This window comes from Gorilla gorilla, chromosome 18, assembly GCF_029281585.2.
Source record: "Gorilla gorilla gorilla isolate KB3781 chromosome 18, NHGRI_mGorGor1-v2.1_pri, whole genome shotgun sequence".
Classification (NCBI taxonomy): Eukaryota; Metazoa; Chordata; class Mammalia; order Primates; family Hominidae; genus Gorilla; species Gorilla gorilla.
The window spans coordinates 75712269-75856447 of NC_073242.2; the positions used below are offsets into that span (position 1 = coordinate 75712269).

Below are 144179 nucleotides of genomic sequence, written 5' to 3' on the forward strand. Positions count from 1 at the left end.
TTTCCCTTTAAGAGGCGGAGCTTAATTCTCCTTACCCTTGAATATAGGCTAGACTTAGTGACTCCCCACTTACAGAATAAGGCAAAAATGAGCATGTCACTTCCACGGGGAGGCCACTGAAAGGGACTGTGGTTTCCTTCTTGCTTTCATACTCAGGGGAAAGCCAGCCACCATGCTGTGAGGACACTCTATGGAAGGGCCGTCAAGGAGAGGAACTGGGGCCTCTGCCCTCGAGGAAAGGAACTGAGGCCTCTGCCCTCAAGGAGAGGAACTGGGGCCTCTGCCCTCAAGGAGAGGAACTGGGGCCTCTGCCTAACAGCCAGGTCAGTGAGCAGAAAAGTCAGCCCCAGTCAAAGCATCAGATGACTGCAGCCCCAACCAGTATCTTGTTTGCAACCTTACACCACACTCTTTGCCAGAACCACCAGCTAAGCTGCTCCCAAATTCCTGATCCAGAGACCTGTGAGATAAATGTTTGCTGTTTTAAGACAGTAAGTTTTGGGATGGTTTATTATATAGTAGGTAACTAGTATCGGTGGTGAGCCTTTGGGGGGTTTATGTGAATTCATCATGCCTTGGGAAAAGCAGGGTAAAGTTGAGGAAAGAAAAGGGGTATAAATGACTAAAACAGTAGATGCTGCCTTGTTCAACAAGTGCTTAAAACTATAGTTAAGTGAGCTCTGTGAATATATGAGAATGACTATTAAACTCTATAGCCATACTACTAGTTCTTTTTATCAATTAAAGATAGTATGAAAGGGGAAAAAAAGCTCCAAAATTGTTAATAGCATCTTTATTGTTTCACTGGTGCAAAAAAAAAAAAAAAAACATAATTGTGATGCATTTCCTGCTAAATTTACAATGAAGGTGATACATAAATTATATAGATCACAAATTTTCTTTTATACTATTTAAAACCCAATTATATTGATAAATATGTCCAGAGGACAACATAGGTTCTTAATGGATAGCTGAGTCCAAATATGCAAAATATAGCTTCTGGTTTTGACCATGGTGCTTTAAAATTCTCAAACATGCATTAATATATTCTAGTTTTAGGGAAAATCTTACACATGGCCTTATCTTGCAATTTAGGGAAAAGCCCAAGATGAATTTCACATACAGTATTCCTTTCTTCTAAATTAATCTCAAATAGGACTAGAAAACAAAAGAGACAGACGCTTTTGGGTTAGTACTCCCCAGGAATGAAGAAAATACACAATCAACAATGAAGCAAACAAACAAACAAAAAAAAAGAGAGCTTCATTAGTAGCCAAGATAAGTGCTTGTGGGTTTTGTTTTTTTTTTTTTTTTTTTTTACAGATCACAGGAATTTTAAATAGCAGATCAGTCATGCTACTTGGGGTGATCAGAAAGACTTGAACACTTACCAAGTGAATAATTTTATTAAGGTCCTGAAGGTGAGTGTCCGGAGGTGCTGGGTAAAACACATCACAGGTAAGAAATGGGAAACCTACCTCAGCATTTCTGAAAGGCACAATCTATGGAAGGGAAACCTAGCGTAATAAAACCCTCACTGGATGTACATGGAAAGGAGTATGGTGAGCTGTTTCCTTTTTAAAGGATGAGACCTTCATAAATTGGCCCCTCGGATTCTGGTGATTCCCGCCGCAAGCGCAAATGCTCCAGTGTGTTATGAAAATGTTTGTTAATCTGCTCTGTTTCTTCACTGGATTCAAGATTCGGGAGGTCTTCTCGAATCTTTTGGATAAGCTGGTTTAAAACCTGAATTGTTACCTACAAAAGAATATGTACAAATTCATGATCAAGCACGTACCACAAAAAATGAAAGGCAATTTAATAAAACTGTTTTGAGGAGCTTCTGTTACACTCATCAATTACCTGAGTAATTATGAAAAAAGAAAGATGGGGATACAATTCCTAGTTTGAACAATTACTGACTATCAAAAAAAAAAAAAAAACCAACCCTTTAAAACAAGCAAAATTGGCTCGGTGCAGTGGCTCATCCCTGTACTCCCAGCACTTTGGGAGGCTGAGGCGGGCAGATCACTTGAAGTCAGGAGTTTTGAGACCAGCCTGGCCAACATGGTGGAACCCCATCTCTAGTAAAAATACAAAAATTAGCTGGGCATGGTGCCGGGCGCCTATAATACCAGCTATTCAGGAGGCTGAGGCATGAGAATTGCTTGAACCTGGGAGACAGAGGTTGCAATGAGCTGAGATTGCCACTGCACTCCAGCCTGGGTGACAGAGCCAGACTCTGTCAAAAAAAGAAAAACAAGCAAAATTTTATTTAACTTACAAATCTTGACCAAAACTGTATTGCTAAAAGGATACTGCGTTTAGGAATTATTATTATTATTATTATTATTTTTGAGACAGAGTTTCACTCTTGTTGCCCAGGCAAGAGTGCAATGGCACAGTCTTGGCTCACTGCAGCCTCCACCTCCCAGGTTCAAGCGATTCTCCTGCCTTAGGCTTCCAAGTAGCTGGGATTACAGGCGCCTGCCACCACGCCTGGCTAATTTTCGTATTTTTAATAGAGATGGGGTTTCACAATGTTGGCCAGGCTGGTTTCAAACTCCTGACCTCAGGTGATCTGCCTGCCTCAGTCTCCCAAAATGCTGGGATTACAGGCATGAGCCACCACGCCCAGCCTAGGAATTATCTTAAACTAGAACATTATGACAAATTAGCCTATTATTTGACATCTGTAAATTATTTTATATTTTTCAAATGAACAGTGATTAAAGTATCAGAATGATAAACTTTTGTACATATCAAATCTCCTAAGAGTAGGAAGGGAAAATATTAGTTTATTAACAACACTTTACTAATTCACTTACCGCATCATTTTCCTTTTCATAAAAATAGATATATCTGTTCAGAATTTCTATAAAAAGCTGCACTTGTAGAGAGGGGTCCATGCACTGATTTGCTATTTTTAGAGCTTTTTTTAGGCACTCCATTACCCTCTTGCCTCCATGAAGCTAAAATAAAAGGGCAGGGGGACAGTGAAGAGATTAATGAAACATCTCGTTTTCATACAAAGAAACACAACACTACCGTGCTCTTTCGTGTTTTAAAGGGACATAACAAATTTAAATCCTTTTCATTCTCCTTCTTCTTGTTTTGAAGTATACAGCTGTATTTTTTTAAAAACAGGTAGTAGTTTGAACTTGCTATGTTATAATATCCTCAAAGCAGAGGCTTCACTACAGGATGAGATTCTCTTTTTTAACAAAACAAAGCAATTTTGTTTGTCAGATTTCCAAGCACCCCAAATGTTTCACCTCCAGAACACAAGGCCATGACAACTGATCCCTGTTATGGATCCTGTCTGCTATCATGCAGTCAGGAATGACCTTACCTCCTCCCCATTTTTGTCCGTGTTTCTGCCAGACCAGAAGAGATGTGCACAGGTGCTCACAGCTCGGCCCTGATCAGGTTTCTTTAGAAGTTTGGATGCAGCAAGGGCACACTGAGTCCTCAGAGGTTCGTGATTCTCTTCACTGAAGCACTTCATCCTTTCAAAAGTGCCAATGATCAAGGTGATGGCAGCTAGCTGTGCTTTGGAATCGCTGATTTCATCTTCATACAGAGAAAATGCCTAGTGAACATAAAGCAGAAAGGACTTTCAAGGACCAACCATCCTCTAGTTGAGCATTTTCCAAAGTACTTGTCACCAAACCTCCATCCTGTGAGACTTCTGCAGCCTTCATATCAGAACATGCTGCACCCTCTCTTGAGAGCCACAGGACACAACTGAGATGGTAAAAACGCTAAAAAGTTGCAATAAAGAAACTTCTTTCAACTTTGTTTAACTCAGGGTTCCCAAACTGGATTTTGGGAATTGAGTGCATTTCCCGAATTTTATGTTCCATGAAACACTTTTACCATGACCCACTTGGAAATCTTAGATTTCATCAGCAAATGATCAACACCAGTCAATTACAACAATAATATTAACAGGTTCCATGATGGTGGGAAGGTGGTAGTTACACATTCAGTAAAAGAAGAGTAAATTCATGTGCATTACCACCATGCCTGCAAACAAGCAACTGAACCCAGCAGAGCTGACATGACAACGCAGAAAGAACAGATCATCACCTGGGACATGAATTCATATGCGACTGTTTCATGATTTTCAAAACCAATTTCCCCAGCAGCTAGTGCTCCTTGAAGAAAAAGTCTTAAGGGCAATTCTGCCAGCTCTGCTTTGATCAAAGCACTGATAGTCTGGTGGGCAAATGAAAAAATCTTCTGGCATTTCTTTTCCCATTTGTCATCCTAAAACAAGAAAAAACATTTTAAGTTACCTTAAATTCAAAATTAACTTGTTCCAGGATATCCATTTTAATAGAACAAAATAGTGAACGCGGTAAGTTGTGTGCACAGTTTTCCTGTCATTTTCCTTCTCTGTTTCAGTTATAGGGCAAACAAGTAAATCAAGCAGGATGTCTTCTCAAAACATCATTTGAGGTTAAATTGCCTTTGCAATGTTAATGTATTTGGTATTTGTTTTTTCTTTTTGAGACAGAGTTTTGCTCTTGTTGCCCAGGCTGGAGTGCAGTGGTGCAATCTTGGCTCACTGCAACCTCCGTCTCCTGGATTCAAGTGATTCTCCTGCCTCAGCCTCCCGAGTAGCTGGGATTACAGGTGCCCACCACCACACCCAGCTAATTTTGTACTTTTAGTAGGGGCGGGGTTTCACCAAGTTGGCCAGGCTGGTAACTCCTGACCTCAAGTGATCTGCCCGCCTCAGCCTCCCAAAGTGCTGGGATCACAGGCGTGAGCCACTGCACCCAACCTGTTTTTTCTTTCCTTTTTTTTTTTTTCAAAAGCTCTGTTACCCAGCTGGAGTGCAGTGGTGTGATCACAGCTCATTGCAGCCTTGAACTCCTGGGTTCAAGTGATGCTCCCACCTCAGACTCCCGAATAGCTAGGACTACAGGCTTGCATCACCACACCTGGCTAATTTTTTTTTTTTTTTTTTTTTTTTTGTAGAGACAGGGTCTCATTCTGTTGCCCAGGCTGATCTTGAACTACTGGCCCCGAGCAAACCTCCCGCCTCAGCCTCCCAAAGTGTTGGGATTACAGGCATGAGCCATCACACCTGGCTGATAATTGTTTTTTCTGATTTGTAAGTTACATTCCCAAATTGGAGAAAATTAGAAAAATACACAAAATCATACACACATCATCCCTAAATCTACCACCCAGGGATAATCACTGGTAACATTCGGATGCTAAATGTCTTCCTTTCTTTTTTTCTATGTAACTGTAATGTAACTGGCATTTTTGTGTGTGGTTTTTTCTCTTTGGTGCGATCTCGGCTCACTGCCACCTCTGCCTCTTGGGTTCAAACCATTCTTCTGCCTCAGCCTCCTGAGTAGCTGGGATTACAAGCGCGCCACCACACCCTGCTATTTTTTGTATTTTTAGTAGAGAAGGGGTTTCACCTTATCGGCCAGGCTAGTCTTGAACTGCTGACCTCAAGTGATCCACCCATCTCAGCCTCCCAAAGTGCTAGGATTACTGGCGTGAGCCACTGCATCTAGCCCTTATTTTCTTGAGAGTTAAAATCGATTCACACTTCAAGTAATTTGTATCTAATTTTTCTTTTCTTTTTTTGTTTTTTTTTGAGAAGTAGTTTCCCTCTTGTTGCCCAGGCTGGAGTGCAATGGCATGATCTCAGCTCGCCACAACCTCCGCCTCCCAGGTTCAAGTGATTCTCCTGCCTCAGCCTACCGAATAGCTGGGATTACAGGCATGCGCCACCACACCCAGCTAATTTTGTATTTTTAGTAGAGACAGGGTTTCTCCATATTGGTCAGGCTGGTCTCAAACTCCTGACCTCAGGTGATCCGCCTGCCTCAGCCTCCCAAAGTGCTAGGATTACAGGCGTGAGCCACTGCGCCCAGCTCTAATTTTTCTTTCACTTATTTTGTCCTAACAATTTTCCCGATACTAATTCGAAATCATTTTAATGACTAGAAAATATTATGGAGACTGGCTATGGCATAATTTATTTAACTATTCCCTTTTAGACATAATCTCTAATATTACAATGAATGTTCTATATACACTAAGCTTTATTGAGACCCTAATTATTCCCTTAGTATAAATTCTTGGAATTCCACTTGGAAGTAAAATTATTGAATATTTTAACACCCTACTTGCATACTGCCAACTTCCTAGAAGTATTATAGTAATTCACACTGCCAACATTAGATGAGAATGAATTTTCATCACACCATCGCCATTGCTGAACCTTATTTTTCATTTCTCTTTGCCAATTTGATTTCTTAAAAGGTTCGCTGTTGTAATTACAAGCGAGGTTAAATATTTTATCATGATTGACTATCCAAATTTCTTCTTGTTAAAGCAATCAGTTCTTTTCATTTTTAAAAGATGGCGACAGGCTGGGCATGGTGGCTCATGCCTGTAATCCCAACACTTAGGGAGGCCAAGGAGGCAGGAGGATCGCTTGAGCCCAAGAGTTTCAGACCAGCCTAGGCAACATGATGAGACTCTGTCTCTACAAAAAATAAAAAATTAGCCAGTGTGGTGGCACATGCTTGCAGTCCCAGCTACTCAGGAGGCTGAAATGGAAGGATCGCTTGAGCCTAAGAGTTCGAAGCTGCAGTGAGCCGTAATCATACCACTGTATCCCAGTCTGGGCGACAAAGACCTTGACTCAAAAAAAAAAAAAGTGACAGTGGCAGTCATAGACCTTGACTTACTGCATGACAACACAGTAAGAAATGCTAGTAGCTCCCTCTCCCTCTCCCTCTCCCCCTCCCCCTCCCCTCTCCCCTCTCCCCTCTTTCCACGGTCTCCCTCTGATGCCGAGCCGAAGCTGGACGGTACTGCTGCCATCTCAGCTCACTGCAACCTCCCTGCCTGATTCTCCTGCCTCAGCCTGCCGAGTGCCTGGGATTGCAGGCGCGCGCCGCCCCGCCTGACTGGTTTTCGTATTTTTTTGGTGGAGAAGGGGTTTCGCTGTGTTGGCTGGGCTGGTCTCCAGCTCCTAACCGCGACTGATCTGCCAGCCTCGGCCTCCCGAGGTGCCGGGATTGCAGACAGAGTCTGGTTAACTCAGTGCTCAATGGTGCCCAGGCTGGAGTGCAGTGGCGTGATCTCGGCCTGCTACAACCACCTCCCAGCCACCTGCCTTGGCCTCCCAAAGTGCCGAGATTGCAGCCTCTGCCCGGCTGCCGCCCCGTCTGGGAAGTGAGGAGCGTCTCCGCCTGGCCGCCCATCGTCCGGGATGTGAGGAGCCCCTCTGCTTGGCTGCCCAGTCTGGAAAGTGAGGAGCGTCTCTGCCCCGCCGCCATCCCATCTAGGAAACAAAGAGCGCCTCTTCCCGGCCGCCATCACATCTGGGAAGTGAGGAGCCTCTCTGCCCGGCCGCCCATCGTCTGAGATGTGGGGAGCACCTCTGCCCTGCCGCCCAGTCCGGGATGTGAGGAGTGTCTCTGCCCGGCCGCCCCGTCTGAGAAGTGAGGAGCCCCTCCGCCCGGCAGCCGCCCCGCCCGAGAAGTGAGGAGCCCCTCCGCCCAGCAGCCACCCCGTCTGGGAAGTGAGGAGCGTCTCCGCCCGGCAGCCACCTCGTCCCGGAGGGAGGTGGGGGGGTCAGCCCCCCACCCGGCCAGCCACCCCGTCCGGGAGGGAGGTGGAGGGATCAGCCCCCCGCCCGGCCAGCCACCCTGTCCGGGAGGTGAGGGGCGCCTCTGCCCGGCCACCCCTACTGGGAAGTGAGGAGCCCCTCTGCCCGGCCAGCCGCTCCGTCCGGGAGGGAGGTGGGGGGGTCAGCCCCCCGCCAGGCCAGCCAACCCGTCCAGGAGGGAGGTGGGGGGGGTCAGTCCCCCGCCCGGCCAGCCGCCCCGTCCGGGAGGGAGGTGGGGGGGTTAGCCCACCGCCCAGCCTGCCGCCCTGTCCGGGAGGGAGGTGGGGGTTCGGCCCCCCGCCTGGCCGGCCACCCGGTCCGAGAGGTGAGGGGCGCCTCTGCCCGGCCGCCCCTACTGGGAAGTGAGGAGCCCCTCTGCCCGGCCAGCCGCTCTGTCCGGGAGGGAGGTGGGGGGGTCAGCCCCCCGCCCAGCCAGCCACCCCGTCCGGAAGGGAGGTGGGGGGGTCAACCCCCCGCCCGGCCAGCCACCCCGTCCGGGAGGGAGGTGGGGGGGTCAGTCCCCCGCCTGGCCAGCCGCCCCGTCCGGGAGGTGAGGGGCACCTCTGCCCGGCCGCCCCTACTGGGAAGTGAGGAGCCCCCCCGCCCGGCCAGCCGCCCCGTCCGGGAGGGAGGTGGGGGGGACAGCCCCCCGCCCGGCCAGCCGCCCCGTCCGGGAGGTGAGGGGCACCTCTGCCCGGCCGCACCTACTGGGAAGTGAGGAGCCCCTCAGCCCGGCCAGCCGCCCCGTCCGGGAGGGAGGTGGGGGGGTCAGCCCACCGCCCAGCCTGACGCCCTGTCCGGGAGGGAGGTGGGGGGTCAGCCCCCCGCCTGGCCAGCCGCCCTGTCCGGGAGGGAGGTGGGGGGGTCAGCCCACCGCCCAGCCTGCCGCCCTGTCCGGGAGGGAGGTGGGGGTTCGGCCCCCCGCCTGGCCAGCCGCCCCATCCGGGAGGTGAGGGGCGCCTCTGCCCGGCCGCCCCTACTGGGAAGTGAGGAGCCCCTCTGCCCGGCCAGCCGCCCCGACCAGGAGGGAGGTGGGGGGGGTCAGCCCCCTGCCCGGCCAGCCACCCCATCCGGGAGGTAAGGGGCACCTCTGCCCGGCCGCCCCTACTGGGAAGTGAGGAGCCCCTCTGCCCGGCCACCACCCCGGCTTGGAGGTGTACCCAACAGCTCATTGAGAACGGGTCATGATGACAATGGCGGTTTTGTGGAATGGAAAGGGGGGGAAGGTGGGGAAAAGATTGAGAAATCGGATGGTTGCCGTGTCTGTGTAGAAAGAGGTAGACATGGGAGACTTTTCATTTTGTTCTGTACTAAGAAAAAATTCTTCTGCCTTGGGATCCTGTTGATCTGTGACCCTACCCCCAACCCTGTGCTCTCTGAAACATGTGCTGTATCCACTCAGGGTTGAATGGATTAAGGGCGGTGCAAGATGTGCTTTGTTAAACAGATGCTTGAAGGCAGCATGCTCGTTAAGAGCCATCACCACTCCCTAATCTCAAGTACCCAGGGACACAAACACTGCGGAAGGCCGCAGGGTCCTCTGCCTAGGAAAACCAGAGAACTTTGTTCACTTGCTTATCTGCTGACCTTCCCTCCACTATTGTCCTGTAACCCTACCAAATCCCCCTCTGCGAGAAACACCCAAGAATGATCAATAAAAAAAAAAAAATAAATAAATAAATAAATAAATAAATAAATAAATAAATGCTAGTAAATAAGTAAAGGCTAGTTACTTTTATTTATTTGCTCTAAATCGTTTTGATCCCCAGAATTTTTTTATCTTATAACTGAAAGTTTGTATTCTTTGGCAACTACTGTTCTAGTCTTTGCTTACACAAGTTCAACCATTTTTTAGTGACTGGGTCTCCCTCTGTCACCCAGGCTGGAGCGCAAAAGCACAATCATAACTCACTGCAGCCTCCAACTCCTGGGCTCAAGCTGTCCTCCTGCCCTAGCCTCTTTTTTTTGAGACAGAGTCTCACTTTGTCACCCAGGCTGGAGTGCAGTGGCGCGATCTCAGCTTACTGCAACCTCTGCCTCCCGGGTTCAAGTGATTCTCCTGCCTCAGCTTCCCGAGTAGCTGGGATTACAGGCATGTGCCCTCATACCTGGCTAATTTTTGTATTTTTAGTAGAGACAGGGTTTCACCATGTTGGCCAGGCTGGTCTCAAACTCCTGATCCCAGATGATCCGCCCACCTTGGCCTCCCAAAGTGCTAGGATGACAGGTGTGAGCCACCACACCCAGCCCTGCCCTAGCCTCTTGAGTAGGTAGGACTATAGGCATGTACCACCACGCCTGGCTAATTTTTTAATTTTTTTTGAGACGGAGTTTCACTCTTGTTGCCCAGGCTGAAGCACAATGGCGCGATCTCGGCTCACCACAACCTCTGCATCCTGGGTTCAGGTGATTCTCCTGCCTCAGCCTCCCGAGTAGCTGGGACTACAGGCATGCGCCACCACGCCCAGCTAATTTTGTATTTTCAGTAGAGACGGGGTTTCTCCATGTTGGTCAGGCTGTTCTCAAACTCCCAACCTCAGGTGAACCGCCTGCTTCGGCCTCCCAAAGTGCTGGGATTACAGGCGTGAGCCACCACACCTGGCCTTTATATTTTTTAATAGAGATTGGGTCTTGCTATATTACCCAGGCTGGATGAATTCAACTTAAAAAACAATTCTACATATAAATGAAGTCATATAGTATTTGCCTTTCTGTGTTTGGCTTATTTCACTTAGAACAATGTCCTCCAGATTAATCCCTGTTGTCATAAATGGCAAGATTTTCTTCATTTCTATAGCTGAGTATTATTCTACTATGTAGAGAATATGTGTGTACATACATATATATACACACATATATACGTATATACACACACATATATACACAACACAATTTCTTTACTCATCTATTGATGGACACTAAGGTTGTTTCCATATCTCAGCCATTGTGAATAATGCTGCAATAAACATGGGAGTGCAGATATCTCTTTGAGATACTGATTTCCTTTCCTTTGAATGCATAACTAGATGTGGGACTGCAGGGTCACATGGTAGTTCTAGTTTCAGTTTTTTGAGGAACCTCCATACTGTTTTCCATAATGGCTATACTAATTTATATTCCCACCAATAATAAACAGGGTTCCCATTTCTCTACATCCTTGCCAACACTTGATTTTCTGTTTTTTTGATAACAGTTATTCTGACAGATGTGAGGTGACATCTCATAGTGGTTTTGATTTACATTTTCCTGATAAATGATGTTGAACATCTGTTCATATACCAGTTGGCCACCTGTATGTCTTCTTTGGAAAAATGTCTATTCAGATCCTTTGCTCATTTTTAAATCAAGTTATTCATTTGCTTGCTATTGAGTTGCATTCCATATATATTTTAGATATTGACCACTTTTCAGATGTATAGTTTGCAAATATTCTCCCCCATTCCACTGCCTGTCTCTTCACTCTGCTGATTGTTTCCTTTGTTGTACAGAAGCTTTTTAGTTTATTAAACTTATTTTTGCTTATTTTTTGCTTATTTTAAACTTATTTTTGCTTATTTTAAGCTTATTTTAAACTTATTTTTTGCTTATTTTAAACTTATTTTTTGCTTATTTTTAAACTTATTTTTGCTTTGGTTGCATAGGTTTTTGGTTTCATATCCAAAAAATCATTGACCGATGACAAGGAGGTTTTTCCCTATGTTTTCTTCTAGGAGCTTTATGGTTTCAGGTCTTTAATCCATTTTGAGTTCATTATTATATATGGCATAAGATGAGAGTCCAAATGCATTCTTTTGCATGTGGATATCCAACTTTCCCAATACTATTTATTGAAGATACCATTCTTTTCCCCTTTGTGTATTCTTGGTGTCCTTATCAAAGATTAGTTTATTGCATATGTGTGGGTTTATTTCTACTCTCTATTCTGTTCCATTGGTCTATGTGTCTGTTTTTATGCCAGTACCATATTACCATACTGCTTTAATTACTATGGCTTTGTAATGTAGGCTGGTTGCTATTTTTATTGTTATATTCACAAATTCCTATCCATAAACGCTGGTAAAGAGTGAATGATAAGCTGGCCTAATAAAAATTGGCCAAAAGCTGCTGTTTCATGCTGGTAGGTCTACTGCATACATCTTTTTTCTCTATTACGAGAAAATCAAGTCCATACTGAGGCCAGATGCAGTGGTTCACACCTACAATCCTAGCACTTTGAGAGGCTGAGGCAGCAGGATCACTTGAGGCCACAAGTTCGAGACCAACTGGTCAACATGGCAAGACCCTGTCTCTACTAAAAATACAAAAATTAGCTGGGCATGATGGTGCACACCTGTAATCCCAGCTACTTAGGAGGCTGACACACAAGAATCGCTTGAACCCAGGAGTTGGAGGTTGCAGTGAGCTAAGACTGCGCCACTGTACTCCAGCCTGGGCGACAGAATGAGACCCTATCTCAAAATAAACAAACAAACAAAATTAAGTTACTGAGGTTGTTCCTTAACATTAACCTGAATGTCCAACTTTCAGGTACGTGAGCTTGAGGTATTTTCTTCAAAACTACACTGTGAAGACTCAAGCCATGGTTCCATTTTGAGGAAGAAAAAAGCTCATAAAAAGTTGCCCACAACTCATATTATTCAATGATATGCCTTTAGAGAGAAACGACTGCAATGCTAGGCCCTCTCCTTAGGTTTTAAAGCTAACCTGAATTAGAACTTAGGAAAGAGTTTCAGCATAAATTCACACTGCTTTAATCTTGCATTTCTAAGTGCTTTTTACATGATCCCTCAGTATGTGATCCACCAACATCACCGTTAGGAACACTTAGCACAGGATAAGTAACAAATAGAGAGTTGGCGAAAATGGGATTTTATTATACCACTGTCTGTTTTTGTACGTTTGAAATTTTTTATAATATAAAACAAACACACACACACTCAGAGTGATGAAAGAGGAAAAAAAGTACCTAAATACTTAAAAGTAAACTCACCACTTTAGAATTCTCTTTATATCGAAAAGCCAGCTGGTAAGCTGCAAATACCAAAGGTGGCAGTGTGAAGCGAATCCGCTGATTTCCACCAGCTCCAAAATGTTTTCGTGCTGTGTTCAAAATCTGACCCAAAAGCATTAAAGAAAAAAAAATTTCCAAACTCTGATTAATCATTTGTGAAATAAATGTGGGCTCTAATCATCATTGCTAACATTTTGTGAATATATACAATGTACCATACTTTATGGTAGGCAATTTACATATTTCTTATCTCCTCAAGTTGTCACAACAACCCAGAGACAGATACTATTCCATTTCACAAATGGGGAAGCCTGAGTTTCAGAGAGGTTGTATAACCTGCCCAAGGTAGCGAGTTAGAAGCAAAGATATATTTAAATATATTTTCATACACACATGTGCAAAGTATGCTGCGCTGATAAAGAATGTAGGCTCTGGCCAGGTGTGGTGACTCACGTCTGTAATCCCAGCACTTTGGGAGGCCGAAGGTGGACAGATCAGTTGAGGTCAGGAGTTCGAGACCAGCCTGGCCAACATAGGGAAACCCTGTATCTACTAAAAATACAAAAATTAGCTGGGCGTGGTGGCGCACACCTGTAATCTCAGCTACTGAGGAGGCTGAGGCAGGAGAATTGCTTGAACCCAGGAGATGGAGGTTGCAGTAAGCTGGGATCATGCCACTGCACTCCAGCCTGGGTGACAGAGCAAGATTCCATCTCAAGAAAAAAAAAAAGAAAAAAGAAAAGAGAAAAAAGAAGGCTGTGAAGATACTCAGAGACTCACATTTAAAAGCAGATGCTAATACTTATTACGTGTGTGGCCTTGGGCAAATTATTTACCTTCTCTTAGCCACAAGTTTCTATAAACTCCTAGGGTTGTTGGGAAGATCAAGTGACACATGTGAAGGCTTACCACTACTTAGCACAAGGCATACGCTCAGTAATATTAACTATTACTATGATACACAACAACTATATGCATATTACTGGTACATCATACCTCCTCATTCAAAAAAATTTTAAGACCATTTAAGTCAAGGAAAATGCTAACATACTTTAAAAGAGCTACTTGTGAAATATTCCATGAATTCTGTGTTTTTCTTGGATTTTTCTTTCTGAAATGGCACAACATATAGCCAATTCAGAAAAATTACAAGAAAAACACAGAGTTTATAAAATATTTTTAGTATATGTGACACAATGGCATTCAGGTTTTGTGAAATTCCTGATATGGTAGATGAATAAGAGAATGCATTTCCCCTAGGGGCAGTCAGAGCTAATGACCCTATCATTAAAGATCTCCATACATGGGAATAACCAATCAGCCACATGCAGAAGGCATAATTTTTTTTGAGACGGAGTTTCACTCTTGTTGCCCAGGCTGGAGTGCAATGGCGTGATATCCACTCACTGCAACCTCCACCTCCCAGGTTCAAGTGATTCTCCTGCCTCAGTCTCCTGAGCAGCTAGGATTACAGGCGCCCACCACCACGCCCAGCTAATTTTTTGCATTTTTAGTAGAGATGGAGTTTCACCATGTTGGCCATGCTGGTCCTGAACTCCTGACTTCAGGTGATCCATCCACCTCAGCCTCTCAAAGTGCCAGGATTATAGATGCGAGCCACCATGCCCCGCCGGAAGGAATAGTTTCTAACTACTATATTTGATAGGCAATAGAAAATGAAAACACACAGATACAAACAATCTCACACAGAAACATAAGGCAATCAGTTAAAATACTTAGACAGTCACTCTGTACAGATCACATAGCTCACAGAGCACAATACCACAGTCCTGGAATGTTTGTCACTAAACCAAGACAAAGACCATCACACTATCAACAGAAGTCAGCCTCTTATTTCACACTGATTATGAAGTACAGGAGTGTCAACTACAATGAAGAAAGTCAACAGAAAGGGATGAGACAGTCAGGACATCCTCAAGCAAATGTCTTTTTCATCATAGCAGCCTAATAGCCTTATGCATCCAAGAATGGTTAAACTACTTTGCCCAAACAATAATTAAGCAGCCAACTGTGCTAACCCTTCACTAAAATAAACTATCTATCTAGTATCGGTCACTGATAACCCTACTCAGGCAACATGTTTTATCCATTTCACAATGATTCCCTGTGGACTAATAATAAAGAGAGAACCTCATGTGATTGTTCTTTATCAGAAAAAAAAAAGTTAAGAAAAAGGCAAAATGAATTTTTAAATCTTTCATCAAAAAACAAAAACTCACATTTTCAATATGACAAATATAATTTATACTTGCAAATTTGGAAAAGTAAAATTAAATATAAGAATTGTATTTCTTATAAAGTTTATTATAAGCAATACATAGTTCAGAAAAAATGAACATGGAATAATTACGGGCACTCAAGCAAAAGAAGACAGACTTTTTTGTAATTCTCACATAGTCTTCAAAAGAAATCAGAGCAACTGAATTGTTACTCACATGCTCCAGAAGTTTACAAACAATTATGTGTTTATATATAAAGTAAAAGCCCATGGATGCCATGAATCTTTTTTTTTTTTTCAGATGGAGTCTCGCTCTGTTGCCCAGGCTGGAGTGCAGTGGCACAATCTCGGCTCACTGCAACCTCCGCCTCCCAGGTTCAAGTGAATCTTTAATTCAGTTGCAATTCCTTCAAAATCATCTAAGACCAGAAAGTGAATTAAACCATTTTAAGCACTTCAACATGTGATTTCACTAGGAGCTGATACAGGGATATACTAAGGGTAAACTCATACCAAGTACTGCTGGTCAGGGTCCTCAGAGCGCAGCAGATGAATGAAGCGGCCCACAAGGCTCTGCTCATCAGCAAAATCTTCTGGATCAGGGTCTTCTACAGGTTGATCTGGCTGATCTTGAATCAAGGTGGATACCAAATTCATTATGGAATCCACCTGTAACATGCAAGGCACAAGAAACCCACTGACGTGAAACCATTGGCATACAAAGCCATTATCAAAAGTGTTTCCAGTTATAAAATTACAATACAGTATCAACAAGATATTCCTTTTTTTGGTGAGAAAGTCGATACACATGTATGTCATACACACATATACAGACAAAAGTCTGGAAAGATATGCACCAAATGTTAATTAACAGTGGTTATTTTCTATCTGGTGGAATTATAAATGTTTTATAATTCTTTATACATCTCCAATTTTTAATTTATATAATGAAAAAGTTACTTGTAAATTTTATTTAGTATTGAATTACCCTCCCCTCCCATCTCAGGTATCTAGGTCCAAAGTCTAAAATTGTAACACTGTTTCCCTAAAATAGCACGTAGGTATTCTCTTACCTGGTCTTGAGAGACAATTTCTGTGTTATAATCCAGAACATTACTAAGCACATAACAACTCATGCTCTTTCTGGACTCGTAGTCAAAGTACTCAAAGAGTGGGTGAAAATGTTTTAATTTCAAGACTGTTAAAATATTGTTGTAAGTGTCAACTGGTATTTTCAAAAGTCTGGTGAGTTCCTTTGAAACTGCACTACTGGTAGCAATACTACAAAAAGAAAAACAGAAGTCTTAATGAATAAAATTAACTTTCTATATACACAAATAGCACTTGTTCCATAAGAATTTGAAATTTTTCATTACACATTAAAGGAAATGGGTCAAGTGAATCATACCACCACAGAAGACTATAACAACCTCCTTTCAAGAGGATAAAAATGCTTATCTAAACACAAATATATATTCATTTATTATTTTTCTGTTGATACAAAACTAGATACAGTTTCCAATTCATGAACAGATGGTATAGCTGGAGCTAAGATGACTGTCTAGAATTCGATGACATTTCTAAGGGAAGTATTTTAAGTGGTAGTTTGGTTCCCAGGGGCCAGCCAACAAGTATTGTATATTCATGATGAAAATAAGTAGGAAAAAAACTCCATGCAAAACCAGCAATTCGACACAACAGAAAAATACATAAACTATTTCTTCTGCATCAGATGTTGGTGATTAAGGAAAAGCAGGCTGACTGACTTTTAGGTAGTCGTTAGTAAAATCATTCTGTAGATATTGAGGCATATTGGGGCATTTATTACAACCTCTTTAGAGGTTGTTATTTCTAATTATTTTGTCTATTTTTACTTTAAAATTCACTTGGGGAGAATGACACAGATACATCATTTAGTTTTTTTAATTTAAATTTTTTTTATTTTTAATTTTATTTTTTATTAGAGATGGGGTCTCGCTATGTTGCCCAGGCTGTTCTCAAACTCATGGACTCAAGTGATTCTCCCAATTCAGCCTCCTGAATAGCTGGGATTACAGGTGCAAGCCACCACACCTGGTACATCATTTAATTTTCTCTCACACTTATCATTCCACATCTGGACTTGTTTTCAGTTTGCACACACACAAAACCAAAAATGACCAAAAGAACAAGGGTAACACAAAGGGAGGAAAAAAAGGAGAAATTTTCTTGATGCAGGTAAACCACTGGAAGGGAGATAGAAAGGAAGAAGATTACATGAGGTAAAATTCTGAAGAATATGTTGGCGGGAGGCAGGCCTGGCTTGACCCAAGTCCAGAGCAGTGGGGAACAGGGCAGGAAGGGAACTGCTGGGGATGGTAACAGGATCAGAGCTGCCCATAGTGGCCACTAGAGGACGCCATAAGTCTAGGACAGAACAGCTGAGGAGGCTTCAAGTTGGAAATAGTACTGTTGATATTTCCTTTAAGGTATCAAAACCAAAGCTCAAAATAGAAAAGATATTTAAACCAATTTAATTCTGCACCTTAAATATACATAGCCCCTCATTTTTCACCATGTGCTGATTCATAGGAAAACACCACTTATGGAAATAAATACTGCCTGACAAAGTTTCCTTACCAGTTTAAGAACAAACTCATTCACATGCAAGCTTGTCCAACCCAAAGCCCACAGGCCGCATGCAGCCCAGGATGGCTTTGAATGCGGCCCAACACAAATTCGTAAACTTTCTTAAAACATTATGAGTTTTTTTGGGATTTTTTTTTTAAGCTCATCAGCTATTGTTAGTGTATTTTATGTGTGGCCCAAGAAAATGCTTCTTCCAGTGCAGCCCAGGGAAGCCAAAAGATTGGATGCCCCTGACACACAGAAAGGGATCCAAATTGGAGACACTGGTCCCTGAAGACTGCCTATGGTCCATAGGTACCACAATTTCATTAATATAAAAACAACAAGTAGTTGGTCACTACTTTCTGCCCCTAGTAGTGCTAAGCATGACAATCTTAATGCATGATTAAAACAAGACAAATGCCAGCAGTTCAAAAAACAATTGAGAAAGAAAAGCAAATCTAGGACAAAAATATCTTTGAGGATTTTTACAAAAATGTAACTGACTTACTGTTCAAGGTTGAGCTTATTGAATATCTCCACTGTTGTTTCTAGAACTTTATCAACATAGTCCACACGATCAGGGTAACATTTCATGGCAAGATTAATCAGAGAGACTTGTAAAGATACAACATCCTCTGAAGGCATGTCTTGTCTAGACTGGAATGTTTAGAAAACCACATAATTTATTTTAAACAATTGTAAAAGGAAGGCAGAGAAGTTTCAAAGTTTTGAGAACTTAGGAGAAATGCTACACAAACCTGTATCACTGTAGCCACCTGCTGTGAAAATATATCAAAAAGTTTAATATCCGCTGGGATTCCAGGTCCATCTTCACGGTGAGCAAATAAAGCTAATCTAAAAAAAAAAAAAAAAAAAACACCCCTTTATTTTAAAAGATACAGGGTTTGGGTAGTGAGATCATGGATGACATCTTATTCTTTATTGCTTTTCTATATTTTGTATGAGCCCAAAAGGTTTTTGGTTTTTTTGTTTTGTTTTGTTTTGAGACAGAGTCTCACTCTGTCGCCCAGGCTGGAGTGCAGTCACGCACTCTCCACTCAATGAAACCTCCACCTGCTGGGCTCAGGCTATCCTCCTTCCACCTCAGCCTCCTGAGTAGCTGGGGCTAACAGCATGTGCCACCATACCCAGCTAATTTTTGTGTTTTCTGTAGTGATGGGGTTTCACCATGTTGCCCAGGGTGGTACTGACCTGGACTCAAGCAAGCCTCCCTCCTTGGCCTCCCAAAGTGCTGGGAATACAGATGTGAGCCACTGCACCCGGCCTCCTCAATTCATTTTTAACTAAACAGTTTTGCCAATGAAACCTTTTTCATCAGCATTCTTATTTCACACCATATTAAGTAGATTTTCAACCAGATAATTCTCTCAAACTCTTTGAAGCATAATTAAGTAGATATGGACAGAAATGCATTAAAGTGACAAATGTATTCAACAACCATGATTTAAATAAATAACCTTTAAAAAATAAAAGTACATAGACTATTTTAAGATACTGCATTTTTACTAAAGCTTGAAATACAACTAAGTCTAAAATTCACAAAATTAACTTTTATTTCCCACATCTTAAATTACTCAAAATAGTATGTTTCATTATCATTATCTGTTTGTCAGTCACAACTACATCCACATTTTGCTATGCCCAGAAGCATCACTACTGACAGAGATGTGTAAGTGACATTACAGGCAACTCAGGAAAATCCAGTTACTAGCTTCCTTTAAGAGTGGGCCCAATAAGTATGGAATTTTTGCTGCCCAGGATTGAGCTGATAATTTGAAAAAATTTGTTATCTAAATTCTCAGACTTTAAAACCAATAACTTAGTTTTTTAAAAAACATACAAAAGGTATCTGCAGAAATAAATCTTCTCTTAGGTTTCTGGTTTCATGACAATGCTTACAAGTGTAGGACAGACATCATATACTACTACATAACATGGCTGCAAAAAAGTCACCCATTGGCCAAGCGCAGTGGCTCATGTCTGTAATCCCAGCACTTTGGGAAGCTGAGGCAGGCGGATCATTTGAGCTCAGGAGTTTGAGACTAGCCTAGCCAACCTGGCAAAACCCTGTCTCTACTAAAAATACAAAAATTAGCTGGGCTTGTTGGTGCATGTCTGTAATCCCAGCTACTCCGGAGGCTGAGACACTAGAATCACTTGAACCTAGGAGTCGGAGGTTGCAGTGAGCCGAGACAGCGTCACTGCACTCTAGCTTGGGTGACAAGAGTGAGGATCTGTCTCAAAAAAAAAAAAAAAACCAAAAAAAAACTAAGAAAATAAAAAAGTGGACGTACTAAACATATTTGATACTTAAAATTTTTTCTTTAAGAAAATGTGATGATAGAGTGATTACTTGAACATTTTCAATCATCAGTATCTTACGGCTACTCTAAATCAAATGAGTTCCCACTGCAAGATACTTACATCATGGTAAAAAACAAATTTTGTTCTTCAATATGATCTTTGGATTTGTATGATTTAAAAAATAAGTCTGTACAACATCTTTAAATGTCAATTAAGCACACAGAATAAAGATATTCATTATCTTCATGTCTCCTGCACATTTAAGTTAAGCCTCTTTCATGTCTAACCTAGACAAGTACCTAGTACTCATACTCACAAAGCTAAATTATTTATAGTATAATTAAATTAAGATCATTGGTATGATAAAGATGTAATAGAAACAAATAATTCAAAAAAATGTTTAAAATTCATTATTCCCAAGTCAGAGCATTTATCCGCCAGTGTTGGAAGGTCTTACCTATCAATTAAAGCAATGATTATGTTCTTCACATTTACATTCTGGTGTAACTCAGCACAGGCCCGAAGAAAAGGATTCAAAGTCTGGAGGTGAAATTCATCAGGGAAAACCTGAAAATCAAATGATCAATACAAATAAAAGTATTTCACGTAATATTCTGGACTCACATATGGTAAAGTTCACATTTGTGGGAAAAAAACACTGTATTCTTATACAACTAAATTCAAACACATTACTTTTGAACCTCTCTACTAAACATAAGCTCAGACAGAAATATTCCAATAAACAAAGTGCACCTACAATTAAACTAAAGCTACAGAGACCTAGAAAACTCAGATTACTCATTCCTACATTTTGGAGGAAAACAAACCACATCGATACAAAGACCAAGGCATAAGTTAGAAACAGAAAATTCCTATTTTTAAATTATTTTTAGAAGAAGCAAGATTACATGAAAAAAAAACACTAAAAAAATTTTTTTAAGTTTTTATAGAAACAGCATCTTGCTATGTTGCCCAGGCTGGTTTTGAACTCCTGGCCTCAAGAGATCCTCCCACCTTGAACTCCCAAACTGCTGAGATTACAGGTGTGAGTCACCACACCCCGCAAGGAAAACTCTTTATTCAGGAAAGCTTATTTCCTATTCCATCAAAATTTTTTCAAAACAATTAAATTTAATGAAAGATAAAATAGGTCGTTTAAAAAAAAAATGAAATGTTCCCAGCTACCTGAATAATACACTCCATGAGATATTCTTGAGCCAAAGCATCCCTACAGTTTACAACTTGCTCCAATATGCCAGTCAAAACAATCTAAAAGAGAAAAAACACACATAAGGGTTAAAATCTGTTTTCAAAATCTTAAGCTATTCCTCTAGTAATGCATTTGAACTACTAACTTGAAAATCGTATTTGAGATTTTTCTCACCAAGACTTCACTTCTAAACTTTAAAAGCTTTTTTCTTTTTGAGACAAGGTCTTGTTCGGTTGCCCAGGCTGGAGTGAAGTGGCACAATCTCCACTCAATGCAACATCCACCTCCTAGGCTCAAGTCATCCTCCCACCTCAAGCCTCCTGAGTGCTGGGACTACAGGTACGTTCCACCATGCCCAGCTAATTTTGGTAATTTTTGTAGAGATGGGGTCTCCCTATGTTGCCCAGGCCTGTCTCAAACTCCTGGACTCAAGTGATCCATCTGCCTTGGCCTCTCAAAAGTGAGCTTTTTTCTTCATGGCTTGTGCTTGTATATCCTCAGAAATCTTTGTCTAATCCTAGGTCATAAAGATTTCCTCTGTGTTTTCTTCTAACATTATTAGGTTCTATATTTAGGTCTCTGATTGATTTTTTGTGTTTTTTCTATATGGTATGAGTGATGGATCAAGGTTCAGGGTTTTTTGTTTGCATATAAACGTCCAATTGTTCCAGAATCACTTGCTGAAAAGGTTGCCTTTGTACTTTTATCAAAAATAACTGATCATAAATATCTGGGTCTATTATGGATTGTCTAGTCAGAGATCGGTAAACTGAGCTGCTGCTTGTTTTTACAAATAAAGTTTTACTAGAACACAGCCATGCCCATTCACTTCCATATTGCCTGTGGGTGCTTTTGCACCATATCTGCACTGTTATTAGTTGTAGACCAGGGTGTCCAATCTTTTGGCTTGAAGAAGAATTAGAATTGTCTTGGGCCATACATAAAATACACTAATAATAGCTGATGAGCTTTTAAAAAAAAAAAAAGAAAAAGCAAAAAATCTCATATTTTAAAGTTTACAAACTTATGTTGGGCCATATTCAAGGCTGTCCTGGGCTGCAGGTTGGACAAGCTTGTTGTACAGCACATGTCTTACAAAGCCAAAAACCATTTATTATCTGGTCCCTCACAGGTAAAGTTTGCCATTCCCTGTTTTATTCCCCTCCATTGATTTGTGTGTCTATCCTTTTCACCAATACCACACAGGATCTCACTGCAGCTTTAGAGTAAATCATTAATTCAGGTTGCTTGGGTCTTTCAACTTGTTCTTCCTTTTCAAATTTGTTGTAGCTGTTCCAGGTTCTTTGTTTCTTCATATGAACTTTAGAATCAGCTTCTTAATTTCTACAAAAGTCTGCTGGGATTTTGACTGAGATTACATTGGATCTATAAATCAATTCTTTTTAAATGCTATTTTGACAATATTAAGTCTTCCAATCCACAAACACTGCATATATATCTTTCCGCTTAAGTCTTCTTCAATAACAGCCATTTTAAGATGTTTTTCAATGTACTATTGTATAACAAAAATATTCTGATTTTAAAAATCAGATTTCAGTTTATCTCTGAACATAAGAAGAGGTAACAAAAATATATAAACCTGTTTGTAACGTTCCACATTTACACCTTCCAACTGACTGAGGCGCACCAAATTTGTTCCCACTAAAATTCTCAGTTCTTGTCTTTCTCGTTCTCTTTTTTCTCTATCTCGGCTATGCCCCTGATGCTGCATTCGCACCCAGAGCTTGTTCATTTCTGCAAAGTTGAGCAGTACAAAATCCATGGAATCACTGATGTCACCAGTTGTTTCTTCACTGCAAAGAAACAGAAAAGTCTTTACACAGTATTTACAGGACCAACTTACTACTATACTTCTCCTTTGTGTATTTCCTACTTATCTCTAGTACACCAATGCTTTATAAAAAATCACTTTCAACTTCATTGGCTTAGTGTTAAATTTCAAAGGGAACAGACTCTAGGGTAAAAAGTACCATGGAGAGGACAGTATAAATTTAAAGGGCAAATTACTTTCCCCAACTCCTCATCCTGGGCCAACTGGACTTGCTCTTATGGCAACTTCCTTAATTGAAAAAGGCTCTAAGGATGGGCATGGTGGCTCATGTCTGTAATCCAGTGCTTTGGGAGGCCAAGGCAGGAAGATCGCTTTAGGCCAGGAGTTTAAAACTGGCCTGGGCAACATAATGAGACCCCATCCCCACAAACCAAAAACAAAAACAAAAGGCTAAAAAATGTAACACTTATGGTGTACTGCTAACTACATCATTTTACTGTTGAATATTTTGTTTTTAATTGGAATGTAAGCTTTGTGAGGGAAGAGACCATGGATTTCCTGCTTTATTTTTCTACATCTCCTAGGATGGAGACCTCAGTACCTTTCAAAAATTGTTATTGATTGCCTAATTAAATGCTCAAAACGGACAGTCAAAACATAATAAAGCAAGTAACTTCATCAATTTCTCTACATTGTTCAATGTTTTATCTTTTCTGTACTGTTTTAAAAGAAATTGATGCAGATATATTAAAAAACATTAGAAATAAATGATATATTAAAAACCTTAGAAATAAATGAAAATATTAAAAAGAAAAAAACAAAATCTGTTGGGGCAAACTGAAAAAAGATTAAAAATTAAAAAAAGAAAGAAAATAAATGAATAAACTTTTTAAAAAAGGAATGAAGTTCTTTAATCTGGGGACCTGTCATTGAACAGCTCATCCCACTGAAGACCACAGTTGGCTGACCATCTGCCCCTGCTGTGGGATAAAAGTACAGTAGACTTTGATGCTAGAATACTGATAACACAAGAGACAGGAGTGTCTCTGAATGGCTTTTATTTTTCCTTCTCTGGAGTTAATAGCTAACTCGTAACAGATAATTCAAATCACTTATATTCCAAGGTAACTAGCAGTCTATAAATTATAAAAACTGATAGACACTAAAGGAACAATTATGAAATCCAGCTGGCTCACACTTTATTATTTCGTTACGAATTCAATTTCCAAATACAACTCTCTTAAAAAAGTTTTATTTTCAAAGAAGATTTAATGTAGTAGAAAAAATTACATTAAATGAAAAAAGCAGTTCCTAACAATCCAAAGATAAAATTTGCATAAGAGTACATTTTAGATCATACCACATATACTGAGGAGTTCTATATTACAAAGGAAATCTATATACAAATGCTACCTAAATGGCTGACTGGGTGGAAGAATTATTCATACTTTGTTTCTGTACATGTTTCCACACTTTTATACATTCTACAATGAAAGAAATATTGCAACAAAATCAAGAAAGAAAATCACTTACTCTGTTGGCTCTCCTTCATCAGGTAAGATATTTCGGGTACACTGAAGAAGGTAATTTCGAAGAAACAGACCCCTCAAGGGATGCTGCACACCACGGCACATTTCTACCAAATCTTTCAAAATATCCTTCCTGGACTGAGGAAATGACTTGACATATACAACTCCAACTGTGATCAAAAGGTAACTAGGAGAATTATGAAGAAATGCTGATTAGAAATAAAATATTCAAATCAAGAATTTATTTCCAAACACACTGAACAAAACATTAAATAAACAAGACAGGAACCATGTTGTTTTCTCCCGCATGACAAGGAAAATATCTCATTTAAAATATAACCACTGACTGACCTCTAAAAAAACTATACACACACACACACACACACACACACACACACACTGTATATATGCAACATAGATATTACCTTTAAACATATTAGGAAGAGAACAATTATATTAATTTTTCTAATAGTCAAGACATTAAACAAAATAGCAAGCATGTCCATTTTTTCTATTTCCAAAATTCCTCAAATATCTACATAAAACGTAAATCTAGTTACTCTAAAACAAGTAAGAGAATATCTACCAAAATGTTCATCTCAATTTGTTAAGAAATTACCCTTAAAACTTTTTCTTAAGCTGATAATCATAAAAGACGTAACATATAGTGGGAAATACAGACACAAAAGTTCTCTGATTTGTAATTACTTACAGCCTTGGGATAATGTTTCCAGCATACTGTACAAGTTCATAGAGATCTGCCACTTTCCTTCCTTTAGCAAACTCATCTGTCAGGTAGACCTCCAAGTAGTGCAGTTCATCAGAAATGGCCATATCTTTTAATTATGATTAAGGACTAAAAATAAAAATAAGCCAACCTAAACAAAACTTTGAAACTTGTTGGAGTCATTACTAACTACTGGGCAGTCATCTTAAGTTTTAGTCCTTTAAGAAAGTGTTCAAGGGAAGGAAGAATTTTAGCTGGACTTTTCTTACTTTAAAATAAGGGTTTTAAAGCATGTGTGGTGAAGCAAAGCAGTAAATACAATGGTTACCTGTCAGACTGCTAATGGGTTTTGAAATGGCAAATGATTAAATTCCTGTCCATTTGAGACTGCCGCATAACAAAATCTAAGTATTAAAGAACCAACTGTGTCATAGCCTAAATATCCTCATGAAGGGTCTGAAAATTGAGATGCACCGACAACACATTTAAAGATGTTTAAGCATAGGAAAGGAGTACTCTCAAAGTGTTTTTCTCACTTAGCACATCTGCATGGAGGAGTGCCATGTGACTCAGATAACGAAGAATAAGATAACTCCAGAAAAACTTCATAAAGAACAAACAAAATTGGCCTTATCAAGAAAAAGGTATGGTCCAAATGTTTAGTCTTCAACATTCAAAAGATACAAAGTTCATAGTAACTCTTTGGTGATAACATAGAAGTCCGGAGTTCACCAAGCATATTAGAAGCATGTTTTAGGGCATCCATAAGCTTGTTTTTGTCCTACAGAAATACCAAGAGAATAGATGAGAATGCTTAATTTAAATAAACATTTATCTTGGTTGTACAAATTCTTTACATCAAGGACTTGTTACATAGTTTTAAAAGAATACTGCACTTAAATGATTTTAACCACATTAAAAAAACAACTTAGATCGGTTCACCTTGCCGTCTCTACCGAAAAAGAAAAAGATACATGATTCTTAGTAAGACTTAACATAGCTAAGACTGCAAGCTTCTTGATAGAATGCTAATCTTTTCAATCTATAGAGACTAGGAAACTAGCTCCATTCATCACATTTTACCTGCAATCAAGAGAACTGGCATACTGATTCAGGTGAAGGAAGATACTATCCTGACATGGCTTTGTCATGGGTTAAAGACTCTTCAGAGCTGTCTGAAATGACTATCCATGTAAGTTTGCTTTCCTCTTGCATTCTTCAAGCCCTCACAATGCCCATATGTTCCACTTAACTCAGAAATGCAAGCAATTCCTTGAGATAGAGGAAACACTATCCATACACAGGAAGAGAAAGAAGCAAGCAATAGCAAACCCATCTTCTCCATTCCAAGACATTTATTTTTCATTCCCAATTTGTTAGGAATTAAACCAATAAAAGACACAAGAGCATATTACTATGCTTTAGAAAGCACAGTAAGACATTTTACAAAGGTAAAATAGCATCATCTTCATCACAGTAACTTATAGTTTAAAGTACTAACCAATTTGGCTCAATTCCTTACATTTTAATCCAGAGAATCAACAGTATCTACACAGATTATCTCTTACTTTATCTTTTAGAATATAAAAATATGTAAATAAGTGTTAAGTATAATTTTTAAGCTAGCTTCTACAATAAATATATCTATTCAGCAAAGAAATTAAAGTTTTCAAGATATTTAGAAAAAAGCTGAATAATTCAAATGCAAAGCATTTAAATCCATTCATTCAACAAATATTTACTGAGTACCTATTATATGTTAAGTATTCCTCAGGTCTGAGGTATAGAACCAAGGAGGCTAGTAATTCTGGTCAGACACTGGTGTGGTAATAATACAGTAATGTGTAAATAAAAGGAAGGGTCTCTTATTCTTATGAGCTTGTATTCTAGTAGGGAAGACAGACAATCCCAAACCATAAATATACATGTGAGTAAACAGGGCTCTTTGTTGAAATTGCTCCACAAAGTGCTTGAGGGAGATGAGACTGAAGATAGATGCTGGTACACGGTGAAGATTAGATTTACCAGAAACACCTGACTCTAGAAGACACTGCACATGCCTCCTTAGGAACACACGAACTGCACCTGTGCCTCCCACATCTCCATTCTTACCAGGCATCTCTTCATTTGGAATGACTGGACCTTCACAGCCTGTATGGCTTCATCCAAGAGCTTTTCCTGCTCATCCTGAGGGGACTGCTGTGTTGTAGGCTGAAAAATAAAAAATTCCATTGATGTCTCAAGCACATTCTTCTAGCAAGTACGTTATTTCTAGTTCTAGCCATAGTCCTTCTCCAACAATGTCCAGCTCTATACCTCAAACCCATTTACCAAATTTTTTTTTTTTGAGATGGAGTCTAGCTCTGTCGCCCAGGCTGGAGTGCAGTGGTGCCATCTCGGCTCACGGCAAGCTCCGCCTCCCGGGTTCAAGCCATTCTCCTGCCTCAGCCTCCTAAGTAGCTGGGACTACAAGCGCCCATCACCACGCCCAGCTAATTTTTTTTTGTATTTTTAGTAGAGACGGGGTTTCACCATGTTAGCCAGGATAGTCTCCATCTCCTGACCTCGTGATTCGCCTGCCTCGACCTCCCAAAGTGCTTGGATTATAGGCATGAGCCACCGCACCCGGCCCATTTACCAATTATTAACAGCTGCTGCACACAGAGTCATGCCTCATCGCTGAAGTTAACAGAATAAGACTGACAAAGGAGAATAGTAAGTGTACAAAGAACTGCCTCTCTCTCAGAAAGTAGGCTGGCCTCAAAGAAACTTGCAGTGGTAGTTCATGGCTGTGTTCTGCTAACACACTCTGAATCCAACCCAGACATAGCCATCTGACCAATCGAAATCTTGTGATAGGTATAGCCGAAACCAATCTCTAAAGCCTCTCTTTTCCTCTAGACTACTTATCATCTGCATTTCAGTCTATTCTTAGACAGACTAAGGAACTAGTTTACAAGAACAGTGACCAGCCCCTCCTTGGCAATATTTAACAAAAGACTAAACAGTCTAGAAATGAAACAGCCAAAATTGTTAGTGACTTACAGTAGAAAACAATAAAGAGCACTGTCCTCAAATAGCTTACACCATTTCAGATATACTGATCTACAGCTACAGTGGACAAAATATATCTAGACACTCTTCTCTTTGCCATCAGCAAAAATCTGCTTGCAAAATGAATTCAATCTCCATGCCAAAAAGAATTAACCACTTCTTCAAGTCATATAAACACTGTTTACATCTCCACCACAGCATGCATCACATTATTATTATAAATGACGGTCATTTTTACATCCTTGGGATCCAACACACTGCTTGATACATAATATGCTCCACAAATGTTCACTGCATAAATGAATACACTGGTTTTAGAATGTTTAGATATTTAACAAAAAAAAGACTGAATAATTAATGGATGAATAAACAAGTTGTGGTATATACATACAATTACAGAATATTATTCAACCATGAAAAGGAATGAAGTATTGCTACATAAACAAACCTAGAAAACATCATGCTAAATGAAAGAAGCTAGACATAAAAAGCCACATATTGTATGATTCCTCTAATATGAAATATTCTGTATAGGAACAGAAAGTAGACTGATGATTACCAGGAGAGAGGCTGAGGGGAATAATCACTTAATGGGCACTGGCTTCCTTTTAGGGGTAGGGAAAATGTTTTGAAACCAAAGGTGGTGATTGTACAGTATTGTGAGCATACTAAATGCCACTTTATAAATTGTTCACTTTAAAATGGTTAATTTTGTTATGTCATTTCACTTTTATTTTTTAAAACAATGACTAAAGACAAAATGCCTCTCACACAATGAGTTGAAGAGGTGGAAGGCAAGGACTTACACATCAACCTGCAAGTAAAATCTGGTCTGTTTCATTATCTAAGAAAAGCAAAACAACATTTCATTTTGAGATTAACAAAGAAACTTGATAACATAAAACCCACTTCTGAACTAGCATAGCTTATAAAAATTGAAAACTTTCTCTTGTTCTAACTTGGAAAGAGAAAAATATTAATTGAATAATGAACAACACCATGCATCTCCCTTTTTTTCCCCATGAAAAACTCTAGTAAACTGAGCTCTGCTGCAAGCACTCTTCCTCAGAAGCACAAACAAATTTCAAAGAAGAAGTTAGGTATCTTTTAAATTTCACTTAAAGGGAACATGAATTTATCCCAGTGGAGCTATTACCATAAAATGCTGGTTTCAGAGGCAAGGATGACACCAGCATTTAAAGATTCTGACTTAATGAAATTTACTATTCATCATGGGCTAGTCTTCTCTGAACTTTAGTGAAACCAGGCCATCATTTGGAATTTTTTGGCTCCTTACCTCTGGATGCAATAGATTTAATAATAATTTGAATCAATGGATTTCATTAAGTTCAATTGATCCATTTAGAGATAAACAGTGATAAATCTGAATTTTTTTTATTTTTCTTTATGATACATCTGGATATTTTTAATTAAAAATGACTTCCTGTTGTGGTAAAATGTACCTAAAATTTACCATTTTAACCACATTTAAATGTACAGTTCAGTGGCATTAAGTACATTCACATTAATACAATTACCACCATCTATCTCTAAAACTTTTTATCTTTACAAATGCAAATAGAAACTGTAGCCATTAAACTCCCATTCTGAACCCCCAGGCAATTCTACCTTCTTTTCTCTGAGTTTGACTACTCTATATACTTCATTTAAGTGAAATCATACAATATTTTTACTTTTATGTCTCGCTTATTTCACTGACCACAATATCTTCAATGTTCATCCATGTTGCAGTATGTGTCAGAATTTCCCTCCTTTTAAAAACGAAGTATTTCATTATATATCTATGTATATACACACACGCTACATTTTGTTTATCCATGGACATATGGGTTGTTTCCACCTTTTGGCTGTTGTGTATGATAATTTTTATTATATAGCAAATGAAACTGTGGCTACAAAGAGGATACAATCAGTTCCAAAAACATTTGTATAGAATGACTAGAAAGATTTAGAGATGTATAAACAAAAGAATGCAATTTTAGGAAAATTCTTCTATTTTGTCTCAACTCAGCTTAAAATAGAAATGTAAATATAAAATGTTGAAGATTACAGAATATGATTTATTACAAAGTAAGCTACAAGCGAAGACATAAAGCTATAGTAAAGCAATCTATTTTTATATATTACTCATAAAACAGTGTAGTTATGCTAGCAACAGCTATTATAAGGGCTATTCTTGATGCCTTACTATGAAGTGTCACATACAGCCTTAACAGTTATAATATGAGCACGCTATCATTAAACACAAGCCAATTAACCAATGGTTCCTCAATCATGAAAGTGGTTTTCCATTTGTAAATGACCGTACTTCACAGCTACATGAATCAGAAGAAAATGGAAACCCTACAGAATGGGAATCAAATTAACATTTGTGATTAGGCCCATTTTAGCTTGAGACCCACAAACAGCCCTCTCAAGTCTACAGTTCTAATGTGCAGAGCAAAGCAAAGATCATGAACTGATCACTTGGAAAACTACTCTCCACTCAAACAATGTGCTTTTCTTTCCTCTTCTATGAAACAGAGATGAGAGTACACCACTGTTATGAAGAACAAATGAAACCAAAGCTCAAAACGTGCCTACTACTTAGCAAAAAGCACTTAATAAGTGCTATAATTATTATTCAGTTTAGATACAAATAATTATCTCCACTTATATTAGAAACCTATTATGGTTCAACCTCCCTGCTCATATGCTGTAGATGTAATCTGACAGTACAATGTAAACCAAATGTAACACTCATTTCTTCAAACAAAGGTACAGAATATCACGTTAATGAAAGAACTATTTTAAAAATGATGACATGGCATACATTGACAACTGAAGTAGAGAGAAATAAGGATGATGAGGGCATGACAACTTCAAAATATAATTTGAACACCAAACGGCTCTAACTTCATTTCCAATACATATCCCCAAGAATCCTCTGATGGAGCACACTGAACGTTTTGGCTTCATCTTTTAGCAATACCTTTTCTTTCCACCTGGAGAATTTCTTTCCACCCTCTTTATAGTCTCAGTTCACGTTACTTCCTGTAGTCCTTCCCAAAATCCCCAGGCAAAACTATCCCTCCATGACCCCAAAGCACTGAGTTGACAATGTTAGTAAAGCAATCCACACACTGTATTACAGTTAAGTTCTACAAGCGTGTCTCCCCCAGTAGCCTCTTAAGTTCGACATTGGTACCCAGGGCCACAGTCCGTGACACTGAAGGCACACAAGATGTTTGATGAATTGAAGTGGATTCTGGAATTTTAGGGCTGGGAAGGGCCAAAGGGGCCGCCAACACTTGCTTTCGGATGCAAAAGTGCGACACCAAGAAGACTAAGCGAGCTGCCTAAATTATAGACAGTGACTGTGAAAGAACGAATACTCAAGTTTCCTTTCCCAATAAAATTCATGAGGACAAGACTGTGTGTCTGGCTGATTGCTCCCAACTGGTTCACCCAACAAAGAATCGGAGTGTGTAATACATCCTCAATTAAGTGTTTTCCATTACAAAACAATATAAATGTCAATCCATAAACGCTGGAAACACACGAATCCTAAAGTTAAATTTTGCGCCGGTCTTGTATCAATTCCCAATTATAAAAATCCTGAGAAACAGGCAAAATCACCTTGTACGGCAACATGTTATATGAAAATAGTATTTGTAAAACACTTAATCCTTTCTGGCATTAAGACATTTAAAGTGAAATCTGTTTCCAGGCTTACAGATTTACAGAAGCCTATCTACACAGAGTGAGTAAGGTAATTAAAGCGGACATACAGTATATACTCAAAAAATTTATTTACACAGTGCAGACTATGTTAAACGCTAATAAAATGCAAGTGACAACTTGCCTTTGTGGGAACCAGACACAAAGATTCACATTTTGAGGAAGTTCAAGTTTACCGGCCAACAGCCACACCACGATTTGCTGCCGTCATAGACGGGCCCTAAGGAGAAGTACTGCTTCCAGCAAGTCAAATACTTGGATTTCATCAATGGCGAGACAAAAGAGGCAAGGTGCGCCCAATGCACAAATGCTAAAGTAAACAATCAGTCTCCTTTGCGACCGTCAGGATTAGAAGACAGCCTGAGTCCTTCCAGGAAATTCATGTAAGCAGGTCCCCAGAACTCGCTGACAAACACTGCAGCCGAAGGCGTGTATGAGGCCAAGAAAGGCCAAGGAACCACTGCGACCCCTCCAGGAGGGCGTGGGGACGGCCGAGCACAACTAGGCACAAAGGTAGAAACGCAACATCTGGGCGGGTCCCGGCGCCACCTCCGAGTCTCAGGGCCTCCACGCGCCCCGGGGGCCAGACGCTCAGACCTAGGACTACCGGTCCCCTCGTGGTAGGCAGGTGACCGATTCCACTTAAAGGAGGCCGCAGGCCTTCATGGACCCCAAAGCCTACATGCCAAGTCAACCCCACAGAGAGGCCGCCCCGTCTCTCAGCAACGGCCGCAGCCAAGAGCCGCCGCCCACCCCGGCCCGGATCAGCCTGCCTGCGGCCTTCCTCCTGCTGTCCCTTATCCCGCAGGCCAAATCGGGCTGGTCTTAATCCCGAACGGTCTGTGGGGCCCCTTCTCCACTCGCTGGAGTGCGGGGCGGTGGGAGAGAGCAGGGGCCACAAGGAGGGTCGACCCAGGTGCCACTGCCCCCTCAGCACTCACCATGGCGACTCCCTAGAGCCTGCAGCAAGCAGCACCCGCCCCGCGCGTAGCCTCCCGCGGTCATGTGACGCTGCGGCCCCCTCCAAGCCCCGCCCTCTCTAGCCCCGCCCCCGGGCCCTACAGGCTGCTCATTGATTGGCCTACTTCTAGGAACCCGAGTCTCGCGTGCTTATTGGCCCTGCCACTTAACGCTAGATGGACGGACCTGAGCGCCAGCCAATCTCACCACAGCGTGCGAGAGTGGGCGGAGCAGTGCAGGGCAGTGGGGATCGCCCGGCGGCAGGCAGGAGACAACAGAAGGGAAAGGCAGTGTGTGATGAGTTTGTCAAGAAGGAATGGAAGGAGGGGGAGCCGACAAGTCCACGTTCACCGCATCTGCGTTGGCCATTGCGCTATTGATGCGCATGCGCAAAAGTAAGACCCTGATTGGTTTGTGGGACGGTCTCAACGTCCTGTCCTAACCAATCCAGATGCGCCGGGGGTGGGGCCTGGCTCTCACTGGCCGGTGCAGCCTTTGCGCGCGGGTTTCGTTGACCCGCGGCGTTCACGGGAGTTGTTCGCTTTAGTGCCGGCGCCATGGGGTCGAAGCTGATCGGGCGCCTAGCCCCGCGCCTGGGCCTCGCCGAGCCCGACATGCTGAGGTGAGTTCGGCCGCGCAAGACCAGGGCTGGGCTTCCGCCTCGCGGCCCTGGGCCCTCAGGTGAGGCCCGCGCCCTTCCCAGGCGACGGGCGGCGGGGGAGTGACGGGGAGCGCTGGGGCCGGGCAGGGTTTAGGGCCTACTTCAAGAAAAACTCGGCCGTGAGCTTGAATGAGATGGCAAGAAGGGCGATAGCAAACGGCGATGGCACACGTCCCAGGGAACAGCCAGCCCTGTCCGTGGGTGGCACACGGTGGTAGAAAAATGAGCCAGGGAGAACTTTCCGTTCATTCCGCCAACGCCTACTGCAGTCGGGTTTATAGCGGCGAACCCGACAACGAGGCGCAGACCCCGCTGTCTGTAAGGGCGAGGACTGTGTAGACCTTAACCGGGCAATGCGCCAGAGCCACTGGGCTTCAGGTGGAGCGCGGCCAGCCACTGGGCTTGGGGTGGAGCGCGGCCTAGCGGCTGCCTTTAACACAAAGAAACAAACAAAACTCGGAAAAGCAGGCGCCGTTCCCGCTGAGGCCGGATTGATGGCAGATGCTAGGCGAGGAAAGATATGGCAAGAGCAGCCCAGGCAGGGGCGACAGCTCCTGTAAAAGCCTTGAGATGGGAAGCGGGATCCGGGGTTCGAAATAAAGTCATTGTAGCTAAAACGTGGAGCAGTCAGGCGAGGGAAGGCAAGGAAAACAGCACTTAAAAGATTTGAAGACAAACCTGCAGGACTCGGTAGTCATTTAGAACAGTGGTTCTCAAAATGTGGTTCCTGGACCAGCAACAGCCATATCATCTTGTCACTTGTTAGAAGTACAAATTCTTGGGTCCCACCTCAAGCCTGCTGATCAGTAACTCGGCCTGGGACCCAATAATTTGCAAGTCCCCAAGGTGATTTTCTCCTACAATCAAGTTTAAGAACTACTGATTTAAAGGAAATAGGAGGAAAGGAGGAACCCTGGTCTAACCTGCCTGTCTCTGATAGTTCATGCTTGTTCCAGTAATGGAAGGAGGAAAGAAGGGTAATTTTTTTGTCAAAATTTAACTTCCTTTTGCCTGAAAGCATTTGAGCACAGTGATGTTTGGAGTCAGTGCTGGTTCTGTCTTCCTCTCACCAGAGGATATGACCTTCATTCCCAGCCCCAGATAAACGAGCCACAGGAGTTAGGCTTAGTGTGAAGCTAACCAGGCTGTATTCATTGTTTACCAACGTGTTGAGCAAACTTCTGAATAAGTTGTAGCGAACACACTGCCCTTTTAACCAGGAAAGCAGAGGAGTACTTGCGCCTGTCCCGGGTGAAGTGTGTCGGCCTCTCCGCACGCACCACGGAGACCAGCAGTGCAGTCATGTGCCTGGACCTTGCAGCTTCCTGGATGAAGTGCCCCTTGGACAGGGTAAGTAGGTCCCACCGAATGTCTGAATAATCCAGTGCAACATTGAAGCTCTTTTAACTTTTGGTTGAACTAAACCCTAGTAAAAACTCTTGTTTTAGAATTGTCCTGGGTATTCTTGTGTGTTATTCTGGAAATACTGTAGAATCATTTTGCATTGGAAAATATTTTTTTGCCATGTTTTCTTTACTCTTCACTGTTTTCCCTGACCACTTCTTTCTCGGCTAGAGGCCATCTTCCACATTGCTGCTAGCATTACCCTCCTTTTAAAGCACGTATTTCCAAACCCCTATGCTTTTCTTCCAATGTCACAGTGTTTGAGAGAACAAGCTTTGGGGTCAGTCAGGAGGAGTTGCATGTTGAGATCAAATCTCCACACTAGCTACCTCTGTTAGCCTCCAGTGTCCTCATCCATAAAGTGAAGATAAAATATCCAATTTCGCTGGATTATTATGAGGATTAAATGTACATAACACCATTAACACAGCACCTGTGTCATAACGATACATTCATTAAATGGTAATATTAAAAACAAAGCTTTGTTGATGACCATCAAACTCTCCAGCCTCCCTTGAATCCTGGCCTCAAGCTGCAGTATTCACTTAACAGACTCTGCACGTCAATGATTTGTGGCTTTGAAAATGCAATACCTTGTTTTTTTCCTGCAATGCTCTTCTGGCAAACTCCTATTTGTCTTATATGACCTTGCCTTATTGTTACATTGAAACTTTCCTTAAGTCTCCCAGACAGAGCTGGTTTCCCACAGTGGATCCTCCTGTTTCTTTTCCTAGTTTCGTTTTCCTCTTTCTCTCCTGCACACACACACACTCACTCTCTCTCTCTCTCTCTCTCTCTCACCACCCCACCCCCTACTCCACTCCCGCTACTTCTCTCCTTCCTTTTCCCAGTAAATTACACGTTAGCACCTTTGTATAAACACAAGTAACCATCTATGTGTTTCCTGTGGTTTTTTTACTGCCTATTTTGACTATATTAATATTGTGTTATAATTTTAAATCATCTGTGCATATGCATGACTGCCTGCCTTTGCATAATTTGAACTCTTTGAAAGCAGTACTTCCTCAGCCTGACATGATTACCAGTTTTTTGACTAAATGAAGCTAAACCTTTAGGTAGAGTGACTTGCCACAAAATTAATTTTGAAAAGTTATACTGCTTATTAAACAAGTGTTTAAGGGTACTAATATATAGAACTTAAGGTTTTTATGATTTGTGTATGTGTTTTTCCTTTCACAGGCTTATTTAATTAAACTTTCTGGTTTGAATAAGGAGACATATCAGAGCTGTCTTAAATCTTTTGAGTGTTTACTGGGCCTGAATTCAAATATTGGAATAAGAGACCTAGCTGTACAGTTTGGCTGTACAGAAGCAGTGAACATGGCTTCAAAGATACTAAAAAGGTATGGGGCATAAAGAACCTTAATTGAAAATGTATACCAATAGGCCAGGCGTGGTGGCTCACGCCTGTAATCCCAGCACTTTGGGAGGCCAAGTTGGGTGGATCATGTGGTCAGGAGTTCAAGACCAGCCTGGCCAACATGGTGAAACCCCATTTCTACTAAAAATACAAAAATTAGCTGGGCGTGGTGTCGTGCACCTGTAATCCCAGCTACTCGGGAGGCTGTGGCAGGAGAATTGCTTGAACCCAGGAGGTGGAGGTTGCAGTAAGCCGAGATTGCACCACTGCACTCCAGCCTGGATGACAGAGCAAGACTCCGTCTTGGGGCGGGGTGGCAGTCGGAGGCGGGGACCAGAAAATTTATACTGATAGATACAAATTATCCATTGTCCTATTCTGGTTAATTTTCAGTCTTAAAAAAAATGACTCATGTTAAGTGACAGCACACATATCCATTTTAAAAGCTTGTAAGTTCTGGTTGATACTTTCAGTCTCTTTTCAAATAATATTTTCTAACAGATAATTCTGCAATAACTTCTCCTTTAGCTATGAGTCCAGTCTTCCCCAGACACAGCAAGTGGATCTTGACTTATCCAGGCCACTTTTCACTTCTGCTGCACTGCTTTCAGCATGCAAGTAGGTATTTCATTAAACATTCAGAAAAGTTACCAATTTACAAGTGGGTTTTTCATCCCCAAGGAATACTTCTAACTTAGTTGATATCAATTCAGAGCATATTTTCCCCTAGAAATAATATTAGGAATATTGGCCAAGAGACTATATTCCCAGTTTATCCCATAATGTAGCTAACAACTTGGAACTAGTGTTGCCAGAATTCCACTAGCCAAATAGCAGCTATATACATATGCTGGGAATTCTGATTTCAGTCTGCCTTTTGTAAGAGATGATATCTGTCATTAAAACAGTCTTCACATGTGATTTTCTGCTCATATTTTTTAAAAAGTACTGGTTGGGCCAGGCGTGGTGGCTCCCGCCTGTAATCCCAACACTGGGAGGCAGAGGCAGGAGGACTGCTTGAGGCAAGGAGTTCAAGACTAGCCTAGACAGCATAATAAGACCCCAATCTCTTAAGAAAAAAAAAAAAAATTAGCTGGGTGTCAGCGCATGCCTCCAGTCCTGGCTTCTCAGCTACTCGGGAGGCTGAAGCTGAAGGCTCACTGGAGCCTAGGAGTTCTTGGTTATAGTGAGCTATGGTCACGCTACTACACTGCAGCCTAGGCAACACAGCAACACTGTCTCTTAAAAAAAAAAAACAAAACAAAACACTGGCTACAACTGTTCTTCAAGGAATTTATAACATTTTAGTGATAAATTCTCACATCTGAATCTTACAATTGTGGGTTATCTATGTGTATGCTGAAATGTTACCTTGGAAATATTAGTAATTGTTGATAATCTTTGTCTAAAGTTATCTTATTTTTATCTTGCCAGAAAACTCCTTAGAAAACAAAATGTAGTTGGCCCTTAAAGAATGGATTTCTCACTACCTACCCACTAATTTTGGTATGCTTGGGGCTCTATTAGGTACATACCTAGGAGTATTAATTGGCATTTATGGAAAACATCTCTTCAACAAAAGTATGTGCATATACGGAGGGAGTGCAGCTGATATTGTAGAAAACAGTGAGAATAGTCATCCCTACTTTTGAAACAATATTACACTGAGTAAGAAAAGGTCTTGACAGGTCTATTCTGAAGAAAAAGCTTATTTTGTGTTTGTAATTAGTGGTTGCTGTGGAGTCTTATTAGGAAAGTTTATTTTCAGGGTGGGGTGGGGTTGTTACATTCCTGTAATATAAATATCCTGTGAGTTAAAATGAGTGGAACATAAAAAAGTCCTATGATTGTCATTCATTAAATTAATCTGAGATTTACTAAAGAGTTCTAAAAGTCATGAAGCACTACAGCAAATGTCTTTTATGTGCCCCTTTTGTTATAAAACAGATCCCATGTGCATTTTAACTCTCAGTCCAATAAACAACTAAACAGCTTAGCATAGATAATAACATGTTTGGAATGAAGGAAAAAACTAGACAGAGGCTCTTGAAGCATGGTCAAAAAGAAAATAAGTTGATTATCTGGTTGCCCAGAGAAGAAAACTGTACAGGTCTTGAGAAAAGCAACTTATGAAATTGTTTTGTAGGATTCTAAAGCTGAAAGTGGATAAAAACAAAATGGTAGCCACATCCGGTGTAAAAAAAGCTATATTTGATCGACTGTGTAAACAACTAGAGAAGATTGGACAGCAGGTCGACAGTAAGTATTCTGTAGTTCAAGAATGCATCATTTGAAAATGTAGTACTTTTGCTTGTAAAAGTCAAATATTTTCAAATATGTAAACTGGCTGCTTCCTAAATTCCGTATTACATGTGGACCAGGTATGTTTTTATTGATGTTTCTAACCTATGATTCCATGAATCTATGCCTGGAAAATGATTCTCAAGTCTGACAAGAGGCCCAAAAGAGAGGTCTAAGATCATTTCTCTTCTCATATTTGATCAGTTAAGATGTCTAATTTTATTTGTGATCCAAAACATGCCCAAATACTGAAATTGAGAACAGGAGAAAAATTAACCTTGATAACACTTCTTAAAGGAGAACCTGGAGATGTAGCTACTCCACCACGGAAGAGAAAGAAGATAGTGGCTGAAGCCCCAGCAAAGGGTAAGTTTTACTAACACGGTACTGACGTTGACATTTTATGCAGTGAACAGCCCAGTGCTGCTCTAGCAGCTTGCCTGACAGGAGTCCAGTTTTAAGTAAATTCTGACTGTGAATCATTTGATAAGACCAGTTTTCCAAGCAATCAGTAATGGAAGTAACATCGTTATTGGGTAATTAAGAATATGGCTGGTCTGGCACAGTGGCTTATTCCTGTAATCCCAGCACTTTGGGAGGCTGAGGCGGGAGGATTGCTTGAGCCCATGAGTGCGAGACCAGCCTGGGCAGCTACAGCTAGGTATTTGTCTTAAACCTGGGCATGGTCTGATGGGAAGTCCCTAGTTGTATAACAAGTCAGCTGGTTGGCTGTTTGTGATTGGCTGGGGATTATTTTTGTCTTTCGGAGGTTCTTTTCCCCCGACAAAGAAATGTTTCCAAGTTAAGTTCCAGTTTGCTTATAAGAGCTTTAGCTACAAAGACAATCTCAGGCAAATGGCTGCATTATTGTTTTAATACCACCTACTGGCTATGTGATTTTTTGGTTTTTTTGTTTGTTTGTTTGTTTGATTTTTGTTTTCTGGTTTCTCTTTTTCTGAGACATGGCCTGGTTCTGTCACCCATGCTAGAGTGCAGTGGCACGGTCTCGGCTCACTGCAGCCTCCGCCTCCTGAGCTCAAACCATCCTCCCACCTCAGCCTCCCGAGTAGCTGGGACTACAGGCATGTGCTACCACACCTGGCTAATTTTTGTATTTTTGATAGAGATGGGACCTCACTATGTTACCCAGGCTGGTCTTGAACTCCTGGGCTCAAGTGACCCGCCCCCTTCACCTCCCAAAGTGCTGGGATTACAGGCATGAGCCACTATGCCCAACCACTGGCTATGGGATTCTAAGAAAGTATAATTTCTGTGAGCCTCAATTTCCTGACCTATAAAATGTGATTAATATTATCACCTATTACGGAGTGTAGTAGGGGTTAAATGAAATAATGCTATTTAAAGTACTTGGTTCAGTGCCTATCAAGCACCAGTTAAGTGCTTGATAGACGTTAGCTATTATTAGATGTCTTGGAATGCTTGGAGTGTAAGGGAGGGAAAAAAGTGATAGCTAAGCTAGGTGTGATAGTGTGAGCCTATAGTCCCAGCCACGGTCCCAGCTACTCAAGAGGTGGAGGTGGGAGGATCATTTGAACCTAGGAATTTGAGTGCAGCCTGAGCAACATTATAAGACCCCATCTCAAAAAAAAGTGATAACTGCTGTTTCTCCATGTCATTTCAGTATCTTTTCTATTTTAGACAATTTAAACAAGTTTACCTTTTTTTAAATTTCATTTCTAAGCTAAGAATTTTGAAATTGCTTTTGATAATTTTCTGTCAGAAATGGAGAAGGTAGAGGAGATGCCACATAAACCACAGAAAGATGAAGATCTGACACAGGATTATGAAGAATGGAAAAGAAAAATTTTGGAAAATGCTGCCAGTGCTCAAAAGGCTACAGCAGAATGATTTCAGCTTCCAGACTGGTATACATTCCAAACTGATAGTACATTGCCATCTCCAGGAAGACTTGACGGCTTTGGGATTTTGTTTAAACTTTTATAATAAGGATCCTAAGACTGTTGCCTTTAAATAGCAAAGCAGCCTACCTGGAGGCTAAGTCTGGGCAGTGGGCTGGCCCCTGGTGTGAGCATTAGACCAGCCACAGTGCCTGATTGGTATAGCCTTATGTGCTCTCCTACAAAATGGAATTGGAGGCTGGGCGCAGTGGCTCACGCCTGTAATCCCAGCACTTTGGGAGGCCGAGGTGGGTGGATCACCTGAGGTCAGGAGCTCGAGACCAGCCTGGCCAACATGGTGAAACCCCATCTCTACTAAAAATACAAAAATTAGCCAGGTGTGGTGGTGCATGCCTGTAATCCCAGCTCCTCAGTAGGCTGAGACAGGAGCATCACTTGAACGTGGGAGGCAGAGGTTGCAGTGAGCCGAGATTGCACCACCACACTCCAGCCTGGGTGACAGAGCGAGACTTATCTCATAAATAAATAGATAGATACTCCAGCCTGGGTGACAGAGCAAGACTTATCTCATAGATAGATAGATAGATAGATAGATAGATAGATAGATAGATAGATAGATAGATAGATAGATAGATGGAATTGGAGCCATTTTGCTTTAAGTGAATGGCAGTCCCTTGTCTTATTCAGAATATAAAATTCAGTCTGAATGGCATCTTACAGATTTTACTTCAGTTTTTGTGTACGGTATTTTTTATTTGACTAAATCAATATATTGTACAGCCTAAGTTAATAAATGTTATTTATATATGCATTCAAGTTGTACTTGTCATCAGTTTGGGGGAATCCTTCTTATGCTAAAAGTTATGTCTTCTCTAACAGGAAAAAGCCCAGGTTTCTGTCCACTGAGCCACACTGCCCACCAGACCACAAACTCAAATCAGACTTTAAAACCCTGCTCAGCCACTTATCACCTGTGAAACCTTTAGCAAATTAATTAACTTTTTTATGCCTCATCTATAAAGTAGGAGTAGAAATGGTACCACCTCGTAGATAATATGGAGGAGTTTCTGAGCCAATACATATAAAGCATTTAGGACAGTACCTGCTATGAGTAAGTATTTAGAAAATATTAGAAGAGAGAAAGAATCTCACATACGGGGTCTCATAATGAATTAAACATTACCACCTTTTTATAAAATCAAGCTTTTTTTTAATATCTACATATTGAAAAGTGTAAACTTAGTAAATACTACTTATTTTAAGACTATGGAAAAGGACCTTTTCATGGATGGTAAGAAGTTGCTAAAGGCATCATGCCAGACATGATTTTAACTAAAATTAAGAATATATGATATAATTAAATATTTCCATGATAAAGGGATTGCATCCAAATGTTTAAAATCTACTTAGAATGACATCAGTAATAATAATGGTTGCCTTTTATCTGCTACAGGTAATGAATAATACCTGCTACATAGATCTAGAATGACTAAAGGTGATGTCTCTTTTTTCCGCCTACCTTTTTAGTTTTAGAACTTTAGCAGACTAAGGCTGAGACTAAGGCTAAAGAAATACCACAATCAAATGGTCCCAACATAAGCATGTCTGGCAAGGCCTGTGGTATTGGGGAATGAACATGAGCTTTGGAGCCACACACTTGGGTTTAAATTCTGGCTCTGCCACTTCCCTAACAAAAGCCCAAAATCTTACTGAGCCTAAGTTTTCCTATTTATAAAATAGAAAAGATGGGCACAGTGGTGTGCACCTACAGTCACAGCTATTCAGGAGCCAAGGCAGGAGGATCACTTGAGCCAAAGAGTTTAAGTCTGTAGTATGCTATGATCACACCTGTGAATAGCCATTGTACTCCAGCCTGGGCAATACAGGGAGACCCCATCTCTTAAAAATAATAATAATAATAACAATAGCTAAAATAGAAATACCTGCCTTGTGCAGATTAAAGGTACTATTGTATTTGTGAAGTGCACGGCATTTAGAAGGCGTTAATTAAATAGCTCTTGTTATGGCTTTGATCCAAAATTGATAAATCTTCCTCATTTATTAAGAAGGTATGTAATTTGAGATCCAGCACAATGGCTCAGGCCTGTAGTCCTAGCACTTTGGGAGGCTGAGGCAGGCAGATTGCCTGAGCTCAGGAGTTCGAGACCAGCCTGGGCAATATGGCAAAACCCTGTCTCTACTAAAAATACAAAAAATTAGCCAGGCATGATGGCAGGCGCCTGTAGTCCTAGCTACGCAGGAGGCTGAGGCACGAGAATTGCTGGAACCCAGAAGGTGGAGGTTGCCGTGAGCCGAGATCATGCCACAGCACTCCAGCCTGGGTGACAGACGAGACTATCTCAAAAAAATAGAAGCTATGTATTTGTTATTTGGTGCCAAGATATAGATTTCTAGCTTTGAGTCAAAAGCAATGTACTTATCACCCTGTAAAGTTAAGCACATTCACCTACTTTAAAATTGTAGTAAAATATATGTAACAAAATATGCTATCTTAATCTTTTTAAAGTGTTTATGGTTAAGTATTATGTAGTCACTTTGTTTTGCAACCAATCTCCAGAATTTTTTCATCTTGCAAAACTGACTTAACCATTAAACAACTCCATTCCTCCCCACATCCCCTGACAACCACCATTGTACTCACTCTCTGAATTTGACTAAGGATTCATATAAGTGGAATCACAGTATTTGTGACTGGCTTTTTTCACTTAGTATAATGTTCTCAAGATTATCCATGTTGTAACGTGTCAGAAGTTACTTTTTAAAGCTGAATATTCAGTTGTATATACCACATTTTGTTTATTCATCCATCAGTGTGACACGGGTTGAGTAATGCTGCTATGAACATGTGTGTACAAATACCTCTTGAGGACCCTGCTTTCAATTCTTTTGGGTATACACCCAGAAATGGGATTGCTAGATCATATGGTAATTCTATTGATTGACTGATTGAGATGGAGTCTCACTCTGTCGCCCAGGCTGGAGTGCAGTGGTGCGATAGCCCACTGCAAACTCTGCCTCCCAGGTTCAAGCAATTCTCCTGCCTCAGCCTCCCAAGTAGATGGGATTACAGGTGCCCACCACCACGCCTGGCTAATTTTTGTAGTTTACTTAGTAGAGACAGGGTTTTGCCATGTTGGCCAGGCTGGTCTCGAACTCACCTCATGTAATCCACCCTCCTCAACCTTCCAAAGTGTTGGGATTACAGGCGTGAGCCACCACACCCAGCCTCTACTTTTAAATTTTTGAGGAACTGCCATAGAGGGTATACCATATTACATTCCACCCACAGTTCATAAGGATTCCAATTTCTCTACATCTTTGCCAACACTAGTTATTTTCTAGTTTTTCTTTTTTTTTTTTTTTTAATAGTAGCCATCCTAATGGGTGTGAGGTGTTATCTCATTGTGGTTTTAATTTGCTTTTCCCTAATGATTAGGGGAAAGATGTTGGGCATCTCTTCATGGACTTGAATAGACATTTTTTAAAGAAAATATACAAACAGCGAATATGCCCCTTTTTGAATCAGGTTGTTTGGTTTTTGTTGTTGAGTTGTAGGAGCTCTTTATATATTCTAGATATTCACCCTTATCAGATATGATAGGTAAATATTTTCTCCCATTCCTTAGGTTGCCTTTTCACTCTGTTGATTATGGCCTTTGATGCACGGAAGCTTTTAATTTTGATATAGTCCAATTTATTTTTACTTCTGTGGTCTGTACTCTTGCTATCATATCCAAGAAATCATTGCCAAATCCAATGTCATGAAGCTTTTCCCTTGTTTTCTTCTAAGAGTTAAATGGTTTAAGCTCTTACATTTAGGTCTTTAATCCATTTTGAGTTAATCAGGCACATTCACTTTTAAATTACCCTGTTAAGATGTGATTCTGATAAATCTAAAATTTCTGAGCCTTGTTTAAATAGCACATGAGAATAAATATAAGTAGTATTGTCTGTTTTTTCTTTATGCCATGAAAGAAAGTAATGGTAATTATTTTGATTATTTGCAATATAATATGTACTTAGTTATTTTTTAAATTAGTTGGGGAGTGGAGGAATTACCTTAAAGCAGTCTTGTCCAAATGCCCTCCTAGGAAGCCTTTCTACAGTTTTCTAACACAATTACAATCCCAGTGATGAATGCTGTGATGGTTAATACTGAGTGTCAACTTGATTGGATTGAAGGATACAAAGTTTGATCCTGGGTGTGTTTGTGAGGGTGCTGCCAAAAGAGATTAACATATGAGTCTGGGCTGGGAAATATCCACCCTTATTCTGGTGGACACAATCTAATCAGCTGCCAGCAAATATAAAGCAGGCAGTAAAATGTGAAAAGGAGACACTGGCCTAGCCTCCCAGCCTACATCTTTGTCCTGTGCTGGATGCTTCCTGCCTTCGAACGTCAGACTTCAGGTTCTTCAGTTTTGGAACTCGGACTCGCTCTCCTTGCTCCTCAGCTTGCAGACAGCCTATTGTGGGACCTCGTGATCATGTAAGTTAATACTTAATAAACTCCCCTTTATATACATATATATACACATATTACATATATATACATATTACATATATACATATTACATATATATTACATATATGCATATTACATATATATATATATATATATATATATATATATCCTGTTCTGTCCATCTAGAGAACCCTGACTAATACAGATGCTTACTAGTTAGTGAATTCGTGTGTTTCAGTACTGTTATTATAAACACTTCTTGGAAGCTCACTTCTTTAACCGTTCTTCATGGTTTATTTAACTGATTAAAAAGTTTTTTTGTCATGAATGATGTTTTCAAATACATACAACAGTAAAGAGGACAGTATAATGAAACCCATACACATCACCTAGACCCAAGTTATTAGATGTTGCCATACTTGCTTAACTATACCTTCCTTTTTCTCTGAAGTCATCTAACCACATTGCCAATATCACACCTCACAAAATTAATAGTAACTATCATCAGATGTGAAATTCATAATCTAAATGTCTCAAAAATATCTTTTTATTGCTTGCTCAAATCAGGGTCAACACAAGGTTCACACTTGACATTGAGTTGTGAATTTTTAATTATAAATGTAATACATGCGGGCCAGGCGCAGTGGCTCACACCTGTAATCCCAGCACTTTGGGAGGCTGAGGTGGGCAGATCACAAGGTCAAGAGATCGAGACCATCCTGGCCAGCATGGTGAAAGCCCATCTCTACTAAAAACACAAAAATTAGCTGGGCGTGGTGGCGCATGCCTGTAGTCCCAGCTACTTGGGAGGCTGAGGCAGGAGAAATCGCTTGAACTCGGGAGGTGGATGTTGCAGTAAGCTGAGATTGCGCCACTGCACTCCAGCCTGGCAACAGAGTGAGACTCCATCTTGGAAAGAAAAAAAAAAAAGGAATACATGCTCATTGTAAAAAAAAAAAAAATTCAAAAGGTTCAGAAAGATAAATGAAAAGTGGAATTCCCCCTCTCTCAATCACCCACTTTTCACACTCCACTGTTAAGTTTCTTGCATATCCTACGGTTTTTTAATGCACATATAAGCATATGTCTCTTCACAAATGGGATGATACCATATATACATTCTATAATTTGTTTTAAGAAAAAATGGCTTTCAGTATATCTAGATCTATCTATAACAGCTGTGAGGTATTCCACTACATGGATGTGGCAAAATTCATTTAACTAAAACCAAACTAATAGGCATGTGTTGGTTGTTTTTACTGGGTCATTAGCAACAGTGCTATAGTAAACATCATTTTGAATAAATCTCTATACAGTTGTTCAAGTACGGAGGGATAAATTTCTAGAAATAAAATTTCTGGATGAAAGAAAGCATGGGCATGACTTTTATTTGGATACATATCCATCAAAAGTGGGAGAATGCCATTTTCCCCACAACCTCACCAATTCTTCACCAATCTGACAGGTGGAAAAAGTGTGCCCCAACTACCTTTTAGAGTTTCTCTGCCCAGCAGTTTCCAGTGACTGTACATGCAAATGGAAAAGTCCCATTAGAAATAGTTGACCCAACACAGATGCAATCAAATATTTGAGCTAAGTACACACCAGCAAATTACTAAAAATATCCAGAAAAACTCAAGCTTCATAAAACCTCAAATTTCAAAAAAAGGATGCTAAAATCCACATAGGTCACTTGTGTTGGCCTGGCCTAAACAGACCCCTCAAAGGAACTTTGGAGGGAAATTGTTTCTCTAGGTAAGGAATAACAGCATAAAGGGAAAAAAATTAAAATTGTTAGATACAGGATTCTCTCTAGATCTGCCCTGTCCAATATAGATGCCACTAACCACGTGTGGCTATTAAACACTTAAAATGTGGCTAGTGCAACTGCAGAACTGAATTTCTAATTTTATTTAATTTTAATACACATAAAAGTGGATACTTCAGTTATTGGAAAACTGTGAGTTATGTTTCAAACAACTTGAGTATGTAAATACATTTTCCACAGTAAGTTTTAAGAAATCTAAATACAGATTAAGTACGTCTGATGAAAACCTAGCATCTGAATTGACAGGTTTTTTTTTGTTTGTTTGTTTGTTTGTTTTTTGTCAGGGGTGGGGACAAAGTTTTGCTCTGCCACCCAGGCTGGAGTGCAGTGGTGTGATCTCAGCTCACTGCAACCCCTGCCTCCTGTTTAAGTGATTCTTGTGCCTTAGCCTCCCAAGTAGCTGGGATTACAGGTATGCGCCACCACGCCCAGCTAATTTTTGTATTTTTAGAGATGGGGTTTTACCATGTTGGCCAGCAATCTGCCCACCTTGGCCTCCCAAAGTGCTGGGATTACAGATGTGAGCCACCATGCCTAGCCTTGACATGTGTTTTTAAGTGTAAAATATACCAGATTTTTGAGACTTAGTATGAGAAAAAGAATATAAAATATCTCTTTTTTTTTGAGACGGAGTTTTGCTCTTGTTGCCCAGGCTGGAGTTCAATGGTGTGATCTTGGCTCACTGCAACCTCCACCCCCTGGGTTCAAGTGATTCTCTGGCCTCAGCCTCCCTAGCAGCTGGTAAAGTATCTCAATTTTATATTGATTACATATTGAAATATTTTTGATACACTAAGTTATATAAATTATTAAAATTGACTTTCAATGGGTTTTGTTAGAGAAGCTACTAGAAATGTTTTAATTATGTGTATAGCCTGTACTATATTTTTGTTGGGCAGTGCTGCTCTAGATATGGTAATTAACTGTCTTTTTCTGGGGAGATGTTTCATAGCATTCTCCAGAATCTTAAGTCGAAAACAGGGTATGAAGCACAATAGAACTATAAAATATACTCTCTAGCTCCTTCTGGAGGCTGCCCTCAAAAAACCTTTTAAAGAAAGATAAGTGACATTTAAAAAATAAGACATTTTACCAAATCACTATCACTGTCTCATCAAAGGACAACTTCCAGCAGCTGTGTCTTCTGATGTTCATTCTTCAGCTGACCAACTTGGAGCAGGCCTAGACTTGCTGGTACTGAAACTGTTAGTTCCCAACAAGGGTTAGCCTTCCAGAGGAAACTTAACAACTTGAGAACTGCAGCAGCAGGATAACCTCTCCACCTGCCTACCTCTCTGTCAAAAAGCAAGAGCCTCTGTTACGGGACAAAAATCCTGAAAGGTAGTGAAACTGTTGCATGTGTAATTAAAATCTAAAATTCACAACATTGACTACAGCTGCTCACCTGAGGCCAAGCACAGTGGCTCATGCCTATATTCCCAGCTCTTTGGGAGGCCAAGACAGGTGGATCATCTGAGGTCAGGAGTTCGAGACCAGCCTGGCCAACATGGCAAAACCCCATCTCTACTAAAAATACAAAAATTAGCTGGGCGTGGCAGCACACGCCTGTAATCCCAGCTACCTGGGAGGCTGAGGCACAAGATCACTTGAACCCGGGAGGCAGAGGTTGCAGTGAGCCAAGAACACACCAGTGCACTCCAGCCTGGGTGACAGAGGAAGACTCTCTCAAAAAAAATAAAAAACTAAAGCTGCTCACCTGAGAAAAAAAATGGGAATAGCACAAAAATCATGTAGAAGTAAGGAAATTTTAAAGATTGTATATTTTTTCATAATAAAGTACTCCTTTTAACCATTTTACAAGTTGGTAAAGTATCTAAACATACATGTATACAAGTTCGTAAATGTGTTAGTTGAAGCTGGGTGTGGTGGCTCACACCTATAATCCCAGCACTTTGGGAGGCTGGGGCAGGTGGATCGCTTGAGCTCAAGACCAGGTTGGGCAACATGGCAAAACCCTGTCTCCACTAAAAATACAAAAATTAGCTGGGTGTAGTAGCGGGCACCTATAGTCCCAGCTACTCATGATCGCCTGAGCCCAGGAGGCAGAGGCTACAGTGAGCCAAGATCACACCACTGCACTGCAGCCTGGGCAACAGAGTGAGACCCTGTCTCAAAAAAAAAAAAGTGTTAGTTGCTTGCCATGTTGAGAACAGTATGATTTCAGTGAAGGGATGACAGGGCTACTCTAATGCATATAGAAAAGTGTTTAAATGTACAGTGGACCCTTGAACAATGTGAGGGTTAGGAGTGCCTACCCCCTTGCAGTAGAAAATCTGAGTATAACTTTTGTCTCCCCAAAAACTTAACTACTAATAGCCTACTGTTGACTGGAAGCCCTATCAATAATATAAACAGTCAATTAACACCCATACACACATATGTGTTCGTGTGTGTGTGTGTGTGTGTATACATACATATACTGTATTCTTTTTTTTTTTTTTTTTTGAGATGGAGTCTTGCTCTGTTGCCTAGGCTGGAGTGCAGTGGTGCAATCTTGGCTCACTGCAAACTCCACCTCCCAGGTAGGTTCAAGCAGTTCTCCTGCCTCAGCCTCCAGAGTAGCTGACATTACAGGCATCCGCCACCACACCCCACTAATTTTTGTATTTTTAGTAGAGATGGGGTTTCACTGTGTTGGCCAGGCTGGTCTTGAACTCCTGACCTCAAGTGATCTGCCTGCCTCAGCCTCCCAAAGTGCTGGGATTATGGGCATGAGCCACCACACCCAGCTTATATACTGTATTCTTACAATAAAGTAAGCTAGAGAAAAGTTACTAAAATCATAAGGAGGAAAACATATGTTTACTATTCATTAAGTGAAAGTGGATCATCATAAAGGTGTTCATCTTCATCATCTTCCTGTTGAGTAGGCTGCAGAGTGGGATGAAGAGGAGAGCATGGTGTTGCTGTCTCAGGGGTGACAAAGGGTGAAAGAAAATCCACGTTTAAGTTGACTGCAATTCAAACCCTGTTCAAGGGTCAACTGTACATGATATAGAAAGTGTATGTGTAGAGTGACAACATTGAGAGTGCTACAGCCTGAGGCAGCAGAAGAGCAGCTTTCCTTTATGTCTCAGGATGTATCATTTCTGTGTTTCTCAGAAAGCTGAACCTCATTACATTCTTATCTCTTTCATAAATTGCCTATCAGCTTCCAGACTTACAAGACCAGAAATTTATAACTAAGACAGAGGGGTTAAGACAGGCAGAATTAGGAGAGAGGTGGAGGTGTGTGGAGATTTAAAAAGCACAGTCAAAATGATCACTTCTCTGATTTGGCTATGAGAGTTGACATATTTTGACATTTCAAGTGATGCTGATTCTCAAAAGGGAGCATTAGTTAAAGCAAGTTTGAAGATCACTGTCCTAAATCCACACGGCTTAACACAAGAATGGGGTAGTACAATAAAATGTCAGCTCACACCTGAGCAAATCAAAATTCTAGGAATTCTTTGTACTGGAGGAGATAATACTGAATAACATGGCCCCTGCAAAGTAGTCTACTGAGTTCCTTAATCAGTGTGAGTTTAGAATTTAAATTCGACAGATGCAAAGTACCTACCTAAAGCATCCCTACACTTACCACCAAAAGTAGGTATATTTGAAAGGTACTCAGAGCATTTCACACGTAGTGATCTTACAAGGCAGAAAAAAACGTTCTTAGGAAGCTTCTTTACAGCCACTTTTCATCCACAAGGAACGCAGCAGCCATAACCATTTTTACAAAATAAGTGGAATTAATAATACCAAAAAGCCAAATTATTTAAATGTTTGAGTCATCTCTTCACTTCACCACTGGCCTCAGTAATTTCTGGACCCATTGGAGCAGCAGAGTTGAAGATTAGGGAGAAGTTGGAAATTTCCTTAACCTGTTGGCAGCAGTCACCACATAGAAATGTTTCTTGAGGCAAGGAGAGAATAAAAGAAAAGAAAAAGCATGTATTTTAGACCAGTTGCCTTATGAAGAAACAATAAAAGGATTTAAGTGAGTCCAGCCGCTGGGGTTGGTTTAAATCTGATACCTAAAGGGAAACAAGTTTCTAAAATAATTATAGAATAGTCACATGACTTTCAGGGGCATGTTGGGAGTAAATATGAAGTGGGAAGATACATCATCCTGCCCTCTTTTTTTTCTTTTTTTGGGGAGGGGGTAGGGGGTCAGGATGGGGTCTGGCTCTGTTGTCCAGGCTGGAGTGCAGTGGCATGATCTTGGCTCACTGCAACCTCTACCTCCTGGGCTCAAGCAATCCTCCCACCTCAGCCTCCCAAGTAGCTGGGACTACAGGCAACCACCACCACGACCGGCTAACTTTTGTCTTGTTTGTAAAGATACAGTCTCACTAGGTTACCCAGGTTTATCCTGCCCTTTTCACATGAAAAATGGAGCACCCTAGAACAGTGTCTTATTTTTATTTTTCATCAGCCTACACCATGCTTTGATAGAACAGTGTTTTTCAAATTGTGATTCACAACCGAGCAATGGGTCATGAAATCAAATTGGTGGGTTGTGAACAGCATTTAAAAAATAAAACCAAGTGGCACAGAATAGAAAATATCAGAATACATCATATTCTGTTAGAGAAAATGTTGTGATTTTTTTTTAAACAGAGATGGGAGTCTCCCTCTGTCACCCAGGCTGGAATACACTGGCGTGATCACAGCTCACTGCAGCCTCAAACTCCTGAACTCAAGTGATCCTCCCCACTCAGCCTCCCAAATAGCTGGAACTATAGGTGCAGGCCATCACGCCTGAGTCAAATTTTTGTTGTGTGTTTCCCGGTAAGTGTGTACATGTATAGGTATTCTTGTGTACTGGCTCCATACATAAAGGGTTTTGTTTGTGCTTTTGGATCCCCAGTGAGGATCTAAGTCCATATTAAATTGTTGGAAGCCACTTCCCTGGATCACAATTGCTTTTAAGATAGGTTTTATGTCCATGGGACTGAAGAATTCTGTTGTAAACAAAATTATAAAGTTTTAAAAGTTTAACAGGCCTTTCTTATCTCCCATTTCTGAAACGTGGAAGAATCAGGCCTCAAGCTCTAAGTAGTTAGTTCAGGAGCTTCACGATGATTGCCACTGAGAACATATGCTTAAGCTTCATTCTGTCACTTCAAGTGTCCATATAAGCAGAAACCAAATGTAAGTTTTGTGCCAGTTATTTTTGCTCTGTGACATTTTTAAATCAAGCTAGCAGCTTTTGACATGAGAGAGATTTTTCCCCCTAAATAATCTTTCTGTTTAGAATCAAAATGTAAGTAAAACCTTGGCTACAGGCTGGGTGCAGTGGCTCATGCCTGTAATGCCAGCAATTTGGGAGGCTGAGGCAGGAGGAGTGCTTGAGGCCAGGAGTTCAAGACCATCCTAGGCAACTTAACAAGACCCTGTCTGTGCAAAAAATAGGAAAGTTAGCAAGGCATGGTGGTACATGCCTGTAGTCCCAGCTACTTAGGAGGCTGAGGTGGGAGGATTGCTTGAACCCAGGAATTTAAGGTTACAGTGAACCATGATCATGCCACTATACTCCAGCCTGGGCAACAGAGCAAGACCCTGTCTATAAAAACAAACCCAAAAAGAAGAAAAAAAAAAAAAGAAAAGGAAACTTAGCTGCAGTTTTTTCCAAGGACAGATTAGGATGACAAATTCCACCTTTACGAAGAGAAAAACCAAATACCTTCCATTTTCTTTGAGCTATGTATTTCTGCAGCAGTAGTTGGGATTTGAGACGAGTTTTGGATCTTGAAGCTTTGGCAGGCAAATTATTCAGCCACTCGTGTTTCAGGCACTGTGTGGCACTCATTCTGCAGCTGTGAAATCAAAGAGCAGTTAAGACTTTTAGTTGGAGTTGCCTTTTCTCATCCAAAAATCTGTTCACTTGAGTAGGAAGCCTGAGTCAGTGGAACAGATTAATCATTTAGGCAGATTCATGCCATGTACCAAAAAGGGAACTCCTTGTGTCTAAAATTCCCTTCCTTCAAAGTGCCAGAAGGTCGTCAGCAAAATGTTTTCTGACCTCTATAGCGGGAACATATTCCAGTGATTCTGGGAGGAACCACTTCCCAGAGGGGGCTGAGAAGTTGAGGCAGGGCAGTAGGAAGGCTAGCTATGCCTGGAGTTGCTCTTAAAGAAGCAAAAGAACAGGAAATTTGAAGGAAGCTCATTTCTCCTTCCAGAGTATAAAGCCAACTTGTTCATCTGACTTAGAATTTTTTTTCCTCTCACATAACTTTTCACAGTCAGAAAGAAACAAAATTGTAAAAGTCAGGGAAATACAAGCTGTCTTAGAGCCCAGACTCCTGGGCCTTAGCCTTGGGTGGTTAATACCTTTGGTTATGTCCAGTTATTACCTTATTCTGAGTATCAAAAAACTCAAATGGCTTGACCCATGACTTTGATATAGATGCTGAAGCCTAAATAGATCTTCTTCACCAGGAAACAAGGCATTCAGATCTTTATTCTGGAAATAACATCTGCATATCTCAGTTCTTTTCTTCAACCTTAGCCTATGACAACTGATAACTTGCAGATAGGACCGATCTACATATGCTTCTTTCTAAAACTATATTTTATGCCCCTACTTGTTTGTTGTTTCATTGATTTCCTTTGTCCCTTTCTCTGTTCCCTTTATTTTTCCAAAGAAGTAGCAAACTAAGAAATCTTGAATGGAATTTGTCCACAGGAAGAAGGACCTTCACGGTCAGCAGTCCTGCCCAGCTCCCAGACCTGGGGTCCCCATCAGAAGGGCCCATGAGTGACAAGCAATGAAAGGTACCTCTTCTCTTTGACCAGCAACCGGGAAACAAAGTCCTTGGCCTCCTCCGAGAGCCCTTCAAAGGTGTCAGCATCAAAATCCCAGCTACAGTTTACAATGAAATTCATGGTCTCTGCATCTGTTTCCCCTAGAAATGGGGACAAGCCACTGAGTCTATAGAAGAGAGAAAGGACCATCAGTAGGTGGAGGCCACATTTGCCAACATGCATTGGCAGAATAGAGAAGCTTACAGAGTTCAAGTGGACCTAGCCAGAACCAAGAGGGTTCAAAATAAAAGCACCTCCACTACTTCTCCACAGGATGGAGTCCAGTGTGTTCATTAAAGGGAGGAAGCGGAAGGATTTAAAATTTGGAGGCAAGAAGAATTTTTGGAATAAGTCCCCTCTTGTGCTCACCTCTTTTCACCTCATTCCTGAAGTAAAGAGTAAAATTAGGGCCCAACTTGGTATGCCCAGTTATCAAGTACACATCGATTTAATTTTAGAAATAGAAATAGCCTTCCATGTCCTTGAGACAGCCAGGCTTATTTAGATGCTACCCAGGCCCCAAGCCAAAGGAAAATGGGCTTTATTAGGTTCCCGCCTGAGGGAGGGTAGAGAATCAGGATACCCTGACGGCCAGCCTCAGGGATCTGAACTTCCCCAGCCTGGCGCAGCTCCCATATCTGAGTGCAGGGACAGTGCATAGCAGTTACACAATAATCAGGAGACCAGAAGTAAAACATGACTTTACCTCTGAGGAAGCAGCCACGGGAAGTCCACAGCCAGACAGAGAAGAAAACAGGGAGCACAGGGGTTCAATGATGCCACAAAGGGTATCCTGTCCTGCCCCCCACCCCCTTACCCCTTCGGTGCACTCCAGCCTCATTTGGGTTTTTATTTTGTTTTGTCTTTAAACAGTGCCTCATTCTGTCACCCAGGCTGGAGTGCTATGGTGCAATCATAGCTCACCACAGCCTCAAACTCCTGGGCTCAGGCAATCCTCCCGCCACAGCTTCCCAAAGTGATGGGATTATAGGCATATCCAGCTCCATTTGTACCAAAGCACCTGCATGTCTTTGCTGGAGGGCTTTCTCTCCAGCTGAAGCTTGCTTTACCCACCCAGAAGTATCAGGAAATCAATTCCACCCCATCTCCATTAGTCCACAAGGAATAACTGGTAAGAATTAGTGTATAAATACCCGCTAGATGAAATAACTCTCAGGGGGTATTCCATGATGCATTCTGGAGTTCCCTAGCAGAATGAAACTCCAGTTGCCCACAATCGGGCCTTACTCCCGATGAATACCTTTGTTATTTTCAGTTATTACTTTTATGTCTCAGTACCAAAAAATTCAATGGCTCAAGCCATATTTTTTTTTTTTTTTTTGAGACATGGTCTTGCTCTGTCACTCAGGCTGGAATGCAATGGCATGATCATGGCTCACTGCAGCCTCAACTGCCCAGACTCAAGCAATCCTCCCACCTCAGTCTCCCTAGTAACTGAGACGATAGGCACGCACCACAATGTCCAACTAATTTTTTTTGGTTTTGGTAGAGACAGGGTCTCCCTATGTTGCCCAGGTTGGTCTTGAACTCTTTGGCTCAAGCAGTCCTCCCACCTTGGCCTCCCAAAGTGCTGCAATTACAGGCATGAACCACCATGCCCAGCTCAACCCATAACTTTGATACAGCTGCTGAAGCCCAAGTAGGCCTTCCTCACCAAGAAACAGGCCTTTAGACCTTTGCTCCAGGCAATAATATCGGCACATCTCAATTTTTTCAATATTAACCTACTAAAATTATAACTTGGAAATACGACTGCCTTGTAAATATGGTAACTGGCTTGATAACATACCCTTCCCTGGCTCCTTTCCTTCCCCATCTCACTACCCTATTCCTCTATTGGGGTTTCCTGGGGTTACCTCCCAAATAGACTACTTGTGCTCAAAATTTTGCTTCTAAGATTACCCAAAGGAAGACAAATGACCTCCGTCCCCACTTCAGAGCCAGGGTGCTAAGCACTCACAGCATGTAGGTGATGACTCCCACACTCCACATGTCTGTGGGGAATGAGACAAACTCATAGTTGACGACTTCTGGGGCCAGGAACTCAGGAGTGCCGAAGTTCACCTTCAGCTTCTCTCGAGGCTTGTACCTGGGGAGAAGGGGAGGGTACAAAGAACCATGGGGTGAGGCCTGGGAGATGTGGTGCTGGGGCTCATTTCTGGTGGGATGCAGACATTCCCCACTTCCCATCAGCCATATGGCCTGGACCCCACACCCACATTACACCTGTGAATTACTGGGGAATAATCAGATCCCAGGCCCCAAACTTCTGGCTTTTCTAAGTCAGCGATAGAATCAGAAAACCACAGTCTTCCTCCTCCAGGCATTTGCTTCTTTCAGTAGTCAAATTTATGAAACAGAAATTAGGAAGGGGTTAGGGGCAGGCGGAAAATGGGAAGTTATTATTTAATGGGTATAGAATTTCAGTTTTGCAAGATGAAAAAGTTCTGGAGATTGGTTGCACAACAATGTGAATGTACTAATTGTATATATTTATGGTATATATGATGCCTCTTTTTTTTCTTTTTTTGAGACAGGGTCTCACTCTGTCACCCAGGCTGGAGTGCAGTGATAAGATCTCGGCTCACTGCAACCTCTGCCTCCCAGGCTTAAGCAATTCTCTCACCTCAGCCTCCTGAGTGTCTGGGGCTACAGGCACACGCCACTACATCTGACTAATTTTTTGTATTTTTTGTAGAGATGAGGTTTCACCATGTTGCCCAGGCTGGTCTCAAACTCCTGAGCTCAAACAATCCGCCTGTCTCAGCCTCCCAAAGTGCTGGATTACATGCATGAGCCACTACACCCAGCCGGTATATATGATGCTTTGATACATGTGTACATTGTAGGATGGCTAAGTCAAGCTAATTAACGTAAGTATTACCTCACATACTTATTTTTTGTGGTGAGAACACTTAAAATCTATTCTCTTGGCAATTCTGAAGTATACAATACATTAACTATAATCACCATGTTGTACAGTGGCTCTCTTGAATTTATTCCTCCTTTCTAAGTGAAATATTGTATCCTTTGGCCGACGTCTCCCCAGTGCCACCTGCCCTGTCTTCAGTAACCACCATCCAACTCTCTGCCTGTAAGAGTTTGTCTTTTTTAGATTCCACACCTAAGTGAGATCACGTGGTACTTGTCTTTCTGAGCCTGGCTTATTTCACCTAACATAATGCCCTACAGGGTCATCCATGTTGCTGCAAATGACAGGATTCCCTTATCTTTTGAAGCTGAACAGTATTCATCTGCATATATACACCCCAGATTTTTTATCCACTGATGGACACTAGGTGGTAACTTTTATGTTATGTATTTTTTAACCACAATTCCAAAAATAAAAAATTAGAAAAAGTTCTGGACATGAAGTTTAAGGCTAGGAAGAGAGTCAATGGTTGAGTGTGAAAGGGGGGCAAACAGTGTGTTTTAGAATCACTCTTGAAGAAAAAGAGTCTCTAGCTAAAATTTCATGGGCACTTTATTTGCCAGATACTATGCCAAAAGTTTTATACATGTGTAGCATCTCTTTCCCTCCTCCCAACAGCCCTATGAAATAGGTAGGATTATTGTCCCCATTTTATAGATGAGGCAATTGAGAATAAGAATAATAAAATAAATAAAATGAACATTCTGCCAATATGCCCTGCTTCCTTTAAATCAGCTTTCAGAGAGCAGTCTCCTCTCCTCCAAATTTGCTGAGAGCCAGGCAGACAAAGACTCAGCGCCAACACAGCTGAGCCCATCCAGTGAAAGAGCAGCAAGGTGACGGGTGTTGAAGGACTGGGCCTAGGGGGGCAAGCGCTCCTCTGGCACCTGTCCCTCCCCTGCCCAGCAGCTGACCCAGGACTCAAGGATCAGGAGCCGAACTCCAACTAAGGGAACAGCTTTCCCCTCAAGGAGAAGCCCCCAAAGCCACTCTCCCCGGTTGCATTACTGTTCCCAGTGCCTCTTCGTGCCCCACAGCCACACCTCGTGTCATGTGACTTTGTAGTTTCCTCCACAAGAGGTGTAATATATCACCCCCACTGACAGTGGGCCCAAGCCAACCTAGGCCATCAGAGCTAGTCCTCTTTCTCCTTCACCATCACCATGAGAACAAGGGCACATGGAGCAGACCCACCCTCACTGACCTGCACCCTGGATTCAAGCCCAACTGTGCCCAGTCTAGATCAGCGACTCCCAGTCAGGGGTATGTGGGAAAATGCTTCACAATCATCTATTTGTTTTTGTTGTTGTTTTAAAGCCCTGATTTGTAGCATTTGCAATTTCTGTGGTGTAGATACCAATTTCACCATGGTCAATGTCAAGGTATTATCATGACGTCACTGAACGAAGGTGGGAAGAGCTGCACAGTGGCATCCCCCTCAAGTATTTCCACCATAGAGACACGATGGGCAGAAGCAACCTCAAGCACAGAGCACAGCAGCATAGTTAGGAAGCAATGGAGTCTGAATATTTAGTATCTTCTATTTTAATACAATTTCTTTATTTGTAAACTTACAGAATTTAATTCTTACTAATGGCTGTGTTTAACAACTGGATTACAAAACTCCTTATCATGAGCTAATACAGTAAGTACTAGTTAAAGTTGCATCCAGCATACCACTCCCCCAGCTAAATCACAAATGTGTGGATGGGAATAAATTACTGTCATGTTAAGCCTCTGGTTTTGGGGTGGTTTGTTACACAGCAGTATTGCAGCAATAGCTAACTGAGACATTCACCCCAAAGCTGTCAAAATATCCATCAAAACACCCTCTTCATATTCTTAGCACAAGTCTATCTATGGCCATAAGGTCAAATAGGAGACTGTATCCTCACAGGGCTCGGGGAAGGCATCCTCTTACTCTGCCAAAGGATCTGATGAAACGGGATCTTTTGTGCTCTGACTCTAGTCTGAGCACTGGACTGGGAGTCAGGGGACTCCCAAAATGTTTAAGATAATTTCCATTGTGTCTCCAGCCTTAACCCTGGACATGTCACTATTTAGATGCACTGATGGCTCTCACTGCCTGGCCTGGGATAACCCTGGTCCCTCTTGCTGGAGGTCCTGATATCGGAGAATTGCACAAATATGTGCCTCCACTGCACCAGGAGCCATGTCCCTGCTGAAAACCAACTTTATTTTCTATAGTTTGCATTGGGGGGAAATTAGCATTCCCTTTGTCTTTACAAACATTTAGTTATTCTGCAGCATGGAATATGCTTCCTTAACCTGCAAAACCCCCACAGATCCTCTTGGAAAGACACCGTGCCCAGGAAGCAGGCCAGTTTGGCAAAAAACAATTTGCTAAATAAAACTGCTGAATGACCTGTGTGCCAGATGATGGAGGTCGTTTTTGACGTTTTCAGTCCACCTCACAGCCAGAACCTGTGTCTCTGCCAGCCCGGCCCCATGGAGTGCGGTTTCCTGCATTATCATGGGTTTTGGGTGCCTGCCCGTCACCAGAGCCCAGCTGTTTTCCATGAGTGGCCTGCTCTTACATGTGGCACCATGTTTATTTTCTGGAACTTGCCCTCTGCTTCTGGTCCTGCCAGCAAATTCTTGCCCTTGACCAGGTTAAGGAATTTGTCTGACACTTTTGAACGGATTGGGCACTGTAGTGTTATGGGATAGATAGATGGATGGATAGATAGATAGATAGATAGATAGATAGATAGATAGATAGATGTTATGAAAGATATATATAGCCTGCATATATATATGTATATGTATATATATATATATATAGCCCGCATATATATGTATGTATGTGTATATATATGTGTGTATATATATATGTGTGTGTGTGTGTGTGTATGTGTATATATATATATGTGTGTGTGTGTGTGTGTGTGTGTGTGTGTGTGTATATATGTTTATTCCTGGCTTCTAACTTGCATAGTCCTTGTTATAATGTTGGGACACTTTAGGCCTCAGGAGAGAATCTCTCTCTCTGTCCTTCTCCAGTCCTTATTTCACCTGCCCAAGGCAGGACTCTAATCTGACTGTGGATCAAAAGACTCTCACTCTAGAGAGGGTCCTGCCCCCTACCCTAAAGGAAGGAATGCAACACAGAGAGGTTAAGAAAAAGACAGGCCTTGCTGGGTTTAGATCATGGGCTTTTTGTCCAATCACCTTTCTATGCCATTGTCAATCATGCCTATGTATTGATCCTCCATAAAACCCCAAGAGGACAGGGTTGGAGAGCTTCCCGATGGCTGAACATGGGGAGATTCCTGGAGAGTGGGGGCACCCAGGGAAGGCATGGAAGCTCCATGCCCCTTCCCCCATACCTTGCCCTGTGCCCCTCTTCACCTGTATTCTTTGTAATATAAACAAGTAAATGTAAGTATTTCCTTGAGTTATTTGAGCCATTCCAGCAAATTAAGCAAACCCAAAGAGGGGGTCTTGGGAACCCCAACATGAAGACACTCCATCAGAAGCTCCAGAGGCCTGCACTTGTGACCAGTGTCTGGGGGAAGAGAGGGTATCCTTGAGGACTGAGCCCTCAACCTGTGGGATCTGACGCTATCTCCTGGTAGGGGATGTCGGAACTGAACTGCAGGACACCCAGCTGGCATCCACTGCTCGCTGGTAGGGAACCCAGCTGCCCGCTTTTGATCACAGAAGTCTTCAGTGTTGTTTGCTGTGGTGTGAGAGCAGAGGAAATACAATTTGAGAGTTTTTCCCCAAACAGCCACTCAGCATGGAGGCTTTTGGCTTGACTAATTTTTGGTAAATTGACCTATAGCCCTTTTCACATCCCCACCAGGTAAGACTCTGTGGCCTATAGGATAATGTTCAGATGTGTGAGCCTCGCATTCAGGATTCCCCATTAGTACCCTCATCTTCCACTGTATGTTCCCCCAACCGGCCCGCACTTACACGGCATGCACCCTGTTCTCAGCCCATAACTCACAGGGCCCCCCACCTCCCCTCCAGGCAGTGCTGCACTAGAGCTGGCTCTCAGGTGCACGGGAGTCCTGAGTGCCTCTCCTTCCAACTCCACCTTCAGTGATATCATCTTGGTAGTGTGTAATTAGCAAACCCTGGCAAAGATTACAAATCAAACCCATCCCCTCTCACTCCCCACTCCCCCAGGCTGGTGCTGAAGCATTTGCCAGCATAGCAGCATTGCCTGCAGACAGCAAATCCTGTCCACCAGTCCCTGCCAACCGCTCAGAAAAGCCTTCCCAGATTTCAGGGGTGTCCAATGATTGCTTCTTTCTCGGTGTTCACAATGTGTCCCTGCAAATGCTCATTTGGCAGCGGGCCATCAGGTATTTGAGAGTGTACTGCATACACCAGCGTGTACATTCTCAGTGAAGACAATATTGCCCCATGGGGGACAAACATTGGTTCTTGGGGGACAAAACAACCTTAGCTATTGCAATGGTTTGTGGCTCTCCAAAGGGCCATAGCACATAAACAGATACACAGTACATCAGTGGTATTAAATTTCATGGCATAGGGGGACTAGGCGATTGGGGAAATAAAGTCAAAAAGGGCTCACTACAGGGCAGGCAGCGATAACGAAATAGGTTGAGAAACACTGCCCTAGTGTATACAATGTGCAAGCATGTAGGAGGCATCTGAATTTTATAGCACATTACCAGGGAAAATACTAAGCAATTTGCTAACATGATAGATTGAATGTGATTTTTTTTCTGTTCATGAACTACAATACACTGTGTGATAGAGACCCTGAAGGTCTCGTGGGATGATGTGAAATTCCTCCTGCGGTTACACTAGCAGCACATGGGGCACTGAAAATGCATCATCACACTGCAAATGGGTAATGTTTACACTTCAACCAGTGGAGGAGTGACCAGGAAGACCAGCACTGAGGGTGTAGGTGCTGCTTGGGAGGCAGGTGCTGGAAGGCAGAGCTGAGCTCAGGCGCGCGGCTCTGCATCCAGGGGCGATGCTGTGTTTCCTTCCACTCGTGGATGCGATAGAGGGTACCGCGTGGCCATGAAATAACAAAACTACTTCTGCATGGAAAACAACCATCAGGGCCAGGCGTGGTGGCTCACGCCTGTAATCCCAGCACTTTGGGAGGCTGAGGCAGGCAGATCACTTGAAGTCAGGAGTTCAAGACCAGCCTGGCCAACATGGTGAAACCCTGTCTCTACTAAAAATATAAAAATTAGCCAGGCGTGGTGGCGGGCACCTGCAGTTCCAGCTACTCGGGAGGCTGAGGCAGGAAAATTGTTTGAACCCAGGAGGCAGAGGTTGCAGTGAGCCTGACAGAGCAAGACTCTGTCTGAAAAAAAAAAGAGGAAGAAGAAAACAGCCAGCCATTAGGAGAGAGAAGGAGCTTCCAGAAGAGTTGAAAATTCAGCTGCAGCTGAAAGACCTACCTAGAAGATATGTATGTGATTCGGCCTGCCGTGGTGGCTCATACCTATAATCCCAGCACTTTGGGAGGCCAGGCAGGCAGATCATGACGTCAAGAGATCAAGACCATCCTGGCCAACATGGTGAAACCCCGTCTCCACTAAAAATACAAAAATTAGCTGGGCGTGGTGGTGGCCACCTGTAATCCCAGCTACTTGGGAAGCGGAGGCAGGAGAATTGCTTGAATCCAGGAGACGGAGGTTGCAGTGAGCCGAGATCGTGCCACTGCACTCCAGCCTGGGTGACAGCATGAGACTCAGTCTCAAAAAAAAAAAATAAAGAAGATATGTGATTCCCAGAGAAATGTCATTCTTGGAGGAAACAGAATCCTGGAGGAATCCTGGAAGCTGGGCATACAACTACTGCCATGTTTACGAACTGAGGATGCCTGAAGGTTTAGGGGAAGCCTCCCCAAATGCCAAGGGTCTGCTACTACTACTGCCAAGAACCCACACCACTGGGCATGCATGCCGTGGGCAGGAGCTCTCCAGGCACACAGTATTCAGCACACATGTGACTAGACTTCACAGCACCTATCTGTGAAGAGAGTAGGGTGATGGTGAAGGGGGCCACTGAGTGGGGTGCTGGGCTGCTCAGTTCTGTGGGTTCCACAGGCCTCCTGGGGCTAGGACATGCTGGGCTATGCGATGCATCTGTCACCACCCCTGCCCTCCAGTAAATGACCAGTTTAAATACAAAAAGTGAGTATGTGACAGTGTTGGGTGGCGCCATGGGTAGTGTGGCACCCCTGGGCTACACAGCAACATTAGCCACACTGCACTAGGCTTCAGGCATTTTAAGAGACTATGAGATTTTTAACATCATATACAATGGGCCTGATGTGGTGGCTCACGCCTGTAATCCCAGTACTTTGGGAGTCTGAGGCAGGAGGATCACTTGAGGCCAGGAGTTTGAGACCAGTCTGACCTACTTAGTGAAACCCCATTTCTACTAAAAATACAAAAATTAGCCACGTGTGGTGGCAGGTGCCTGTAATCCCAGCTACTTGGGAGGCTAAGGCAGGTGAATTGCTAGAATCCGGGAGGCAGAGGTTGTAGTGAACAGAGATTGCACCACTGCACTCCAGTCTGGGCAACAGAGCAAGACTCCATCTCAAAATAATAATAATAAATAACATACAATGTTTATTTATTATTTATTTATTTTTAGACAGGGTCTAGCTCTACTGCCCAGACTGGAGTGTAATGGTGTGATTTTGGCTCACTGCAGGCTCAAGTGATCCTCCCACCTCAGCCTCCCAAGTAGCTGAGACTACAGGTGCTCACCACCATGCTGGGCTAATTTTTGTATTTTTTGTAGAGATGAGGTCTTGCTATGTTGCCCAGGCTGGTCTCGAACTCCTGGGGTCAAGAGATCCTCCCTCCTTGGCCTTCCAAAAGTGTTGGGATTATAGGCATTAGCCACTGTGCTGGGCCTACAATGTTTACTTTATGCCCTGAAACTTGAGAACCTAACCTCCTGGATAGGATGGGTCCACACTGTCTGTGTATTTTCTCATTTAACCCTCATAACCACCCCCATGCCAGCAGGTAATGTATTATATCACCATTTCACCAAGATGTAAACCAGTCCTGAGTGGTTACAGAAACACCTACCCATGGCACCACCCAACACTGTCACATACTCACTTTTTGTATTTAACCTGGTCATTTCCTGGAGGGCGGGGATGGTGACAGATGCATCACATAGCCCAGCACCTCCTGGCCCCAGGATGCCTGGGGAACCCACAGAACTAAGCAGCCCAGCACCTCACTCAGCAGCCCCCTTCACCATCACTCTCCTCTCTTCTCAGACAGGTGGAGTGAAGTTCAGTTAATTCCATCCATAGCCTTTTAGGAAGAAGAAGAGCCCACAGCACAAAGACAGCCCATGCAAGAGCAACAAGGCCTGTCTGCAAGTCAAAGGCCACCAGCTTCTGCACACAAGAGCTTTCTTGCATCAGTTCCAAAACTCAAGCATTAGCTGAGTCAGGAGTAACCATACCCAGAGAGCCACAAAGAGTCCCAAGGAATTTTGTTAAGGTATCTAAATAAAACCCCCTTACCTTCTGGCCAGCCCAAAGTCAATGATCTTAATTTGATGTCCTGTCTGATTGACGCACAATATGTTCTCCGGCTGGGAAAGAAAGAAGTCTGCTTAGCCCAGGCAATAGCTGAGGAGGTCTGCAGCTGCCACACTTGTCTATAGGCCTCTGTTTTCCAGCCTTCAAGGGACATGAATGGCTCAGGGCAGCCCTGCAAGGGCTGGATAGATAATGGAAATACATGAAGGGGCTGGTGAGACAAGAAGGATTGGTGTGGAGTGTGGGGAACTGGAGGCTCCCAGCCTGTGTAAAGGGACAGCACTACCCAGTACCAGACACTGGTCACCATGTAGGAGTGCAGACACAACGCCAGAGTTTCTCAGTCCTCAAGAGAAGCCGGGAATTCAGGGGTTTTTTGTTTGGTCAGTTTTGTTTTTAATTAAAAAAACAGAGATGGGGTCTCGCCATGTTGCCCAGGCTTGTCTCGAATTCCTGGGCTCAAGAGATCCTCCAGCCTCAGCCTCCCAAAATGCTGGGCTTACAGGCGTGAGCCACCATGCCCAGCTAGGAATTCAGGTTTTTGTGTGAAAATTCCATGCTTTTAAATGTTAACAACTAAACGAAATCTAAACTCACATCTCAGAACCCAACAGAATACCTCTGTGATGTATAATTGGCCCATGAGCTGCTTGTATGGGGCTGGGTTCCCAACCCTGGCTGTACATTGGAATCATCAGGGGAGCTTTTAAAATCCCAATGTTATACTGGAATGCTAAGAGAATTAAAAAAAAAAAGAAAAAGAAAAAGTCCCAGTACCGAGGCCTCAATCCTGACCAATTACATCAGAACCTCTGGGGTGAGACCAAAGCATCCATCACTGGTTGGTTAAGGAGAGCAGAGCTGCTGAATGTCCACCTGCCATTCTGCAATGACAGCTGTGGCCCATGGCATGAGGGTGGCAGCCTTGGCACGCCTCTCTTCTTAGGGCATTTGGATCAGCTCTGAGGCCCTGAGGGAGTCTGGAAGGATGCTCGCTGCTCATGCATGACAAATTTGGGGCTATGTGTGTTGGGGGCTTGGGGAGAGAAGCTGAGTGAAGATGTAGGGCTTATGATAGATAGGACTTGCAGACCCAGGGTCCAGTGCCTGAGGCCCAGGGGCTCATTACCTGGTTCTGTAGCCTGAGATGAGTCCCTCCCCATTCCTGAAGACTCAGTGTCTCCATATGTAAAACGGGAGTAATAACCTCTTCCTGTCTGTCCCCCCAGAGGGTGTGAGGATAAAATGACATAACATGCATGAAACACTTTACAGCTTCCAAAGCAAATGTCAGCTACTGTTTCTCCCAACAGAAGTTTTCATTGTTATTTATGTTACAATGGGGTTGTACAATTCCTCAGATAGGTGCGAGAGAATGGTGTTTAAAAATCTCTGTCTTCTGTATAAGATCTAGAATAACACTGTCCAATAAAAATATGTGAGCCACATATATAGTAAAGTTTTCTAGTATGCACATTTAAAAAGGTCAAAAGAAACAGGTGAACTTAAATTTTATAACATTATAAGTAATACAAATAATACTGATTTTTACCATAAAACTCACCTTTTTTGGGGTGGGGGTGGGGACAGCGTTTCACTCTTGTTGCCCAGGCTGGAGGGCAGCGACACGATCTCGGCTCACTGCAACCTCCGCCTCCCAGGTTCAAGTGATTCTCCTGCCTCAGCCTCCCGAGTAGCTGGGATTACAGGTGTGGGCCACCACACCCAGCAAATTTGTTTGTATTTTTAGTTGAGACGGGGTTTCACCATGTTGGCCAGGCTGGTCTCAAACTCCCGACCTCAGGTGATCCGCCTGCCTCAGTCTCCCAAAGTACTGGGATCACAGGCATGAGCCACCTCGCCCATCCAGAACTCACCATTTTAAAGTGTGCGATTCAATTATTTTTAGTATGTTCACAGAGTTGTGTAATGATATCACTATCTAATTTTGGAACATTTTCATCACCTCAAAAAAAAAAAACCATACCCATCATCAGTTCCTGTCCATTCTTTCCTCACTTCCCACCCCATGGCAATCATTAATGTGTTCTCTTTCTCTGTGGATTTGCCTATTCTGGACATTTCATATAAATGGAATCATAAAACCTATGGCCTTTCATGCCTGATTTCTTTCACTTATCAGAATGTTTTCAAGGTTTATCCATGTTGTGTAGCAGGTATCAGCACTTCATTCCTTTTCATGGCTAAATAATATTCCATTGTATGGATTAGACCATATTTTGTTTATCCATTAACTAATAAAATTAATGAATATCTGGGTTGTTTACACTTTTGGCTATTATAAGTAATGCTGCTAAAAACATTTGTGTTTAAGTTTTTGTGTCAACTTATGTTTTAATTCTCTTAGGGGTATAGGTAGGAGTAAAATTGCTGGGTTATATGGTAATTCTATGTTTAGCATTTTTAGGAACTGCCAAACTTTTTAAAAAGTGAATGCACATTTTACAACCCCACCAGCAATGTATGAGGGTTCCAATTTTCCCATATCCTAGCTAATGCTTTTTTTTTTTTTTTTTTTTTTTTTGAGATGGGGTTTCGCTCTTGTCACCCAGGCTGGAGTGCAGTGCCCTGATTCCGCTCACCGCAACTCCACCTCCCAGGTTCAAGTGATTCTCCTGCCTCAGCCTCCCGAGTAGCTGGGATTACAGGCATGTGCCACGACACCCAGATAATTTTGTATTTTTAGTAGATATGGGGCTTCTCCATGTTGGTCAGGCTGGTCTCAAACTCCAGAGCTCAGGTGATCCGCCTGCCTCGGCCTCCCAAAGTGCTGGAATTACAGGCATGAGCCACCGTGCCCAGACTTTAACACTTTTTATTGTCTGTCATTTTTACTTTTTATTGTAGTCAGTCTAGTGGATATGAAATAGTATCTCATTCTGATTTTAATTTACAATTCCCTAGTGACTAATGATGCTGAGAATCACTTCATGTGCTTAGTGGCAATTGTATGTTTTCATTGGATAAATATCTATTCAAATCCTTTGACCATTTTTTAATTGGGTTATTTCTTTCTATTTTTGAGTTATAAGAGTTTGTTATATGTTGTAGATACAAATCCTTTATCTGATATATGATTTGGAAATATTTTCTCCCATTCTGTGAGCTATTATTTTACTTTTCTCATGGTATCCTTTGAAGTATGAGATTTTTTTCATTTTGGTGAAGTCTAATTTATCTTTTTTTAATTATATTTTTAGTGTCATATCTAAGAAACCATTGCCTAATCCAAGGTCATAAGGACTTATTACTATGTTTTCTTCTAACAATTTTATAGTTTTAGCTCTTACATTTAAGTCTACAATCCATTTTGAATTAATTTTTTTATATGGTGTGAGGTAAGGGTCCAACTTCATTCTTTTACATGTAGCTCCCTAGCATGCGGTCCCAGCACAATTGTTGAAAAGACTATAATTTTCTATTGAATTGTCATGGCACCATTGTTACAAATCAATTGACCATAAATGTAATGGTTTATGTCTAGACTCTCAAGTGTATTAATTTGATGCACATATCTAACCTTACATTAGTAATACGTTGTTTTGGTTTCTGTAGCATTGTAGAAAGTTTCGAAATTGGGAAAAGTTAGTCCTCCAAATTCGTTCTTTTTCAAGATTGTTTTTGTTATTCTAGGTCCCTTGAATTCCCATCTGAATTTTAGGATTTCATTAATATCTGGAAAGAAGCCAGCTATGACTTTGATAAGGATTATGTTGAATCTGTAGATCAATGAGGGAGTATTGTCACCTTAACAATATTAAATTTTCCAATCCATGACCATGGCATGCCTTTCCATTTATTTAGGACTTTGAATTATCTTAACATTTTGTTGTAGTTTTCAGAGAATGTCTTGCACTTATTTTGTTAATTTTTTTCTAAGTATATTTCTAAGTATATTTTTTCTTTTGATATTGTCACAAATGAAATTATTTTCTTGATTTTATTTACAGATTGTTCAGTCCCAGTATTTAGAAATACAATTGATTTTTGTATATTTGTCTTGTATACTGCAACCTTGATGAATTTATTAATCCTAATAGTTTCCTGTCTTTAAGATTTTTTATATACAAGAGCATGTCATTTGCAAATAGAGACAGTTTTACTTCCTTCCCTATCTGAATGCCTTTTATTTTCTTGCCTAATTGCCCTAGTGATAGCCTCCAGTAAAATGTTTAATACAAGTTGCAAGAACAGATATCCTTGTCTTATTCCTGCTTTTAAGGAGAAAACATTCAGTCTCCTACTACAAACTATAGTGTCAGCTGTGGGTTTTTCACAAATGGCCTTTATCAGGTTGAGGAAGTTCTGTTCCTCATTTGTTTATTATTTTCATCATGAAAAGTTTTTGGATTTTGTCAATTATTTTTTCTCATCTATTAAAATGATTATATGATTTCATCCTTTATTCTATTAATATGGCACATTATGTTGGTTGATTTTCATATGTTAAACCAACCTTGCATTCTTGGGATAAATTCCACTTTGTCATGAATATAATCCTTTTTATATGTTTTATTCAGTTTTCTAATACTTTATTGAGAATTTTTGCATCTATACCCATAAGGGATTTTGGTCTGTAGCCCTCTTTCCTTGTGATGTCTTTGATTTTGGTATCAGGATAAGATTAGCCTCATAAAATGAGAAGCAAGTGTTCCCTCCTCTTCTATTTTTGGAAGAATTTGTAAAGGTGTTAATTCTTCTTCAAACATTTGGTTTTTGTTGCATTTGCTTTTGGGTTCTTGCTCATGAAATCCTTGCCTAAGCCAATGTCTAGAAGGATTTTTCCAATGTTATCTTCTAGAATTTGTAGTTTCAGGCCTTAGATTTAAGTCCTTGATCCATCTTGAGTTGATTTTTGTATAAGGTGAGAGATGAGGATCCAGTTTCATTCTCTTACATGTGGCTTGCCAATTATCCCAGCACCATTTGTTGAATGGGGTGTCATTTCTTCACTTGTTTTTGTTTGCTTTGTCAGTCAGTTGGCTGTAAGTATTAGGGTTTATTTCTGGGTTCTCAATTATGCTCCATTGGTCTATGTGCCTATTTTTATGCCAGTACCATATACCACTCAGTGCCTATTTTTATGCCAGTACCATATACTACTCAGCCATAAAAAGGAATGAATTAATGGCATTTGCAGCCATCTGGGCTCGATGTGGTGGCTCATGCCTGTAATCCCAGCACTTTGGGAGGCTGAGGCAGGATTGCTTGAGTCCAGGAGTTCAAGACCAGCCTGGGCAACATGGTGAATCCTTGTCTCTGTACAAAATACAAAAATTAGCCAAGTGTGGTGGCACGTGCCTGTAGTCCTAGCTACTTGGGAGACTGAGGATCACTTAAGCCTGGGAGGTCCAGGCTGCAGTGAGCTATGATGGCACCACTGCACTCCAGCCTGGGCAACAGAGAGAGGCCCTGTCTCCAAAAAAGAAAGAGAGGAGAGGGGAGAGAAGAGAGAGACAGAGAAAAGAGAGAGAGAAAGAAAAAGAAAGTGAGAGAAAGAAAGAAAGAAAGAAGAAAGAAAGAAAGAAAGAAAGAAAGAAAGAAAGAAAGAAAGAAAGAAAGAAAGAAAGAAAGGAAGGAAGGAAGGAAGGAAGGAAGGAGGAAAAGAAAGAAAGAAAGAAAGAAAAGAGAGAGAGAAAGAAAGAAAAGAAAGAGAGAGACGGGGAGGGAGGGAGGGAAGAATGCATCGTAGGATCTCCTTTTGTGTGTCTGTGAGTCACGCCGGCTTGCTCACAGAGAAGTCCCTTCAGCACGGAGGCCTGGCGGGAGGAACTTTCACTGTGTATTTTACACACTACTCTGTTGTCTATATTTGTTACCAAAAGCCTATGTTCCCTTTTGAACTTTTAAAAAAAGTAATCTTAAAGATATTTTTAAAGAAGAAAAGCTCATTGTTTCACTTAATCTTCAAATAATACTTAAAGAGGTACCATTATCCAGATGGAAGAACTACAGCCCCAAGAGGCAGCAAGAGTGGCCTGTCCCAGACTCCAGAACTACAAAATGACAGAGAGCCAGGAATGGAAGCCGGGACTGTCTGTGGATAGAGCTCTCAATGGTGAGAGCACGCCAGGGGCTAGGACACCAGGGGCCCCTGGGCAGAACCCACCTTGAGGTCCAGGTGCAGGATGTAGTGCTGGTGCAGGTAATGCACGCCCTCACAGATCTGCCTGGTGAACAGGACCACATCCAGCTCAGTCAGGTGGTACTTCTCATCTGTGATCCGGTCGAAGAGCTCACCCCCATCCACGCTGCCAGAGCAAAGGGAGAGGCAGGCACCAGCCTAAGCAAGGCTCTTCAGGGCTTGTCCACTGTCATTACAGGGCCAAAAGAGGCCAGCCCGGGTAGGCCCACCATCACACCCCATGGGTCACAGGGCTGCTGCCACTGCCCTTGGATTTTTTGTGTGTTTTGTTTTTACACAGAGTCTCACCCTGTCGCCCAGGCTGGAGTGCAGTGGCGCGATCTCTGCTCACTGCAACCTCCGTCTCCTGGGTTCAAGTGATTCTCCTGCCTCAGCTTTCCAAGTAGCTGGGATTATAGGTGCTCACCACCACACCCGGCTAATTTTTGTATTTTTAATAAAGACAGGGTTTCACCATGTCGGTCAGGCTTGTCTCAAACTCCTGACCTCATGTGATCCACCCACCTCGGCCTCCCAAAGTGCTGAGATTATAGGCGTGAGCCACCCCGCCGGGCCTGCCATTGGGGTTTTATTGGGACCTTTGCTCCAGTCCGCTCCCAGCAAAGATTAGGCGTGGTAAAAAGGAAGTGACAGGTCAAAGGGAAGAGGGGATGGCCATCAGTGTTGATGATCCAGGCACACTCTGGATGATTCTGACCAGGGCTGTGAACTCATTCACCTATGGAGGCCAACTCAGACCTTTGTGGCATAAGCCTAAATGGGCCAATAAGGCCATACATGAAGCAAACATGTTCTGAAGACACATAGTCTTTCGCTTATCTTTTCTTTTTCCACTTTCAATAAGGACATGACATGACAAATGTTTTACTCTCTTCAGCTCTGCCCGTAAGTAAAACAGCAACACAAGCACAAATATGAACGGCCTCTGAGCCCTTGGCCCCAGCGCTGGGGTGGTTGGGAGTGGTGGGGATTGTGGCAAAGGAAGCCTGGTCACCCTGTATACAAACAGCAACCCCTGGGAGCTCCCACACATCACTTCCACTTGGAAAGGCAGGCCCGGCATTTACTACATCTTTTATGTTTTCAAGAAAAGCCAGATATCTAGGTTTTAATGTGAAGCTTCCTAATTTCCAATGGTTAACAACAAATCCCACATTACTAAAAATAGGCAGAGTGTGGTGGCTCACACCTGTAATCCCAGCACTTTGGGAAGCTGAGGCAGGAGTATCGCTTGAGTTCAGGAGTTCAAGACCAGCCTGGGCGACATAGCAAGACCTCATCTCTACAAAAACATTTAAAAATTAGCTGGGCATTGTGGCACACGCCTGTGGTCACAGCTTCATGGGAGGCTACAGTGGGAGGAGTCTGGGAGTTCAAGGCTGCAGTGAGCTGTGATCACACCACTGCACTCCAGCCTGGGTGACAGAGTAAGACCTTGTCTCTAAAAAAAGTTTCAATTTAATTTAATTTTCAAAAAATCACTGAAAGTAGTATAGGTCAATTGACATACATACACCTGCAGGTCAAATCAGGCTCACTGGCCACTGGTTTGTGACAAAGTTGCTTTGTCCTCCACATTCCGTATTGGAGGTCAAATAGCCAAGCCAGAGAAGACAGGATGACACGACCCTGGACGTGCCAGGAAGGGGAAAGGAGAGAGAGGGCTTTGCCTCGAATGAAGGCTCTAAGCCCCAGCACTGAGCCCTGGCTTGAGCCGAGGCGGCCGCCCCGCCTCTGATACTCACTACTCCATGACAAGGGTGCAGCTGTGCTTGCTCTCGAAGGCGTCATAGAGCTGGATCAGGTTCACGTGGCTGAGCTGGTTCATGATGTTGATCTCGTTCTTCACGTCCTCCTTGGGGGAACCAGAGGACAGATGGATTTCCAAGCGAATGAGTCAGGAAGAGGAGCCAGCTGACCTCCCAAGACAGACACAGAACTCCTCATTCTTCCTTAGTTTCCTATTCTCACACCAGGTCTCCCTGACTCAACACCCAAACCAGATTCTACAACACAAAGGGCCTGAGTGTGACCCACTCATCTCACAGACAGGAAACCTAAGGCCCAACAAGGACAGGACCTTCTTGCTCCAGGCCCCACAGGCAGCTCTACAGAGCTGTGCCTGGACACCTGCGCATGGAGGGTGGGTCTGGACCCAGGGCTGTGAAGGGGACTGCCTGACTGGAGGGTGGGAATCCTGGAAAAGAGCAGGAATAAGTAGCATTTCCAGCTCAGCATGGGAGCCTGGGGGCCCTGAGGGAAGGAAAGGAATCCTGAGGCTGGCCACAGGGACATGGTCCAGGCAGATGCCTCACCCGGTCCTTGGCGCTCTTCACTTTGATGATCTTGGCAGCCAGTGGGAGGCCTGTGGACTTCTCTGTGCACCTGTGGACCTGGCCAAACCGGCCCCTGCAGAGACATAGCCACACGGCAGGCTGAGAGCCCAGAGGCTCATGCCACACCCATCCCTGGACTTCTGGGTCCGACTCATCCACACACAGGCCATGTGGACCATCCTACATCCCAGAGTGCAGCCTGTCATCACCCCAAAACCCTGCTGGCTATCCTGAAACCTGCAAAGCAACTCTTCACCCCACACCACCCAGGCCATTCCACATCCCAGGGAACATCCCCTCATCCCTCACCACTGAGGCCATCCTGCACCCGAAGGAACATCCCCTTCACCCCACACCACCCAGGCCATCCTGCACCCCAGGGAACATCTCCTCACCCCACACCACTGAGGCCATCCTGCACCCGAAGGAACATCCCCCTCACCCCACACCACCCGGGCCATCCTGCACCCCAGGGAACATCCCCTCACCCCACACCACCTGGGCTATCCACCCTAAAGAAGCTTCTACTCACCCCACCTCATGTCGGCTTTCCGGCCACCTCCAGGCTGTGCCTCTCATACCCACAGGGTGCCCGCCCTCCTGAGCCTCCCCTCCCCGATGCCACGTGGGCTCTCGTGTCCTCTCAAGCTATTCTCTTTCCCCTACTCTGTGGGCCACCATGCACCCCATGCTGTACACGATGTCCCACCCCAGCCTTGGCTCCATCAGCTCGAGAGAGAGTCATCCTGCAGCACCCACCCCAGTTCTCCAGGTGGTCCCGACCCTGCCCCGTGACTCCTGCTCTAAGCCCCCCAACCAAGGCAGATGCCCACCTACCCTCCCAAGACTTCGTGCTGGCACACCTCGTAACCCGCAGAGATGGAGGTCTCCTTGACGCTCACTACCCGGTGTTCAAAAGGAGCTGGCGGGGCCGGACTGTCATCTGCTCAGGAGGCAATAAGGACCTGTGAGCCTCCTCTGTGCAGCCCACACCTCTCGGTCACCTGTGCCAGACCCACTTAGCTTCTCTTGGTCCACCAGGCCCTACGTACAGCCCTGGTATTTGAAACCTTTTCTCTAAACCATCTCAGTAGAGCCATCCATTTGGCAGAGAAGGGAGCCCGTGACAGACAGCACTCAAACCCAGGTCTCCCGGCACCCAGGACAGTGCCCTTGGCAAGGCCGAGAAGTTTTATCCAGTCTGTTCATGACGTCTAGAAGGTGATCCTAGTGGATCTGTGTGGCCCACAGGAAACAGAGGGCCCATGTGGACAAGGTGATGGGGCAGTTAGTGACGCCACTATTTTTAAAGGGACTGTAAAGTCAGGGCTGTGGAAACTCGTGAGGGTGTTATGAGAGGGAGGCAGCTGGAGAAATAAACATCCACCCTCTCTCCTCTCACCCTCCATCTCCTGCCAGCTGAGCCCAACCAGAAGCTCAGCATGACAGCCCGTGATGGAGCCAGAGGGGCAGGCCCCGGGGCACAGGATTGGGCGGGGAGTGGACAGGGGATCTGTTGGCAAGGGAAATAGAGGATGGCCAGCACTTGGAAAGGTTTGCTTGTTTGTTTGTTTTTTAATGGTTTAGGGTTGTTTTATTTTAATCTTGTCCTTCAGAGGTGATATGAATACCTAGAAATGTTACAGGAAATAGACTAAATGAATAAAACAGAATCTAGAACACACAGCAAGTGCAGTGGTATGAACCGGTTGTGCACCAAGGGCTGGAAGGAAGTTGGCTCGGGCTGGCGTTCGTTCAGTGCTCGCCATGGGAGCACTCTGCCTGCTCTCCAACTACCGGGAACACCGACAGTGGTCCATGGACAATTCTCAGACCAAGGAGGGTGTGACCCTAGGGCTGGAGGGGTTGAGGGCTTTTAGATCATAAGAACACATCTTGGGTCACTAGCCCGGGTGGGTGGGAATGGCTGACAGTGGTCACAGACACCAATTCATGTCTTCGCTTTTTAACAGAGCCTTCTCTCTCTCAATCCAAAATGAGACTCATGGTGGCAAGCTCAGGTGGGCAGGTGGCAGTAAGAAATCTCCCCAGTGGCCAGGCACAGCGGCTCATGCCTACAATCCCAAAGCTCTGGGAGGCCGAGGCTGGAGGATCACTTGAACCCGGGTCAAGCCTGCAGGGGACTATGATTATGCCACTGGACTCCAGCCTGGGCAACAGAGCAAGACCCTGTCTTCAAAAAAGGAAATGTACCCAGGTGGGCCACACGTGTCCCCTCTCCCTTACCCCTGCAGCCAGCCCAAGTTCAGGCCCCACATCTCTGCGCCTTGGTCTCCAGCCCCAGGATGTACCTGGAGATGTTCCCGACTCTTGGACGCCCCCAGACTCATATGATCTACCCCTGGAAGCTACAGGAAGATTCCCCAGGAGTAGGGGCTCCAAACTCCCTCCCCTCAGGGCTCGTGTCTAGCCAGGCAACAGCCCCACTTACCCAGAACCACGCTGCCAGCCTCGGCGCCTGGGGGCGTCCTCCTTACTGCTTCGGCTCTCACCGGAGCCCTGGCTGCACAGTCCTGCTCAGGCTCAGGGTTTCCCGTCCCTGGGCTTTTGTCCTGCTGCAGGCCCAGGGCCCCAACCTCGTGGTCATTGTCGTTGCTCCTGGCCAAGCTTGGTCTCGTGCCAGGCTCGGCCCCAGCCCTTTGCTCCTCCTCTGCCTTCACTCCCCCGGGGCTGCTGCTCTCCTGCAGCGGGGAGAGCTCTCTGGCTCCTTCAGGGGTCTGTTCTCCGGGCTCAGTCCCAGGGGCTTGGAGGCAGTGCCCGGTCCCAGGTGGGCCCTGCTTGCCTGGCTGGGCAGCTGCTGGAGCCTCTGTGGTGAGGGTGGGTCCAAGGCTGCCCCTGCCTGTCACCAGCATCTCCCCAGGAGTATCCATCTCTTGTATGTGGATGGAGATCCTGGGGTGGAGAGAAACATGGTGCTGAGGTTAGAGGCAAGGACTCTGGAGTCAGAACAGACGTGGGTTCCAATGCCCACTGCTGCCATCATTGACAATGGCCCTGGGGCCCTGCTAGACAGGACACCAGGGCAGGAGCTGACTTCAGTGACAGTTGGTGCCATCAGCTCCCAGGATCCCACCGGATGAGGGTCCTGGGAAGCTTGAGAATGGACAGGGGTGAGGACCATACACCCCTGAGAACCTGCTTCTGTCCCAGGAGAACTGAGGCCTGTAGGCGAGAGGCCCGGGTCCCTCTACCTTCCCCTGGGCCCAGTTTCCCTTTCACTTAAATGAAGAGAAGGAGAAACCAACTCAAACGTCACACTGGAAGCCCCAGATCAGAAGTATTTGTTTAAAATCAGTCAATTCCAGCTGGGCACAGTGGCTCACACCTGTAATCCCAGTGCTTTGGGAGGCCAAGGTGGGAGGATCCCTTGAGGCCAGGAGTTTGAGACCAGCCTGGGCAACATAGCAAGACCCCACCTCTACAAAAAATAATTTTAAAAAACTTAGCCAGGAGTGGTGGTCCCAGATACTCAGGAGGCTGAGGCAAGAGGACTGCTTAAACCCAGGAGATGGAGGCTACAGTGAGCTATGATCATACCACTGCACTCCAGCCTGGGCGACAGAGGGAGAGACCCTGTCTCAAAAACTAAACTAAAATAAAATCAGGCAATTGTCATAAAAGACTAGACTTTCTGTTCATCTTGAACAAACAGAAGAGCTGGCTGTGCTGGGCCCATGTGCCCACGTGGCTGAGGAACAGCTCTCCACCTCAGCACAGGCCCTGTGCACCCTGGCAATGCCCCAGCTCACTTCACTCATTTTCACTGCCCAGACTCTGCAATACTAGGGTTTGTGAGCCCAGATGGAGGTGGGAAAGGCCCTCTGAGCCCCGACCTCTAGAAGGAAGGACCCTGATCCTGGCAGTCAAGTCACCCGGGAATCCAAACCCTCCCTCTCCGAGTCTCCCCACCTCTGGCTGCCTCTTGGTGGGGCTTCTTTTTGCTGGGCCACAATCCCACAGCACGGGGTCTATGTGTGTTAGGGGGTGAGGGTGACAGTGTCTGGCGGGGACTGAGTCTCAGCAGGGAGGCAGGTGGCCTCGATTCTGGGCTTAGCTCTGCCAGCGGGTTGCTGGACAGCTTTGGATAAGTCTGGCCTCAGTTCTCTCTTTTGTCTTCAGGGACGGTGATACCTTACAGATGCACCAAGAGTCAACCAAGAGAGGAAGGCAAAAATGCAGGGGTTCAAAAGGGCTAAAATGGCACAACTGCTGTGGAAAACTGGAGGCTCTTCAGAAATTAAAAGTAGGATTACCGCATGTTTCAGCAACTCCACTTCTGGGTATATATCCCAGAGAATCCAAAGCAGGGTCTCCAAGAGACATCTGTACACTCATAACTGTAGCAGCATTACTCACAACAGCCAAAAGGTGGAAGCAACCCAAATGCCCAGTGATGGATAATACATAGACAGAAGGTGGTGTCTACGCATTATATAGCACAGAATACTATTCAGCCTTAAAGAGGAGGGACGTTCTGACACACACTACAGCATCGATGGACCCTGAGGACACTGTGCTCAGTGAAATAAGCCAGGCACAAAAAGACAAATCCTGTGGCCAGGTGCAGTGGCTCACATCTGTAATCCCAGCGCTTTGGGAGGCCAAGGAGAATGGATCACCTGAGATCAGGAGTTTGATACCAGACTGGCCAACATGGAGAAAGTCCATCTCTACTAAAAATACAAAAATTAGCTGAGTGTGGTGGCACGTGCCTGTAGTCCCAGCTACTTGGGAGGCTGAGGCAGGAGAATAGCTAATCGCTTGAACCCAGGAGGTGGAGTTTGCAGTGAGTTGAGATCATGCCACTGCACTCCGGCCTGGGTGACACAGTGAGACTCCATCACAAAAAAAAAAAAAAAAAGACAAATCCTGTATGATTCCACTGATATTAGGACCCTCAAATACTCAGATTCATGGAGACAGAAAGTACAATGGTGGCTGTCAAGGACTGAGGGGCAGGAGGTGTTATTTAGTGGATGATGAATCTCAGTTTTGCTAGATGGAAACGTCCTGGAGATCTGTCTCACAACGACGTGAATACACTTAACACTACTGAGTGTACACTTTTAAAAGGTTAAGATGGGGCTGGGCACTGTGGCTCACACTTGTAATCCCAGCACTTTGGGAGGCTGAGGCAGGAGGATCACTGGAGGACAGGAGTTCGAGACCAGCCTGAGCAACATAGTGGGACCTGTCTCTACAAAAAAATAAAAAATTAACCAGGCATGGTGGCACATGCTTGTAATCCCAGCTACACTGCAGGCTGAGGCAGGAGGCTCACTTGAGCCCGAGAAGTGGAGGCTGAAGTGAGCCGAGATGGCACCACTGCACTCCAGCCTCGGTGACAGAGTGAGACACTGTCTCAAAAAAAAAAAAAAGGAGGGGGGGCGCTAAGATGTTAAATTTTACATTATGTGGTTTTTATCCCTATTTATTTATTTATTTATTTATTTGCGACAAAGTCTCGGTCTTGTCCCCTAGGCTGGAGTGCAATAGCACAGTCTTGGCTCACCGCAACCTCCGCCTCCCAGGTTCAGTCTGGGATTCTCCTGCCTCAGTCTCCTGAGTAGCTGGGATTACAGGCACCCGCCACCATGCCCAGCTAATTTTTGTATTTTTAGTAGAGACAGGGTTTCACCATTTTGGCCAGGCTGGTCTTGAACTCTTGACCTCAGGTGATCCGCCCGCCTCGGCCTCCCAAAGTGCTGGGATTACAAGCATGAGCCACTGTGCCTGGACAGTTTTTATCCCAATTTTTTAAAAGAAAACAGTGACGCCTTTCTCCAGCAGCTGAAGGCCCCGTCCCCGTGTCTGAGCTGCTGGACCTCTCTGACACACCTGTCCCTAGGTGCGTGTGACTCACTGGGTGGCAGGTAGAAATCCTTCCAACACTGTGCCCTGGGACTGGGCATGGTTCGGTAATGACAGGTAGGAAGGGAAGTGTGGCATCCACGGCAAGCCACTCCAAATCTAACTCAGGCCTCTTGCCAGACCAAGGGACACAGGAAACTGCTGCCAGTCAATGGTCAGCTGAGAAGGCCAGCAGTCATGACTTCCCTTTGGGTTTTCACTTCCAGGGGCATGGAGTGAAGCCCCTAAATGCACTTACAAGCAGCTCCTGCCACCTTCAGTACCCAAAGCTGTCTACCCGCCATGTGGCAGACTCACGGCAGGCAGTGCTGACCAGTTCCAGCTCAATGCCTCAGTAGTCATGGCCTCAGGATCCTCTGGGTTTGTTTGTTGTTGTTGTTATTTGTTTCAAATAGGGTCTCACTTTGTCTCCCAGGCCGGAGTGCAATGGTGTGATCATAACTCACTACAGCCTCAACCTCCTGGGCTCAAGTGATCCTCCCACCTCAGCCTCCCCAGTAGTATGCATGGATTACAGGGGCACGCCACCATGCCCACGGTAGCCCAGCTAATTTTTGTAGAGATAGGGTCTTGCTTTGTTGCCCAGGCTGGCCTCAAGCTCCTAGGCTCAAGCGATCCTCCTGCCTCGGCCTCTCACAGTGCTGGGATCAAGGCATGAGCCACAGTGCCCGGCAGGATCCTCTGCACAGGCAGCCATGGCCCGTCAGAGCTGATACTTGACTTCCAACCTATTTTCCTCAAAATACACCCATGTCTGAGGTGAGGAAGGGCAGGTAGTGATCTCCTCTCTTCCTGAGGCCGCTGCAGGTCTGCTGGGCCTGAATTCAGCCAAGGGTTGAACCTGAGATAGAGAACTTTTCTTCTCTCTCAGAATCTTTTGAGGCCCCTAACAACTTCATAGACAGTTCACCCCCAGCCCCAGATTCCACATTTAGTGTCCTGGTTCCGATCCCGGGATGCCTGCCAGGAACCCCTTCCTCCAGCCTGCGAGGCCTCCTGGGAGGCTCCCATTTCCTCCTAGAACCAAGTCTGACAAATGATCTGGGCTTCTCTGCCTGTCACCACAGCAAACACAGACACCAGATCCACTCCCTGAGCCAGGCCTGGGTTCTCCATGACAGGTCAGGGCCACCCTAGGCAGGCGCAGAAGATGCTAGGAAACACCAGGTCCCTCCGAGAGAAGCCCGGGGCCACAGCGCCCTTCAGCAGGGCTGCCCTGGGGACCAGGACGTGCTGGGGAGGGCATGAGAGTCTGCAGGTTCTTTACTCTGCTACAGACGTCTGCCGAGAGCAGGTCCTCAGGCTGCGTTCTAGGGGCAGGGCAGCTGCCACGACTCCACCTCCAGGACTTCTGCGTGAGCCTGCTGAAAGCTCCTGGGACTGACTCAGCCTGCACCCCTCTCACATTCCTGAGGGCCCTGTCCTTCTCTCCCCACCATATTATTTAGAACTTAATTAAATGCCGACTTGAGGAAGCAGGATGGTGCAGTGATTGGGGCACAGGTTCTGGAATCCGGTAACCTGGATTCAGATCCCAACTCTATGAATTCCTAGCTGTGGGGCCCTGGGCACTGGGAGCCTAAGTATTCTCATCAGTGAAATGGGGAAAACAACCACATTCACCTTCTGCAGATGGCTTGAGAATAAAAGGTGAACCCGGTGAAATGCCCAGCCAATGGCCAGCCCAGGGGCAGGTGCTCCGTGAGCCCCATCTTTTAGCTACTGTTAGTACTGATCTAAGAGCTAGTGATTCTCAACCCTGTTCCCCATTAGGACCACCTGGGGAGCATGTAAAAAAGAAAAATCTAATTCCTGAGACTCACTCCAGACCAATTAAATCAACATCTCCAGGCATCTTTATTTTCCAAACTCCCCCCAGTTATTTCTAGTGGGCAGCCGGTGAGCAGTGGTACTCTAAGCTCCCAGAGGCAGGGCCCAGGCCTCCTCCCCATTCCCCTCGCAAGAACAGCCCAGGAACATATATGCAGTGGATACTGCCCATGGCCAAGCTCCAGCGAGGGGCCACAGTCCATCCCCTCCCTCGCCCAGCCTGGAAGAGCTCCCCTTACCTTGGAGGTGTTTCTCCACCACTGTGGGCTGCCCTGGCCTGGGCTGGCAGCCCTGGAGGCCCTGGGCACTGGGGGCCAGGCCCTGGAGTCAGCCTCGTGCCTTCCTCTAAGGGCTCAGGGTCAGGCCTGCTGGACGATGCTCCTTGTCCTGCACCTGGTGCAACCTCCAGGCTCGGGGAGACCACATTGACCCTGCCGGGTGCTGGAGCCAATTCCAGGCCAGTCCTGAGGTTCTCGCTGGGTGTCTCAGGAGCCTTGGCTTCCACCTTTGTGGGCAGGGGCAGGTGGCCAGGGAATGCCTGGGCTGGGCCAGGAACACCATCTCCCCGGCCCGGTGAGACCACTGCCTGGGCGGGGTCAGCTCCCAGCCCTGACGCTCTGATGGGGGGCAGCCTCTCCGCTGTCCCCTCCAGCACGTCCGCCTTCTGGCTCTCTACAGGAAAACAGGCAGGACAAAAATGCACTCCCATGTGGAGGAGTCTGCCACAAAGATACTGCAAGGAATCTGCACAAGGCCATTCAGTGCTCAGGTTTATAATAGCCAAAGACTGGAAGCAACCCAAATGAAAGGGGCTGGTTGACTAAACCATGATGCATCCAACAAGGAGTGAGGCACAGCCGTGAAAAAGGAGAAATTAATATCTCTATGGAAGCCTGGGCAACACAATGAAAGCTTGCCTCTACTAAAAATAAAAATTTTTAAATGAGTTGGGCATGGTCACATGTGCCTGCAATCCCAGCTACTTGGGAGGCTGAGGCAGGAGGATTGAGCACAGTAGATAAAGGCTGCAGTGAGCCATATTCACGCCACTTGCACTCCAGCCTGGGCAACAGAGTGAGACCCCATCTCAAAAAAACAATCTCTAAGCACAGCTATGGAGTGATCTCTGGATATACTGTAAGTGAAAGAAAGCAAGGTGGAGAATGGTGTGTCTGGCATCCTGTTTCTCTAAGAAGGGAGCATGTGTGAGTGTGCATGTGTGCACATGTGCACATAACCACTGATCATGTTGTCTAGTTAGACTGGACCTCAAGGGAAAGAAAAGACAAAAGTTTTTTAAATGGTTACTTACATATCAGGGGAGGAAGCAGGGTGCAGAGAACAAAGGTAGAAGATAGACTTCTCTTTTACTTATTTTTTATTTTTGAGACAGAGTCTTGCTCTTGTCACCCAGGCTGGCGTACAGTGGCGTGATCTCGGCTCACTGCAACCTCCACCTCCCTGGTTCAAGCGATTCTCCTGCCTCAGCCTCCTGAGTAGCTGGGATTACAGGCACATGCCACCATACCCAGTTAATTTTTGTATTTTTAGTAGAGACAGTATTTCACCATGTTGGCCAGGCTGGTCTCAAACTCCTAACCTCAGCTGATCCGCCCACCTCAGCCTCCCAAAGTGCTGGGATTACAGGTGTGAGCCACCGTGCCCGGCCTCTTATTTTTAAGTAAAAAAAAATTTCGTAGTGATGGAGTTTCACTATGTTGCCCAGGCTGGTCTCAAACTCCTGGGCTCACATGATACTCCTGCCTTGGCCTCCCAAATTGCTGGGATTACAGGAATGGACCATTGCACCTGGCCTCTAGACTTCTCTTAATACACATTGTTTTGTCTATTTGACTTTGGAACCACGTAAATATCATGCAAAATTATACAAGAAAATTAAAGGTTAAGAAAGTAATCTATAAACATTTAAAGCATTTGAGTAACAAGTTGGTGGCATAGCCTGCACAGAAAGGTACTACAGTTGGCCCTTGAGCAACACAGGTTTAAACTGCACGGGTTCACTTAGATGTAGATTTTCTTCCTCCTCTGCCACCAAGACAGCAAGACCAACCCCTCACCTTCCTCGTCCTCCTCAGCCTACTCAATGTGAAAATGACAAGAATGAAGACCCACTTCCACTGAATGAATAGGGAATATATTTTATCTTCCTTGTGATCACCATAATAACATTTTCTTTTCTTTAGCTTACTCTAAGAACACCATATTTAACAAGCATGTGTTAATTGTTTATTTATGTTGTCAGCAAGACTTCCAGTCAACAGTAGGCTATTAGTAGTTAAATTTTGGAAGATTCAAAAATTATACTTGAATTTTCAACTGTGCAGGAAGTCAGTTCCCCAACCCAGAATTGTTCAAGGGTCAACTGTATTCCACGTGGTTTTGAAATGCAGCAATTGACTATGTGTCTCTGGTGGGATATATATGACAAGAAACCCTGCAAAAACAAGAAAAAAAGAAGCTTTGACAGTTGCCCAGGAATCATACTGTGGGCCATGTTGTTGGGGCCTTTATCCTGAAGCTGTTGTGTCTGCAATGTTAGATGAAACAAATGGGGTCCCACTCACCTTCCCCAGGCTCCCTGGCATCAGACTGCACCCCACTGGTGCTCAGCACATGCTTTGGTTTTCCTCCCTCTTCTTCCACTCGCTCTTTATTCTAAAATAACAACCATAAAAAAATGTCATCATTATCATCAACATTGCCATTCAGGCCACAGACATTTGTTTAGCACCTCCCCCTTGTTTAAGATAAGGGCATTTAGGTTACTTCACACAGTCTCACAGTAACATTGGAGAGTAGATACTGCAATTATCACTTTAGAGAGAAGGACACTGAGGCCTTCCCAACGTCATAAAATTTAAAAGAGGAGGCGCCCAGCTTCACACCCAGAACCACCTCCTTTTCCAGGGCTTCACCATATTCCCCATAAGGGATGAACCCAGCCCCCGATACAGGGTTCAAAATAGGCTGGACCCCAAAGGACTTAGACTAGAGATGCAAAATAATCATTTAAAAATATATACATAAATATATATATACACATATATATATATATATATATATTTTTTTTTTTTTTTTTTTTTTTTGAGACAAGGTCTTGCTCTATCATCCAGGCTGCAGTGCAGTGGCACAATCTCGGCTCACTGCAACCGCTGCCTCCCAGGTTCAAACGACCCTCCCAGTTCAGCCTCCCGAGTAGCTGGGACTACAGGCATGAGCCACCACGCCCGGCTAATTTTTGTATTTTTAGTAGAGACAGGGTTTCACCATGTTGGCCAGGCCGGTCTCAAGCTCCTGGACTCAAGCTACCCTCCCTCCTCAGCCTCCCAAAGTGCTGGGATTACAGATGTGAGCTACCACGCCCGGCCAGAGATGGAAAATAATCTTAATATGCCAACCCAGATCAACTGGTCATGGCTACTACAGCATTGGGTTCGGTTGAATTCTGAAGTCAAATCCATGCTTAGGGGGAAACAGTGCCAAGGTCAATTAGTAATGTGTGCCTGGGAGCTGGGTTGGGGGATCCCATGGTCACCTCTTTACAGTGTAGCAGTGTAGCCAGGGGCATGGACTCTGGAGCCAGCCATGCTGGGTTTGAACCCCACCTTCACCACTTGGCCAAGATCCTTAAATTCTCTGCATCTCACTTTCCTCATCTGTAAAATGGGGATAATCATGTTATCAGCCTTGTAGAGTCAGTGGGAGGATTTGGGAGTAATGTGCAAACGTCCTAGAAGTGTGCCCAGCACATAGTGGGTGCTGAATAGCTCTGCTGATTTTGTCCTGCCAGGAACCAAGAGCTATCAGTGTTAAATGAGCCCAGTGTAAGGAACTGGCCCAGAGAAGCTCTCAGAAGCTTTTCCTTAAATCCAAAGGGTCCACACCAGACCAGTGCCTGGCCTGCCCATGCTTTCACCCATAAAACAGCCCAGAGCCCTCAGTATGCTTAGCTAGTCCACACTCAAGCAAATATTTCCAGATGGTCTGACCTCTTGCTGGGTCCTCGTGCAAGAGCATGATGCTTCTGGGGGTTTGGACCCTTCGGTGAAGTCCCTAAGATGAATCCTGGCACATGTTACAGCAGCAGTGCCAGCCACAGCCCAGAGCCTTGCTGGGCCCCCAGGCATAAGGCACTCACCAGTCTCTGGGCTTCTGTGGCCAAGGCAAGAGAGGCCGCTGTATCAGTGAGTGCCTTATGCCTGGGGGCCCAGCCAGGGCCTTCCCCTGCCTTGCCACAGAAGCCCTTAATTAGAAGCCCAGAGGCCAAAAACAGCTCAGGACATATTTTGTTGGGCTTGCAATTTTTTTTTTTTTTTTGAGACAGAGTCTCCCTCTGTTGTCCAGCCTGGAGTGCAATGGTTGGATCCCAGCTCACCGCAGCCTCGACCTTCCAGAATTAAGTGATCCTCTCACCTCAGCCTCACAAGTAGCTGGGACTACAGGCACGTGCCACCACCTCCAGCTAATTGTTGGTTGATGTTGTTTTATAGAGACAAGGTACTCACTTTGTTACCCAGGTTTAAATTTTTCAATTTATTCCCAACTTTAAAAATCTATGAGATTTTTACAGTCAGGATCCCTTTTGGGGTGACAGAATTGTTTCCCATTTTTACTGTGGTGATGGTGACATGGATGGAAACATTTGTGGAGCTATATATTTGAAATGTGCATAGTTTGTGTGTATGTGCAGTTTATTATATGTAAATTATACCATCATAATTATTATATAATTACTATACCTTAATAAACTCACTAGAAAAAAAAAAATCTAAGTTCCCAGCTTTTCTTAAAAAATCTGAGGATGGCGGGGCGTGGTAGCTCACGCCTGTAATCCCAGCACTTTGGGAGGCCGAGGAGGGTGTATCACATGAAGTCAGGAGTTCAAGACCAGCCTGGCCAACAGGGTGAAACCCTATCTCTACAAAAATACAAAAATTAGCCAGGTGTGGTGACAGGCACCTGTAATCCCAGCAAAAACACACACACACACACACACACACACACACACACACACACAGAAAAAAACCTGAAGATCTGGCAACTCTAGGCCAAGATGGCAAAACTCGGCTAGGGCAGTCCCCTCTAAGCAGGGCACCACAGCTGTCCCAAATGTCTCCCCAACCCTAAGGTGGTGGTTCCACTGTTTGTCTACATCATGCCCACTCCTCTCAATTACTAGCTGCTCATTATTTTGCGATTCCAGGACACCAAGCTTTGACCTCTGAACAGTAAGGACATAGCACATGGAGAACACACAGCCCAGCACCGGCGTGGGGGAGGCACTTCATCAAAACTGCTCACTGCTGCTGTCACCATGATCACCAGCGTCATCAATGTGGCCCAGATCCCCTGCTCGGCAGACAGCTCCCCCTTATCCTTCTGCAGGCTCTGTCCTGCCGCCCCCGGAGCTGGGGGAACTGGAGGCATGAAACAGACCTCCTCCTCTTTTACCCACTGGCAGAAAGGGACTTGGACAGACTGTCCTTTGGCAGACCTTGTTGGGCTCAAACTGTCCTCTCCTTCCATCTTTAGGGTAGGCAGGCGCATGCGTACGCACCCCCCACCCCCAGCTGGGTGCTGTTTTCAGGGCTCAGCCTTCTAGTCCCTGCCGTTTCTGTGCTTCCTCACACACCATCCTAGAGGACTGGTGCCTCTGAACACATATGCCTAGGGCTGTTTTCCAGGAGACCGCACCTGGCTTCCAGGGATCATCGAATTCACTGCTGGAACCAAATGAAGTGCCGCTGGGGACTTCTGAAGATCTCAGGAGGACCTTCACAAAGTCCTGGCACAATTTTCAAATTTAACCTCCAGTTGCTAGTATTTAATTCCATTCCACAGATGGTTGCCATGCCCCACTCTCCCAGGAAACACAGTCCCCAAGAAGCCTCCATAATGCACGGCGTTCAGCACTGACGATGTGTTTAGCAGCTGTGGCTGTGTCTCAGTTCACCGCTCATTCTCTGAGCCCTTCCTGCAAGACCTGCCCTGGCCTCAGAACACGGAGGGAAGCAGACGCGTCCTGTCATGGGCCAATCAGCAGCCTACAGCCTGATGGGGAGACTGGAGCAAACCTAAAGACATTCCTAACATGTTTATTAAACGCCAGGGCCAGAGGAGAGATCTAGCAAGTTCCAGTGGGGCAGGACAGACGGGAAATGGCACAAGAACTCAGAAAAGAGGAAGTTCTATGACATCCCTTACCCAGAAATGCCTTCATGCAACACGTATAACAGCTAATTTCATTAATACATGAAGTGCTCTTACAAATCAATAAGAAAAAGGCAAAAAAAAAAATAGGAAAGAGGGGGAAAAGATATGAGCAGGCAGTTCACAGAAAATACAAAAGGTTTCAAACCTGTGAGTGATGTTCAGTCCTCTAGTAAAATAAATATAAATCAAAACTATGAGACATATTAGTCTAGCTTTGGTTATATTTGAAATTTTCCATAATAAAAACCTAAAATTTTTTCATAAGTTCAAAAGGTTAGCTTTAAGAGACATATAAATAACTGTCTTATCTGGGTCTGATACAAATAAACTGTAAATTTTATTTTATTTTATTTTATTTTTGTGAGATGGAGTCTCGCTGTCACCCAGCCTGGAGTGCAGTGGTGCAATCTTGGCTCACTGCAACCTCCGCCTCCTGGGTTCAAGTGATTCTTCTGCCTCAGCCTCCCGGGTAGCTGGGACTACAAGCGCACGCCACCATGCCCGGCTAATTTTTGTATTTTTAGTAGAGACGGGGGTTTCACCATATTGGCCAGGCTAGTCTCGAACTCCTGACCTCGTGATCTGCCCACCTTGGCCTCCCAAAATGCTGGAATTACAGGCGTGAGCCACCACACCCAGCTTTTTTTTTTTTTTTTTTTTTTTAAGATGGAGTTTTTGCTCTTATTGCCCAGGCTGCAGTATGGTGGTGCAATCTTGGCTCACTGCAACCTCCAACATCCTGGGTTCAAGCAATTCTCCTGCCTCAGCCTCCCGAGTAGCTGGCATTACAGGTATGCGCCACCATGCCCAGCTAATTTTTGTATTTCTATTAAAGACAGGGTTTCAGCATGTTGGCCAGGCTGGTCTCGAACTCCTGACCTCAGGTGATCCCCCCGCCTCGGCCGCCCAAAGTGCTGGGATTACAGGCTTGAGCCACCTCGCCCAGCCTAAAATATTTTTAAAGTATAAGATAATCAGGGAAATTTGAACACCGAACTTCAGTAATACTAAAAAGTTATCATTTGGCCCAGTGCAGTGGCTCGTGCCTATAATCCCAACACTTCGGGAGGCTGAGGCAGGAGGATTGCTTGAGCCCAGGAGTTCAAGACCAGCCTGGGCAATGTAGTAAGACCCTGTCTCTAAATAAAAATAAATAAACAAAGTTATTCACTTTTTTAGGTGTGATAATAGTATCAATATTATGTTTTTAAAAAAAGCCCTTATCTTTTTGCTATAAATGCTAAAACATTTATGAAAGAAATGATCCAACATCTCAGATTTCCTTAAAATAAACTGAAGGGGGAAGTGGGTGGGGAAAAGAGAAAAAAAAAAAAACATGCACAATAATTTCCCATTTTCATTCACCAGAAAGGCAAAGAATCAAAAGCATTCCCACACCTTGATGGTAGGAGACTGATTTGGAGTAACTTCTTTGAAGGCTGACTTGCCTTTATCTGTATAAATTTACCATTTGGCTTGGCATTTCCACTGCCAGGAGTGTATCATGCAGATAAACTCACACCTGTGTTCAGTGACATACATCTATTGATATTCACTGCATCATTATTTATAGTTGCTAAAAATAAGAAACAATAGAAACAAACGAGGATCTGGGCTGGTTAACAACTGAAGACACAGCCCCCAAAGGGAGTACCCGGATATATTCATAACGATATGAACATCAATCAATGCCCAAAATATATTAAGTAAAAAATTAGAAATCGGGGCCAGGATAATGTGAATAACATTTGAATTAAAATAAAACAATTCTGCCAGGAGCGGTGACTCACACCTGCAATCCCAGCACTTTGGGAGGCCAAAGCGGGCAGATCACTTGAGGTCAGGAGCTCAAGACCAGCCTGGCCAACATGGTGAAACCCCATCTCTACTAAAAATACAAAAAAATTAGCCGGGCATGGTGGTGGGCGTCTGTAATCCCAGCTACTCAGGAGGCTGAGACAGGAGAATCGCTTGAACCCGGGAGGTGGAGATTGCAGTCAGTCGAGATCGCGCCATTGAACTCCAGGGGTGACAGAGTGAAGCACCATCTCAAAAACAAACAAAAACAACAAAGCAGTTCTGGTGCTACAGATTGTGGGAAAAACAAAACAAAACAAAAGGGTGCTGTGGATACCAAGGTGCTTGTAGACACAGGCTCTATCTGGAAGGATTCAAAGGAACTCAGAATCCACGCTTGCCTAAGGGGCCAGGGTATTGCTGTTCTGGGGCCTGGGGGATGGAATAGGAAGGAGATGTATGCTCTTTACTCTACATGATTTTTTTTTACTATGTGCATATTAATTTTGTTAAAGCTATTGATTAGATCTATTTTATTATTTACAGTCGTGACTCTGTATCTGCCAGGGATTGGTTCCTGGGCCCCCTCCACAGCAAAATCTATGGCTGCTCAAGTCCCTGACATAAAATGTCATGGTATTTGCATGTAACCCACACACACCCTCCCATACACTTTAAATCACCTCTAGATTACTGATAATACCTAATAAAATGTAGATGCTATATGAGTAGTTGTTATACTATTGTATAACAACTGTATTATTATTTAGAGAATAATGACAAGAAAGAAAAACCTGTACATGCTCAGTACGGACACACCATCATAGGACTAAGTACATTTTGATCCGAGATTTGATTGAATCTGCAGATGTAGAACCCACAAATATGGAGGGCTGACTATAATTAAATTAAATTTCTTTATTTTTTTTAAGAGACAGGGCCTCACTCTGTGGCCCAGGCTGGAGTGCACTGGCACAAACATAGCTCACCGAAGCCTCCATTTCCAGGACTCAAACAATTCTCCCACCTTAGCCTCCCGAGTAGCTGGGACTACAGGTTTGTGCCACAATGCCTGGTAAATTTATTTATTTATTTTTTGTAGAGACAGGGTCTTCCTATGTTGCCTAGGCTGGTCTCAAACTCCTGGCCTCAAGCAATCCTCCCACCTCGGCCTCCCAAAGCACTAGGATTACAGGCATCAGCCACTGCACCCAGCATAATTTTATTTTTTAAAGCCAGGCTTGGTTAGGGTCACACTGCCCTGCAGGCCAAGCCCTCAGAAAAGGCACAGTGCAGACAGCGGGGGCTAGGGAGAGGGGCAGCTCTGAAGGAGCTGCAGGGCAGGGAGGGGGAGGGGCAGCAGGGGAGCTCTGGCCTGGTGCGGGGAGGGGAGGCATGCTCCTGTCCTCGGCTGCCGACACAGAGTCAAGCACGGACCCCTCTGACCCCAGCTCATCTCTTGCCAGAGGCTGGTGAGTCACTGTAGGGGTCTGAAATGGTGGCTCCAGGTTGTCTGAGTGTTGCTAAGTGGCTGACCCCTAGCTGTCCCCAAACAGGGTGTTCCCTCTACAGACCTCACCCCCCATATCCTTCTCCCAGCAGCCAAGCTTCCATTAGCCTGCAGGATTGATTATGCAACTCTTAGGAACAGCCGCTCCCAGGAATGCCACCCTCCACCCCCAGGCTCCGGCTCCTGCCTGCTGTCCCCCTGGGTCACTGTCAACACTCGTCTCCCCACAGGCAGCTGCACTCTCCACCCCCTCTGGAGCTAAGCTCAAGGTTGGGGACAGGAGGTGGCCGGTGGGTTTCTGAGCAGGGCTCCATCAGGACAGACTGGCCACTCCTGCCTGTCCCACCCCATGTGTGAAGGAGCAGAAGGGCAGTCACAGGGGTGTCAGAGAAGTGTGGTGGTCCTCCCTCCCAAACCGCCAGCGTGTCCCCCACAGCTAGGTTCCCTGGAGCTGCCAAGACCCTGCAGTCCTGGCCAGAGCCCCGCTTCTTCCCTTCCCTGGGGAGAATGGCAGGCAGTGTCCGGACTGGAAATCCACCTATGACCTGCAAGTTTCCAGCTCTCCTTTTCCCCATCAACAGGTCACACAGGAAGAGGACACCATGCCTCCAGCTCTCCAAACACTGGCTGCCTGGCCAGTCTCCCACCAGGGCCGGGGCCTCCCATCCAGCCAGGGCAGGGAAGCAGGAACCAACCTCCTCAGGGCTGTCACCTGGGCTGCCTCTCCTCCAGGGCACACGCCCCTGCATGAGGAAATCCGCCACCTTTGATTTCTGGAACGTGGCCCCCACCAAAGCGATGGCCCTGTCCACCGCAACCACCATCCTGAAGAGGGCCTCCAGCCTGGCACCGTGCTGGGCCGCATCCTGCTGCATGGCCCTCACCAGCTCCAGGACCTCGGGCCACCCAGCCTGGGTGTCAATGCGGGGAACCCCGTCAGCCCCACCCGGGCCCAGTGCCCGGGAGGCCTCCAGCCTGTGCAGGCCCCGCTCCAGGTGGCCCATGTCTCGGCACATGCTCTGCAACTTCTCTGTGACATCTTCTTGGAAGTGCAGGAGCTGGTCCACCTTCTCGTTCAGCATGTTCAGCTTTTTGTCCATGGTTGTTAAGCAGGCCTTGCCCAACCCTGGCAGCCCCCCATGCCCCAGACTCTCCTTGGAGGTTCCTGACATGCTGGTGCAGGCTTGACAAGGGCAAGAGTGGGGAATGAGGAGAGGCACAGACCCCTGGTTCTCACTCAGGCGGTGGTGTCTGCAAGGTCATTGTCCTCCGTAGCTGACAGACTCCTGGCAGCACCAACCTCCACGATGGCCTGGGCTGTGTGAGGAGCGCAGAGGCCCAGGTTCTTCCTGTGCCTTTGCTTCGCTTATCTCCCACCCTACACAGGCCTGTGAGTGACAGGCCGAGGTCGGCCCAGGCCCTTCTCCTTGGGGCCCCTTTGACATCATGGCAGCATTTAACATTCCTCTCTGAGAGGCTGCTGATGGGCAAATATGTTAAGAATCTGCCCAGAGCCAGCAGAGTTCATGCAACTAATGGTTCGGAGGAAAGGAAAGGGTCCTTTGGAGAACAGCACCTGCCAGCTGGGCTCCAGGAGGGATCCCAGGGCGGAGGAAGGTCCTTAGAGGCCCAGAGCCCTGAGGCCACACACATCAGAGTCACAATAAAAAGCAAGACCAAGACAGAAAGGAATGTGAGACCACTCAGCAAAGTTGTGACTTCTGCCATGATGAAAATTTTGATGCTTCTGCAAATTTAAAACAAACTTCAGGTGCCCCTACTACACCAGCGTTCAGAACATGTGTTTAGACTGTCTGTGGGGTGGCCGGCAGGTCCCTCCCCACTGGAGCCCTCAGTGACTAGTCCCTTGTACCTAAAAATAGAACTGAGGGCAATGGCCCTGGCCACCTGCCAAGCGCTGTCCCGAGCGCCATGTTCTTCACAGGGCCCTCAGGGGGACACTCACCAGAGACACCTGCTCCCCCAATAACAACTATGCAGGTATCAGACATGCAATTTCCATACTGAAACAGACTAGCAGGGACCCAGAGCACAACAGGCCTGTGTTTCCTGTGGTTTACAAACGTTTTTGCCTTATAAGCCCTTGGTTCAAATAAAACGTTTTACAGAAGTATCAGTCAATAGAGCAGACACAAGCAGAGATGCTAAGGTTACCCCCGAGGTGGGGCACAGGGAGCCCCTTCAAGTCCCAAGGACGCCACGGAGCAGTCTGACCTACACCATTTCCATCCAGCTCCCCGCGGGCAGAGGGCAAAGCCCAGAGAGGGGCATTTGCCCAAGGTGGCCCAGGCAGGCACACGGCCTCCTGAGGATGGTCCAGCCATGGGCAGGGCTGCCCCCAAGGGAGGGGGCTTTAGTGTCCCCCTCAAGCTTCCTCCTTCTGAATAAAAGCAATTATGATAAAATCTGACCTGGACATTTGGAATCTAAAAGCACTGTTAGGGCCGGATGCAGTGGCTCACATCTGTAATCCCAGCACTCTGGCAGGCGGATTGCTTGTGTCCAGGTGTTCGAAACCAGCCTGGGCAACATGGCGAGACCTGGTCTCTACAAAAAATAAGCCAGGCGTGGTGGCACGCACCTGTGGACCTAGCTACTCAGGAGGCTAAGGCGGGAGGATTGCTTGAGGCTGCAGTGAGCTCTGATCCTGCCACTACACTCCAGCCTGGCCAACAGAACGAGACCCTGTCTTCAAAATAAATAAATACACGAAAGCACCATTAGAGGTTTTGCTATATTAAACCATTAACCTATCAATGCAGTGAGCTTGCTATGCAAATGCAGCTTGACCACAACCTTCTCTACCTACCCTTCTATCCCGATAGTTGCCCCTGGGCAGCCCACAGAGAAATCCAAACCCATTCCTGAGAGCACAGCCCTGGGTGTCATTGGTGGAATGACCCAGAACATGCTAGAAAGAGCAGGGTCTGTTATATTCACCGCCACTGAAAACAAACACACAAATAAACAAAGTCTCCCTGGAAAAGGAAATTTGAGGGGTAACCCTGTGTTCCAGTCCCTCTGGGGATTCACCGTGCACCTCACGAGGACCTCATCTGCCACAGAAGACTCCCCCACCCGACCAGGGCAGGGGGCTCTCCCGACACTTCACACTTAGCACTTCCCTGCAGATCGGGGCTCCCTGGGCCAACCTTTGGGAAATGGCTGCTTAGAGAAGTCTCAGAAGTCTAACACACCCAGCCCCTGTGCCTCTCCCCAGCTGGTGCCCATAATTTTTGTGGAATAAAATTCCCACCAGACAAGAGAGGCAGACCCTGGTCTCTGGAGGAGAGACTTTATTACTGCCACTGCTGTGGAGATCTCTGGAGAACCAGCATCCAGGCAAGTCCTGGGTTAATAAAGCCGGAAAGGGCCGGGTACAGTGGCTCACGCCTATAATCCCAGCACTTTGGGAGGCCAAAGCAAATGGATCACGAGGTCAAGAGATTGAGACCATCCTGGCCAACATGGTGAAACACCATCTCTACTGAAAATACAAAAATTAGCTGGACATGGTGGCGTGCACCTATAATCCCAGCTACTTGGGAGGCTGAGGCAGGAGAATTGCTTGAACTGGTAAGACAGAGGTTGCAGTGAGCCAAGATTGCACCACTGCCCTCCAGCCTGGCGACAGAGCAAGACTGTGTCTCAAAAATAAATATATAGGCCGGTTGTGGTGGCTCATGCCTGTAATCCCAGCACTTTGGGAGGCCGAGGCAGGTGGATCACCTGAGGTCAGGATTTCGAGACCAGCCTGGCTAACATGGTGAAACCCCATCTCTACTAAAAAAACACAAAAGATTAGCCGGGTGTGGTAGTGCATGCCTGTAATCCCAGCTACTTGGGAGGCTGAGGCAGGAGAATCTCTTGAACCCGGGAGACGGAGGTTGCAGTGAGCTGAGATCACGCCATTGCACTCCAGCCTGGGCAACAAGAGTGAAACTCTGTCTCAAAAATAATAAAAATAATAATAAATAAAACAAATAAATAAATAAAGCCAGAAAGATAACTTCAAAGTCTAAATGAATCCAGAGGAAAACACCAAATACCCCAGCCATGTATCTATATCAAACATGAATTATCTGAGTCCGGGCATGGTGGCTCATACCTGTAATCCCAGCACTTTGGGAGGCCAAGGCAGGCGAATCACTTGAGGCCAGGAGTTTGAGACCAGCCTGGTCAACATGATGAAACCCCATCTCTACTAAAAATACAAAAATTAGCAGGACATGATGGTTAGCACCTGTGATCCCAGTTACTCAGGAGGCTGAGGAGAATCGCTTGAACCTGGGAGACAGAGGTTGCAGTGAACTGAGATGGTGCCACTGCACTCCAGCCTGGGTGACAGAGCAAGACTCTGTCTCAAAAAAGAAAAAAAAAAAAGAATTAAATTACAAAAGGATTTGTCATGTCTTCATTAAGCAACAAGTTTACAAGGTAGCTCATTTGCTAAGAAGGTGGCTGCGGCTGGAAGCTCCCTGAGGGCAGACCAAGCCTCTTGGGCTTGGCCTGGATTCCCGGAGGCACCAGCCGCCTGGCACATGGCAGGTGTTCAACATGGAGGAATGAGCTAAGGAGGAGGCAGCAGGCAGCTGAGCAGACCGTCCTGAGACTTCTCTGGAAGGAGGAGGCCTCAAAGTGAGCACAGGGCAGGAAACCCTGACAATCCGGGAAGGGAGCTCCAGGGAGCTCCGGGGCCCTCTGGGAGAAAGCCTAGAACATATTGCAGGCAGTTCCTGGAGCCTCTGTGGTGGAAAGGAGTAGCCAGAAGGACCAGCTTTAACCTCTTTCATTCTCACTTTAGGAGAAATGAGTTTGGAGCACATGGATTTCCTGCGGGGATGCTTCTCTCTAACTCTCCCTGATGCACAGGACACAGCAGGGGGCTTGGCCAGTTTTTGGGTGATGGTGCTTGCCCAGAGGATGGGGAGGCATTGACCCCCCAAGCCAAGAGAAAGAAGACCAGAGAAGAGGTAGCTGAACTGGATTGACAGAGCAGCAAATACAATAACCCCTTGTCTTTCCTGGGTAAGGACAGGGCAGCGGATCCTCTCGCGGAAAAGGACAGGCTGACCTCTATTCACCCTAGGGTGGGGCCAGCACGCACTAAGCCCCAAGACTCTTCCCTGGCCTTCTGGTGACCTAACAGTCTCGGGGATCATGGGGTAAGAGAGATTTCAACACCCTCATTTTATTTTACTTTGTTTTTTTCTAAGATAGGGTCTCGATCTGTTGCCCAGGCTGGAGTGCAATGGCACAACCACAGCTCACTGCAACTGGAACTCCTAGGCTCAAGCGATCCTCCAGCCTCAGCCTCCTGCATAACTGGGATTACAGGTGCATGCCCCCACACCCAGCTAATTTTTAATTTTTTTAAATGTCGTCACCCAGGTATTAAGCCTAGTACCCACTAGTTAATCTATACAACAAGCCCCCATGACACAAGTTTACTTATGTAACAACTTGCACATGTATCACTGAACTTAAAATAAAAGTTAAAAAAAAAACTTTCTTGTAGAGATGGGGTCTTTCAATAACTTTCCAGGCTTTATTAACCCAGGACAGTGGTGGCTCACACCTGTAACCCCACACTTTGGGAGGCTGAGGCAGGAGGATTGCTTGAGCCCAGGAGTTCAAGACCAGCCTGGGCAACATAGCAAGACCCTGTCTCTATAAAAGAACATATATGTATATATTAGCCAAGCCTGGTGGCATGTGCCTGTCATCCCAGTTATCAGGAGGCTGAAGCAGAAGGATCTCTTGAGCCTGGGAGGTTGAGGCAGCAGTGAGCAGCAATGGAGGCACTGTACTCCAACCTGGACAACAGAAAAAGACCCTGCCTCAAAAAATAAAATAAAATGAAATGATATCAAGGCTCTGACTCAAGTTGAAAGACTGACCTCTCATATTTCTCTCCTTCCCCTCCAGAGACTTCATGGTAAAGGAAGAAAATAAATACCCACCCGCAACGATGAACAGAATGGAAGGGGCCATTGGTGAATGAGTGTTATCAATGAATTTCTGGGAGATAGAAAACTGGTGGAGGAGAGGTAACTGGAGAAACAAGAAAAACTGCAGCCTCACTGGCCACAAAGGCGAATACAGATACAGGTGAACACAAAAGCTGGCATGGAGCCAGCTTTCCCTGTAGGACCCCAGAGAGGCTTCGGACCCCAAGACCCCCGGTGGGGTAAATGGGGAGCAGGAATGCAAGACTGAAAAGTCCATCCCTCCTCCTGCCCCACACCTCAGCACAGAAGGGCCTGACCAGGCCCACCCTCCCTAGAGATCAGAGCCTGCTTCTGGAGAAATGTAATGGTCCACACCACAATAGTTCTAGGGGCTGGCTTTTGGGGTTCCTCAGGAGCGTCCCACCTGATCATCCTCAACAAAAACCACACAGTTAACAAGCCTCAACCACCCACCCAGCTGTTAGTACCTTCTTCAGAAATATGCACAGACAAAAAGGATCACTGGATGTTCAAAGAAAGCCTTCAAGATGAAAAGGGAAGACTAAAGCAAATAAACAGAAACATGATCATAGAAGAAACAGAGAAAATGAGAAACAGAAAGTTTCAAAAAGGCTGTCATTTTGCGGGGTGAGGTGGCTCACGCCTGTAAACCTAGCACTTTGGGAGGCCAGGGCGGGGGGCTCGATTGAGCACAAGAATTCGAGACCAGCCTGGGCAATATAGGGAGACCCTGTCTCTACCAAAAAAAAAAATTTAATTAGCTGGGTGTAGTGGCATGCACCTGTACACCCAGATATTTGGGAAGCTGAGGTGGCAGGATTGTTTAAGCCCAAGAGGCAGAGGTTGCAGCGAACTGTGTTCGTGCCACTGCACTCCAACCAGGGTGACAGGACGAGACCCTGTCTCAAAAAACAAACAGACAAAGCTGTCATTTGTGGCCACAGAAAAGCGTGAAAGGCTATTCCATTCTTTAAAAAAGGAGAGGATGCTATGGAAAAAGACAACTGTAGAATAAAAGAGAGGTCTTGGAATTTAAAAATATGAATAGTAAAATTTAAAAATTCAATATAGGGATTCGAAGATGAAGCTAAGATAATATCCCAGAAAATAAAATTAAAAGATAAAGACATGTGCAGGAGAGAAAGCTGTTTGACAATGAGTCCAGCTAGCCTTATATCTAATTAACTGGAGTTTCAGAAAGAGAAATGAAAGAAGGAAAGAATTTATAAAAGAAATACTACAGTCATTATGCAATTTTAGAACACAGGGATAAAGAGAAGATTTTAAAACTCCCTGAAATTTAAAAGAAAAAAAAACACATACTTGTGAGAATTTGTCCCCTTCAAAATTCATGTCAAAATTTAATCCCAGTGTGGCAGTATTGAGAGGTAAGGCCTTTAAGAAGCAACTGGATCACAAGGTCCCTGACCTTATGGGTTAATGGATGAATAGCTTATCATGGGAGTGGGCCTGGTGATTTCATAAGAGGAGGAACAGAGACCTGAGGGAGCACACTCAGCCCCTTTGCCATGGGATACCCTGGGCCACCTCTGGACTCTACAGAGAGGGCCCACCAGCAAGAAGGTCCTCACCAGATGCACCCCTCAACCTTGGACTTCTCAGCCTCCATAACTAAAGAAACACATTCCTTTTCTTTATAAATTATCCAGTTTCAGGTATTTCTGAAAATAGACTACTACACATACCAAAGAACTAGAATCAGAATGACATGAAACTTCTCATCCTAAAAACAACTGGATGCTGGAAGAGAGGCTGGCTGTCAAAGTCTAGATAGGAAAGCACTTCCCCTTAGAATTTTGAAGACATTACACCACCATCAGAGAACAAAATGAAGGGTTTTGTGATTTGCAAAAATGCAAACAATTCGTGCTTTTTTTTTTTTTTGAGACATGGTCTCACTCTGTCACCCAGGCTGGAGTGCTGTGGCGTGATCTCGGCTCACTGCTGCCTCAACCTCCTGGACTCAAGCAGTCTTCCACCTCAGCCTCCCAAGTAGCCAGGACTATGGGCATGTGCCACCACGCTTGGCTAATTTTTGTGGGGTTTTTTTTAGAGATGGGGTTTTGCCATGTTGCCCAGGCTGCTTTTGAACTCCTGGGCTCAAACAATCCACCTGCCTCAGCCTACCAAAGTGCTGGGATTATAGGCTTGAGCCACTGCACCTGACCCACGCACGCTTTCTAAGGAAGCTGCTTTGACGATATACTCCAGCAAAATGAGGGGGTAAACAGGCTGGCCAACATGGTGAAACCCCGTCTCTACTAAAAATACAAAAAAATTAACTGGGCATGGTGGTGGGTGCCTGTAATCCCAGCTACTCAGGAGGCTGAGGCAGGAGAATTGCTTGAACTTGGGAGGTGGAGGTTGGAGTGAGCCGAGATCGCGCCATTGCACTCCAGCCTGGGTGACAAGAGTGAAACTCTGTCTCAAAAAAAAAAGAGCTCCAAGAAACAATAGCTTCAACCTAGGCCCAAAGTTGAAGCAAGAAAATCAAGAGTGTTCAACAGGAACCCTCCCGGGGGAAAAAGAGTGTGCAACAGAATGCAATTAAACACATGCAGCAAAATGTGGAGAGCATGGGACCTGGAGTCAGACTGCCTGGATTTAACTTCTGCCTCTGCCAGTTATTAGCCAGAGCCATGGGCCAGTGTTCACTTAACCTCTCTGAGTCTATACTTCCTTGTTTGTAACAGGAGAATAATAATAACACATACCCTCATGGAGTGGTCGGGAGGTGCCATGAGAATGCCTGAGAGGCACCCAGCAAGTGCTCAAACATTAGCCATCAGCATGATGATGGCAGATATGGCAAAAGGGGAACAAAAGGAATTAGAGATGCCAGGACAACTAGAGTTCTTTTTTCTTTTTTCTTTCTTTCTTTTTTTTTTCTTTGAGATGGAGTCTTGCTCTGTTGCCCAGGCTGGAGTGCAGTGGTGCGATCTTGGCTCACTGCAACCTCCGCCTCCCGGGTTCAAGCAATTCTCCTGCCTCAGCCTCCTGAGAGTAGCTGGGACTACAGGTACATGCCGCCACACCCAGCTAATTTTTTGTATTTCAGTAGAGATGGGCTTTCACCGTGTTGCCCAGACTGGTCTCGAACTCCTGAGCTCAGGCAATCCACCCACCTTGGTCTCCCAAAGTGCTAGGATTACAAGTGTGAGCCACCTCGCCCAGCCCAGAGTTCTTACAAGAAAGAATGAGATTAAAATACAATCATTGATTTTGCATTGAAGAATATTTACAGTCATAGTAAAGTAAACCCTTTATTAAGTAAAAGCAGTGACATCTGTCTTGTGAGGGTGAGGGAGGGAAAGTGGGGAGTGTGAGAGAGCTAAGTCCTCATTTATCTTACCGGCAACTCCATATATCATGCACAAAACAGAGAATGAAGAAATATGGAGGCAAATATCAAAAGAAACAAAGAAACAGCTTCAACGTGTTTGCTTCTGGGGACCAGGACAGAAGACGGGTTATCCAGAACCTAAGGACACCCTCTTAGGGGAGAAACACACAGTGCCCTTTGTTGATTTGTGTATTTATTTATAACAGTTGTGTTGCAGCATGTAGCAGTGAAAGGTCTTGTTCTAACAAAATCATATATGATGACGATTTTCCGAGGGAAGGAAGCCACGTGTTGAGAGGAAAGTTTTCTAATTCACACAAAATGCCATAGGGGCTCACGGTGCACCTGGCACTTAGCCTCTGTGAACACAGGTTTCCTCATCTGCACTGGGGGCCCATTAACTGCAATAACCACAGGGCTGTTGGACATTAACGTAAGCAAAATGTCTAGCACAGCACCTGGCACGTGGTAAGTCCACGAAAATGGCAGCGATTGGAACGGCCATCCTTAAGACCAGCCACACCTTCTCCCCGTCTGACTGCAGACGGTCAGCCCAGCAAGGCAGCAATGTGCTTGCTCGGTCACTTCATTGTGGGGTGAGGGGCAGGAGGAGGAAGGGGGACAGCTTCCCAGTCCTAAGCCAGCGGACCTCCTCCCAGCCCAGGCCACCTCCCCGCCCGCACCACACCATTGCTGGAATGCACTGAGGAAGTACACACATCCCCTCCATGGCACCAAGCTCATTTAAGAAAGGAAAGCAGAGATGAAGAACTCCAGAAAGCCACGCAGAGTTTAATGCGGACAACTTCAGGGGTAGCTGCCATCCACATTGTCTGTCCACCACACGATGCATTTGTTGCAGAAGGCCCAAGCTGACCATCCCCAAACTGTCCCCCTAAACCAAAGCTTTCTGCTGACTTTCTTGGCGCAAGAGAACCCAGGACCGGGGAACAACTGTCACCAGGTCTCCCTTAGTCCCGTGCCCTACCAATTGTTCCTCAGGCTCTTACTTCAAAGCACACTTGCCCGGAGCTGCCCTTACCGCAAATATCTGGGTGTAACCCGATGCCCGCTGCTGGCCTCTGGTGCTGGGACCGCGCAGTGCTGGAGTGGGGCACAGAGTCCCCATCCATCAGCCACTGTGACTGTGCCAACTCCGTGTTTACTCTGCCTAGAGATGGATGCTGCCCAACCGCCCGGAGCACTGGGAATGAGGTGGGCTGGCTGGCCAGGATGATTTCTCTGGAAGAACTCAGGCAGGAGCGATAAGCCTGGCATTTCCGCTTATCTCTGACCCTGTCCAGGCCCCAGCGGCATCCAGAGGCTTCACTTGGTTATCTGCCTTGCTGGGCTCTATCTGCCTCCCCAGGGGCCTACTTCCTGCATCACTTAGCAAAGTGTCCAGCTGTGAAACAAACACCGTGTGGTCCAAGGAGGGAGGAATGAAGGGAGGGAGTCCTCGGGCAGAACTGACCTGAGTTCAAAACCCCGCATCCGGGTGCAGGGGCCCTGGGGATGTGCAGGGACTCCTTGCCTTCAGGGAGCCCTGAGGACAGAGGAGAGGCCGGGTCTGCAGCAGAGAGGTGGCGGCCCTGCAGGTCTTCAGTGGGGCTGCTTGTACCCTGGCCGGGCCTGGTCAGTCACTTCTGTGCTGGGAGGGTCCTGCTATTGGCCCTCCAAATAAAACTACTCAGGAGGCAGCAAAGAGGCACAGAGTCCCCAAAGCCTGGGGCTGCAGTGCAGGAGAAGACAAGGAGACAAGGACACGTGGCTCTGTCAGGGATGTGCCAGGGAGGGCTCCCTGGCCAGATCTTCCCAAAGCGCCTGGGAGAGACCAAGCTATACACACACACACACTGCCATACACACACACACTGCCTCTCTCTCTCCACACACACACACAAACAGCCTCTCTCTCTCCCTCCCTCTCTCTCTCTCTCTCTCTCTCTCTCTCTCTCTCTCTCAACTTTGGGACCACAAATTAACTAGCTTGGCTGACGGGAAGGAGAGACAGGGCTGCCGGCTTCTGTATGCACTCACAGCCCCTGCGCTGAGCGCTTTGGCTGCCTCTCCTTATTTGAGACACACTGTAGCCCTGTGGGGTGGGTCATTGTTTGTCATCCCCATTTCACAGAGGAGGAGCAACCTGGGGAACTTTAACAGCTGCCCAGGGCCAGTCCCCCAGAAAGGCATGGGGACAGCGTTCCAACACCATGCTCATCACTCACACCCTCTGCCACTTTCACAGACAGGAGGGATCTCAGACACGAGAAGAGTCATTTCCCTTATTTTGCAGATGGAGATTCTGAGGCCCAGAGATGGGAAGGGGCTTTCTGAAGGTCACACAGCACGTAAGTAGCAAAGACAGGGCCAGATGGTAAAACCATTGCCCTTGGAATGACCTGGAATGACCTGGAACTCCCTGGCTCTGTGGGTTGAGAGGTGTGTGCGGGGTGCGGGGTGAGACTGGCCTACGCCCCCAGGCTCGGCTCTGACGGTTGTCTGAGAAGATGCGGAGAGGGCCGAGGGGCAGGGACTCCGAGATATTCAATATTGGTTGCTTATTCTTTCATAGTAAAATGTCTATGACCTGTCTCATCCTGGCCATACAGAAAGATGATAAAGCAACAGCCACAGCCCTGCCAGGATGAATCAAGGAGCTGAGCTTGGGAGTAAAACCAAAGTGCAAGTCTGACTTTACAGAAGTGGAGAGGGAAATGGCAGCCTCAGGGAAACCTGGCCTGGTGAGGGGGTGTCCCCACTGGCTCTCCGGTGCCACTGGGTTTGCTCCCAGGATCTTACTGCCTTCTGTGTGCAGTCCTGCACCCCTGGGCGAAGACTTCTCATTTACTCTCTTCCTTCTCCACATGCGAGTCAAACTGTTCCCTGCCTAAGCAAAGTCAAATGGAATCAGCCTGAAAATGCTAGAGAATAACAAAAAAGCACTCCCTGAAGCTAAATCCAGACCAACGGCCATTCATCCATCCATCCATTCATTCACTGAGCAACAACAAACACTTATTAGGAAATAATAACACTAGTGTTGATTGAGCCAGGCACTGTGCTACATCCTTACATCAATTACTGTACTTGCCCCTCACAACAATTCTAGGAGGAAAAAACTGTTATCCCCATTTCACAGACAAGTAAACTGAGGCACAGGGTGATGAAGGCATGTTCCAAAGTCAGACTCGAGTTTGCCTACAACTGAGGGTGGTATCACTGCAGCTTTCTTTTCTTTCCTATTTTTTCTCCCCTTTTCTCCACTTTTTTTTTTTTAATTTTTTTTATTTTTGCTCTGTCACCCAGGCTGGAGTGAAGAGGCGCGATCTCTTCTCACTGCAACCTCTGCCTCCCGGGCGCAAGCAGTTCTCCTGCCTCAGCCTCCCTAGTAGCTGGGATGACAGGCAGGCGGGCACCACCACACCTGGCTAATTTTTTGTATTTTTAGTAGAGATGGGGTTTCATCATGTTGGCCAGGCTGGTCTCGAATCCCTGACCTCAGGTGATCCACCCTCCTTGGCATCCCAAAGTGCGGGATTACAGGTGTTAGCCACCACGCCCAGCCCCTTTTCCACATGCTCTAATCTCACTGAAACTTTCTGCTTTCTGTCTAGAACCCAACTTTTTCTATGAGGGGCTACATCTTCCAGCTGCCAATTCAGAAGACTCAATTATGCTTAAGTTGGAACCAGGAGAACCCGCCTCATGCAGGGTTCCATCTGCAAAGTCCTTGAGCACCAGTGCTCGTGATCTCTGCTCATCCAAGGGGGAGGGACCACTGCCCCATTTCACTCGTGGAGAGACTGAGGTCACAGGGAGAGTCCGCACGAAGCTGGGCCTCAGACCTGGCTCTGCTGCTCTGGGGCCTGTGTTCACTGTGGATGAGAGGGTTTCTGGAAGTCCCTTCGACTCCTACAAACACACACGCAGCTTTGGGACCCCACCTCACCTCCCCGGCTGACAAGAATCAGAGAAGGGACTGCAGGGTCTTGAAGTTAACTCACTTCTCTCAGCCCGACCGTGGGCAGGCCCTGTGCTCAGCACCTTAGCTGCACTGTCTTATTTAATCCCCTTCACTGTGCCCATTCTTGTGGGCTCCGAGCTCTGCTTGTGCCATGGGAAACCCCAAAAGTCTGGACAGGAGTGAGGTTATAGGAACAACAGAGAAAGTGGGACAGTCGCTAACTGCAAGGTGCAGGGGACATGAGTGAGATGGGATGACTATGTAACTCACCAGTGCTCCCAGCCCCACCCCACATCCCATCAAAAGAACTTTCTCTTCACCTGTGAACTCTCTCCCCTCAGTCTACCCCTACCCTCTGAGCTGAGCCCAGTCCCAAGATGTCTTGGTATCAAATCTGAAGAACTGGTAGCAGAGGTGGGACCTGAGGGTCCATAGGAGAGGACTTGGTTGATCTGGGTAGCAAAGTCCCAACACTGGGGCAGGAAAAAGGTGACACAGACACCGAGCAGGGTCTGAGGTCTGGGGAGGGACAGACCCTCAGGCAGCCGCAGGATGTGAGAGAGAATGGGTAAGGGCAGAGGAGGGTTTGGAAAAATGTCTGCTCCAAGATATAAATGGTTGTTGGGGATCAAAAGTTGGAATGACACAGTGGCCAGGGCAGGCTTCTGGGGCCCCACATCTGCAGAAACGCAGCCACATGGTGCCAGCGAACTCAGCATGTAAGAGGGAGGCAAAAAAATTAGGGAGGACTTCTTGGAGGAAATGGGACTTGAGCTGAGCCTTGAATGATGGGCAAGACTTGGAAGGCTAAGAAAAGACGGTTCTAGTGAGGTCACAGAGGGAGCAAAGCTCAGGTGGAGCCTGGCAGGTGGGGGTGAGGATGCAAGGACCACCCTCCAGCCACACGACATCAATGGAGGCCCAGCAGGTGGGACCCTTAAGAGAGTGGACTAGGAAAATTAGGCCGAGACATACAGACCTGAAGCAGCAAGACAGAGGGACAGTGATGCTATGGAACATTTTGGGGTGGGCAGTAACATGATAAAGTTAGTATTTAGGAATGAATGGAAGTGATTACCTGGGGTGGGGGGATTGGTGCAGAGAGGATACAAAGTGAATTCTGGGATGCTGGAGGTAAGTGTTTTATGTCTTGGGTGGTGTCACAACAGTGTATGTGTATGTTCAAATTCCATAGGCTGAGCAGGGCACAGTGGCTCACGCCTGTAATCCCAGCACTTTGGGAGGCTGAGGCGGGTGGATCACCTGAGGTCAGGAGTTCGAGACCAGGCTGGCCAACATGGCGAAACCCGGTCTCTACTAAAAAATACAAAAAATAGCCAGGTGTGGTAGCACACACCTGTAATCCCAGCTACTCAGGAGGCTGAGGCAGGAGAATCACTTGAACCTGGGGGGTGGGGGTTGCAGTGAGCTGAGATTGCACCACTGCACTCCAGCCTGGGCAACAGAGCGAGACTCCATTTCAAAACAAAACAAAACAAAAAACAAATTCCACAGGCTGTAATGTGTGTGTATTGCACTGCATGTAAGTCATGCCTTAATCAGTTCTGCTAGCATGAAAAAAAAAAAAGGAAGGAGGATAGAGGGGAGTGGTAGGGACCAGCATCCACATAGAAGCTCAAATCAGCAAGTGTTTACCACTTTTGGGAAGCATGTTGTTGCCAAAACACAGGGGCGCTAAGTGGAGCAACATCTCAAGGAACAAGTCTTTGAAAGTTCTTCCAAGGCCTCTCATTCTGCCACCCCGCAGGCGGGCAACAGAAGCAGGACCCCTCCCTGCTGCAGGCAAAAAGGCAAAAATCTCTAAGGATATGCAATGCTCTTCCAGGTTTACTAGGTAAAGACTTCACCTCAAGCGTATACATAGAATCCCATTTTTGTTGAAAATATACATGTATGTATGCCAGTATGGTTCATTCCACCTGTGAGAATTACAGATAATCTCTATTTTCTATATTTCATTTATATTTTTCTAATAAAAAATTAAGTGTGTAGTTTATTACTCAACAATTTTTTTCTATAATAGTCATCATTCACCTAGAGCCAGAGAAATTATTCTAGACAGATGATACGCCTAAGAGACAGGTTTAACTAACCAAGAACACGGAGCAATAGACTCCCGCAGGACCCCAGCTGACGGAAAACATTTACAAACGTTATTGGGAGGTCTGAGGTCAATTGCTTAGGCTTAAATGAACAGAAACATGTCTATTTAGCAGCCGCAGGAAGATTCCTCAGAAATCACACATGTCACGGGGAAAGAACAATTATCCTCCTGTGTGCTTTGTTTTTAAATAGATTCCCCATCCACCTTGGGAAGAAATGTTCCAGACTCCATGTACAACTCATAAACCACACAGTAGAATTGGGGAGTTTTGTAAAGCAAAGTTGGCAAATATTTGGGAACAATCACTACAGCATTCTCAGATGATCTGAGCACCTGTATTACTCATCACAGCGACAGGTGGAAAACAATTCTGAAGTCTGAGTTACACATGCAATTCTCCCAGACCTGTACAAGACCAAAGCAAACCCATGCACTTGCAACCAAGAGCTGCTCATTTTTCTTGTCGTTTTTGATCAGACTCCAAAAGTGTTTTCTGGTGGGTCTACAAGTCCCTAATACACTGCTGAAAACACCCACACACACACACACAGTAGGTTTATCACTGCACTTACATACCACTTTCCATCCATGGGTCCCAAGGGATCTGTCCAAAATCTTGTTTTCATAAGTCTCCAGTGAGATGTATAAATATTGTTACCTCCATCTTATACACAGATAAACTTAAACCTGGAGGCAGTTAAGTGGCTTGTCAACAGTTATAACCCAAGACAAGATCTGTGCAAGCTGCCCTCTGGTCTCCCTTCCTCTGCTGGCCGGCCCTCTTGAGCGTTCTCGTTGGCTCCAGTTTAAATCATGTCCGTAGACCATTGTTTCCCTGGCAATGGAGGTGGTATTCTATTTCCTGCCCTGAATCTGGCCCGGGGCCCTGACTGCACCGCATTTAGCCACAAGTGCATCAGCCGTGCGTGAGTGGGGACAGCTTGGCTCCCTGGAAACCTAAGTGGCGTGTGTCAGCTGGCCCAGGCCTGCTCAGAGCCGCTCCAGGCCATGCTGCTAATTCCTCCATCATTTGCCCAGAACAACCCACAATGAAGGCGATGACTTCTCTTGGAGCTGGGCGAACAAATGGGAATATCTCAAAGGCAAACTCATTGGCTCTGCTGCAGTCTGGCCCTTGGGGAGAAATAGCTCTCAGGCATCTGGGACCCGGGTGCCTAGATCAAAACAGCCCTCCCTCTGCTCATTTCCGTGGATGAAATGAGCATCCACGCTTTGCTGTAGCAAAGCGTGCAGGTCACTTGTTACATTCCTGATGGGCAACTGAATTTGCACTTATAATTCCCAGCTGCCATGTTTACTTTTATGTTTATTAATTAAGTGTCCTGGAATGACCACTCAGAATTAGATCCAGAAAATAAGAAGTTACTGGGGCATCCACCAGGTAACAAAAATTACTACCTGAAAAGTGTTTCTCTGATGGCTACAGTCACACTAGAAATTGGAAGGGGAGGCTGGGCTGGTCGCTCACACCTGTAATCCCAGCCTTCTGAAAGGCCAAGGTGAAAATAGTGCTTAAGGCCAGGAGTTTGAAACCAGCCTGGGTAACATAGTGGCCCCTGTCTCTACATAGAGACCCCTGTCTCTACAAAAAATAAAGATAAAAAACATTAGCCAGGCATGGTGGCAGGCACCCATAGTCCCACCTACTTGAGAGGTCATGATGGGAGAATCACTTGAGGCCAGGAGTTGGATTCCAAGCTAGGGCAACACGGCAAGATCCTGTCTCTTAAAAAAAATATATATATATATACAGTAATTAGCCAGGTGTGGTGGTGGGTGCCTGTAGTCCCAGCTACTTGGAAGGGTGAGGCAGGAGGATCATTTGAGCCCAGGAGTTGAGGCTGCAGTGCTCTATGATCACGCCACCACACTCCAGCCTGGGTGATAGCATGAGACCCTGTCTCAAACAAAAAAAAAAAGGAAATTGGAGGTGGAGATTTTTGGGTGAATTTCCTGCCAGTTGGTCAGTAAATACCATGTATTGTCACTTTTAACTAATTTCAACTTCTTTGCCTCTAAAGTGCCCTGTAGACCTTACTGGATAACCAAGCACATCACATGAACTAAAGTTGGGTTTGCTGAGTGGCCCATGTGCTCCCCAAAAACCCATGTGTGCTCCTATCAGAGCCAATTAGTGATCACAATACCTCATCTCGGTTGAGCATATATTCATGCCAGGCCTCCTGCCAAGCATTTTAAATTCCTTAGTTTTAAAAAATACTAGGCTGGATGTGGTGGCTCATGCCTATAATCCCAACACTTTGGGAGGCCGCAATGGGAGGATCACTTAAAGTCAGGAGTTCGAGACCAGCCTGGCCAACATGGCAAAACCCTGTCTCTACTAAAAATACAAAAATTGGCCGGGTGTGGTGGCGCATACCTGTAATCCTAGCTAGTCAGGAGGCTGAGGCAGGAGAATCGCTTGAACCCGGGAGGTAGAGGAAGCAGTGAACCAAGATTGTGCCATTGTACTCCAGCCTGGGTGACAGAGCGAGACCCTAAAAAAAAAAAAAAAAACTAGGTATGTATCATTAATATCCTTGTTTTACAGATAAGGAAACTGAGGCCTAGAGAGACCACACAGTCACTGTATCAGTTTCCTATGCCTGCTCTAATTACTGCAAACTTAGTGGCTCAAAAGAAATTTATTCCTTCATAGTTCAGGAACTATGCTGACTAATGCGTGCTCTAGAGGCCTCGGAGGAGAGCCCATTCCTTGTATCTTCCAGTTGCTGGCAGCCACTGGCTTTCGTGGTTTGTGGCTGCATCGTTCCGGTCTCTGCCTCCAGGACCACACGTCCTCCTCTGTGTATGTCACACCTCCCTGTGCCTCCCTTTCATATTAATACACGTGATTGCATCGAGGCCCCCCTGGCTAATCCAGGACAGTCTCCCAATCTCAAGATCCTGAACTTAATCACATCTGCAAGGTCCTTTTTTTGATTTGTAAAGTGCCATTCACAGATTCCAGGGATTAACATAGGAACATCTTTTTTGGGGGGGCCATTATCTAGTCTACCACAGTCACCCATCCTGTTACTATCAGGTGGTGGCTGCAGGTCTCCCTTCTCACGTGCTCAAGAGGGCTTATTAAGCCAGATGGGGTGGCTCACGCCTGTCATCCCAGCACTCTGGGAGGCTGAGGCAGGAGGATCGTTTGAGGCCAGGAGTTCAGAGCCAGTCTGGGCACCACAGGGAGACCCTGTCTCTACACAAAATTTAAAAATTAGCTGGGTATAGTGGTGCATGCCCAGAGTCCTAGTTACTCTGGAGGCTGAAGCAGGAGGATCACTTGGGCCCACGAGTTTGAGGATGCAATGAGCTATGATTGCACCACTGCACTCCAACCTGGGCAACAGAGTGAGACTCTGTTGAAAGAATGAAAGAACCAAAGAATGAAAGGAAGGAAGGAGAGAGAGAGAGGGAGGGAGGGAAGGAGGGAGGGAGATAAAGAGAGAGAAAGAAAGAAAGAGAAAGAAATAAGAAAAAAGAAAGAAGGAAGGAAGGAAGGAAAGAAAGAAGAAAGAAAGGAAGGAAGGAAGAAAGAGAGAGAGAGAGAGTTGGTTAGTGGTGAACATGTAGCACAGAGGCTAAAAGCCCAGGCTTTGGCACCAGGCAGACTGGGTCTGAAGCCCAGCTCTCTCAGGAATCTGAAGCACTGTGTGACTTAAGAAAGTGACCCAACTGCTCTGGGCCTCAGTTTCCCCATCAAGGCCTACTGCATGGGAATATTTTGAGGATTAAGTGAGAAAATGAATGTGAAACTCATACAACAGTGCTTGCACATAGTCAGGTGCCCCCTTAGTGGTAGCTGCTCTTGTTAAGAGCAGGATATAAGCTGGAGTTCTGACCCAGCCTTGCAAAGGGACACCTGGTGAGTACCAAGTTTCTGCAGATTAAAAAAATGTGAAAATGGGAAGTAAAGTCATTCTGCCACACAGCCAGTGAAATTCAATGCTAATCTCAGCATAGCAGAACTCTGAAAATCTTTTGGTGTGGAATGGTAGAGAAGACCTGCCAGAACTGGCCATGTAAAGGATTTGTGCTCTTTCAAAAGTGAAGACCTCGGCCAGGCGCAGTGGCTCATGCCTGTAATACCAAGCACTTTGGAAGGCTGAGGCAGGAGGATTACTTCAGCCCAGGATTTCAAGACCAGTCTGGGAGACATAGTGAGATCCCATTGCTACAAAAAATAAAAAAAAGTTAGGCAGGCATGGTGGCATGTCCCGTGCCTATGGTCCCAACTACTCAGGAGGCTGAGGTGACAGGATCACTTGAGCCCAGGAGGTTGAGGCTGCAATGACTTGTGATCACACCACTACACTCCAGCCTGGGCAACAGAGCAAGACCCTGCCTCAAAAAAAATAAATAAATAAAAAGAGAGAGGAGACTTCTCCCTTTCTCCAGGGAAGGTGTGGATCTAGATCCTGAAAATGTGTGGTTTTGTCTGTAGATGTTCTCTTTGGTTTGTTTTTTTGTTTTTGTTTTTGTTGTTTTCTGTTGTTGGTGGTGGTGGTGGTTTTTTTGAGACAGGGTCTCACTCTGTTACCCAGGCTGGAGTGCAGTGGCACAACCACAGCTTACTGCAGCCTCAACTGCCCAAGCTCAAGGAATCCTCCCACCTTAGCCTCCTGAGTAGCTAGAACTACAGGTGTGCACCACCGTGCCCAGCTAATATTTTTATTTTTAAAATTTTTGTAGAGATGGGATCTCGCTTTGTTACCAGGGCTGGACTCAAACTCCTGGGCTCAAGGAATCCTCCCACCTCAGCCTCCCAAAATGCTGGCATTACAGGAATGAGCCATTGTGCCAGGCCCATGTTCTCATTGCTTTAAATGGGATTTGACTGGAAATTTACATTGTGATAGTCCCTTTGAGGTTAAACTGATTCCAGTTTCAAGACCTATAACAAAAAGAACAACTGATAAATCAAGAACTTAGAGTGTGGAGAATAAGAAAAATAGGCAGAAAATAGTAGGAAACAAACAGTAGGGGAGAAACAAGGACATTTTAAACTTGGGCACTTGTTATAAATATATTTGACAGAAGAAATGCAAACTGGCTTGTCTCCTTAACTCGGAGCAAAATAAATTTGATTTGATTCTGCTTCATTCACGAACTGGGATAGAATAACATGCTTTATTAAAGAAGTTTTAGTATTTTATTTGGCTGATGTTGAAACTGCACTTCTAAGTTTTACCATATTTATGTATGATCTGCTCGACTTGTTGTATTTCATCCAATTAGGTTTTTCCATTCAACACACCGGGCTTCTTTACAGATATGACCAGGATTTCTTAATTTCAGTGAGAAACATGCTAACAGTCAATGAAACAAGAAAGCAACAGATTCTGCCTTTTTAGAAAAACTGTAAACTACTTAAATGTCAACCAGTAGGGGAAAGAATGATAGCTCTACATGTACCGACATGGAAAGCCACCCAAGGCATATGACCGAGTTAAAAAAAAATCACAAAATAACACATACAATTTAATCCTGTCTAAATTGAGAAGAGACTGATAATCAGACAGATGAACATGGATACGTAAATCCATTAATAATGGTTGGCAAAGATATACACCCAATTATTAACAGCAGCCACTTCCTGGGAAAAGAGCAGAACTGGGGTGGGGAAATAAAGGGAAAAGCCATCTTGTATCTGCATTTTTACAAGAAACATGTGTTTTTTAGTTTTTTTTTTTTTCTTCCCTTCTTTTTTTTTAAGACAGTGTCTCACTCTGTTGCCAGACTGGAGTGCAGTGGCGCGATCTCACCTCACTGCAACCTCCACCTCCCAGGTTCAAGTGATTCTCCTGCCTCAGCCTCCCAAATAGCTGGGACCACAGGCGCGCACCACCATGCCCAGTAAATTTTTGTATTTTTAGTAGAGATGGGGTTTCACCATGCTGGCCAGGACGGTCTCGATCTCTTGACCTCGTGATCCCCCTGCCTCAGCCTCCCAAAGTGGGATTACAGGCGTGAGCCACCGTGCTCAGCCTAAGAAGCATGTTTTTGTATATTACATATATATCTTTTAAAGCAATACATTATTTACTTCAATGGAAAAATATGTTAATTTACAGTTCTTTTACTAGAGATACTACCCATGGGATAACAAATACTAAACGTGCATGTGGGATTTTTTTTTCATTTTTCATTAATAAACCAGACAGGATGTCTCTGCCTTGACTCTTCAGATTGATGGACAAGAAGTCCAATAAGGAATAAACTCATACCCTGAGGACAGGGTAAGTGGGTACCACACAGGGATGAGAGTCCCTACACCCTGGAAGCTGAGGTCAGATGGGAGAGGGTTAACAGACAAACAGCAGATGGCAGGGAAGTGCTGCCAGGAGGCCTGTGAGCCGGGAAAGCTCTAGAGTGGATCAACTGTACCCACCTGCTTCTCTCTCTCCTCCCCCACCTTCCCCCATCCCCAGGCCCTCAGTCCAAGCAGCTGGCATCTACCCTCAGGCAAAAGTAAACAAACAAGTCCTTGACAGCTCTTTAAAGCAATTAAGCATTGGTCCGGGCGGTGGCTCACGCCTGTAATCCCAGCACTTTGGGAGGCCGAGACGGGCGGATCACGAGGTCAGGTAGATGGAGACCATCCTGGCTAACATGGTGAAACCCCGTCTCTACTAAAAATACAAAAAAAAATTACCTGGGCGTGGTGTCGGGCGCCTGTAGTCCCAGCTACTTGGGAGGCTGAGGCAGGAGAATGGCGTGAACCTGGTGGTGGAGCTTGCAGTGAGCCGAGATCTCGCCACTGCACTCCAGCCTGGGCGACAGAGCAAGACTCGGTCTCAAAAAAAAAAAAAAAAAGAGAAAGAAAAAGAAATTAAGCAATCCATATTGGAGAATCAAAGGCTTTTATTCATCACCTTGGTACACTAAAGTCCTTATTCTGGGCAATCAAGTGACCTCATCCTCCTCGACCCCACACCCAGAGCACGCAGTCAGAATTCTCACTGGGAAGAAGCCACCAAGTCACATAGACCTTCTTTTTAAGATATGACCAGACAACCAAAGATCACCAAGACACTCCCAGAACCAGCAGCCTGAAAAAGAAAGAGCAAGATATATAGGTGCAAAATGAACTCTGGTGGAAAGATCATCAGGGAATAGAAGAAAACTTGGCTCAAAGAGGTTTTTTGTTTTTTTGTTTGTTTGTTTCCAGACAAGGTCTCGCTCTCTCACCCAGACTGGAGTGCAGTGGTGCAGTCATAGCTCACTGCAGCTCCAACCTCCCGGGCTCAAGCCAGCTTTGCAAAGTGCTAGGACTACAGACATGAGCCACTGTGCCCAGCCGACTAGAAGAGGTTTAAGAAAAAGTTTATAAAACCAGAACAGGTTGATCTGAAAAAAGAATAATCAGAAAACAAGAGGAAGCAATTAGATAGATTAAAAATATGATAGCTGGCTGGGCGCAGTGACTCACACCTGTAATCCTAGCACTTTGGGAGGCCTAGGCAGGTGGATCACCTGAGGTCAGGAATTCGATACCAGCCTGACCAATATGGTGAAACCCCGTTTCTACAAAAAAAAAAAAAAAAAAAAAAATTAGCTGGGCGTGGTGGCGGGCACCTGTAATCCCAGCTACCTGGGAGGCTGAGATAGGAGAATTTCTTGAACCAAGGAGGCAGAGGTTGCAGTGAGCCAAGATCACACCTCTGCACTCTGGCCTGGGCGACAGAGCGAGACTCCGTCATAGAAAAAAAAAAAAAAAATGATAGCTGAAATAAAATGTTCAAGGAATCATAAAAGAGGAAATTTCCCAGAACCTAGGGGAAAAAATAAACTGTGAAAGAACAGATGAGAAACAAAAGGACAATTCAAAACTCCACAATTCACTAATGGAGTCCCAGGAAAAGAGAATAAAGACTGGGGTGAACTGCAGTCTGCCATTCACAGCAATCAAAGACTGCACTCCAGCCATTTCCCCACCTTTGCATCTTTCACTCCCAGGGTATCTGGTGGGAACCTGTTTGGCGGCCACTGTGGGAGCTTAGCTCCTGGATTTACTATCCCACAAAGACTGCGGGATGGTATTTTGAGGAAGGGGAATTGACAGAGGGTGGTCAAAAAAATGAGAAATGTGCACGACTTTTTTAATGTGGCCTGCTCGCACCAAGGAAGCCAGGGCCATAGCCTGTGTGTGGACGCTTGCTGTCTAGGGATAACTCATTTGAGTCATTAAAAGAAATGCTAAAATCAGAGCAGAGGGAGCAGAGCCCTTCAGCTCATCACTGACGACTTGTCTCCAGGGTGACATCAGTTCACCCTCTGTGTGGTTGTTCAATTGCTTACAATCGCACACAAGTCCCCAGCTCATGTTTCTCCATGTTTGGACAAGAACATCACAACTTTTGCAATCCCTTGGTCTACAGCATAGAGCAGGCATTGTCTTGCACGAGTGCCTGGCTAAACCCAGTCTACATTGATGGTAGATTTCTATCCATTTGAAACAACTGGATTTTCCATCCTAGGAAGTTAAAAATTGGTCTGGTAAGACACAGATTCTAGAGACAGTCTTTAGGTTTCAGCCTAGAGAGGCCATCAACGCCCATAAATCAGAAAGGACAGGGTGAAAAAAAAAACACAAATGAGGATGTACAAGACAAAAGGCTCAGATAACAAAGAAAGTATCTTTGTCAACAACGGGGTTTGTGGGGTAAGAGTAGGGCTGTGATGTAGATAGAAGTAGATTAACTAAGCAGGGATGGTGGATTACTCTGCCTGTAATCCCAGAACTTTGGGAGGCTGAGGTGGGTGGATTGCTTGAGCTCAGGAGTTCAAGACCAGCTTGGGCAACATGGCAAAACCCCCACCTTTATAAAAAATACAAAAATCTCATGGTCCCAGCTACTTGGGGGGCTGAGGTGAGAGGATCGCTTGAGCCCCAGAGCCCAAGGCTGCAGTGAGCCATGATTGCACCACTGCACTCCAGCCTGGACGACAGAGCAAGACCCTGTCTCAAAAAAAAGAAGTAGCAGATTAACTGGAGACCTGGAGACTTTCAAACCTCAAATGAAGGAGCAGAATCCATTAAAGACAGGTTTAGGGAAGTCATTAAGGTTAGAGGCAGAAAGATGAGAACATGGTAAGAATTCTTAGGAAAGGAGACTTTTGAAATAATATTTTGTTCAAGAAGAAGTAGTGACACCAATGAAGAGAGAACACAGTAACTGAAATAAAAGCCAATCAAAATATGAACAAGGGCAGGCATAGTGGCTCATGCCTGTAATCCCAGCACTTTGGGAGGCTCAGGCGGGTGGATTGCTTGAGTCCAGGAGTTCAAGATCAGCCTGGACAACACAGCGAGACCCCTGTCTCTACAAAAATACAAAAATTAGCCGGGTGTGGTGGTGCACCTGTAGTCCTAGCTATTTAGGAGGCTGATGTGGGAGGACTGCTTAAGCTCAGGAGTTTGAGACTGCAGTAAGCCATGATCACAACACTGCAGTCAGCCTGGGCAACAGACTGAGACCCTATCTCAAAATCCAAAACAAAATATAAACAAAATACTTGAATCCACCATTTGAATCTGGGCCAGGTGCAGTGGCTGTTGCCTGTGATCTCAGCATTTTGGGAAGCCAATGTGGGAGGATCGCTTGAGCTCAGGAGTCTGAGGCTGCAGCGGGCTGTGATCATACCACTCCACTTCAGCCTGGGTGACAGAGTGAGACCCTGTCTTAAAAAAATAAAAATAAAAATAGACCCCAAAATCCCCCAAAATTTCAATCTGAAAAGAAAACCTACAACATATGTAGCGAGAACACCTGCATCAACCAGAAAGGTTACAATGAGCACTTGGCCTTCTGCACTTGGAAGTAACATTACCAACACAGCTTAAGGACAAAAAGGTCTTTATATCCACTGAAATCCTCCATTTTCTAAATAATACCTATGTTGCTTTCCTAGTCAGTTGCAATAATGCTAAGCTATTTGAAATGTGTTTTCCTGTTTCTCCTCCACCCAAAAAGCTGTCAGTACTTCCGCTCCAAAATAGGAGTCACACTGACCTAGGTTTGTATCCAGGCTCTGTCACGTATGAAGTATGTGACCTGGAGCAAATTTTCTTAGCTCTTTGAGCTTTGTTTTCCTGATTTGTAGTGATCTAACACAATCATACATGGAAAGTATTTGGTACCGTGTCCATAGCAGTGACTACTCCAGAAATGGTCACTCTTTTCTACTGTTTTTACTATTGTTTCTTGTAACCACACTCAAATGTCGGCACACCATAAAAGAATTCATAACTGCTCACATGTGTTCAAGTGATTTTTTTTTTTTTTTGAGACAGAGTCTGGCTCTGTCGCCCAGGCTGGAGTGCAGTGGCACAATCTTGGCTCACTGCAACTTCTGCCTCCCGAGTTCAGTGCCTCAGCCTCAGCCTCCCCAGTAGCTGGGATTACAGGTGCATGCTATCATGCCTGGCTAGTTTTTTTTATTTTCAGTAGAGAGAGGGTTTTGCCATGTTGGCCAGGCTGGTCTTGAACTCCTGACCTCAAGTGATCTGCCTGCCTTGGCCTCCCAAAGTACTGAGATTACAGGTGTGAGCCACCACGCCCAGCTTCAAATGATTCTTTTAACTTGTAACAAACATGAGTTCTACTTTTTTTTAGGTGTTTTATATTCTTATAATCTCAAAATCCCACTTAAAACTTTGGACCCCGGGTTTCCTGATGAAGAGCAGCGGTGATATTTATCCGTATCCCTAACGGCAAGGGCATATGTCTCCCAACTGAAATGAGGCACCTGGCAAGCTTCTGGCAGAGCCATTGCTGTTGCTGGTGACGTGAAATGACAGCAACCAGAGGCCAATAAGTGAGCGGTTTGTTTTGTTGTATTCTTATTTTACTAAAGAGATAAAATTTTCCAAGCAAAAGAAAAGTGAAGCTTAACAGGAGCCTTGGGAGTCTTGGGAGTCTCATTCCCAGATCACATCCCTGGTCAGCCACTGGTTTGTTTTTTTTTGAGACGGAGCCTCGCTCTGTCTCCCAGGCTGGAGTGCAGTGGCATGATCTCTGCTCACTGCAAGCTCCGCCTCCCGGGTTCACGCAATCTCCCACCTCAGCCTCCCGAGTAGCTGGGACTACAGGTGCCCACTACCACGCCTGGCTAATTTTGCTTTTGTATTTTTAGTAGAGACAAGAGTTTCACCGTGTTAGCCAGGATGGTCTTGATCTCCTGACCTCATGATCTGCCCACCTCGGCCTCCCAAAGTGCTGGGATTACAGGCGTGAGCCACCGCGCCCAGCCTTTTTTTTTTTTTTTTTTTTTTTTTAGTGGAGACAGTCTTGCTCTGTCACTCAAGCTGGAGGGTGCACTCTCGGCTCACTGCAATCTCTGCCTCCTGGGTTCAAGAAATTCTCCTGCCTCAGCCTCCCACATATCTGGGATTACAGGTGTGTGCCACTACCACCTGGCTAATTTTTGTATTTCTAGTAAAGACAGGGTTTTACCATGTTGGCCAGACTGGTCAGTTGAATTTCTGACTTCAAGTGATCCACTCGTCTCGGCCTCCCAAAGTTCTGGGATTACAGGTGTGGGCCTCCACTCCCGCCTCCTGGTCAGCCACTCTATAGCTGCATAGAAACAGAAAGGGCAGACTCTGGAAACAGCTCGGATACATGGGAAGCAACTTGAAATCACCATCTGCTTCATCTATTGCAAAGAAAAATCTGTCACATATGGGCAATTATCATGGAAACATGAAGCAATTTTCTATGGAGTACTTTCTAGATATGTTAGATATGAAACATCAGAAAGAATACCAAAACTCCAAAGATCACTTGGAGAGCAGATAGATTTGGGCATTAAGACATAACCCCTCCCAGGCCAAGTGCGGTGGCTCACGCCTGTAATCCCAGCACTTTGGGCGTTCAAGGCAGGTGGATCACTTGAGGTCAGGAGTTTGAGACCAGACTGGCCAACATGGTGAAACCCCGTCTCTAATGAAAATACAAAAAACTAAATGGGCGTGGTGGTGTGCACCTGTAGTCCCAGCTAATTGAGAGGCTGAGGCAGAAGAATCACTGGAATCTGGCAGGCGGAGGTTGCAGTGAGCCAAGATCGTACCATTGCACTCCAGCCTGAGCGACAGAGCAAGACCCTGTCTCAAAAAAAAACAAAAAACAAAAAAACCACAATCCCCACTGAAACAACCCCATTCAACGGTTGTTCTCAAAAATGGTCAAGTGATTTAAATAGACATTTCTATAAAAAGGACACAGAAATAGCCAAAAAGCACATGACAAGCTTCTCAGTATCACTAGTCATTAGGGAAATGTAAGTTAAAACCACAATGAAATACCACTTTACACCGATTAGAATGGCTATTACTTACAAAAATAGAAAATAACAAGTATTGGTGAGGAGGTGGAGAAACTGGGACACTGTGCATCGCTGATGGGAATGCAAAAATGATGCAACCACTATGGAAAACAGTTTGGTGATTTCTCAAAAAGTGAAACGTAGGATTACCACATGATCCAGCAGTTCCACTCCTAGGTACATAACCGAAAGAATGGAAAACTGGAACTCAAACAAATACTGGTACACCTATGGTCACAGCAGTATTAGTCACAGTAGCTCAAAGGTGGAAACAACCCAAATGTTCAACAGATGAATGGGTAAGCAAAATGTGGAATATATACACGACGGAAAATTATCCAGCCTTATTATTACTCATTCAGAAGGAATGAAATTCTGATACCTGATACAACATGGATGAAGCTTGAAACCATTATGCTAAGTGAAATAAGCCAGATACTGAAAGGCAAATGTTGTTATGATCCCACTTATATGAGGTACCTAGAATAGGCAAATTCATAGAGACTAACAGTAGAATAGAGGTTGCCAGGGGCTGGGGAAGGAGGGAATGAGGAGTTACTGTGTAAGGGGTACAGAGTTTTAGTACGGGATGATGAAAAAGTTCTAGAATTAGATAGTAGTAACTGATACACAGCATTGTGAATGCCCTTAATGTCACTGAAATGGACAGTTAAAAATGATCAAAGCCAGATACGGTGCTTCATGCTTTTAATTGCAGCACTTTGGGAGGCCGAGGCGGGCAGATGGCTTGAGCCCAGGAGTTCGAGACCAGCCTGGACAATATGGAAAAGCCCTGTCTGTATAAAAAACACAAAAATTAGCCAGGTGGGGTGGCAAGTGCCTGTTGTCCCAGCTACTTGGGAGGCTGAGGAAGGAGAATTGCCTGAGCCCAGGAAGTTGAGGCTGCAGTGAGCTGTGATCATGCCACTGCACTCCAGCCTGGGTGACGGAGCAAAATTAGCTCCTGTAATGTGCCCACCACCAAGCCCAGCTAATTTTTTGTATTTTTAGTAGAGACAGCGTTTCCCCATGTTGGCCAAGTCTCCAGCTCCTGACCTCAAGTGATCCTCCCACCTTGGCTTCCCAAAGTGCTGGGATTACAGGTGGCATGAGCCACCGTGCCTGGCCAGAAGTGACTTTTTTAATTGACAAAAAAGAAAGAGGCCAGGTGCGGTGGCTTACGCCTGTAATCCCTGTCTTGGAAAAAAACAAAAAAGGAAAAGAAAAAATGGTAAATGTTGTTATATAGATTTTACCACAACTAAAAAAAATGTAACTCCACCTCAACCCACATTCTAAAGTTCTTGGGCCATATATAATGCATATATAATGCATAAAAATGTTTGATAAGTACATCTGGGAAACAGCTCAGCCTAGGAATGTGATACCATAATAGATAATAAATAATAAAAGGATCTGAAGCAGATTTCTCTTCCTGTTAAGGTCAGAAGTGACTTTTTTTTTTTTTTTTTGGAGACAGAGTCTTATTCTGTCACCCAGGCTGGAATGCAGTGGCCTGATCTCGGCTCACAGCAACTTCCACCTCCTGGGTTCAAGCGATTCTCATGCCTCAGCCTCCTGAGTAGCTGGGATTACAGGCGCCCACCACCATACCCAGCTAATTTTTTGTGTTTTTAGTAGAGACAGGGTTTCCCTGTGTTGGCCAAGTTTCCAGCTCCTGACCTCAAGTGATCCACCCACCTCGGCCTCCCAAAGTGCTGGGATTACAGGCGGCGTGAGCCACCGTGCCTGGCCAGAAGTGCCTTTTTTAATTGACAAGAAAGAGGCCAGGTGCAGTGGCTCACGCCTGTAATCCCAACACTTTGGGAGGCTGAGGTGGGTGGATCACTTGAGGCCAGGAGTTTGAGACCAGCCTGGCCAACATGGTGAAACCCCATCTCTACTAAAAATACAAAAATTAGCTGGGTATGTTTGCGCACACCTGTAATCCCAGCTACTCAGGAGACTGAGGCATGAGAATCACTTGAATCCAGGAGGTGGAGATTGCAGTGAGCCGAGATCGGGCCACTGAACTCCAGCCCGGGTGATGAAGCAAGACTGTTAAAAAAAAAAAAAAAGAAAAGAAAAGAAAAGAAAGAGAAGAAGGAAAGGGAAAAGGAAGGAAAGGAAAGGCAAAGCAAAGCCAGAGCTTTCTGAGAGCTATGTTGTTAATAAATACACAGTGAATGAAGATTAGTACGGAGATCAAAGTGAAGGCATGGGCTTTACCATGCAGCAGGAAAATTAGTTAGAATCTCAAGAGTTTTTTTATTAACAGCAACTGGTTAAAATCAATATGTACCCTATTTGCACATTTTAAAACCTTACAGTAAATGTAAATATGAGCTAAATAATAAAGGTGGGGTACTCCTACATTCAGCCAAGATAAAGCAGGACTAGATTTACCCTCCTAAGGTAACAACCAAGGATCTGGACAGGATATAGGAAAGATCACTGCTCAAGACACTGGACATGGGTGATGCGGACAGTGAGGCATGAGAAGTGACAAGAAAATGAGGTGAACCCTCTGATGGCCCCAGCATCCAGATAACTAGAGAAAAAGTAGATGTTAAGCAGAGACATGGAACACATTTTTACTTTTAAATTTTTTATTTATTTTTATTTTTTTGAGACACAGTCTCACTCTGTCACCCAGTCTGGAGTGTGGTGGTGCAATCTCGGCTCACTGCAACCTCCACCTCCCAGGTTCAAGTAATTTTCCTGCCTCAGTCTCCCGAGTGGCTGGGACTACAGGCCTGCACCGCTAAAGGTAGTGGCTGCTGTAATCACGCAGGCTGCAGCAGGGGCTACACACTCCATGGAGCCTGAGGGAGCCCCACCCCTGCTAAGTTGGAGCCAGGAGCTCCCCGGGTGCAACTGCAGCCGGCCAAACCCCAGCTGCAGACCCAGACATCCTGACCTACGGAGCAGGCCAGGAGCCCTGCCCTCCCAAACTACAGCTGTGGATCCGAGCCTACCTGTGCTCTTGTGGGGGCGGGGTGTGGGGGGAGCGCAGGAACAGGCAAGATCTACCCTCCCAGGTGCAGCGGACCTGTGGCTGCAGACCTGGGCCTCCCACTCTACAGAGCAGGCAGGAGCCGGGGGACAAGCGTGAGCCTTCCGAGTTGGTGGGATGGGAGCTCCAGGATGCAGCTGCGGCTGCCCTCCCAGGTGCAGGACTGGACATCTCTGCAGCCTGCACCCTCCAAGGCCCCAGGAAGGACCCTCCGCCCATCTCTGCAGACTCAGAGGTGTCTGCTCCCACTGCCTGGCCTCTCTTGGCTCCTGGCGCCTGCTCTCATCTCTGAGCGGGGCTGGGGCCCAGCCCCAGGGTCATGAATGGCAGCAGGAGACAGACAGAGTCCTGGGCAGAAGAGGCAGGTCCCCAGGAAGTCCCCATCTTCAGACCAGGGAGGGCCAGAAGGCTGCGGACTGGGCAGCCAGTCCAATGGACTGGAGTGGGGACTTGTGCTGCCTTTTCCTGCTGGCCTATGGCAGCCCATGACACCCATGGACCAATGGGCACACACTTCCTCCCCTCTGAGGTCCAAAAAAGCCCTGGGCTAAGCCACAGCAGGGCAGCAGACAGCCAGAGGATGAAGCGGGCAGAGAGACAACAGGATGACCAGCTGCAGAGAGGAGTACCCTGTCTGCTGAGAGCTGGAGAGGATGGGACAACCACCTGCAGAGAGGAGCTACCCTCTCTGCTGAGAGCTGCAGCAACTACCTGACCGCACAGAAGAGGCACCCTTTCCAGGGCCTCCTCTCCACTTAGAACTGCAGATATCTGGGACAACCAGTTGCACAGAGGAGCTACCCTCTCCAGGGCCTCCTCTCTGCTGAGAACTGAACACTTGGTGGATGACCTGCCTATAGAGAGGAGCTACCCCCTGCAGGTCTCCTCTGAGCTATTGTAACACTTAATAAAGCTCATTTTCATTTGCTGAGTTGTTGTAATACTTGATAAAGCTCATCTTCATGTTCACCCTTCACTTTGCTGAACACTGGACAAGAACTCAGACAACTGGTCACCCTTCACTTGTCTGCTCTTCCTGGACACAGGACAAGAACTCAGGCAAAGGTGCCATGGCCTGCAGACATTTCTGGGAAGAAAATTGACATCCCAAAGATCCCGGCCATGCTTTAGTAGATGTTGACCAGGCTGTTCTCAAACTCCTGCCCTCAGGTGATCTGCCTACCTCTGCCTCCCAAAGCGCTGGATTACAGGTGTGAGCCGCCCACTGGGCCCGCCTGGAAAACATTTGTTGAAGTCCGAAGTTGAAATTCTAGAGATGAAACCTAAAACATTTTAGATGAAAAATACACTGGATGGGACTAAAGGCAGGTTAAACACTACAAAGGACAAAGATTAATGAAGATTAAGACACAGTCATAACAATAGAAACTATCCAAAAAAAAAGAGGAAAAAAAGAGCAGTAAGCTGTAGGACTTTAAGTGGCCTAATATATGTGTAATTGGAATGTCCAAAGGAGAGGGGAGAAAATAATGGCCACATCATTTCCAAATTTGATGAAAACTATAAACCCAGCCAGGTGCGTTGGCTCACATCTGTAATCCTAGCACTCTGGGAGGCTGAGGCTGGAGGATCACTTGAGCCCAGGAGTTCAAGACAAGCCTGAGCAACATAGTGAAACCTCATCTCTACAAAAAATTTAAAAAATTAGCTAGGCCTGGTGGCATGAACTTGTAGTCCCAGCTTCTTGGGAGCCTGAAGCAGGAGAATCGCTTGAGCCCAGGAGGCAGCATGCAGTGAGCCAAGATCGCACCACAGCACTCCAGTCTGGACAACAGAGCCAGACCCTACAAAAACAAAGAAAATAAAATTAAAGAAGAAAGAAAGGAGAGAGAGACAGAGAGACAGAGAGAGAGCACAACTATAAATCCACAGATAAAAAGAAGAAGCTCAATGAACCTCAAGCACAAGAAACATCACTCTGCCATCAGGCCTCAGTTAAATGTCATCTTCCCAGAGAGACCTTCCCTTACCAGAAAACCCTAAGAATCATTATATCATTAACTTGTTTTTAAAGTGGTTTCCTTTTTTATTGCGTATCCTTACCCCCACCCTAAAGTAAGCTCCACAAGGACAGGGACCTTGTCTGCATCCTCACCACTGAGTTCCCAGGGCCTAGCAGAACACCTGACATTTAGCAGGTGCTCAATACGTACTTCATGAATGAAGAGTAAATGACCTCTTCCATTCGTAAGCTTTAGGAATCAATTCCTATTTCAAAATCCCTCTCAAATGATCAAAAACCATTCTTTTTGCAGTCCCAACCTTTCCTTCTGCTCCCAGACTAATATAATGTTATCATTCAACAATATTGGCCAGCCGCAGTGGCTCAAGCCTGTAATCCCAGCACTTTGGGAGGCCAAGATGGGTGGATCATCTGAGGTCAAGGGGTTTGAGACTACCCTGACCAACATGGTGAAAACCTGTCTCTACTAAAAATACAAAAATTAACCGGGTGTGGAGGTGCACACCTATAGTCCCAGCTACTCTGGAGGCTGAGGCAGAAGAATCACTTGAACCCAGGAGGCAAAGGTTGCAGTGAGCTGAGATTGTGCTACTGCACTCCAGCCTGGGCAACAGAGTGAGTGTCCGTCTCAAAAAAAAAACAAAAAACACAAAAACAAAACCCCAAAAAAGGCCAATATGGTGTTTATTAGCACTAATTCTATCTATCATCTATCTATCATCTATCTATCTATCTGAGTCAGGGCCACTTTTTAAAAATTTGACATAATTGTACATATTTAAGAGATACGTAGTGATATTCTGATAATACGGTGTAGAGTGATCAAATCAGGGTAACTGGCATATCCATCATTTCAACCAGTTATCGTTTCTTCGTGTTGGGGACATTCAATATCCTCTTTCTAACTATTTGAAACTATATATTAGCCTGGGCAATATTATGAGACTCTGTCTCTACAAACTACTTTTAAAAAATTTAGCCAGTCATGGTGGCACCCACCTGTAGTCCCAGCTACTCGGGAGGCTAAGGTGGGAGGACTGCCTGAGCCCAAGAGTTTTAGGCTGCAGTGAGCCAGGATCGCTCCACTGCACTCCAGCCCGGCCAATACAGTAAGACCCTGTCTCAAAAAAAAAAAAAGAAAGAAACTATGTATTATTAACTACAGTCATCCTACGGTGCTATGGAACACTAGAATTTATTCCTTCTCTCTAGCGGCAATTTGTAGCGCTAATTCTTTTTGACTAATAGTAAAGTCACTTCATTTCCTGAGGAATGACCTATTAAAAAAACTATCCTTCCTCTCCAGACTGACTCCAGGTAAGGTTCCAGCAACCCCACTGCCTGGCGTGCCATCCAGCTCTACCAATCGTGTATTCCTAGCACTCCAATAGACCATCATTTTCATCGATACAGCAGTTTACTAAACAACTGCTCTGGTAAACACTTTATGCTTTATATACATTGTCTAATCTATGAGGAGTTTACAGAGGGGCAAACTGAGATCTAGGAAGGTGAAGTGACATACCGAGTCACATCATTAGTAAGTGGCAAAGCCAGAATATAAATCCAAGTCAGTCTGTTTGACTCCAAAATGTTGTTGTTTATGCCACACTAAGATGAAATTTAAAGTGTTATGAAATTGTAGCTAAGAATCAAACAGCATACATCTCTCTAGGAGGGTCATAAACTTTTAATCATCTTTTCTGTCTGATAAAATGAAAAAAAACAAATTCTTAATATGTATGTTTGACAACTCAGTCACAGAGCCTCTGCTATTGCCTGAAATAAGAATCAACAACAAATCATTGCCTCAGCCAAAATATTTTCTCTTAAAGCTAGAAACATTTTAAAATCTGAAGTCTTGGAACACAGAAATTATTTTACAGAAATTCATGTATCAAAGACATGTAATTGAATCAAGAAAAATAAAGTCTCTATATTCTAGGGATTGGCTGAAGCAAAACATATTTCATTGACTTTAAGATGCGCTTTTTAAAATGTTGTTGTTGTTGTTGTTGTTTTTGAGACGGAGTCTTGCTCTGTCACCCAGGCTGGAGTGCAGTGGTGTGATCTTGGCTTACTGCAAGCTCCATCTCCCGGGTTCATGCCATTCTCCTGCCTCAGCCTCCCAAGCAGCTGGGACTACAGGTGCCTGCCACCACCCCTGGCTAATTTTTTGTATTTTTAGTAGAGATGGGGTTTCACCGTGTTAGCCAGGATGGTCTCGATCTCCTGACCTCGTGATCCGCCTGCCTTGGCCTCCCAAAGTGCTAGGATTACAAGCATGAGCCACCACGCCTGACCCTTTTTTTATTTTTTATCTTAGGTAAAGACAGGGTTTCACCATGTTGCCCAGGCTGGTCTTGAACTCCTGAGCTCAGGAGATCCACCCACCTCAGGCTCCTAAAGGGCTGGGATTACAGGCGTGAACCACCATGTCTGGCCAAGATGCACTTTCTTCCCCCACTTTTTAACATCTCTGAAATTCACATGCATCATACAATCAATGGTATCTGACACCATCAGCCAGGTAGCAGTTGTGGTATGGTTATCATTGTCTGCACATGAGTGAACTTGGCCACAGCTGTTCATCATCATTAATTCTATGTCTAAATAAGTCTAAAATAAATTTTTTTTTTTTTTTTTTTTTTTTTTTTTTTAGAGACAGAGTCTTTCTCTGTCACCCAGGCTGGAGTGCAGTGGTGTGATCACAGCTCACTGCAATGTCAAACTTGTGGGCTGAATCCTCCTGCCTCAGTTTCTTAAGTAGCTGGGTCTATAGGCGTGCATCTTGTCTGGTTAATAATTTTTTTTTTTTTTTTTTTTTGTAGAGAGGCTGTCTCCCTATGTGGCCCAGGCTGGTTTCAAACTTCTTGTCACAAGCAATCCTCCTACCTTGGCCTCCCAAGGTGCTGGGATTACAGGCATGAGCCCCCATGCCCAGCCTAAAATAATTTTTAAGTACAAAATTAAAATGTTAAAGGTTAATTGGCTTCCTTATATGTGTTACATGACACAAAAGTGTATTTGACAGCTGACGGTGTCTTAGATCGAATGAGGTTCAATATTTTGTTCAGAAAGACTTTTTTTTTTTTTTTTGAAACAGAGTCTCGCTGTGTTGCTCAGGCTGCAGTGCAGTGGCATGATCTCGGCTCACTGCAACCTCCGCCTCCTGGGTTCAAGCAATTCTCCTGCCTCAGCCTCCTGGGTAACTAGGATTACAGGCGCCCACCACCACACCCAGCTAATTTTTTTGTATTTTTAGTAGAGACGGAGTTTCACTGTGTTGGCCAGGCTGGTCTCAAACTCCTGACCTCATGATCCACCCACCTAAGCCTCCCAAAGTGCTGGAATTACAAGCGTGAGCCACCGTGCCCAGCCGCAATAAATTTCTTAATGGTTATCTCCTACTGGTCCTCTTTCCTTGGTTGAACCCTGACTGACAATGCTTTACCCTCAACAGATAAAAGCAAAAAGGAAACCCTATAGTAAGATTAGGGCATAAAACATTACAATATTTCAAATGGCCATTTTGGGGGGCATCCTGGAGGTTTTTGCACTCCAGAAAATGCTCCACAGTAAGATTCAGATGAGTGAAGGTTTCAACTTTATTTTGCCAGGTTGGGGAAGGACTGGAGAGAAAGGGGTAGTAGAAAAGAACTTATATGATGCCATAGTAAATAATAAAATAGAAGTTGAGGTTCTAGAATTGAGTTCCTTAAAATTACCAGTTGGAGATAAATATAATAGAGAATAGAAAAACAATAGAGAGAATCAATGAAACCACAAATTGGTTCTTTGAAATGATCAACAAAATTAACAAACATTTAGCTAGACTAAGGAAAAAGAAGAGGCAAATGACTAAAGTCAGAAGTGAAAGTGAGGACATTACTACTGACCATACAGAAACACAAAGGATTATAAGAAAAGACTATGCACAATTGTATGCCAACAAATTAAATAACCTAGATGAAACAGACAAATTCCTAGAAACACATAAACTACCTAAATGACTCAAGAAGAAATAGAAAATCTCAACAGACACATAAGGAGAGATTGACTCAGTAATCAAAAACCTTTCAACAAAGGAAAGTCCAGAACCAGATGGCTTCACTGATGAATTCTATAAAACATTTAAAGAATTTTTCTTTTTTTTTGAGACGGAGTCTCGCTCTGTTGCCCACGCTGGAGTGCAGTGGCATGATCTTGGCTCACTGCAACCTCTGCCTCCTGGGTTCAAGCGATTTTCCTGCCCCAGCCTCCCAAGTAGCTGGGATTACAAGTGAGCACCACCATGCCTGACTAATTTTTGTATTTTTAGTAGAGATGGGGTTTTGCCATGTTGGCCAGGCTGGTCTCAAACTCCTAACCTCAGGTGATCCCCCTCCCTCAGCTTCCCAAAGTGCTGGGAATACAGGCGTGAGCCACTGCACCCGGCCTAAGGAATTTTAATATCAAATACTTCTACAAAACAGAACAGGAGGCAACACATACTAACTCATTCTATGAGGCCAGCATTACCCTGATATAGACAGACAAAGACATCAAAAGAAAAGAAAATTAAGCTGGGCACAGTGGCTCATGCCTATAATCCCAACACTCTGGGAGGCCAAGGCAGTAGGATCACTTGAGCTCAGGAGTTTGAGACCAGCCTGGGAAACATAGTGAGACCTCATCTCTACAAAAAATTTTTTAAAATTCGCTGGGTGTGGTGGTGTGTGCCTGTAATCCCAGCTACTCAGGAAGCCTGAGGCCAGAGAATTGCTTGAGCCCAGGAAATCGAGGCTGCAGTGAGCTGTGATCATGCCACTGCATGCCAATCTGGGTGAGAGAGCAAGACCTTGTCTCAAAAAAAAAAAAAAAGAAAAGAAAAAGAAAATTACAATAAACATTAGCAAGATGGCAGAAAAGGAGAATGCTGACTTCATCTCCTCTCACAGACACACCAAATAAACATCTACGCACAAATTAAATCCCTCTGAGAGAATGCCAAAAACTAGTTGAAAGACTCTAACACACTGAGCAACTGAGAAAATATTCACATCAAAACAGGTACTAAAAGCTGAGACACCTTTATGCACAAACCCCACCACAGGGACAGCACTTTACAAACAGGAAGCATCCCGCAACTCCCAGCTTCTCCCTCAGGAATGAAGGGTTTGTTTGTGAGCTCATCTAGCTTGTAGAGTTAAAGGGCACTTCCAGTGGCTGTAGCCCACCCAGGATCAGTCCAGAGAGAATAAGCTAAGAGGCCCAGCTCCAAGTATCTCTCTGAAAGAGGTCTGTCTGCATACTTTTCCAGCTGCTGCCTGAGGGTCGGGCTTCTGGCTAGCCTGTATCTGGGAGCAAACAGAGCAGATAAACAATAAACCTCTGAAAGGCTCTAGGGAAGAATGGGCACTTCCTGTACCTTCTCCACCAGCTCAACTGAGTGATAAATCCAGGTCTGCAGATTTCCTGGAAAAAGTATATGTATGCATCAAGTGCCTCAATTTTAACAGTTCCCATATGAGGAACTGATTCCTAAATCACCTAGCTCTGGGAGTTGACAGGGCTCTGTATTCTGGAGTCTCCCCAGAACACAGAAGACAAAAAAAGCTGGTTGCTAAATGGGTGCACATCCAGTGGATTCCTTTGAAATTCAGAATGTGCAGACTGCATAAAAGTGCAGGCATTTGCCACAGATCCTCTTCCAGGCTTAGGACAGAGTAAGTGGGAGATAAACTCTAGCTCCCAGCTTCTCCCTGAGGTAGAAGGAATTGGAACATAAATCTAGCACTCCGACTTTTCAAGCTGCATCTCAAGGGACTGGCTTCTATCTCACATATCTTGGGGCACTGACAGAACTTGGCACACCCTAGTATCCAAAGGGCCATGAAGAACAAAGCAATTTGGACAAGCAAAAAGATATGAGAGGCATCTAGAATTAGAATATCCGGTAGGGCTGGTTGGTGAGGTCCATCTCCCAGATGAGGCCAGTGTGACAAGACTAGAAGAGGTGGCTGTCTTACCTACTGTGCAAAAACCAACACAGAAAGTCAAGAAAAGTGAAGAAACAGGGAAATATGTTACAAATAGAACAAGATAAATCTCCAGAAACAGAACCTAGGGAAATAAAGATATGTGATTTACCTGATAGGGAATGTGAAAAAGGTCATAAAGACATTCACCAAGATTAAGAGAGCAATTCTTGAACTGAAAATTTCAACAGAGATAGGAAATATTTAAAATTATCAAGCAGAAATCGCAGAGCTGAAGAATAACTGAACTGAAAAATTCAATAGCGTTCAACAGCAGACTAGATCAAGAAGACAGGATCAGTGAACTAGAAAAGAGGTCAATCACAATCATGCAATCTGAGAAGTAAAAATAGAATAAAAGAGTAAAGATAACTTAAAAGACTTATTGGAAACCATTAAGGAGAACAATTTATGCATTACTGGAGTACTAGGAGGAGAGAGAGAGAAAGAGATGGCTGAAAACTTCCCAAGACTGGGGAAGAAAAGAGAAATCTGGATCCAGGAAGCCCAAAGGATGCCAAATAAGAAGAATCCAAAGAGATCTACACAGAGACATATTATAATCAAACTAACAAAAGGTAAAGACAAAGAATTTTGAAGCAGCAAGAGAAAGGCAGCTTGGTACATACAAGGAAATCCACATTAGACTAACAGTTTTCAGCAGAAACCTTGCAGGACAGAAGGGAGTGGAACAGTACATTCAAAGTACTCAAGGAAGAAAACTGCCAACCAAAAATATTATGCCCATCAAAACTATCCTTAAAAAACAAGGGGCTGGGCCAGGTGGGGTGGCTCATGCCTGTAATCCCAGCACTTTGGGAGGCTGAGGCAGGTGGGTCACCTGAGGTCAGGAGTTCAAGACCAGCCTAGCCAACATGGTGAAACCCCATCTCTATTAAAAATACAAAAATTAGCTGAGCTTGGTGGCAGGTGCCTGTAATCCCAGCTACTTGGGAGGCTGAGGCAGGAGAATCACTTGAACTTGGGAGGCGGAGGTTGCAGTGACCCGAGATCACACCATTACACTCCAGCAAGAGTGAGACTCCAAAAAAAAAAAAAAAAACAGGGGCTATACTTATTCAGACAAACAAAAACTGAAGGAGTTTATCACCACTAGACCTGTCTGACAAGAAATGATATGGGGAGTCCTTCAAGCTGAAAGAATGCTGCACAACAACAGGAAAGCAAAACAAAGCATAAAACTCATTGGTAGATGTAAATATACAGGCCAAAAATCTTTTATTATTCCAACAGTGAGTAAATAGACTGCAATCTTACTATGAAAGTTTAGGCCAGGCACGGTGGCTCACACCTATAATCCCAGCACTTTGGGAGGCTGAGGTGAGTGGATCACTTGAGGTCAGGAGTTCGAGACCAGCCTGGCCGACATGGCAAAACCCCATCTCTACTAAAAAAAAATACAAAAATTAGCTGAGTGTGGTAGTGCACACCTGTAATCCCCCAGCTACTTGGGAAGCTGAGGCAGGAGAATCACTTGAATGTAGGAGGTGGAGGTTGCAGTGAGCCAAGATCAGGCCACTAGCCTGGGTGACAGAGCAAGACCCTGTCTCTTAAAAAGCAAAAAAAAAAAAAAAAAAAAAAAAAATCGTTTGAAGTATTAGGCCAGGCTCGGTGGCTCACACCTGTAATCCCAGCACTTTGGGAAGCTGAGGTGGGTGGATCAGCTTAAGTCAACACAGCAAAACCCCATCTTTACTAAAATTACAAAAAAATTAGCCACGCGTGGTGGCGGGCACTTCTAGTCCCAGCTACTTGGGAGGCTGAGGCAGGAGAATCTCCTGAACTGGGAGGCGGAGGTTGCAGTGAGCCAAAATTGCGACATTGCACTCCAGCCTGGGCAACAAGTAAAACTCCATCCCAGAAAAAAAAAAAAAAGGTTAAAGTATTAAAAACAACTAATACTAAAATATGTTAATGGATACATAATATAAATAGTAGACAATTGTGACATCAATAGCATAATGTGGGAAGAGAAGAGAGAACAGCATTCTCGCATGCGAGGGAAGTTATCAGCTTAAAGTAGACTGTGAGAACTATATTCTGTGTAAGCCCCTTGATAACCACAAAGAAAAAGGGAATCAAAACCTAGCAATGCAAAAAAAAAAAAAAAAAAAAAAGAAACAAAATGACAGCAAGAAAAAAAAAAGGAAATAAAATAACCACAAGACAAATAAAACAACAAAATGGCAAGAATAAATCCTTCCTTATCAAAAATTACTTTAAATTTGAATGGAATAAATGCATTAAAATCATGCTGAAGAGGTATCTGCACTCCCATGTTTATTGCAACATTATTTGCAATAGCTAGATATGAATTCAGCCTAAATATTCATCAACAGATGAATGGATAAAGAAAATATGGTATACACAACAATAGAATATTATTCAGCCTTTAAAAAGAAGAAAATCCTGTCATTTGTGATACTGTGGATGAACCTGGAGGACATCATGCTAAGTAAAATAAGGCAGGCACAGAAAGACAAATGCCACATGATCTTACTTATATGTGGAATCTAAAAAATGTCAAACTCATAGTACTAGAGTAGAAAGGTGGTTACCAGAGGCTGGGGGTTAGAAGAAGGAGAGAACAAGGAATCAGAGTGTCAAATAAATGATCTAAGAGTACAAAATTTCCATTAGGATGAAATAAATATATAAGATCTAACACACAGTAGGGTAACTATAGTCAATGATAATGAATTATGTATTTCAAAATAGCTAAGAATAAATTTTAAAGGTCTTACAACAAAAAAATGAGGTGATAGGTATGTTAATTAGCTTAATTATTCCACATTATATAATACATCAAACCATTACATTGTGCCCCATTCATGTATACAATTATAATTTGTCAAATAAAAATATTTTTTAAAACAAAAAAATGTAAATGGAATAAACTCCACAAAAGAAAGATGTAGAGTACCTGAACAGATTTAAAATTTATATGTTGTCTACAAGAAACTCATTTAGATTCAAGGACACACAAAGGCTGAAAGAGATGAAAAAAGATACTGCATGCAAATGTTAACGCAAAAAAGGCAGAAGTGGCTATAACTCATATCCAACAAGGCAGACTTTAAGTCAAAAACTGTCACTAGACACAAAGAAGGTCATTTAACAAAAAATGGGTCAACAAGATATAACAATTAGAAATATATATACACCAAACATAAAAGCACCTAACAAAGCAAATATTGACAGATCTAAAAGTACAAATTGACAGCAATAGTAGTAGGAGACTTCAACACTCCACTTTCAGTAACAGACAGAACGTCCAGACAGGAAATCAGTAAGGAGTGAACTTGAACACTATAACAAATGGACTTAACAGACATAAATAGAACTTTTCACTCAACAGAATACACATTCTGCTTTTCTTCCTCCTCCTCCTCCTCCCCCTCCCCCTCCTCCTCCCCCTCCTCCTCCCCCTCCTCCTCCCCCTCCTCCTCATCTTCCTCCTCATTCTTATTCTTATTCTTCTTTTTTAAGATACAGGATTTCAATCTGCCACTCAGGCTAGACTGCAGTGGTGTGATCAGAGCTCAGTGTAATCTTGAACTGGCCTCAAGCGATCCTGTCCCTTCAGCCTCACAGTGCTGGGACTACAGGTGTGAGCCACCAAGCCTGGCCTACACATTCTTAAGCACACACAAAACATTCTCCCAGATATACTGATCACGTTAGGCCACAACAGAAGCCTTAACAAATTTAAGGTCAAAATCATATCAAGTATGTTTTCCAACTACATGGAGTCAAATTAGAAATCCGTAACAGCACACACACAAAACAGGAACATTCACAAATAGTGAAAACTAAATAACATACTCTTAAACAGCCACTGGACTAAAAAGGAAATAAGAAAATGGACCTCACCCTCTGCCTGCCACCGCCCACCCAGCTCCGCCCACCCTGCCAGCTCCGCCCACCCAGCTCCGCCCACCCTGCCAGCTCCGCCCACCCAGCCAGCTCCGCCCACCCTGCCAACTCCGCCCACCCTGCTACCGCGATGAGCTGCTACTCCCGAAAGGCTCGGCCAGCTGCGCCTCCGCGCTCAGACTCTTCCCCGCCTCGGGAGGGTGAGCGGGCCAGTTGCACACCAAGGGCCAGCCGCTTTGGGAGGTGCGCGCGCTCGGGGTCCCCTGCATCCCCCGCACCCAAGTGGATTCGTGGCTGGTGCACAGCGTGGCAGCTGGGGGTGCAGACGTGGCTCACGGGCTGCTCGGCGCCACCGCCACGTTGGCCAGAGGTGTCGGCGCCAGCCAGGCTGCGCAGTGGGGGCGGCGGGGATCCCCAAGCAGCTCGGAGTAGCCCCTGGGCCGGCGGGGAAGAACGAGGAAAATGAGGCACTAAGAAAAGAGCATGAAGCTGGGGCTCCCAGTTCCCAGCACGAGGAAAGTGTGTCAACCCAGAAGAACTCATTACAAAGCAGAACAATGAAGATGAAAACAAACAGCAGATAAACCTGACTGGGAGGCAGAAAAGACCACTGAACCTAGAAATGAGACATCTGAATGGGACAGATACTTCTTTCTCTCTGGAAGATTGTTGTTTTCATCATAGCCTGAAAATTCACTGGAGGGATCTCATCGGGAGATATTCCTCCTCTTCCAGGCAGTATCAATGATGGCATGAATTTCTTCAGCACATTATAATGGAGACTTTAGCCAGGCTGTAAGTCACGATGTCAATATTCATGAGGCCATGTTGCTGTGTCCCAACAATACATTTCGAGGAGATCCAGTAGGAAGCACTTCACAGGCACAAGAACCATTCCTACAGTTACATTCTCATACCACCAATCCTGGGCAAACCCTTCCTCGAACTAATTTGAGAGGATCTCTTCCACATGTTGACAATCAGATGACGAATCTAAAAAGCCAAGACCTACTATATGACCTTCCCATAAATATATTTGATAAACTTAATGTCATTAGCCACAGACAATGACTTTGATCCAATGGATGTTTCTCGGCTTTCTGACGAACCAGATTCTGATTCTGGCCTTTCTTTAGACTCGTCACAATAGCACCTCTATCACCAGGTCTAATTCTTCTCACTCTGTGAAGGTGCTATAGGGTTTTAGTATAGTCTCGTTCCCATCATGACTTAGAAGGTGCTGTAGGAGGCTGCTACCCAGAACCCGGTATGTTTTATCACATGGATCATAGTAGTGATTATGGTTTCCATGGGGATCTTGCATTTCAAGACATATTTTATAACCACACTTATCACTTACAGCCAAGTGCACCAGAATCTACTTCGGAATCTTTTTCAGGCCTGCAAAGTCACAGAAAATAAGGAGTAGGTACCTCAGTGACTGATAGAAACTTGAGCTGTGATGAATGGCATGCTAAAGCTTTGCATATCCCTTTTTCTGTAGATGAAATTGTCCACATGCCTGTTTTTTGTTTTTTTGAGACCAAGTCTTGCTCTCTTGCCCAGGCTGGAGTGCAGTGGTGTGATGTCATCTCAATGCAACCTTTACCTCCTGGGTTCAAGCAATTCTTCTGCCTCAGCCTCCCAAGTAGCTGAGATTCCAGGCACCCGCCACCACGCCTGGCTAATTTTTGTATTTTTAGTAGAGACGGGTTTTCACCATGTTGGCCAGGCTGGTCTCGAACTCCTGACCTCAGGTGATCTGCTCAGCTCGGCCTCCCAAAGTGCTGGGATTATAGGCATGAGCCACTGTGCCCAGCCCACCTGTGGATTTTTTCAGTAGCACATTAAATAGGTACTATCTGACAGACCTACAAGTCTTGCTCGTCTGTGATATCAGATGAAGAGGGAAAAGTAAAGTTACTGCTCAGAACTGTTACAAATGCAAATTAGACATAATTTTGAATCTAGAGGATGATGTATGTAAATTGCAAAGAAGGAAACTCTTGAGAGTGAGTCCAATGTAATAAAGCTATTAACATAGTGAAACAGAAACTGCATGACATTTGTGATGTTTTTAGATTAATAAGAGATGACCAAGGTAGGCCAGTCAACCCAAACCAGTATGCTCTTCAATATAGCTGTGATAGAAGAAGAGCAAACACTCAGGTAAGAAAGAAGCTGTAGCAGGAAATATAAGTTGAAAGAAAATAAAATAAAAAAAAGAGCAAACACTGGGGATCTAATTATTTTAAGATATATTTCAGTTTTTTATGATTTAAAATGCAAAATAGCCTTATTTTCATTTAGTTTGTTAGCACTGAAGTAGTGGGCTTTTCAAACACTATTTTAGTTTAATCTTTATATTTAGCTTATAAATTTTTCTATATGGAAATAAATTTTATATGCGAATTTTAAAAAAAGAAAATTTAAAAATATCTCAAGCTGGGAATGGTGGTACACACCTGTAGTCTCAGCCGCTTGGAAGGCTGAGATGGGAGGATTGTTAGTTTGAGCTCCGCCTGGGTAAAATAGCAAGACCCTGTGTGTATATATACATACATATACATACATACATACATACACACAAATGAAGACAAAAATACTACATATCAAAACTTACGGGATGTAGCAAAAGCACTACTAAAAGGGAATTTTATAGTGATAAATGCCTACATTATAAAAGAAGAAAGATCCCAAATAACCTAAGTTTACCCCTCAAGGTACTAGAAAAAGAACAAACTAAACCCAAAGTTAACAGAAGGAAGGAAATAATAAAGATCAGGACAGAAATAAATCAAAGAGAGAATAGAAAAACTGCAGAAAATCAACAAAATCAAGTTGGTTTTTCAAAAAATATAAAAGTTGAGAAACCTTTAGCTACACAAAGAAAAAAAAGAAGACGGCCAGGCGCAGTGGCTTACACCTGTAATCCCAGCACTTTGGGAGGCCGAGGCAGGTGGATCACGAGGTCAGGAGATCGAGACCATCCTGGCTAACATGGTGAAACCCTGTCTCCACTAAAAATACAAAAAAAAATTCTCCAGGCATGGTGGTGGGCGCCTGTAGTCCCAGCTACTCTGGAGGCTGAGGCAGGAGAATGGCGTGAGCCCGGGAGGTGGAGCTTGCAGTGAGCCGAGATCGCACCACTGCACTCCAGCCTGAGCGACAGAGCAAGACTCCGTCTCAAAAAAAAAAAAAAAAAAAGAGAAAAAGAAAAAAAGAAAAAAAAGAAGACTCAAAATCAGAAATGAAAGCGGAGACATTACAACTGATGTCACAGAAATAAAAAGGACCATAAGGGACTATTATTAACAATTATATGCCAACAAATTGGATAACCTAGAGAAAATGGGTATTTCTAGAAACATAGAACCTACAAAGATTGAATCAAGACTAGAAAACCTGAACATACCAATCACAAATAAAAATATTAAAGTTGTAATAAAATACTTTTCATCAAAGAAAAGCCCAGGACCAGATGGCTTCATGGTTGAATTCTACCAAATATTCAAAGAATTAATACTGACCAGGTGCAGTGACTCATGCCTATAATCCTAGCACTTTGGGAGGCTGAGGCAGGCAGATCACCTGAGGTCAGCAGTTTAAGACCAGCCCTGCCCAACATGGTGAAACTCCATCTCTTCTAAAAATACCAAAATTAGCCAGGCTTGGTGGCAGATGCCTGTAATTACAGCTACTCAGGAGGCCAAGGCAGGAGAATCACTTGAACCCAGGAGGCGGAGGTTGCATGAGCCAAGATCACACCATTGCATTCCAGCCTGGGCAACAAGAGCAAAACTCTGTCTCAAAAAAAAAAAAAAAAAAAAAAAGAATTTATACCAATCCTTCTTAAACTCTGCCAAAAAGTAGAAGTTCTGAACTCATTTTCTGAGGGAGCATCACCCTAATACTAAAGTCAGACATCGCAATGACATAACATCCTTTTATGATAAAAGAACTCTCAACAAAATAAATATAGAAGACAAATTCCTCAATGTAATAAAGGCAATTTATGAATAGCCTACATTCTCAGCTAATAATATCATTAATGGGGAAAAAACGGAAAGCTTTTCCTTTAAGATCTGTGTAAGGCAAGGATGCCCACTCAATACTTTCACTGAACATAGCACTAAAGATACTAGCAAGAGCAATCAGGCAAGAAAAATAAATAAAAGGCATCATATCAGAAAGAAAGAAGTACAATTATCCATTTGTAGATGGCATGATCCTCAATATAAATAACCCTAACAACTTCACAGAAAAATTATTAGAATAAATGAATTAATAAGTTGTAAGATACAAAATCAACATACAAATATCAGTTGCATTTCTTTACACCAATAACAATCTATCCAAAAAAAATCAAGAAAAAAATCACATTTACAATACCATCAAAAGAATAAAATACTTAGACTTCTTTTTTTTTTTGAGATGGAGTTTCGCTCTGTTGCCCAGGCTGGAGTGCAGTGGCGTGATCTCGGCTCACTGCAACCTCCACCTGCCAGGTTCAAGCAATTCTCTGCCTCAGCCTCCCGAGTAGCTAGGATTACAGGCACCCGCCACCATACCCGGATAATTTTTGTATTTTTAGTAGAGATGGGGTTTCACCATCTTGGCCAGGCTGGTCTTGAATTCCTGACCTTGTGATCCACCTGCCTCGGACTCCCATAGTGCTGGCATTATAGGCGTGAGCCACCGTGCCCAGCCCAGAAATAATTTTAACTAATAAAGATCTGTACCCTGAAAACTATAAAACATTGATGAAAGAAACCAAAGACACAAAAAAAGGAAAGATATCCCATGTTCATAGATTTGAAGAATACTATTTAAACTACCCATACTATCCAAAATGATACAGATTCAACACAACCCCTATCAAAATTCCAATGACATTCTTCACAGAAAAAAAAAACTCTTAAAAAAACACAAAAGACCCCAAATAGCAAAAACAATCTTGAGAAAGGAAAACAAAGTTGGAGGCATCACAATTCATGATTTCAAACTATATTACAAAACTAATCAAAACAGTATGGTACTAGCATAAAAACAGACACATACACCAATGGAAAAGAACAGCAAGTCCAGAAACAAACCCAATCATATATGTTCAACTAATTTTCAACAAGGCCACCAAGAAGACACAATGGAAAAAGGATAGTATCATCAACAAATGGTGTTGGGAAAACAGGCTATCCATATGCAAAAGAACTAGACTGGACCCTTACCTTACACCATATACAAAAAATCAACTCAAAATGGATTAAAAAACCTAAACCTAAGACCAGAAATCATAAAATTACTAGAAGAAAACAGGTAACAAGCTAGAAAAACTCCTTGATATTGGCCTTGGCTATGATTTTTGAATATTACACCAAAAGCACAGGCAACAAAAGCAGAAACAAACAAGTGAGACTACATCAAACTAAAAAGCTTCTACACAGCAAAGGAAACAATCAAGAGTGAAGAGATAATCTGTTGAATGGGAGGAAATATTTGCAAAACATACATCTAAGGGGTTAATATCCAAAATACATAAGTAATTCAAACAACTCAATAGCAAGAAAATAACCCAATTTAAAAATGGGCAAGGGATGTGAATAGACATTTCTTAAAAAGAAGACACACAAATGGTGTACACATATATGAAAAAGTGCTCAGCATCACTAATCATCAGGGAAATGTAAATCAAAACCATAATATCAGCTCACACCTGTCAGAATGGCTATTATTAAAAAGACAAAAAAATAACAAGTGTTGGTCAGGATGTGGAGAAACAGGAAATCCTGTACACTGTTGGTGGGAATGTAAACTGGTACAGTCATTATGCAAAATGGTATGGAGGTTCATCAAAAAACTAAAAATAGAACTACCTTATGATCCAGCAATCCCATTTTTGGGTATATATCCAAGGAAATGAAGTCAGTACGTTGTACATTGAAGAGATATCTGCACTCCCATTTTCATTGTAGCATTATTCACAATAGTCAAGATATAAAATCAATGTAAGTGTTCAACAGATGAATGGATAAAGAAAATGTAGCATAGGCCGGGCGCAGTGGCTCACGCCTGTAATCCCAGCACTTTGGAAGGCCGAGGTGGGCGGATCGCAAAGTCAGGAGATCAAGACCATACTGGCTAACACGGTGAAACCCTGTCTCAATTAAAAAATACAAAAAAATTAGCTGGGCATGGTGGCGGACGCCTGTAGTCCCAGCTACTCGGGAGGCTGAGGCAGGAGAATGGTGTGAACCCGGGAGGCAAAGCTTGCAGTGAGCCGAGATCACGCCACTGCATTCTAGCCTGGGCGACAGAGCGAGACTCCATCTCAAAAAAAAAAGAAAATGTAGTATATCCACACAGTAGAATACTCTTCAGCCATTAAAAAGGAAATCCTGCCATTTATGACAATATGGATGAACCTGGTGAATATTAAGTGAAATAAGCCAGGCACAAAAAAACAAGTATTGTATAACCTCACTTACATGTGGAATCTAAAAAAGTCAAACTCATAGAAACAGACAGTAGAATGGTGGTTACCAGTGGCGAGGGAGGGGAGCTAGGGAGATGCTGGTCAAATGAAACAAACTTTCAGTTAGGAGGCATAAGTTCAAGAGATCAATTATACAGCATAACGACTATAGTTAATAACATATTGTATACTTGAAAATTGCCAAGAGAATTGTTCCAGCCACAAAAAAAAGGTAAGTATACATGATAATGCATATGTTCATTATCTTTACTTTAGACATCCTACAATGTGAACATGCATATTGAAACATCATGCTGCATACAATATATGATTTTGTTAACTGAAATAATTTATTAAAATAAAATAAATGAACAGAGGTTCTGAGATTTGTGAGATAATACCAAAGAGTCTAACGCTTGCATCACTGGAGCCTAAGAGGGAGGAGAAAGTAGAGCAGAAAATATCTGAATGGTTTAAAACTTTACATAATTTGATGAAAGGCATAAACTTACACATTTAAGCTCAACAAATCCCAAAGAGAATAAATTCAAACACCCGGGCACATCATAATCAAACCAATAAAAACCAAAGACAAAGATTCCTGAAAATACTCAGAGAAAAATAACATGTTTCATATAGGGGAAATATTACTTTAATGGCTGCACATTTCTCATCAGAAACCATGGAGGCTGAAAGAACTGTCAACACAGTATTTTATATCCAGCAAAAATATCTTTCATGAATTAAGGCAAAATAAAGACATTCTCAGATGAAGAAAAAATAAGAGAATTAAATGTCAACAGACCTGCACTAAAAGAAATTTTCCACATGAAAAGGACTGATACCGATGTAAACTTGGAACATCAAGAATTAAGGAAGATTAATACAAATGATAAATATTGTGGTAAATGTGATAGACTGTTTTCCTCTTGGGTTCTTAAAAATATCTATGATAGTTGTAAGGAAAAAATACATTGTCTGATGAGTCTTATTTTTTATTTTTATTTTTTGAGACACAGTGTCTAGCTCTGTCACCCAGGCTGGAGTGGAGTGGAGTGATCTTGGCTCACTGCAACCTCTGCCTCCTGGGCTCAAGTAATCCTCCCACTTCAGCCTCCTGAGTAGCTGGGACTACAGGAACACGCTACCACGCCTAGCTAATTTTGTGTATTTTTTGTAGAGTTGGGGTTTCACCACGTTGTCCAGGCTGGTCTCGAACTCCTGGACTTAAGCAATCTGCTCGCCTCGGCCTCCCAGTCCTGGGATTACAGGTGTGAGCCACTGTGCCCAGCCAAGTCTTATGATTTATAAGAAAATTATAACATAAAGGGGAGAGGGTAAAGGAATGTAAACAGTGGTAAGATTTTTCTACATTCCACTTGAACTGGTAAAATATTGACTTCTAAGTGAACTGTAAAAAGTGAAGTATGTTTATAGTAATCCCTAGAGCAAATACTGCAAAACTATTCAAAGAACTATAATTTAAAAAAACAATAAATTACAATCAGTAACAGAAAGATAACTGAAAAAAACTCTAAATATTTGAAAATTATAGTAATACCAAGAAAAATCAGAATATTCTAAATTGAACACAAAATTACAACACAATAAAATTTGTGAGATAAAGCAAATGGAAAATTTATAGCATTAAATGCTTTTGTTAGAAAAGCACAAAAAGCCTTCTGATCAGTGTTGAATTAAATAAATAAATAAATAAATAAATAAATTTTAAAATCAATGATCTGAGCTTCCGCCACAATAAGCTAGAAAAGGGAGCAAATAAGCCCAAAGCAAAGAAAGGAGAAAATACTAAAGATCAGAAATTAATGAAACTTAAAACAGAAAAACAGCAAAATATCAATAAACCAGAGCAGGTTCTTACAAAAGAGAAATGCAGCCGGGCGCGGTGGCTCATGCCTGTAATCCCAGCACTTTGGGAGGCCAAGGCGGGTGGATCACCCGAGCTCAGGAGTTCAAGACCAGCCTGGCCAACATGGTGAAACTCCATCTCTACTAAAAATACAAAAAGAAGCTGGGTGTAGTGGCGTGCGCCTGTAATTCCAGCTACTCAGGAGGCTAAGGCAGGAGAATCGCTTGAACTCGGGAGGCAGAGGTTGCAAGGTTGCATTGAGCCAAGATCGCACCACTGCCCTCCAGCCTGGGCGACAGAGCGAGACTGTAATCCCAACACTTTGGGAGGCTGAGTCAGGAGTTGAAGACCAGCCTGGCCAACATGGTAAAAACCTATCTCTACGAAAAATTCAAAAATTAGCCGGGCATGGTGATGCACACCTGTATACCCAGGTACATGGGAGGCTGGTGAGGGAAGCTTGAACCCAAGAGGCAGAGGGTGCAGTGAGCCAAGATCGCACCGTTGCACTCCAGCCTGGGTGACAGAATGAGACTCTGTGTCAAAAAAAAAAAAAGAAAAGCTATCAGTATGTTTCACCATATGAACATTCTAAAGGGGAGAAAAAAGGTCCTATCAATTATGCAGAAAAAGCATCTGACAAAATTCAACATCTGTTCCTGACAAAAAACTTCCAACAAGCAGAAATAAAAGAGTCTACCCTCAATCTACTAAAGGGTATTTTTTCAAGCCCACAACAACAACAAAGTTATTTAATGCTTAATGACTGAATGTTTCCCCCCTACAACTGGATCAAGGCAAAAAGTCCCAACCAGTGCAATAAGGCAAAGAAAAAAATAAAGGAATTATCAATAAAAGAACGAAACAGATTCCTTAATAATGCAAAAGGCAAATAGTTGACTGGGGTAAAAAGAATTATTCTATTCCAGACTCTGTTATATGTCTCATATTTTTAATCCTGGAGAGTCTGCTTTGTATGTTAGGATACTTATTAGTATAGTTGTAATCTTTGAGCAGTAAGTACTACTAATATGCAAACTATAATAAATGGGTTAAGGCAGCACAAAAGAATAATTTAAAAAAATAGTTGCCTAGAAAATAGATCCTGAGAATAAAAATATATAAACGTATATACATGTACTTCCAAATGTAAAAATGAAGCTTGTCATGTAGTAAAAGAAAAAACCCAGCTGCACAGAAAAAAACTCTAATTAACTTAAATAAGAGATTTGTTAACAATATGCCTTAAAGGCTAGAAAGACAGAAAATACTAGGGAAAAAATGCTTTTAGCTAGCAAGAATATAAGGCATCAAACCAAACTAGAAGGTAAAGTGGAAATAATTAAGAATGAGTTTCAAAGAATGACGGACAAAATGTTTTAGAGAAGAACACAATTTGGCAGAATGACTACCTGTATCTAGAGCATATTTTGAAAGTGGAATCAAACAAATTCAATACTTTTTTCAGACAGGGTGTTTCTTGCTCTGCCTCCCAGGCTGGAGTGCAGTGGCAAGATCATCACTCACTGCAGCCTCGAACTCCTGGGCTCAAGTGATCCTTTAGCCTCATCTGCCTAGTAGCTGGAAGCACCACACCCAGCTAATTTTACTTTTTGTAGAGACGCGATCTCATCATGTTGCCCAGGCTGGTCTCAAACTCCCGGCTTCAAACAACTCTCCTGCCTTGGCCTCCCAAAGTGTTGGGATTACAGGTGTAAGCCACCATGCCCGGCCAATTAATACTTTATATAAAAGTAAGTAAAGAGCTTAATTTTTCTAAATTTAAGACAAACATGCAGATTGAAAGGGAAGCCAAAATTAAATATTGCCAAGTCATTTTAATGATCAGAATTAGAGAATCAAGTGCAATTACTAGAGTTAAAGAAGTCAAATACTTTTCAATTTGAAATCTTATCTGAGGGAGAACACTATCTGATTACTTTTAGGAAGCAACTCAGAAGTCATACTGACCTTTTTTTTTTTTTCTTAAGTATTTCTGAAATTTAAAGAAATAAGAATAGACTGGCTAAATTTTCAGGTCATTTGCAATTTTAAATTTTCTCATCATAAACTGCTTCAAGCTGTTTGATCACTTCCACTGATTACTACACAAGAAATAATTTGCAGAATTTCCCTTACTTTTATATCATTTACCTTTAAATACAGCCAAAAAATACCCATGAAAATCTAAGAAATGTTCATTTCAAAAACTAACAAACAAAATCAAACTACAAGTATTAAAGTGCCCACAAAAACATTTTGGAATACCATGGAGTTGAGGCAGGGAGTAACAACTCTCAAACTACTTTTATTTAATCTTACTCATATTTAAGAATAAGTTATCTTCAACAGACCTAATCTAATTGTGGAATCATTTCAAGGTATTTTGAATAATCATATCATTTATAAATATCAGGGCGGAACAAATTTTGGATTAAGTAAAGAACTATAATTATACTCTTAGGACATCTGCTGATGACAGAGGTTTCTCTGACACCAGTGACAAAGTAATATTTTCTGGGACCATTACAACATGCCTAGACAAATTAAATTTTTTAGCTTTATAACAAGAAAGCTCATAGAGTACAATTTTTTGAAAAATTGGTTAAATAGGTTATGTCACAGAGGAAACCTAATTTGCCTCTCTGCCACGGAAATTTTTAAATAAGCCAATAATTTAACATTATGAGATCTGAAGTAATTACTTTTCTATACGGCAAGCTCCAGCCCAGCCACCAGTACCTCCTTTACCATATCCAATGAATATTTTAACATGACTTTCCTGTAATGGTCTTCAGCTTTAAATGGATAGACTCTGACATTGATAATTCCTTAAAGACGTGCTTATTCCACAAGCTGTTCTTGCTTTTTCTGAGGACATATATATGTATACAAGCATTTTTAGATATTAATCATTTTTAAGCTTTTTTGCTTAAAATCAACAGTTTCCTTACAGTATGTTTCAAAGATAAAATCACATTACATTATTGGGGAAACTACTAGTTAAGACTCTAAAACGCACACAAGGCTGGGTGCAGTGGCTCATGCCTGTAATCCCAGCACTTTGGGAGGCCAAGGCGGGCAGATCACCTAAGGCCAGGAATTTGAGACCAGCCTGGCCAACATGCTGAGACCCCATCTGTACTAAAAAATACAAAAAAAAAAAAAAAAAAAATAGCCAGGCGTGGTGGCGCACGCCTCTAGTCACAGCTACTCGGGAGGCTGAGGCATGAGAATCACT

General features: G+C 44.1%; 3 protein-coding genes and 1 pseudogene across 11 annotated transcripts; 2 read left to right on the plus strand and 2 right to left on the minus strand.

Moving 5' to 3' along the window:
* Nucleotides 1–1293: 1293 nt before the first annotated feature.
* Nucleotides 1294–32954, minus strand: VPS35 (VPS35 retromer complex component). Of its 2 annotated transcripts, none has more exons than XM_031003032.3 (17): nucleotides 32834–32954; nucleotides 27210–27308; nucleotides 25782–25878; nucleotides 25083–25206; nucleotides 24375–24557; nucleotides 22650–22863; nucleotides 21025–21108; nucleotides 20297–20406; nucleotides 18273–18369; nucleotides 18023–18171; nucleotides 15978–16185; nucleotides 15418–15573; nucleotides 12645–12767; nucleotides 4093–4272; nucleotides 3353–3592; nucleotides 2829–2972; nucleotides 1294–1758 (listed from the first exon to the last, which is right to left on the minus strand). In XM_031003032.3, the coding sequence occupies exons 1-17, from the start codon at nucleotides 32834–32836 to the stop codon at nucleotides 1579–1581; spliced, it is 2391 nt and encodes a 796-aa protein (XP_030858892.1). In that variant the 5' UTR covers nucleotides 32837–32954; the 3' UTR covers nucleotides 1294–1578. The 2 variants fall into 2 exon arrangements, with proteins under 2 accessions (XP_030858892.1, XP_063556247.1); XM_063700177.1 differs by lacking the exon at nucleotides 32834–32954 and adding an exon at nucleotides 32017–32046.
* Nucleotides 32105–41290, plus strand: ORC6 (origin recognition complex subunit 6). 2 transcript variants are annotated; one of them, XM_019012354.3, is made up of 8 exons: nucleotides 32105–32405; nucleotides 32984–33247; nucleotides 34734–34863; nucleotides 36118–36281; nucleotides 36827–36916; nucleotides 38445–38557; nucleotides 38897–38965; nucleotides 40341–41290. In XM_019012354.3, the coding sequence occupies exons 2-8, from the start codon at nucleotides 33150–33152 to the stop codon at nucleotides 40466–40468; spliced, it is 792 nt and encodes a 263-aa protein (XP_018867899.1). In that variant the 5' UTR covers nucleotides 32105–32405; nucleotides 32984–33149; the 3' UTR covers nucleotides 40469–41290. The 2 variants fall into 2 exon arrangements, with proteins under 2 accessions (XP_018867899.1, XP_055222701.1); XM_055366726.1 differs by lacking the exon at nucleotides 32105–32405 and having other exon boundaries at nucleotides 32984–33474.
* A 7948-nt stretch (nucleotides 41291–49238) lies between these two features.
* Nucleotides 49239–106079, minus strand: MYLK3 (myosin light chain kinase 3). 7 transcript variants are annotated; one of them, XM_055366723.1, is made up of 14 exons: nucleotides 100270–100332; nucleotides 83886–84006; nucleotides 82915–83005; nucleotides 80569–81001; nucleotides 75060–75520; nucleotides 73445–73550; nucleotides 72587–72680; nucleotides 72017–72126; nucleotides 70236–70377; nucleotides 64088–64158; nucleotides 55594–55722; nucleotides 53587–53739; nucleotides 52489–52621; nucleotides 49239–50715 (listed from the first exon to the last, which is right to left on the minus strand). In XM_055366723.1, the coding sequence occupies exons 2-14, from the start codon at nucleotides 83916–83918 to the stop codon at nucleotides 50656–50658; spliced, it is 2016 nt and encodes a 671-aa protein (XP_055222698.1). In that variant the 5' UTR covers nucleotides 83919–84006; nucleotides 100270–100332; the 3' UTR covers nucleotides 49239–50655. The 7 variants fall into 7 exon arrangements, with proteins under 7 accessions (XP_055222698.1, XP_018866950.3, XP_055222697.1 ...); XM_019011405.4 differs by lacking the exons at nucleotides 83886–84006; nucleotides 100270–100332 and adding an exon at nucleotides 105896–106079; XM_055366722.1 differs by lacking the exon at nucleotides 83886–84006 and having other exon boundaries at nucleotides 100270–100461.
* Nucleotides 106080–113951: 7872 nt separating this feature from the next.
* On the plus strand, nucleotides 113952–134300 carry LOC101143944 (nuclear factor erythroid 2-related factor 3-like; annotated as a pseudogene).
* Nucleotides 134301–144179: the final 9879 nt, after the last annotated feature.

What these genes read in the sequence shown, in the direction of transcription:
- VPS35 (XM_031003032.3), bottom strand. An exon ending in TCATGGAGTGTATTATTCAG is followed by an intron (nt 20,407 to 21,024) that starts GTAGCTGGGAAC and finishes TTTGATTTTCAG; the next exon opens with GTTTTCCCTGATGAATTTCA. An exon ending in ATAAAGAGAATTCTAAAGTG is followed by an intron (nt 4,273 to 12,644) that starts GTGAGTTTACTT and finishes TTCTTGTTTTAG; the next exon opens with GATGACAAATGGGAAAAGAA.
- ORC6 (XM_019012354.3), top strand. Translation starts at nt 33,150, where the DNA reads ATGAGTTTGTCAAGAAGGAATGGAAGGAGGGGGAGCCGACAAGTCCAC. An exon ending in GCTTCAAAGATACTAAAAAG is followed by an intron (nt 36,282 to 36,826) that starts GTATGGGGCATA and finishes CTTCTCCTTTAG; the next exon opens with CTATGAGTCCAGTCTTCCCC. An exon ending in GATTGGACAGCAGGTCGACA is followed by an intron (nt 38,558 to 38,896) that starts GTAAGTATTCTG and finishes CACTTCTTAAAG; the next exon opens with GAGAACCTGGAGATGTAGCT.
- MYLK3 (XM_004057601.5), bottom strand. Translation starts at nt 91,042, where the DNA reads ATGTCAGGAACCTCCAAGGAGAGTCTGGGGCATGGGGGGCTGCCAGGG. An exon ending in CAGGTGACAGCCCTGAGGAG is followed by an intron (nt 83,006 to 90,565) that starts GTTGGTTCCTGC and finishes TTGTTATTTTAG; the next exon opens with AATAAAGAGCGAGTGGAAGA. An exon ending in GGCTGGCAGCGTGGTTCTGG is followed by an intron (nt 73,551 to 75,059) that starts GTAAGTGGGGCT and finishes CCTCCTGAGCAG; the next exon opens with ATGACAGTCCGGCCCCGCCA.